The 144,179-nt window shown below is 45.0% G+C and overlaps 1 protein-coding gene across 4 annotated transcripts; it reads right to left on the minus strand.

The window, feature by feature from the left end:
• Positions 1–23,689: 23,689 nt before the first annotated feature.
• JAG2 (jagged canonical Notch ligand 2) lies at positions 23,690–86,633 on the minus strand. Of its 4 annotated transcripts, XM_073638660.1 has the most exons (27): positions 86,369–86,633; positions 84,346–84,672; positions 62,126–62,180; positions 56,572–56,826; positions 56,341–56,401; positions 48,913–49,043; positions 47,708–47,827; positions 47,320–47,433; positions 46,708–46,821; positions 42,217–42,330; positions 41,398–41,444; positions 40,168–40,341; positions 36,181–36,331; positions 35,770–35,934; positions 35,478–35,591; positions 35,250–35,363; positions 35,049–35,162; positions 34,699–34,728; positions 34,025–34,141; positions 32,360–32,387; positions 31,426–31,511; positions 30,937–31,050; positions 30,717–30,832; positions 28,733–28,975; positions 27,439–27,570; positions 26,292–26,448; positions 23,690–26,184 (listed from the first exon to the last, which is right to left on the minus strand). In XM_073638660.1, exons 1-27 carry the CDS (start codon positions 86,528–86,530, stop codon positions 25,748–25,750), a joined length of 3,792 nt encoding a protein of 1,263 aa, XP_073494761.1. In that variant the 5' UTR covers positions 86,531–86,633; the 3' UTR covers positions 23,690–25,747. The 4 variants fall into 4 exon arrangements, with proteins under 4 accessions (XP_073494761.1, XP_073494763.1, XP_073494762.1 ...); XM_073638662.1 differs by lacking the exon at positions 42,217–42,330; XM_073638661.1 differs by lacking the exon at positions 34,699–34,728.
• Between the last annotated feature and the right edge of the window lie 57,546 nt (positions 86,634–144,179).

The raw sequence follows: 144,179 nt of genomic DNA on the forward strand, positions 1-144,179 counted from the left end.
CACGTCTCTTCCAAGGGGCATTAAAACCGTCTTGTTAAGCTACTGCGACCTCCACCACTCTTCCAAGGGGCATTGATATTGTCTTTTTATTCCACTGTGACCTCCACGTCTCTTCCAAGGGGCATTTAAACCATCTTGTTAAGCTACTGTGACCTCCACCACTCTCCCAAGGGGCATTAAAACCGTCTTGTTAAGCTACTGCGACCTCCACCACTCTTCCAAGGCGCATTAAAACGGTTTTGTTAAGCTACTGTGACCTCCACCACTCTTCCAAGGGGCATTGATATTGTCTTTTTATTCCACTGTGACCTCCACCACTCTTCCAAGGGGCATTGATATTGTCTTTTTATTCCACTGTGAACCCCACTTCTCTTCCAAGGGGCATTAAAACCATCTTATTAAGCTACTGCGACCTCCACCACTCTTCCAAGGGGCATTGATATTGTCTTTTTATTCCACTGTGACCTCCACGTCTCTTCCAAGGGGCATTTAAACCATCTTGTTAAGCTACTGTGACCTCCACCACTCTCCCAAGGTGCATTAAAACCGCCTTGTTAAGCTACTGCGACCTCCACCACTCTTCCAAGGGGCATTGATATTGTCTTTTTATTCCACTGTGACTTCCACGTCTCTTCCAAGGGGCATTAAAACCGCCTTCTTAAGCCACTGTGACCTCCACGTCTCTTCCAAGGGGCATTAAAACCGTCTTTTTAGGCTACTGCGACCTCCACCACTCTTCCAAGGGGCATTGATATTGTCTTTTTATTCCACTGTGACCTCCACGTCTCTTCCAAGGGGCATTTAAACCATCTTGTTAAGCTACTGTGACCTCCACCACTCTCCCAAGGGGCATTAAAACCGTCTTGTTAAGCTACTGCGACCTCCACCACTCTTCCACGGGGCATTAAAACAGTCTTGTTAAGCTACTGTGACCTCCACCACTCTTCCAAGGGGCATTGATATTGTCTTTTTATTCCACTGTGACCTCCACGCCTCTTCCAAGGGGCATTGATATTGTCTTTTTATTGCACTGTGACCTCCACGTCTCTTCCAAGGGGCATTTAAACCATCTTGTTAAGCTACTGTGACCTCCACCACTCTCCCAAGGGGCATTAAAACCGTCTTGTTAAGCTACTGGGACATCCACCACTCTTCCAAGGGGCATTAAAAAAGTCTTGTTAAGCTACTGTGACCTCCACCACTCTTCCAAGGGGCATTGATATTGTCTTTTTCTTCCACTGTGACCTCCACCTCTCTTCCAAGGGGCATTTAAACCGCCTTGTTAAGCTACTGTGACCTCCACAACTCTTGCAAGGGGCATTGATATTTTCTTTTTATTCCACTGTGACCACCACGTCTCTTCCAAGCGGCATTAAAACCGTCTTGTTAAGCTACTGCGACCTCCACCACTTTTCCAAGGGGCATTGATATTGCATTTTATTCCACTGTGACCTCCACGTCTCTTCTAAGGGGCATTAAAACCGCCTTGTTAAGCTACTGTGACCTCCACGTCTCTTCCAAGGGGCATTAAAACCGTCTTTTTAAGCTACTGCGACCTCCACCACTCTTCGAAGGGGCATTGATATTGTCTTTTTATTCCACTGTGACCTCCACGTCTCTTCCAAGGGGCATTTAAACCATCTTGTTAAGCTACTGTGACCTCCACCACTCTCCCAAGGGCATTAAAACCGTCTTCTTAAGCTATTGCGACCTCCACCACTCTTGCAAGGGGCATTAAAACAGTCTTGTTAAGCTACTGTGACCTCCACCACTCTTCCAAGGGGCATTGATATTGTCTTTTTATTCCACTGTGACCTCCACGTCTCTTCCAAGGGGCACTAAAACCGCCTTCTTAAGCTACTGTGACCTCCACGTCTCTTCCAAGGGGCATTAAAACAGTCTTTTAAAGCTACTGTGACCTCCACGTCTCTTCCAAGGGGCATTAAAACCGTCTTGTTAAGCTACTGCGAAGTGCACCACTTTTCCAAGGGGCATTGATATTGTCTTTTTATTCCATTGCGACCTCCACCACTCTTCCAAGGGGCATTAAAACAGTCTTGTTAAGCTACTGTGACCTCCACCACTCTTCCAAGTGGCATTAATATAGTCTTTTTATTCCACTGCGACCTCCACGTCTCTTCCAAGGGGCATTTAAACCATCTTGTTAAGCTACCGTGACCTCCACCACTCTCCCAAGGGAATTAAAACCATTTTGTTAAGCTACTGCGACCTCCACCTCTCTTCCAAGGGGCATTAAGACAGTCTTGTTAAGCTACTGTGACCTCCACCACTCTTCCAAGGGGCATTGATATTGTCTTTTTATTCCACTGTGACCTCCACGTCTCTTCCAAGGGGCATTAAAACCGCCTTGTTAAGCTACTGTGACCTCCACGTCTCTTCCAAGGGGCATTAAAACCATCTTGTTAAGCTACTGCGACCTCCACCACTCTTCCAAGGGGCATTGATATTGTCTTTTTATTCCACTGTGACCTTCACATCTCTTCCAAGGGGCATTTAAACCATCTTGTTAAGTTACTGTGACCTTCACCACTCTCCCAAGGGGCATTAAAACCGTCTTGTTAAGCTACTGCGACCTCCACCACTATTCCAAGGGGCATTAAAACCGTCTTGTTAAGCTACTGGGACATCCACCACTCTTCCAAGGGGCATTGATATTGTCTTTTTATTCCTCTGTGACCTCCACGTCTCTTCCAAGGGGCATTTAAACCGTCTTGTTAAGCTACTGCGACCTCCACCACGTTTCCAAGGGGCATTGATATTGTCTTTTTATTCCACTGCGACCTCCACCACTCTTCCAAAGGGCACTAAAACAGTCTTGTTAAGCTACTGTGACCTCGACCACTCTTCCAAGGGGCATTGATATTGTCTTTTAATTCCACTGTGACCTCCACGTCTCTTCCAAGGGGCATTGATATTGTATTTTTATTCCACTGTGACCTCCACGTCTCTTCCAAGGGGCATTAAAACCTCCTTGTTAAGCTACTGTGACCCCCACGTCTCTTCCAAGGGGCATTAAAACCATCTTGTGAAGCTACTGCGACCTCCACCACTCTTCCAAGTGGCATTGATATTGTCTTTTTATTCCACTGTGACCTCCACGTCTCTTCCAAGGGGCATTTAAACCATCTTGTTAAGCTACTGTGACCTCCACCACTCTCCCAAGGGGCATTAAAACCGCCTTGTTAAGTTACTGCGACCTCCACCACTCTTCCAAGGGGCGTTAAAACAGTCTTGTTAAGCTACTGTGACCTCCACCACTCTTCCAAGGTGAATTGATATTGTCTTTTTATTCCACTGTGACCTCCACGTCTCTTCCAAGGGGCATTAAAACCGCTTTCTTAAGCTACTGTGACCTCCACGTCTCTTCCAAGGGGCATTAAAACCGTCTTTTTAAGCTACTGCGACCTCTACCACTCTTCCAAGGGGCATTGATATTGTCTTTTTATTCCACTGTGACCTCCACGTCTCTTCCAAGGTGCATTTAAACCATCTTGTTAAGCTACTGTGACCTCCACCACTCTCCCAAGGGGCATTAAAACCGTCTTGTTAAGCTACTGCGACCTCCACCACTCTTCCAAGGGGCATTAAAACAGTCTTGTTAAGCTACTGTGACCTCCACCACTCTTCCAAGGGGCATTGATATTGTCTTTTTATTCCACTGTTACCTCCACGTCTCTTCCAAGGGACATTGATATTGTCTTTTTATTCCACTGTGACCTCCACGTCTCTTCCAAGGGGCATTTAAACCATCTTATTGAGCTACTGTGACCTCCACTACTCTCCCAAGGGGCATTAAAACAGTCTTGTTAAGCTACTGCGACCTCCACCACTCTTCCAAGGAGCATTAAAACCGTCTTGTTAAGCTACTGGGACATCCACCACTCTTCCAAGAGGCATTGATATTGTCTTTTTAATCCACTGTGACCTCCACGTCTCTTCCAAGGGGCATTAAAACCGTCTTGTTAAGCTACTGCGACCTCCACCACTTTTCCAAGGGGCATTGATATTGTCTTTTTATTCCACTGTGACCTCCACGTCTCTTCTAAGGGGCATTAAAACTGCCTTGTTAAGCTACTGTGACCTCCACGTCTCTTCCAAGGGGCATTAAAACCGTCTTGTTAAGCTACTGCGACCTCCACCACTCTTCCAAGGGGCATTGATATTGTCTTTTTATTCCACTGTGACCTCCACGTCTCTTCCAAGGGGCATTTAAACCATCTTGTTAAGCTACTGTGACCTCCACCACTCTCCCAAGGGCATTAAAACCGTCTTGTTAAGCTACTGCGACCTCCACCACTCTTGCAAGGGGCATTAAAACAGTCTTGTTAAGCTACTGTGACCTCCACAACTCTTCCAAGGGGCATTGATATTGTCTTTTTATTCCACTGTGACCTCCACGTCTCTTCCAAGGGACATTGATATTGTCTTTTTATTGCACTCTGACCTCCACGTCTCTTCCAAGGGGCATTTAAACCATCTTGTTAAGCTACTGTGACCTCCACCACTCTCCCAAGGGGCATTAAAACCGTCTTGTTAAGCTACTGGGACATCCACCACTCTTCCAAGGGGCATTAAAACAATCTTGTTAAGCTACTGTGACCTCCACCACTCTTCCAAGGGGCATTGATATTGTCTTTTTCTTCCACTGTGACCTCCACGTCTCTTCCAAGCGGCATTAAAACCGCCTTGTTAAGCTACTGTGACCTCCACGTCTCTTCCAAGGGGCATTAAAACCGTCTTGTTAAGCTACTGCGACCTCCACCACTCTTCCAAGGGGCATTGATATTGTCTTTTTCTTCCACTGTGACCTCCACGTCTCTTCCAAGGGGCATTTAACCATCTTGTGAAGCTACTGTGACCTCCACCACACTTCTAAGGGGCATTAAAACCATATTGTTAAGCTACTGCGACCTCCACCACTCTTCCAAGGGGCATTAAAACCGTCTTGTTAAGCTACTGGGACATCCACCACTCTTCCAAGGGGCATTGATATTGTCTTTTTATTCCACTGTGACCTCCACGTCTCTTCTAAGGGGCATTAAAACCGTCTTGTTAAGCTACTGGGACATCCACCACTCTTCCAAGGGGCATTAAAACAGTCTTGTTAAGCTACTGTGACCTCCACGTCTCTTCCAAGGGGCATTAAAACCGCCTTGTTAAGCTACTGTGACCTCCACGTCTCTTCCAAGGGGCATTTAAACCATCTTGTTAAGCTACTGTGACCTCCACGTCTCTTCCAAGGGGCATTAAAACCGCCTTGTTAAGCTACTGTGACCTAGACGTCTCTTCCAAGGGGCATTAAAACCGCCTTGTTAAGCTACTGTCACCTCCACGTCTCTTCCAAGGGGCATTTAAACCATCTTGTTAAGCTACTGTGACCTCCACCACTCTTCCAAGGGGCATTAAAACCGTCATGTTAAGCTACTGGGACATCCACCACTCTTCCAAGGGGCATTGATATTGTCTTTTTATTCCACTGTGACCTCCACGTCTCTTCTAAGGGGCATTAAAACCGTCTTGTTAAGCTACTGGGACATCCACCACTCTTCCAAGGGGCACTAAAACAGTCTTGTTAAGCTACTGTGACCTCCACCACTCTTCCAAGGGGCATTGATATTGTCTCTTTATTCCACTGTGACCTCCACGTCTCTTCCAAGGGGCATTAAAACCGCCTTGTTAAGCGACTGTGACCTCCACGTCTCTTCCAAGGGGCATTTAAACCATCTTGTTAAGCGACTGTGACCTCCACCACTCTCCCAAGGGGCATTAAAACAGTCTTGTTAAGCTACTGCGACCTCCACCACTCTTCCAAGGGGCATTAAAACCGTCTTTTTAAGCTACTGCGACCTCCACCACTCTTCCAAGGGGCATTGATGTTGTCTTTTTATTCCTCTGTGACCTCCACGTCTCTTCCAAGGGGCATTTAAACCATCTTGTTAAGCTACTGTGACCTCCACCACTCTCCCAAGGGGCATTAAAACCGTCTTGTTAAGCTACTGTGACCTCTACCACTCTTCCAAGGGGCATTAAAACAGTCTTGTTAAGCTACTGCGACCTCCACCACTCTTCCAAGGGGCATTGATATTGTCTTTTTATTCCAGTGCGACCTCCACCACTCTTCCAAGGGGCATTAAAACAGTCTTGTTAAGCTACTGGGACATCCACCACTCTTCCAAGGGGCATTGATATTGTCTTTTTATTCCACTGTGACCTCCACGTCTCTTCCAAGGGGCATTAAAACCGTCTTGTTAAGCTACTGCGACCTCCACCACTCTTCCAAGGGGCATTGATATTGTCTTTTTATTCCACTGTGACCTCCACGTCTATTCCAAGGGGCATTTAAACCATCTTGTTAAGCTACTGTGACCTCCACCACTCTCCCAAGGGGCATTAAAACAGTCTTGTTAAGCTACTGTGACCTCCACCACTCTTCCAAGGGGCATTGAAACAGTCTTGCTAAGCTACTGTGACCTCCACCACTCTTCCAAGGGGCATTGATATTGTCTCTTTATTCCACTGTGACCTCCACGTCTCTTCCAAGGGGCATTAAAACCGCCTTGTTAAGCTACTGTGACCTCCACCACTCTCCCAAGGGGCATTAAAACAGTCTTGTTAAGCTACTGCGACCTCCACCACTCTTCCAAGGGGCATTAAAACCGTCTTTTTAAGCTACTGCGACCTCCACCACTCTTCCAAGGGGCATTGATATTGTCTTTTTATTCCACTGTGACCTCCACGTCTCTTCCAAGGGGCATTGATATTGTCTTTTTATTCCACTGTGACCTCCACGTCTCTTCCAAGGGGCATTTAAACCATCTTGTTAAGCTACTGTGACCTCCACCACTCTCCGAAGGGCATTAAAACAGTCTTGTTAAGCTACTGCGACCTCCACCACTGTTCCAAGGGGCATTAAAACCGTCTTGTTAAGCTACTGGGACATCCACCACTCTTCCAAGGGGCATTGATATTGTCTTTTTATTCCTCTGTGACCTCCACGTCTCTTCCAAGGGGCATTTAAACCGTCTTGTTAAGCTACTGCGACCTCCACCACGTTTCCAAGGGGCATTGATATTGTCTTTTTATTACACTGCGACCTCCACCACTCTTCCAAAGGGCATTGATATTGTATTTTTATTCCACTGTGACCTCCACGTCTCTTCCAAGGGGCATTAAAACCGCCTTGTTAAGCTACTGTGACCCCCACGACTCTTCCAAGGGGCATTAAAACCATCTTGTTAAGCTACTGCGACCTCCACCACTCTTCCAAGGGGCATTGATATTGTCTTTTTATTCCACTGTGACCTCCACGTCTCTTCCAAGGGGCATTTAAACCATCTTGTTAAGCTACTGTGACCTCCACCACTCTCCCAAGGGGCATTAAAACCGCCTTGTTAAGCTACTGCGACCTCCACCACTCTTCCAAGGGGCGTTAAAAATGTCTTGTTAAGCTACTGTGACCTCCACCACTCTTCCAAGGGGCATTGATATTGTCTTTTTATTCCACTGTGACCTCCACGTCTCTTCCAAGGGGCATTAAAACCGCCTTCTTAAGCTACTGTGACCTCCACGTCTCTTCCAAGGGGCATTAAAACCGTCTTTTTAAGCTACTGCGACCTCCACCACTCTTCCAAGGGGCATTGATATTGTCTTTTTATTCCACTCTGACCTCCACGTCTCTTCCAAGGGGCATTTAAACCATCTTGTTAAGCTACTGTGACCTCCACCACTCTCCCAAGGGGCATTAAAACCGTCTTGTTAAGCTACTGCGAGCTCCACCACTCTTCCAAGGGGCATTAAAACAGTCTTGTTAAGCTACTGTGACCTCCACCACTCTTCCAAGGGGCATTGATATTGTCTTTTTATTCCACTGTGACCTCCACGTCTCTTCCAAGGGACATTGATATTGTCTTTTTATTCCACTGTGACCTCCACGTCTCTTCCAAGGGGCATTTAAACCATCTTGTTGAGCTACTGTGACCTCCACCCCTCTCCCAAGGGGCATTAAAACAGTCTTGTTAAGCTACTGCGACCTCCACCACTCTTCCAAGGGGCATTAAAACCGTCTTGCTAAGCTACTGGGACATCTACCACTCTTCCAAGAGGCATTGATATTGTCTTTTTAATCCACTGTGACCTCCACGTCTCTTCCAAGGGGCATTAAAACCATCTTGTTAAGCTACTGCGACCTCCACCACTTTTCCAAGGGGCATTGATATTGTCTTTTTATTCCACTGTGACCTCCACGTCTCTTCTAAGGGGCATTAAAACCGCCTTGTTAAGCTACTGTGACCTCCACGTCTCTTCCAAGGGGCATTAAAACCGTCTTGTTAAGCTACTGCGACCTCCACAACTCTTCCAAGGGGCATTGATATTGTCTTTTTATTCCACTGTGACCTCCACGTCTCTTCCAAGGGGCATTTAAACCATCTTGTTAAGCTACTGTGACCTCCACCACTCCCCCAAGGGCATTAAAACCGTCTTGTTAAGCTACTGCGACCTCCACCACTCTTGCAAGGGGCATTAAAACAGTCTTGTTAAGCTACTGTGACCTCCACCACTCTTCCAAGGGGCATTGATATTGTCTTTTTATTCCACTGTGACCTCCACGTCTCTTCCAAGGGACATTGATATTGTCTTTTCATTGCACTGTGACCTCCACGTCTCTTCCAAGGGGCATTTAAACCATCTTGTTAAGCTACTGTGACCTCCACCACTCTCCCAAGGGGCATTAAAACCATCTTGTTAAGCTACTGGGACATCCACCACTCTTCCAAGGGGCATTAAAACAATCTTGTTAAGCTACTGTGACCTCCACCACTCTTCCAAGGGGCATTGATATTGTCTTTTTCTTCCACTGTGACCTCCACGTCTCTTCCAAGCGGCATTAAAACCGCCTTGTTAAACTACTGTGACCTCCACGTCTCTTCCAAGGGGCATTAAAACCGTCTTGTTAAGCTACTGCGACCTCCACCACTCTTCCAAGGGGCATTGATATTGTCTTTTTCTTCCACTGTGACCTCCACGTCTCTTCCAAGGGGCATTTAACCATCTTGTGAAGCTACTGTGACCTCCACCACACTTCTAAGGGGCATTAAAACCATCTTGTTAAGCTACTGCGACCTCCACCACTCTTCCAAGGGGCATTAAAACCGTCTTGTTAAGCTACTGGGACATCCACCACTCTTCCAAGGGGCATTGATATTGTCTTTTTATTCCACTGTGACCTCCATGTCTCTTCTAAGGGGCATTAAAACCGTCTTGTTAAGCTACTGGGACATCCACCACTCTTCCAAGGGGCATTAAAACAGTCTTGTTAAGCTACTGTGACCTCCACGTCTCTTCCAAGGGGCATTAAAACCGCCTTGTTAAGCTACTGTGACCTCCACGTCTCTTCCAAGGGGCATTTAAACCATCTTGTTAAGCTACTGTGACCTCCACGTCTCTTCCAAGGGGCATTAAAACCGCCTTGTTAAGCTACTGTGACCTCCACGTCTCTTCCAAGGGGCATTAAAACCGCCTTGTTAAGCTACTGTCACTCCACGTCTCTTCCAAGGGGCATTTAAACCATCTTGTTAAGCTACTGTGACCTCCACCACTCTCCCAAGGGGCATTAAAACAGTCTTGTTAAGCTACTGCGACCTCCACCACTCTTCCAAGGGGCATTAAAACCGTCTTTTTAAGCTACTGCGACCTCCACCACTCTTCCAAGGGGCATTGATATTGTCTTTTTCTTCCACTGTGACCTCCACGTCTCTTCCAAGGGGCATTAAAACCGTCTTGTAAAGCTACTGTGACCTCCACGTCTTTTCCAAGGGGTATTAAAACCGTCTTGTTAAGCTACTGCGACCTCCACCACTCTTCCAAGGGGCATTGATATTGTCTTTTTATTCCACTGTGACCTCCACTTCTCTTCCAAGGGGCATTTAACCATCTTGTTAAGCTACTGTGACCTCCACCACTATTCTAAGGGGCATTAAAACCGTCTTGTTAAGCTACTGCGACCTCCACCACTCTTCCAAGGGGCATTAAAACCGTCTTGTTAAGCTACTGGGACATCCACCACTCTTCCAAGGGGCATTGATATTGTCTTTTTATTCCACTGTGACCTCCACGTCTCTTCTAAGGGGCATTAAAACCGTCTTGTTAAGCTACTGGGACATCCACCACTCTTCCAAGGGGCACTAAAACAGTCTTGTTAAGCTACTGTGACCTCCACCACTCTTCCAAGGGGCATTGATATTGTCTTATTATTCCACTGTGACCTCCACGTCTCTTCCAAGGGGCATTAAAACCGCCTTGTTAAGCGACTGTGACCTCCACGTCTCTTCCAAGGGGCATTTAAACCATCTTGTTAAGCGACTGTGACCTCCACCACTCTCCCAAGGGGCATTAAAACAGTCTTGTTAAGCTACTGCGACCTCCAACACTCTTCCAAGGGGCATTAAAACCGTCTTTTTAAGCTACTGCGAGCTCCACCACTCTTCCAAGGGGCATTGATGTTGTCTTTTTATTCCTCTGTGACCTCCACGTCTCTTCCAAGGGGCATTTAAACCATCTTGTTAAGCTACTGTGACCTCCACCACTCTCCGAAGGGGCATTAAAACCGTCTTGTTAAGCTACTGTGACCTCTACCACTCTTCCAAGGGGCATTAAAACAGTCTTGTTAAGCTACTGCGACCTCCACCACTCTTCCAAGGGGCATTGATATTGTCTTTTTATTCCAGTGCGACCTCCACCACTCTTCCAAGGGGCATTAAAACAGTCTTGTTAAGCTACTGCGACCTCCACCACTCTTCCAAGGGGCATTGATATTGTCTTTTTATTCCACTGTGACCTCCACGTCTATTCCAAGGGGCATTTAAACCATCTTGTTAAGCTACTGTGACCTCCACCACTCTCCCAAGGGGCATTAAAACAGTCTTGTTAAGCTACTGCGACCTCCACCACTCTTCCAAGGGGCATTGAAACAGTCTTGCTAAGCTACTGTGACCTCCACCACTCTTCCAAGGGGCATTGATATTGTCTCTTTATTCCACTGTGACCTCCACGTCTCTTCCAAGGGGCATTAAAACCGCCTTGTTAAGCTACTGTGACCTCCACCACTCTCCCAAGGGGCATTAAAACAGTCTTGTTAAGCTACTGCGACCTCCACCACTCTTCCAAGGGGCATTAAAACCGTCTTGTTAAGCTACTGGGACATCCACCACTCTTCCAAGGGGCATTGATATTGTCTTTTTATTCCACTGTGACCTCCATGTCTCTTCTAAGGGGCATTAAAACCGTCTTGTTAAGCTACTGGGACATCCACCACTCTTCCAAGGGGCATTAAAACAGTCTTGTTAAGCTACTGTGACCTCCACGTCTCTTCCAAGGGGCATTAAAACCGCCTTGTTAAGCTACTGTGACCTCCACGTCTCTTCCAAGGGGCATTTAAACCATCTTGTTAAGCTACTGTGACCTCCACGTCTCTTCCAAGGGGCATTAAAACCGCCTTGTTAAGCTACTGTGACCTCCACGTCTCTTCCAAGGGGCATTAAAACCGCCTTGTTAAGCTACTGTCACTCCACGTCTCTTCCAAGGGGCATTTAAACCATCTTGTTAAGCTACTGTGACCTCCACCACTCTCCCAAGGGGCATTAAAACAGTCTTGTTAAGCTACTGCGACCTCCACCACTCTTCCAAGGGGCATTAAAACCGTCTTTTTAAGCTACTGCGACCTCCACCACTCTTCCAAGGGGCATTGATATTGTCTTTTTCTTCCACTGTGACCTCCACGTCTCTTCCAAGGGGCATTAAAACCGTCTTGTAAAGCTACTGTGACCTCCACGTCTTTTCCAAGGGGTATTAAAACCGTCTTGTTAAGCTACTGCGACCTCCACCACTCTTCCAAGGGGCATTGATATTGTCTTTTTATTCCACTGTGACCTCCACTTCTCTTCCAAGGGGCATTTAACCATCTTGTTAAGCTACTGTGACCTCCACCACTATTCTAAGGGGCATTAAAACCGTCTTGTTAAGCTACTGCGACCTCCACCACTCTTCCAAGGGGCATTAAAACCGTCTTGTTAAGCTACTGGGACATCCACCACTCTTCCAAGGGGCATTGATATTGTCTTTTTATTCCACTGTGACCTCCACGTCTCTTCTAAGGGGCATTAAAACCGTCTTGTTAAGCTACTGGGACATCCACCACTCTTCCAAGGGGCACTAAAACAGTCTTGTTAAGCTACTGTGACCTCCACCACTCTTCCAAGGGGCATTGATATTGTCTTATTATTCCACTGTGACCTCCACGTCTCTTCCAAGGGGCATTAAAACCGCCTTGTTAAGCGACTGTGACCTCCACGTCTCTTCCAAGGGGCATTTAAACCATCTTGTTAAGCGACTGTGACCTCCACCACTCTCCCAAGGGGCATTAAAACAGTCTTGTTAAGCTACTGCGACCTCCAACACTCTTCCAAGGGGCATTAAAACCGTCTTTTTAAGCTACTGCGAGCTCCACCACTCTTCCAAGGGGCATTGATGTTGTCTTTTTATTCCTCTGTGACCTCCACGTCTCTTCCAAGGGGCATTTAAACCATCTTGTTAAGCTACTGTGACCTCCACCACTCTCCGAAGGGGCATTAAAACCGTCTTGTTAAGCTACTGTGACCTCTACCACTCTTCCAAGGGGCATTAAAACAGTCTTGTTAAGCTACTGCGACCTCCACCACTCTTCCAAGGGGCATTGATATTGTCTTTTTATTCCAGTGCGACCTCCACCACTCTTCCAAGGGGCATTAAAACAGTCTTGTTAAGCTACTGCGACCTCCACCACTCTTCCAAGGGGCATTGATATTGTCTTTTTATTCCACTGTGACCTCCACGTCTATTCCAAGGGGCATTTAAACCATCTTGTTAAGCTACTGTGACCTCCACCACTCTCCCAAGGGGCATTAAAACAGTCTTGTTAAGCTACTGCGACCTCCACCACTCTTCCAAGGGGCATTGAAACAGTCTTGCTAAGCTACTGTGACCTCCACCACTCTTCCAAGGGGCATTGATATTGTCTCTTTATTCCACTGTGACCTCCACGTCTCTTCCAAGGGGCATTAAAACCGCCTTGTTAAGCTACTGTGACCTCCACCACTCTCCCAAGGGGCATTAAAACAGTCTTGTTAAGCTACTGCGACCTCCACCACTCTTCCAAGGGGCATTAAAACCGTCTTTTTAAGCTACTGCGACCTCCACCACTCTTCCAAGGGGCATTGATATTGTCTTTTTATTCCACTGTGACCTCCACGTCTCTTCCAAGGGGCATTGATATTGTCTTTTTATTCCACTGTGACCTCCACGTCTCTTCCAAGGGGCATTTAAACCATCTTGTTAAGCTACTGTGACCTCCACCACTCTCCCAAGGGGCATTAAAACAGTCTTGTTAAGCTACTGCGACCTCCACCACTCTTCCAAGGGGCATTAAAACCGTCTTGTTAAGCTACTGGGACATCCACCACTCTTCCAAGGGGCATTGATATTGTCTTTTTATTCCTCTGTGACCTCCACGTCTCTTCCAAGGGGCATTTAAACCGTCTTGTTAAGCTACTGCGACCTCCACCACGTTTCCAAGGGGCATTGATATTGTCTTTTTATTCCACTGCGACCTCCACCACTCTTCCAAAGGGCATTAAAACAGTCCTGTTAAGCTACTGTGACCTCCACCACTCTTCCAAGGGGCATTGATATTGTCTTTTTATTCCACTGTGACCTCCACGTCTCTTCCAAGGGGCATTGATATTGTATTTTTATTCCACTGTGACCTCCACGTCTCTTCCAAGGGGCATTAAAACCGCCTTGTTAAGCTACTGTGACCCCCACGTCTCTTCCAAGGGGCATTAAAACCATCTTGTTAAGCTACTGCGACCTCCACCACTCTTCCAAGGGGCATTGATATTGTCTTTTTATTCCACTGTGACCTCCACGTCTCTTCCAAGGGGCATTTAAACCATCTTGTTAAGCTACTGTGACCTCCACCACTCTCCCAAGGGGCATTAAAACCGCCTTGTTAAGCTACTGCGACCTCCACCACTCTTCCAAGGGGCGTTAAAAATGTATTGTTAAGCTACTGTGACCTCCACCACTCTTCCAAGGGGCATTGATATTGTCTTTTTATTCCACTGTGACCTCCACGTCTCTTCCAAGGGGCATTAAAACCGCCTTCTTAAGCTACTGTGACCTCCACGTCTCTTCCAAGGGGCATTAAAACCGTCTTTTTAAGCTACTGCGACCTCCACCACTCTTCCAAGGGTCATTGATATTGTCTTTTTATTCCACTCTGACCTCCACGTCTCTTCCAAGGGGCATTTAAACCATCTTGTTAAGCTACTGTGACCTCCACCACTCTCACAAGGGGCATTAAAACCGTCTTGTTAAGCTACTGCGAGCTCCACCACTCTTCCAAGGGGCATTAAAACAGTCTTGTTAAGCTACTGTGACCTCCACCACTCTTCCAAGGGGCATTGATATTGTCTTTTTATTCCACTGTGACCTCCACGTCTCTTCCAAGGGAAATTGATATTGTCTTTTTATTCCACTGTGACCTCCACGTCTCTTCCAAGGGGCATTTAAACCATCTTGTTGAGCTACTGTGACCTCCACCACTCTCCCAAGGGGCATTAAAACAGTCTTGTTAAGCTACTGAGACCTCCACCACTCTTCCAAGGGGCATTAAAACCGTCTTGTTAAGCTACTGGGACATCCACCACTCTTCCAAGAGGCATTGATATTGTATTTTTATTCCACTGTGACCTCCACGTCTCTTCCAAGGGGCATTAAAACCGTCTTGTTAAGCTACTGCGACCTCCACCACTTTTCCAAGGGGCATTGATATTGTCTTTTTATTCCACTGTGACCTCCACGTCTCTTCTAAGGGGCATTAAAACCTCCTTGTTAAGCTACTGTGACCTCCACGTCTCTTCCAAGGGGCATTAAAACCGTCTTGTTAAGCTACTGCGACCTCCACCACTCTTCCAAGGGGCATTGATATTTTCTTTTTATTCCACTGTGACCTCCACGTCTCTTCCAAGGGGCATTTAAACCATCTTGTTAAGCTACTGTGACCTCCACCACTCTCCCAAGGGCATTAAAACCGTCTTGTTAAGCTACTGCGACCTCCACCACTCTTGCAAGGGGCATTAAAAGAGTCTTGTTAAGCTACTGTGACCTCCACCACTCTTCCAAGGGGCATTGATATTGTCTTTTTATTCCACTGTGACCTCCACGTCTCTTCCAAGGGGCATTGATATTGTCTTTTTATTCCACTGTGACCTCCACGTCTCTTCCAAGGGGCATTAAAACCGCCTTGTTAAGCTACTGTGACCTCCACGTCTCTTCCAAGGGGCATTAAAACCGTCTTGTTAAGCTACTGCGACCTCCACCACTCTTCCAAGGGGCATTGATATTGTCTTTTTCTTCCACTGTGACCTCCACGTCTCTTCCAAGGGGCATTTAACCATCTTGTTAAGCTACTGTGACCTCCACCACTCTTCTAAGGGGCATTAAAACCGTCTTGTTAAGCTACTGCGACCTCCACCACTCTTCCAAGAGGCATTAAAACCGTCTTGTTAAGCTACTGGGACATCCACCACTCTTCCAAGGGGCATTGATATTGTCTTTTTATTCCACTGTGACCTCCACGTCTCTTCTAAGGGGCATTAAAACCGTCTTGTTAAGCTACTGGGACATCCACCACTCTTCCAAGGGGCATTAAAACAGTCTTGTTAAGCTACTGTGACCTCCACGTCTCTTCCAAGGGGGATTAAAACTGCCTTGTTAAGCTACTGTGACCTCCACGTCTCTTCCAAGGGGCATTTAAACCATCTTGTTAAGCTACTGTGACCTCCACCACTCTCCCAAGGGGCATTAAAACAGTCTTGTTAAGCTACTGCGACCTCCACCACTCTTCCAAGGGGCATTAAAACCGTCTTTTTAAGCTACTGCGACCTCCACCACTCTTCCAAGGGGCATTGATATTGTCTTTTTCTTCCACTGTGACCTCCACGTCTCTTCCAAGGGGCATTAAAACCGCCTTGTGAAGCTACTCTGACCTCCACGTCTCTTTCAAGGGGCATTAAAACCGTCTTGTTAAGCTACTGCGACCTCTACCACTCTTCCAAGGGGCATTGATATTGTCTTTTTCTTCCACTGTGACCTCCACGTCTCTTCCAAGGGGCATTAAAACCGCCTTGTTAAGCTACTGTGACCTCCACGTCTCTTCCAAGGGGCATTAAAACCGTCTTGTTAAGCTACTGCGACCTCCGCCACTCTTCCAAGGGGCATTGATATTGTCTTTTTATTCCACTGTGACCTCCACGTCTCTTCCAAGGGGCATTTAACCATCTTGTTAAGCTACTGTGACCTCCACCACTCTTCTAAGGGGCATTAAAACCGTCTTGTTAAGCTACTGCGACCTCCACCACTCTTCCAAGGGGCATTAAAACCGTCTTGTTAAGCTACTGGGACATCCACCACTCTTCCAAGGGGCATTGATATTGTCTTTTTATTCCACTGTGACCTCCACGTCTCTTCTAAGGGGCATTAAAACCGTCTTGTTAAGCTACTGGGACATCCACCACTCTTCCAAGGGGCACTAAAACAGTCTTGTTAAGCTACTGTGACCTCCACCACTCTTCCAAGGGGCATTGATATTGTCTCTTTATTCCACTGTGACCTCCACGTCTCTTCCAAGGGGCATTAAAACCGCCTTGTTAAGCTACTGTGACCTCCACGTCTCTTCCAAGGGGCATTTAAACCATCTTGTTAAGCGACTGTGACCTCCACCACTCTCCCAAGGGGCATTAAAACAGTCATGTTAAGCTACTGCGACCTCCACCACTCTTCCAAGGGGCATTAAAACCGTCTTTTTAAGCTATTGCGACCTCCACCACTCTTCCAAGGGGCATTGATGTTGTCTTTTTATTCCTCTGTGACCTCCACGTCTCTTCCAAGGGGCATTTAAACCATCTTGTTAAGCTACTGTGACCTCCACCACTCTCCCAAGGGGCATTAAAACCGTCTTGTTAAGCTACTGTGACCTCCACCACTCTTCCAAGGGGCATTAAAACAGTCTTGTTAAGCTACTGCGACCTCCACCACTCTTCCAAGGGGCATTGATATTGTCTTTTTATTCCAGTGCGACCTCCACCACTCTTCCAAGGGGCATTAAAACCGTCTTGTTAAGCTACTGGGACATCCACCACTCTTCCAAGGGGCATTGATATTGTCTTTTTATTCCACTGTGACCTCCACGTCTCTTCTAAGGGGCATTAAAACCGTCTTGTTAAGCTACTGCGACCTCCACCACTCTTCCAAGGGGCATTAAAACAGTCTTGTTAAGCTACTGTGACCTCCACCACTCTCCCAAGGGCATTAAAACCGTCTTGTTAAGCTACTGCGACCTCCACCACTCTTCCAAGGGGCATTAAAACAGTCTTGTTAAGCTACTGCGACCTCCACCACTCTTCCAAGGGGCATTGATGTTGTCTTTTTATTCCACTGTGACCTCCACGTCTCTTCCAAGGGGCATTAAAACCGCCTTGTTAAGCTACTGTGACCTCCACGTCTCTTCCAAGGGGCATTAAAACCGTCTTGTTAAGCTACTGCGACCTCCACCACTCTTCCAAGGGGCATTGATATTGTCTTTTTATTCCACTGTGACCTCCACGTCTCTTCCAAGGGGCATTTAAACCATCTTGTTAAGCTACTGTGACCTCCACCACTCTCCTAAGGGGCATTAAAACCATCTTGTTAAGCTACTGGGACATCCACCACTCTTCCAAGGGGCATTGATATTGTCTTTTTATTCCACTGTGACCTCCACGTCTCTTCCAGGGGGCATTAAAACAGTCTTGATAAGCTACTGTGACCGCTACCACTCTTCCAAGTGGCATTGATATGGTCTTTTTATTCCACTGTGACCTCGACGTCTCTTCCAAGGGGCATTAAAACCATCTGGTTAAGCTACTGTGACCTCCACGTCTCTTCCAAGGGGCATTAAAACAGTCATTTTAAGCTACTGTGACCTCCACGTCTCTTCCAAGGGGCATTAAAACAGTCATTTTAAGCTATTGTGACCTCCACGTCTCTTCCAAGGGGCATTAAAACCGTCTTGTTAAGCTACTGCGACCGCCACCACTTTTCCAAGGGGCATTGATATTATCTTTTTATTCCACTGTGACCTCCACCACTTTTCCAAGGGGCATTAAAACCGTCTAGTTAAGCTACTGCGACCTCCACCACTCTTCCACGGGGCATTGATATTGTCTTTTTATTACACTGTGACCTCAACCACTTTTCCAAGGGGCATTAAAACCGTCTTGTTAAGCTACTGTTACCTCCACGTCTCTTCCAAGGGGCATTAAAACCGTCTTGTTAAACCACTCTGAACTCCACAGCTCTTCCAAAGGTCATTGAAATGTTTTTAATTACCTCTAACCTCCACGACTCTTCCAACGGGCATTGCATTTCCTCCTAATTTTAGTCAGCTTTTTCTTTTCAATGCATAGGCGAACAGTAAAGGAGACCCACTCCCCAATAATGGGTAGAAGGTTTTTAGTACGCTGTAATCCACATCTGTTTCAAGGGGCATTGCAGTTCCTCATAATTTTTGGAAAGCCTTCCATTCACTGCTTAGGCCAACAGTGTACAGGACACCCAGTTGGTATAAATGGAAAAAACGGTTTAGTTAAGGCCCTCTGACCTCCATGTCACTTCCAAGGGGCATTGATGTGCCTCGAAATTTTTGGTAGGCATTGCACTCACTGTATGCCCTAAAACTGTGTAGCCGAACCGCTCCTTTTGGTACAGAAACATATTTTCTACAAGACATGTGTGGTTGACTGGCCTGATATTGATGTGAATGGTCCCTATTCCTCCTGCTCTTTCTCCTTTGCCACCACCTCATCCATCATTCATCACCTGAAACTTTGTTTTAACGGGAGTCATAGAACTTGGATAGTAGCAGGAAAACATCCAACAATCCTCGGAGGAGGTAGGATATGCGCCAAAACGCTGACCACCTCAGGCCTAGCCGCTACTACATACATGCGCTTGCATTACAACAAAACAAAGCAGATGCACTGCTGCTGTCTACCTTCTGAACTTTGTGTGGAAGCCTGATTGACCCAGGAACCGCAATCCTCTATGTCAGGAGGACGTGTTGCATCCCAGTATCCACCTGCGTCCCGGCTTCCACAATATTAACCCAGTGTGAAGGCATCAGTGAGATGGACCATCCCTGGCCACATTCACTTGTCCACGTGTTTGTGGTTAGGCTGTCCTTCAAATAGGGGCGGCTGGGGACTGTGTGTGGGCACCCGGCTGCAGGGCGGCTGAGGACCGAGTATGGACATCCGGCCGCCCCCTGGGGGCTGGGGACCAAGCGTGGACACCCGGCCGCTGGACGGCTGGGGACTGAGTATGGATACCAGGCCGCCGACAAGGCCATGACGTGGTGGCCAGATTCCGCCTCCACATGCCTAAAAGGCCCAATTTCAAGTGCAAGCAAGCAGTATGGTATTGCAGCCTGGGGGTGGCAGGCTGCCTACTTGCGCTTTCATTGCAAGGAATGGGGGAGGTACAATTGAACACTGCCCTGGGACAAGGACTTGCACGGGGATAGTTGCAAGTCTGCATCTTCTGATGCGGCAAGGATCACTTCTGATGGGCACACTTTTAGGCAGTGACCTGGGTGTCAGAGATGCTTCCAGGGGTCTTCCCCATGCTGTTCCCATGTCTTTTCAGCACTGTATGCATGTGTCACACAGCACATGGCCAGATAAGATTGTAAAATGTTAAAATGACATTTCCCGGTGAATGCATTTGTCATAGTTGAAAGCAATACAAAAGTGCAAAAACGCATAAAAAAATGCTACTTGTGAACATAGCCCAAGGTGTGGAGGAATATTTTTGTTTTTGGTTATTTATTTTACCTTATACACAAGTCTTTACCCTGGAAAGGAAATTCCTTAACATATTTCACAGGAAAACAGTTGGTTTCGTTTTTGAACGTTTTATTGTGAGCCCGTAAAAGTGGCTTAATACCTCTGACCATATTGTTGACAGCAGTGACCTGGGGGTCAGAAATGCTTCCTGGGGCGATGCCCATGCTGTCCCCATGTCATTTGAGCACTGTCACTATCGTTTTGGGCACTTTTTAGGCTTTCTACAGACTGCCGGGGGTGCCACCGCAAAAATGCTCGGGTCTCCCATAGACTAACATTGGGCTCGTCGCTCGGGTCGAGCACTAGAGTATCACGGTGAGCTCGGGCCAAGCTTCGAGCACCCGAGCATTTTAGTGCTCGCTCAACATTAGTAATAACTTGTTTAAGTTGGAATACCTCTTTATAATGTTTGTTATTGCTACATTAACTTGTGATTGCAGCATTTTGTACTTCGATCTGTTTGATTTATATGGGGCTCAGGTGAAACAAGAGAAAGATGTACAGCGACTACATCAGGAGACCCAAAATCCATCTTTACAATGATGATTGAACACACAGAGCTGAAAAACTCCTGGCAATGGAAAATTCCCCTGATATTTGTAGTGATAGAAGATCAACACGAATGTGGAAAATCCAAATCCATGTGATTATCCGGCTGGATTTGGAAAACGCAAATCCTCCTGACCTCTATACTCTGGAGAGAGGCTGACCTTGTTAGTTTCAATCAAATGAGTGACAACGTAGTTGGAATGCATCCGAATAAACATTTCCCCGAGTATCGGCCCTTTAAAAGTGATGCAGTAGGAAAGGCTACTGAGCGCAAAATGTATAATACCTAAATACGGTCTCTTTTTATATCATGGGGGCTGGGGCTCATTGCTGTATGAGGGTATGTTCACAAAGGAGTTTCCGGTCGTGCTTTTGTGGAACCAATTCTGTGCCAAAATCCACATAAAAAAAATGCTTTAAGCAAAAATCTTCCCCCTTCATTTGAATGAGCAAAAAGCGCAAAGTGCAAGTGTGCATTGAAAACTATGGCGTCAATGTCAGAATACTTTCCATTAAAGGGGTTGTCCACTTTCTTTGTGTCGGGGATAGGATTTTGTGACACATAATTACAGGTTCTTCTCTGATGCCACGTTCCTCAGACCACACAGCCGTCATGTTCTCAATATGGCAGCTGATGGAGAAGATGGACAGATCTGGTCACGTGCTCCTCCAATGAAAAAACTGATTTTTCATGTGTTCTAAAATTAATTGAAAGAGGCTGGCGGACGGGTCTGATCACAGGCTCGTCTACTACTAGCAGACATTTTGTTGACAGGAGAGAAGTGCAGTATGCGAGAAAGGAGGAGACCCTGTTATACAAAAATCATGTCCCCGACTTATCTGGTAAAATAAAATATAAAAAAAGTTGACAACTCCTTTAATGTGCATTTTAATGCAATATTTATGACAATAGTAAATGCCAAATTTTTCCAGTTTCCATTTTTTCAGCGCATTTTCCACTTTGCTAAAAATAAAGTCGGCGAGTCTTAATAAGAGTGGGAGCGGATGTGGCTTCCTACTGCTCAGATTCAATGGAATTTATGCCAGAAATTGGGTTTAAAAAAATAACAGATTTTCACTATAATTTTTTTTCTGGTGCAAAGACAGTCAAAGATGCTCCAAATAAATTTATTAAAAGAGGTATAGGCCTTTATTTAGTCTAATCTCAGCCTCTTTTGGCCTGGGTGCCATGTACAAAATCCTGGTCTTCAAGAAGGACTTGTCAAGTCAATAGGGGCCAGTTTTTGCTCTTATTTTTTCCTGCTGCCTAGAGTATTTCATTTTCCATAAATCTGCCATATGGTTTCAGAGCTATGAGCCTTTTCATTTAGTGCTGATTTTTCTAATCTTATGAAGTGGGTGTGGCTCATAGGGTAAATTATGCAGAGCAGCCCAAAGACCCGCCCCCGAGGATCCCGTGAAACAAATCTCTGATAAAAAGTAGAAGAATTAGTAGAAAAACAAACACTACCAGATCAGGAACCGTATGGCAGATTAAAAAGAAAAGAGCAGTGGAAACAAAATAAGACAAAAATTGGCCACTTTGCCCTGGTTACAGGTCCTCTTTATGGCCTCCTATAGAACAAATGTACCAATTTTAGTGGGATCACCCGACTATTTAATGTGTACGTAGGCCACCCTGGCTAATCATTTGTCATGGGTTTAGAAGGATCTCGCTCCTTAGGGTGTAGTGACACATACCATGGTTTTTGCCAAACATTAGGAGGATTGGAAGAAAAGCGCAATAAAGACTTAATTATAGGTTGACAGACATGTGAATAGATGGCCTCCGAGACATGTAACCCCAGGTACTTGGAGGTCAATAGACAGCTAATTGGCCATATGGCAAAGTTATTGCATGAAGTTTTTACTTTCGGTGCAGATTAGAAAAATGTAGCATGAAAAAATTACACCTACACCCCGCCATTACCCTTGACCCACCCACAAGAATAAAAAAACCTTCACAAGTAAGAGACAGATTTTAACATTGTTATAAAATGCTTTAATAAATAGTTTTTTTTTCTGAAACATTTTTTTTTTTTTTAAAGAACATGTCAACCAAAATGCACTGAACAGAACAAGATCCTGCTAAGCAATTCTTGTATAAAATAATTATTTTCAAGCATTCACGGTCATTGGCCAGAGTTTACACTTTCAGATACGCCCCCCCCCCCTCCTCTTCCCCTCCCCCTAACCCAACTCCCGCTGGTAATCCATCAGTAAGGATGTCGCTTTTACGCCGATACTACCATTAGAGGAGAGAAATTAAGCAGCTTGACATACTATGTAATAATAATAATAATAATAATAAAGCCTTTAAAAATAAAATAAAAAATACAAAAATAACTGATGAAGCCATATTTATGAACAGCCGTGTTTCTCGTGAGGTAATCCAACCTATGGCGTTTGCTGCCTTTTCCCTTTTCATTTTGTGAAAAATAAAAAAAAATAAAATAAAAATTGTTCCCTTCATTAGGCTTGTCGTATAAACGAAAGAACATAAAATTAAAAAAAAAAAAAAGGTATCGCCACAAAAAACTAAACGGTTCACAAAAAAATAGAAAGAAAAAAATGCTTGACTGTGATGTCACCATCATCCACGTTTCGCGAACAGTCCACCCCCCCCCCCAAAAAAAATAACCCATCACTTGGGCTCCGAAACGTTTCTCTACTCTATATACACCGATCTGTCACGGCATAGGCACTCCTAACGCCGATTAAGACCTAACTTCACACAGACCTAAGAATTTAGGGGTGACTCCAGGGAACCTCTTTTCCTCTTCCATGCCACATAAAAGGGCTACCTCACTATTGTATAGTGCCCATCATTTCTTGCACATATTATCTCCATAATACCTAGGTATCTGTTAGTATTCTGACCCCAAATTACAACATTGTGTGTGTATGAGGACAGATAGGGAAGGTTAACACAACCAAGTTGTAGCCGTATTTTTTTTTCCTCCTTTATTATGGATGTAATTCCCTAACAGGAAAGAAAGCCTTAAGGTGGGGTATACTGTATGAGAAAAAAAAGAAAGTTGAAAGTTTATTTCCAGTTGCAGAGACAGCACTACTTATGTCCATGGGCCATGCCTGGTATTGCATGATGCTAAGATGAACAATAGTGGCACTCTTTCTGATTAAAAAAAAAAAAAGTTATTAGTTTAGGATATTTTTTTTCTTCTGATCTCTGTTTACCTTTTTTTGTGTAAAATTGCAAAATATTGTGACTGGAGAACATTTCTGGTGGTGCAGGGCTGGAAACATACATGTAAGTCTTGATGCAGAGTTTTAAAAGGGGTATTCCCATCTCCAAGACCTTATCCCATTATGTAGATGTAATATTAACAAATGCCTCCAATTAGGAATGTAGTATAGTCCTTCTGATTAACAGTGTCACTTACCCCATGTGCAGGGCATTGCAGTAGCTTAGGTATCCTTGGTTACGACCACTCATAGTGACAGTTAGTTGCTCGTGGTTGGTAACCATGGATACCCAAGCTACAGCAATGCCCTGAACATGAGGTAAGCAACATAGAAATGTAGTATAGTTCATCTAATTTGATGTATTTGCTAATATTACTACACCTACTACATGTTGGGATAGGATCTTGGAGGTGGGAATACCCCTTTAAGCCAAAGTTGAGCAGTATAAGTCCTTCCTTTGAAGATATTTCCTATTCGTCCCAGAATCTAAATTTGGGCATTAGCTCAAAAAACCTGCATCAAAAATTGCACAAAATAGCCCTGGCTCTACAGTCTGAGAAGGACCTTGCCATACAGCAACCCCATATTTCAGCTTTCTGGACACCAAGGAACACAAGACATGGGCAAGGTAAAGGAATGAGATCCAGATTTTCAAGGAAATAGAAAAAAAAAAAAAAAAAAAAAGGCTGCTTTCTTCCAATAACAGCACTACATCTATCCATAGGCTGTGCCATTGCCATTTTTAGGTTTCGAGTGAAGTTAGGTTTTAATCTTTCTCAATGAAGATGGACATTTAGAAAAAAAAAAAAAAAAAAAAACATAAAACCTCCCTTCTGAGACATAAATTAAAAAGGAATGGCATAAAACAAAGAACAGAAGAAATTCCGAAATATTGTTAATAAATCAAATATACAGAGCGATTCCTTCAATATATACATATTTACAGAACATATGTTTACAATGAGAAAATAAATGTCTCTATAAAAGGAGGACCCTAGCGCTCTGCCCGTCATATATGACATGTATATTAAAGCAGAAGGTAGTCTTTGACAGTTGCTAAAGAAAACGTTTAATCTCAAGGCACTTGTCACATACATCAATACTGCAATCCTAAAATAAAAAAAAAATATGAAAATAATAAAAATTAACCAGAATAAAAAAATAAATAAAATAACATAAAAGAAAAAAAAAAAAAAAAAAAAAAAAAGAAAAAAGACACTTAAGTCATAGATCGCCTTGTCGCATTAATGCTGTGCCTGTTAAAAAACTTGTAAGGCAATAAGTTCGTCGGGACCAGTGCTGGAAGCAAAGTTAATCTAGACCTATGTAAGAGCCGGGCATGGATCTTTTTTTTTTTCTCCCCTACAATCTTGTCTACAAGACATTGCAAAAACACTGGACAGAGTCAGGAAAGAGATGGGGAAGGGGAAGGTTTAAGAAAAAAAAAAAAAAAAAAGCTGAAGTCCCTTATTTTCCTCAACCTGGAGGGGCTGGACGTCGTCATTAAATTATAAACGTTAATTAAAAAAAACAAAAAAATAAACAAATCTTGTAAACAACTGTACAGTCTTTGCATAAGAAAAATGTACATTAGATAACAACAATCCTCGACTGAAGAGGATTTAAAGCAAACTTTATAAAAAAAAATAGCAACTATCAAAGAACTTTTCTTATTTTTTTTTTTTTTTTTGCCTTTTTTTTTATATAGTCACAAATAATTTATAGAAAGACTACAGCAACAAATGGAAAAGAAAAAAAAAAATGCTAACTTTTTTTTTTTTTTTTACATTATATAAAGAAAGTGGGAGTCCAGACTTTAGTCCTGAACCACTCGTCCAGAGAAAAATAGGGCCTGGCAATTATTGCCAAGGAACACGCCCATGACGCCAACTAATGGTGGAAGGGCCATTCAATTGGAGATGAATTCTGCGTCTCTCCTCGTCCCGTTCTCAGCACAGGTCCATTCCGTGTATACAGATAGGGCTTTGCTTCCTTCAGTGGGGTGCGTTCACATTTTTAACACATCTGTTGTCCACTTTGTCGAGACTTGTCCGATGTGGTTTACTTTTTGAGCAGTCACTATCCCCTATGCTTGTGTAAGCCTTTGTGTATGACTGAGGGAGACAATCGTCCTCCTCCGTTTCCTCCTCCTTATCCACCATGTCCTCTTTCACCCCCTCTTCTTCACCAGAAGTTCTTTTTTGAATATGAAGAAGATTTTTGCATTCATATTGAATGTCTCTATAAGGCACCCGTATTGGGTTCCATATTGGATTTAAAGGTTGGCGCTGGTTATTTGCTTCTTCTTCTTGGCGAGCCTCTCGCCGTCTCTCTCGCTCTTTTCTTCGCTTTCGAGTCCACCAGACACATATGCTTATACACGTCATCCAAACGATGCCAAACACTACACAGAGCACCGGGACAAGGTAATCTAAAAAGAAAAACAATTAAAATGAGGGTTTAGACGGGTATACATATAAGACACGTCTGAGGTTTAGGTGAGAGCACCATACATAGATAAAGACGGAGATTTCTTACCTGAACTGGAACCATCGACTACTGTGGTCTCAACTTTGACTTCCGTGACCGCCAACATGACAGTGCTGTTCTGTCGTTTGGTGATGGCATTGACAATTGTATTGGCGGAGTTCTGAATGAGACTGGCGTCTTGATTGTCCACTTGTGAGACGAGTGCCTGAAAGAGAAGAAAACGTAATTGACCTGAGTAGACTCGTAAGGCTACAAGCTGGATTTAGTAGTCTCCTTAACGGTCCTAAAACAAGTGAAACTACCTCTCCAATCTTCACCTAGATGTGTCACTTAAGAAGATCCCAGTTCTTCCAATAGACAGAGATCCCAAACCCCTACTAAATAACGTGTCTGTATAGTCAAAGAGAATCTGTCACTTGCCATAAATATGTAATGTTTGTTACCTGTTCTAAATGCCACCATTCTCCTGAATCAGGCATAGTTTTTCTTTTTTTCCTGCGCCTCTCCGCTTCGGAGATATGGCCTCTTCTTCCTTATATAGCATTCTAGTCTCTAAGTGGGTGTGGTACTTAAGATGACACCCATAAATAGCTGATGACCACACCCACTTGGCTAAAGAGACTAGATTTATATACAGGGAAAAAGGGGCCATATCTCAGGAATGGAGAGGAGCAGAAACAACTGAAAAATAATGCTGGATTCAGGAGAACAGTGGCATTAACTCCAGGTTAAAAAAAGTGACAGGTCCTCTAAGTTAGGGATCATCTAAAAAGGACACATTGATCAGATGTGCAGGTTACTTTTCAGTTTGTAGAAGTGATTTTGATGCTGTCCTGTGACTATGGAGCAGCATTATTCCTTATTTAATGGCTAATGTTTGGTGGAAATAAGAAATGGAAAGGATCTTATGCCAGATAACCATGATCCAAACAGCTATGGTGCCGAAGTGGAGGTTCTCCCCTCCTCACTGCAGACTCAACGCCTCTAAACCCCATGTCAGATATTCAAAGCAATACAATATACGGATGAAAACTCTTCCAGAGTGGAAGATGCTCTTTTGTGAGAAGTTCTCCTTTCTGGCTCCGAGCATTGACCCAAGTAGTGGACCTCCCTCCCATGTCGTCCATATAGACAGCTTTTGTCGCCATGGGACAACCCCTTTAATACTGAACCTTTAGACAAGCTATACACTCACCACTGTAACCTCCACTGCTTTTTCTGCAGAGTATGTTTCATCACACAAGATGACGAGCAGCTGGGCTTCGGATACAGTCCTGATGGAAGGCAAGTAGCGGATCTCCGAGCAGATATTTTCAACTGTAGTTCCCTTAGACAGGAGCAAAGAAGCAATTAGTGCAAATCGCAATGGAAATCCGAAGTAAATAACCAATACTGTTTTTATTTTAGGTTCCACAACGATAGTGAGAATTGGGGTCCCCTGACACCCCATTCTACCTTGTCACCAGGCAGGACAGGCAGGCAAGGGACCCCAGTTCTCAGATTTGGAACAGACACAATCTTATCAGACATTTATATATTATGGTCCATGAAGTTATAATATTCCCTTTAAAGGGACTGTCCGCACAGAATAACTGTTCAAACCAAGTACAGACACTCGATGCATCATGGTGTGGTTAAATATTTAAATACACCTTCCCACCTGCTTTGTTTCCCCTCCATCTACACCCTTCTCTGGCTTTTTCAAGTCAGAGCTGTCAAAGAAGAGGGAGGGTGGAGATGGATGGAAAACAAACAGGTGGGAAGGTGTATTCACATTATCGGCCCCGTCGTGATGGATTAAGCGCCTGTGCTTGGTTTGAACAGTCATTATGTGCTGACAAAGTCCCTTTAAATGCCAAACTAAAGCAACACTATAGGCAAAGCTGAACCAATATTTTAAAAGGGTGTGTAAGATTGGCATGAAGCGTAGACCTAAAATCATTAGCGACTGTAATGGTGATGGGGTCACTTCCAACTAGGGAAACATTTTAATAGGAGTGTCAGCAAAGAATGATTGTTCAAACCAAGCACAGGCACTTGGTGCACCCTTGGTGTGACCAAACAGTTCAGTGCACCTTCTCCCCTACTCCTTTTTGCTCCATGATCGATAGCTCTGACTTTATAGATGCAGAAGAGGGCAGAGATAGATGAAAAAGAAAGTCGTTGGGAAGATTCAGTGAACTGTATAGCCATGCCAAATGCGCACTGAGCGCCTCCCTTTACGATCAGTGCAGGGCTTAAGTGGGGGCGAAGAAAGAACTGGGTCTGAAGAATACCAAAGAATTCATGCATCAATAGCCTCCACCCCGGGGTCTGCACTAGGAATAACGTAATACCAGTATTGCCTGCAGTGTTCCTTTAAGTCATAACTGACAGCACCTAGTATAGGGCTGGATTTGGGTCCAATCTCATGCACACACCCATCGTTTTGAACACTATAAAAATGTATGTGTTATGACAAATTAATCCAAAATAAACATAATTGGTACCTTTGGAATTTTTTCTGGGTTGAATATTAAGGTTATCCGCGCACAGTTGTTATCCAGGTATCCAGAATTGGGTAGGCATTTAATCATGTGCGATCTGTCGGGGGCGCTGCACTCTCCCCAATCACGGCATGGTGGTTGGAAGCACTTTACAGGAGACCGCGTAGGCTCACATTCCTGGTCCTGGGGACACAGATTCTTATCGTGTAGTCTTTCCAGTAGACATGGCTTTTTTCCACACCAGACCTGAAAAAAGAGCAGTGGTTAGACTACACCAAATTACAAAAATTTGGTTTCACTGCCTTCGTGCAAATCTAATCTATAGAATTAAACTGGAGAGCAAAAATGTTGTAGCTTATGAAAAACTGTACTTCACGCGCTTCTGGAATTTGCATGTTAGGCTGCATTTACATCTGTTTCACACACCAAAAGCGGGTTTTTAGATCCAAACCAACAGCCACAAAGGCAATTTTGAGGCTGCTCATTCAGGTCAGGAAACCAGTGGTTTGTCCAGTGATTGAGGTTTGTTCTCCGACAAGGATTCAGAAGGATCTGGATAAGCTTGAATAAAGGGCAGCGGCTAATAGAATGGTATTTAACAGGGAAAAAATTCAACATCTGGGTAAGAAAAACAAAAATTACATCTACAGAATGGGAGGAATAGAACTAAGTAACAGCATGTGTGAAAAAAGACTTGGGAATACTAATAGATCACTGACTGCACATGAGTCAACAGTGTGATGCAGCAACAAAAAAGGCAAACAGTTCTCGGATGTATTAAGACACCATGTGAAGTAATTATCCCCCTCTACTCCTCTTTGGTCAGACCTCATCTGGAATACGGTGTACAGCTCTGGGCACCACGTTTAAAAAAAAGACAAAAAGACCTGGAGCAAGTTCAGAGAAGAGCTACCAGTATGGTGAGCGGACTGCAAACTATGTCCTACGAGGAATCGTAAAGGATCTGGGAATGTTTAGCTTGCAAAAGAGAAGACTGAAAGGAGACTTAATAGCGGTCTACAAATATCTGAAGGGATGTCACAGTGTAGAGGGATCATCCCTATTCTCATTTGCACATGGAAACACAAGCAGCAAAAGAATGAAACTGAATGGGAGAAGATATAAAACTTTTTTCCAATATCTAATTTGTAAGAGAGAGATCAATGAGTGGAACAGGCAGCCACGAGAGGTGGCGAGTTCTCCTTCAATGGAAGTCTTCAAACAGAGGCTGGACAGACATCTGTCTGAGATGGTTTAGTGACTCCTGCATTGAGCAGGGGGTTGGACACTATGACCCTGGAGGTCCCCTCCAACTCTAACACTCTGATTCTATGTAAATGGAGCCTTAATGCCATAACAGGACCTTCCTGCAGCCATCATGAGCACCAGCATCCCAAAGTCGCCAGTGTGACCACCCCATCATTCACAATCTGTAAGAGAGGAGGTCATACATGTGCACAGTGGCTTCCATAGACTAACAGTAGTGGTCACGTATGCACAATATGGCTCCATTCTACCTGCAGGTCAACTGCCATGACCAATGGAGATTGCAACAACCTCCATGGTTCCCTGTAAGAATGGAGTAGTAGTGCACATGCGTGACCGCTCCATTGGAGTATAGGTGGTAAGCGCCTGTAGGAAACCCAGCCAAACAAATGGAGAACATACTGACACCATACAGAGGGTTTCCCCTTGGTTGGATTGAACCCAAGACCTCAATGCTGCTGCTCATCACTGGGAAATTAGTCTCCAAAACAATTATGGGAGCCACAAATGAAGTTTATAGAAATAGAGCGACTATACACAGCACCACGAAGAGCAAAGTCATCACTTTACAAGCTTCTGGCGGCAATATTTTGCACAAAATCCAAAAGTTTGTTAAAAAGTAAAAAAAGTAATGTCAGTGCAGACCTTCTCCATTTGTTTTCAGGAGAACTAGAGAAAACCTTGCGATGGATTCGAGGAGGAGGAGCATTATAATCCATACCTTGGTACAGTCGGTCACTCCGTCCAGGCAGTGACAGCCATTGCATTCCTCCTCCCATTTGCTCCCATGCGGGTACTGCATGCCTTTCAGCCAGCAAGATCTTCCAAAGCCAATAACTAGCAGAAAGGAAACAAATTTTTTTTTAGATCTTCTGCCAAGTTGTCCATATAAATTGCTTACAGGAGTCTGGGCACTTATGTGCATACAATGTGCCAATTACCTTCCTGGCAACGTGGGCCGGCTCGTCCTGAAGGGCAGGTGCACCTGTAGCCATTGATTTCATCCATACAAGTGGCACCGTACGCACAAGGGGAAGACTGGCATTCATCGATGTCTACAAAAGACAAAACAATAATAAGGCCGTGTCGGGCAGACCTTTCTAGACTACATAATAGAGCGTAATCAAAGATGGCAGCGCCCGCTTGGTTCACAGCACAAAGTGCGCAGTGTGCAGAGTGTTGGTCTTTTCTTGACTGGTGTGCGGAGCAGCTGCTCGGGGATTGTCATTTAATCCGTTTGTCTGCTGTTTATTCAGAAATTGCATAGAATACGTATACAATTGCCGGACGCTTTTAGAATTAAATTTATTGGATCTGGACATAGGAAAAAGAATGACTTATGCTCAAAGCTTAACCGACGTACAAAATAATGTTACGTCCCCTCAAAAATAAGTCAGGAAAAAAAAAAAAAAAGAAAATAGATGTCTTACTAATTCTGCAATCCGGTCCTGCAAATCCAGGTGCACATTCACAACGAAACCAGTTGACGCCATCAACACAGATCCCACCGTTGTAACTGCACAGGAAAAAGATAAACCAGCTAAGCAACGTCTCTCTAAAATACACCAACACTCACGCGCTATAATAGTTATCTAAAGGGAATTGGTCATGTTACACATGCAGCCCACCTGCTCTACAACTAGCTGCAGACAGACTCATGCAGACCCATATATAGTTTTGTGGGAAACCAAGCCAGTATAAATTTGGGCTTAGGAGTCCAGTTGGCGGGTCGTACGGATAGCTGTCAATGATGACTCCACCCACCGGACTTTTACGCTAAGAAAGCTATACAATTCCAGTATGTTATTGAGCTCCTCCTGCTCAATAACATACTGGAAGCAGGTCGGAGTTTCTACATTACGCAGCCGAAAGATTGACAGTAAAGATTTATTATAAGTGAAAGTCATGGCCAATTCAAACCAAACAGGAAAAAGAGCGGTGATTCCCGGGCACTGGCAAAGAGTGAAGACCAGGGTCACCGCTCTTTTTTCCGGTTAGGTTTGATTACGTTTCTTCCCATCGGCGTGTGGGTCAGCAGTCGGACAAATACGGAGTTGTGCCAGGTCACAACCCAGGCAGGTGACATACAATCCTTTGCTCGGCGTCTTATATTGAAGGTAACACACTTAATGTCTTTGCTCCTTTTATTTGCGGGGTCTAAGCCATGGCCTGGAGGTCTTGGAAGTCTCCAGTTACTAAACTGCAGATTCATTTCTGCATTTTCAGTGCCACCAGAATTAAACAGTGATGCTGAGACCCGTGCCCAATTCTACATGCAGCATCCAACATCCTACGGTTACGTCACATTACTTAGGATCTATCGATGTAATAAATGGGCTAAAAATATAAGGAAATGTCACTTACCAGGGATAAGGATTGCAGTCGTTGGTATCTACAGAGAGAAGAGAAAATGTAAATTTACCCTTTTTTTCCCCCCCCCTCACTAAAATATATTGAATCACTAAAAAAACTCTTCTAAAACAGTGCCAGGGTGCTCCATGACTGGTGACCGGACCCTCCCTCTGCAACAGAATATTTCTTAAAAGGGGTTGGGCTCAAGTATTCAGTCACTATGTGACTGCAGACTTGTGAATCTTCACAGTGCGCACTGTCAGGAATCTCCATGTGCAGGGAGCAGGCGATCGTGTGAACACAAGTCATATATATTTGTATATTTCCTGTCACATTCCAACTAAACGTGCTCAGCCTCGCTCAATTCACTTGTACTGATTGAGGCTGTGCATGTCTAGTCGGCATTTGACCGCATGTATGCAATTTGCATACTTACAGTCACGTGTCCACCCACTCCCGGAGATTCACAGAGTAACGGCAGACTTGGGCACCAAGCTTGGACAACCTCTTTAAACACAATAATGGGAATAAGTATCTAACACACAGGTACTGATTCATAATTTTATCTGTTTCTCCAGTTTTCTGGAGTAATTCGCTCCTTTAGCTAACCTGCAACACCCTGTGCAGGTACATTAATTAGAAGTGTCATAATATGTACAGGGAGAGATTGCACACACATGGATCTTGAGAACTGGGCTCTAATGGAAATTAATATTGTAAGGGGTGGGGGATAACTAGAGCTCATTCTCAGTATTACTGGTGATCACACATCTGAAATGAATGGCATATTTAGCAGATACCCTATTAAATGTTTTTTCTCACAACGAGCATTAAAATATCTCGAACACAAAGAAACTTCGAGACAAAGTGGAACAGTCTAGGACTCATCAGACATTGGTGGAATATTCTAAGGATGGAGAATATTGGGACAAAAACCCCTAAAGGCAACCTGTCACCATGTTACCCATTATTAATTACGCCAGTATGTTATTCCATGGCAGCTGCAGAGAGCTCGCTAACCCAACCTCAATCAAAGGCATAGGGGCCGGGTCAGTGAGCACACAGCAGGAGCTGTGGTGGACCCGCACACGCCCACTGGACCCCTCAGTGAGGACTGCCATATAGGGAGAGTGGCATATAAAAAAATAGTGGTACGCCAAGCTGAAGGGGGCACACAGAATGGATCGTTCGGGTCCTAATTAGAGGCACAAAACGTGCGGGCAGCATTTTAATAATTGAAAATCTGATGGCAGCTTCCCTTTTATTTTGGAGGCTGGAGATGCTTTTGGACGCGTGTATCCTGCACTACAGGTGTGCAACCGAGGCGCAGCTGACAGTTGCAATAATTGTAGAACTAGGCTGGGTACCAATAACCTTAGAAACGTTTATGGATGTACCAAGTAAGATTTACTAAAGCTGGAGAAATAATCCGTTGCAAGACTTTAGACCAGAGGCGATAGTTTGCATACATTCACAAGTTCTCTCTAACTACAGCTCATCTACACCTCTAGTCTTCATGTATTACTAAGACACACACAAGCTTCTTTTTCGTAGCCTCCGGTTATTTCTCATCCCAAATGAGTCAAATATGTTGGCAAATAAATGAAAGGATAAAACATGTTATGAGACACACCCTATATCCTAAAGGAACGAAAGAAAAAAAAGGCAAAGGCTTACTCTGTGTGCAGGTACGTCCCTCCCATCCTTCTTTACACATGCAAGAGAAGGAATCTCCGTTGCCCACGCACGTCCCTCCGTTAGCACAGGGGTTGGGGAGGCAGCTGCTGTTCTTCGCTGTAAACAAAGACAAGCAATGATTTTTTTTTCGATTTTTTGCTTTCACAACATTAAAAACACTGATAATGGAATCTAATCAGGATATAGTGTACAACCAGATGCCTTAGCGCATACGTGTCAAACCCTGGCCCGCAGAGTGGTTTTATTTGGCCCTCGGCATCAGAACCACCACCCCATGTGAAGCCCATTATTCTGTACGGAGGGCTATGCGGGGCCCATTATTCTGTACGGAGGGCTATGCGGGGCCCATTATTCTGTACGGAGGGCTACGCGGGGCCCATTATACTATATACTGGTTGGCCCACGACTTCGTCCAAGTTTTTCATTTTGTGTTGGAGTTTGATATCCCTGCCTGTCACAGAAGTTAGAAAGAGTTGTCAAGATTTATATAGATTATATAAAAGTTTTATATAAAAGTAAATAAAGTAGGACAATGAAATATGTAACACCGTGACATCACATCAGTTACTGCACAGCACAAGTGATACCAATGTCATCACTGACTACACTATACAGTACATCACACCGATCATAACAGACGGGATATTAAATACCAGCGAATGACAAACGATCCTTCCCGTGCACTTTGGCCATTAATGGAATTATTCCAGCAAGATTTGTAGATTGACAAAAAAAAAAAATTGTAGATATAATATTTTATAAATTTATACAGATATGAGAAATTGCTAAGAAAAATCGGTCCATTCTATGAGTACAAATTACATCATAACATAATATAAGCCTTGAGGTCCCAACAAGCTGTTGCAAAGCTACGTCTCGGATGCTGGGAGTCGTAGTTTTGCAGTAGCTGAAGGTAGAGTAGACTGTATAACCGTAGTATAGACTGTTCGAGAACACGGCAAGTATTGCAGAGTCCTAGAATATAATACGTGATCACACTCACCTATGTTACAAGTGGCTCCTTCCCATCCGGAAGAACAGAGGCAGCGGAAAGTGTCTCCTGTATCATAGCACGTCCCCCCATTACTGCAGGTGTTGGCATCACATTGATATTCACCTGATGAGAGCGTTGGGATATAGCTATAGTTCGCTGCTAGTCACTATATATTATGTACACACCCTTAAGGGACGGCTTGTTACTTACGTGAGTGACAGGTTTTGCCTTTCCATCCATTTTCACACTGACAAACAAAATCGTTCACCAGATCTATGCAGCGACCTCCGTTCTGGCATGGATTTGGATTACAATCGTTGTAGTCTGCAACAGAAGGAGGGAAATCAAAGAAATAAAACATAGTAAGATGGTGTTCAATATGCACAAAGCAAGAAAACACAACTTTTTTTTGCTTGTTTTGCTAAGGGTTCAACTTACTGATGTCGCAGAATTCTCCTCCCCAGCCGCTGGGACAAAAGCATTTATAAGAGTCGATTTCATCGGTGCACGTGCCGCCATTTCTGCACGGATTACCGTGGCAGTCATTTATATCTAATAAAAAAAGGTACAGATTAAAAAAAATGTCCACTTTAGAAAAATGAAAATCGTAATTTAAAAAAAAAAAAAAGCATAAATGTCATTATTTTATAACTATATAAAAATGTGAAAATTATATAGTCTGTAAAATAAATAATGGACAATGCACAAATATTATATTAATCTGACTTACTTTCATGGCAATAGGCACCAGTGAAGCCTCGATTGCAGGAACAGGTGAAATTCCCACCAGGCAGACTAATGCAACGTCCGTGAGGCCCGCAGACATTAGAGGAGATGTAACGGATATCTTCCTGGGTGGCATTAGTAGAAATCGCTATTGTACAGCTGTCTATGACTAAAAATAAAAAGAGGGACACGTTAGTGACACCGAGACGCTCACTATCAGCTGCAGGAAAAAAAAAAAACCCTCAGGACGGGGCCCTGCTTCACACGTCGAAAGAGCAGCCAGCGAGTAGCATTTGCACAATGCATCCTGCATGCCGGTTTATGGCACCGTTTTCTCTGCATGTGCCTACAAATATAGACATAACTGTCACGGGGCCCCAATCATTCCCCATACGGCGCGGGCACCTCCGCTTACCTTTACACAAGCCGTTTTTGCAGTGGTCTTTAAGATGAGAGCAGTTCTTGCCGTCGTAATCGTCCGAACAAGCACAGTAATAATCGCCTCCTACGTTGTAGCAAGGAGCTTTATTCTGGCAGGGGTTCGGGTCACAGAAATCAATGTCCACCTAGGGGAAAAAAATAAAAAATACTTTTAGGGTCAATGGCATACTAAGAGACATGATGGGCGAATGTAATCACTTGTATCTAGAGAGGAATGAATTTCCAAACCACCCAGAACGGCACAGACTGGAAAAATCCCAAAGTAATGGTGCAGACGTTTCAGCCATCTCTTTGCTAATGCAAGGAGAAAAAAATTAAACAAAAAAAAAAAAAATCATGGCTGCAATTCCTGGAAAGATCAAGTTTACTGTAATGGCACAGTGTAAAATGCACTGGGCAGATCTAGACTGAAACGCGTTGTGCAGCCTCAGATGTGTCTGGCAAGCGACCACAAGAATATAAACCCTGCTCCTCCTGCACCCACTAACCAGAGTATTTCACCCATTATGTAATTGCTACTTATGCGATTTTCTGGTACGTCTGAGTCTGTGAATCCAAGAGGTGCAGCTTTACCACGAGATTAGCGAAGGAAGACGCAGAGAATGGCGAGACGAGCCAGAGAGCTGGATCCTGATAAGGCTCTAATAGTAGACATGGAAACTGGATTATCCCCATGCTTAAAAAAAAAAAAAAAAAAAAAAAAAAACAACAACACAGACCTAAAAATGAGTGAAGCCAAGAATCCCATTAACCCTACGCTTCCCTCCCTGGGTCCCATTTCATCATATGCTAATCTGCAAACACCAAGAAAAAAATGAAATAAAATAACCCGCATCTGATTCACCATCAGGCCGTATACTACATAAGCTGTATATACAAGTGTCACTTTAATGCATCTTACAGGCAGCAAAGATATCTGCGGCGTCTCCACGAGTGAAACGCGACAGCAGAAGCCTTCACTGTCCAGCACTTTCTACAGGTTAAAGCCTCCTCTGCAGTCACTATTAGGACAAAAATGCCCAACTTAAACAACTGTTAAAACCATGTAAACCTTAGGGCGGTTATGGCCTTTTAAGGCAGTCCGTCCTAATAAATGGCTTCCACTTGTCTTGACTGCAGTTACTGAAACCAGATGCAAATTTTTGTCATAAACCTAAAATGCACAAAATATCAGCCTTAAAAAATAAAAATGAAAAAAAAAAGTACCTTGATTTTGTTCCCTCCGAGGGATTTAAGGAGTGGTCACTGTCATACAAGCTCTTAAAACAATTTTAGGCCAAAGTATTTGTGCTTTTTGCAAAAAATGTGTTAAATACTACACAAAACGTAAACTCCGCTCTGCAAGCGACTGGGACAAATGTGTATTGTCTGTATACGCTTTACACGACAAAAGCGTCTATCCGCACAAATGACAGACGTCTCTGTCACCTAGACGTTCCCTGCCCGGCCTGGAGAAGTTATAAGGAGGGAGAGATGTCAGCCAATCCGCAGGAAGTTCAAAGAATCTCAGCCCGGGCGAAGGAAGCCGGTGCCACCTCCCTGATGTAACGCAGCCCCACTAAATCCACTGGTAATAATAATAATAATACACCCGAGGACTGGCAGACACTCGCTTCTTCCAAACATCTCTGCGAGGTTACAACACCGGGAGATATGGCGGCAGCAAGGAGCCGTCCTACAGTCGCTTAACCACTTCATGACTGGATGGTATTCACCGCTGTATAAAAAAATTAAAAATCCATCTCAGATTTATGGCATACCCACAAAATATTCAACAAAAGGAGACGCTGTTGTTTCGCAACGTTGGAAGTGGAGAGGTGAATGCAGACACCTATTGTTTTTCAAGATGGATGTAGGTTCCTCTGATGGGACCCATCCATTTCAGACAGTGAAGAGCAATTTAATTTGCGCTGCCCTGGTCCAGGCCGGTCCTCCGTGGAGGCTGTTGTTCACTTCTACACTGTGCTTCCTCAAGTTAGCTTGTGGCGAGGAATAATGACTAGACATCATGGGGACTAGTAAGTGCCGGACGCGCCCAGGATGCAGGAGTGAAGACAGACTGCCACCGAGAACCAAACTGGACACTGGACTAGGGAAGCTTTTCTTGTTTTACCCATACAGCTCCAGATTTAAATGCATCTTTCCTTAGGTGTTTTTGTGGCTTTATTTTTATTTTTTTTACCCTCTTTTGTGACAAAAGCTATGACCATGTGTTATGTTAAAATCTGGTATTAGGGCCCAATTTAGAAGGGTTTCCACGCCAAAAAAAAACAAACAAAAAACACACACAACTCTGGTTGTGCCATTTTGCTCTAAACCGACCTTAAACGGTTTTACTGTGTTTAACAGCAATTTTTTTTGCATATTTTTCACATTAAAAAAATCACCTAAAGCTTGGATTCAGCGATAGCCGAAACACTGTGTAAACAAGCTCATAAAGTCATAAAAACATAAGCAACACAAAAAAAAGTCCAAAGTAAGAAAAAAAAAACTTCATCTTGGGAGTGGTGGAAAAAAAATGACAAATAAAAATTTGCAGCAACATGATTACTGATCCAAGAGACTTAATAATGCCAAGAAAGGAATGTCTTATTTGTATGAGCACGTCTTATGGAGGTTTGGAGATTGAGCGTTGCAAAGGAGAAGGAGGGAAAAAAAAAAAAAAAAAGAAATTGCGCAGAGCTCAAGGACGAGGATACGGCTAAATGTCTGAGTACATGACGAACGCCTAAATCTCTGCTCAGACCGAGCCTGTGAACATGGCTTTCTTCAGATGTGCCCCTATCAGCGGCGTCCACATGTTTCCTCTGGTTAGTATAAATTTCCCTTTCCAGTTCAAGTTTAATAGTATGTAGTGAGGATATGGTTAAGTGGGGACAAAACTTCCTGCAATTCATATAGTTTCTATCCTGGCTCCTTGATCTTCTACAATAAAAATGAAGTACAAAAATTCAATAAAAAAAGAAAACAAACCCAAAAAAAAGGCAATGTATGAGAATGTCCTATATGGTAGGGAAATAGAGGAGGGTTAAGCCCCTTTAAGCCACCAGCTTTGCAAATACTTTAACATTACACGTATTTCTACTCTGGCATTTAGCGCTGGTTGTGAATTCTCAGTTCATCATGAAGCCACGTGATACGTTCCAAGTTGCATTTTCCTTTTTGCTTTAAAGAAAACGTGTGATGCGTCCCAACGAGCGCAAAAAGCAAGATGTTCGCTAACTTACCAAGCTCCTGTGAAATCCTTATTGCAGTGCAGCTTCACCTTCTACACAATGCCATAAGAAGGGGCCCACATGGTGGTCAAATACACCAAAGAACGAGCTCAAAGAGAGCAGTTGGCCTCATACTTTAATTTTAGGGAACTCCCATCATAGGCAGGGTGTTTTTTTTTGGACTCCATTTTAATTTTCACTATAGACCCCTCACCTATGGTCAAACCCCAGCAGATGGCCTTGCAACACAAGAAAAGACAATGCAGATCCCCCACTACAAAAATTGCAGGGCTTTTGTGGATTGCTGCCTGACATTAGACAGACAGGAAGGGTTGGGTTGGATGGTTTTACAGACAAAAGTTAAAATCTGCTGTAAATGTCTAAAGGAGCATAATTAAAACTATGAGCTGCTGACTTGTCAGAGACATTTCCCCAGGGTATGAAGAAGCTACACGTGTCTCTGGAATTTTAATGATCCAGGAATTCAATTTGCTTATAAAACAGTCTTCGAATCAAATTAAGAAAAAAAACACCTGACAGTCGAGTAGAAGAGGACGCCGTGCCTCGTGCCTATGAAGGTTTAGAGACACTTAGACACTGCCGCACAAATCACGCGAAGTATCGTGAGATGCCTGCATCAATATTTGACGTCCTCGTCCCTGGGGATCTCTTGCTTAATCCACAGAAATATGTCCAAGACTTGTCCATGGAGGACGGCACATGACAGACTCCTCGGAAACACTCACCTCGCACGTGGTACCAGCAAAGCCGGGAAGACATCGGCAGTGGAAACTGTTGACCAGATCGTCACAGACCCCTCCATTCTGACACGGATTGCTTGCACACTCGTTCACTTCTATCTCACAGTTCTTGCCGATAAATCCACGAGGACATAGACAGCGATATCCGTTTATCTTATCCTGGATGCAACAATAAAATAAAGTGCAAAGATGAGACAAGTCTTATTTCTTAACTGTCCTAGCCGAAAGCAATATGGTGAAGTTTCCGGCACCCTTAAGGGTCAATTCCCACAACCACATGGCAGATGTATCGTTTTGCCTGCGTTAGGCCCAACATTCCCAGTTTGGCTGTGACCCAAACATACAGAATTATAGTCATACATGAGGTTGTTAATTTAGGTCAAGTCGAGAATTGTGACAAAAATAAAGAAACCATAAGTGCAATAGCCACATCAACAAAAAAAAAAAACAAAACCCCTCCAACCTCAAGACAATCTCATTTTACGTTCTTAAGTGAGACAAGGAGGAATCAGAGATGGCCAACCCAAGTCATCGAAAGAAGGAATGAGATACAGTGAACCAAAATCAGACATTTAAAGGGGATTTCCAATCTTTCTTAAAAGTTGGCAGTGGGAAGGGATAAATACAAAAGAAAATAAGAAGGAATATATAACCCTGGAGACCCAGCCTTTGCTTCGGGGCAGTCTCAAAGTCTCAGCTGGACCAAAAAAAAAAAAAAAAAAGAGCAGACGTCCTAACCACCAGCTAGTGTCCTCAGCGGCCACGTGGTCGTGATATTACCTCTTCCATACTGAAAAGGGCGGTTGTAAGAGCAGCACTGGAGGGCAGATTCTGGGGGGTAAGTTTTTTTTGGACAGGCTGGAAAACCCCCTTTAGGGCTATTCTAGGGGCTTAGATAGAACAACAAGAGTTTTCGAATGGAGCCTGTTGACCAATATGGTCCATCAGGCTGCTGGTACTTTTGATGGTAAGAATAGCGCTGCTGTATTTTTGTCATGAATAAAAAACAAGACCGCCAAAAAAAAAAAAAAAAAGAAAAAAAAGGGTAGCGTACAGAGCCCCTTACTAGAAGATTGGGGACGGGATCTTTTATACATGCAGTTTTTTATATTAAAAAAAAAAGTGTAAGCCATCAATGAAAGCAGCGTAATTTATTAGTGTAAAAAAACAACAACAAAAAAAAAAAAAACGCTCATTTAAAAAAGTAATACTCACCTTGCAAATGCCTCCATTCTGGCACTGGCCCCGGCAATCATTAACATCTAGAAGTAAAAAATACATTTTATAGAATGCAGGGCACAAAAAAGGAGATGAGATGACAAAAATAAAAAACAAAACAAGTTTTTTTCCATTTTAAAAATTAAGAAAAAAAAAATCCCAGTCTGGTCATTGAATCGTCTTTGTCATGCTGCCAAGAATTCCTCTCGGCTATTTAAAAATATCATGACAAAGAAAAGAAAAAAAAAGAAGGTTGGCACCGCTCTTGTTCATAGGCTGTGTCTTGTATTGCAGCTCAGTCCTATTTACATGAATGACTGAGCAGCAATACCAGACCTGAACAATGGTGGAGCCATTTCCTGGAGGAGAAATGGGGGCATGGACTTTTTTTTTTTTTACACTGCTTTCACAAAACCCCATTTCCAGATAAGGCTGACTCAATGAATAAAGTTAAGGCTTGACCAACATTGCAAATAAGTCAGGATTTTTGTAAAACATGAATAAAAGGTCTTATTTTTACTAGTGAATTTTTTAAATCTTTTTGAAAGCAAAGAATCGATTTTCAAATATGTTTATTACACATTTGGGTAGTTTTAGGTCATTTTCACACATGGCAGACTGAATGGGGTTTGTTTGTGCCTCAAAAATTCCTGCAAAAAAAAAAAAAAAAAAAAATCTGCCATGTGTGAACATACCCTCAACTCTCCTGCACCCTGAGAGCGCACACACAATGCATAGACAATAAGGTGAGAAGGACGTTGGCTGGGAATGGATACGGTTGGGGTAAGAGTGGAGAATGAACCAGTCAATACTAACTGATGTGACAGTTTTTTCCTGTCCATCCTGGAATGCAGTCACAGTAATATCCACCAATCAGATCTCTGCAAGAATAAGCATTAACACAGGGATTTCCCTCACACTCATTAGCATCTGTGAAACAAGACAAAAGAAAGAAAAAAAAGAAGAAAAAAAAAAAGTACACACCATTACACAGGTTCCCAGGCACCAAGCAGAAAACACCGGCATATTAATAGGCTAGTAGCAAATTAAGAAAAATAAATGACATTTCATGCAGATCATCCCCATCTACTGGATTAGCCAAATGCAACATCTAGTAACTTCATGCTGTGTTAATATCCAACCCAAAAAAGTAGAAGGTTATCTATTCTACGATGCATTTCTTGGGGAGGAAATATGAACGGGAGCAGCCATGGTAGGGGGGGGAGGGGGGAGTGAAGAACTTATGTAAAAACTATATTTTTCAGCACACCAAAAAGATCCAATGGTTAATGGAATGACATTGTAAGAAAGGAATCTCCATCGGGGGGGGGGGGGGGGGGTGGGCTCTAAAACTATCACTATGTATGTTGACTGTGCTTGGCTCGGGAAGGACGGGTTGAAGCGGAGTGTGCTTGGCGAGGAGAGGGACAGGGGGGGGGGGGGAGCAGAGTGCACTCGGCGAGGGACGGGGGGGGGAACCAGAGTGCGCTTGGCGAGGAGAGGGACGGTGGGGGAGCGGAGTGCGCTTGGCGAGGAGAGGGACAGGGGGGAAGCGGAGTGCGCTTGGCGAGGAGAGGGACGGGGGGGGAAGCGGAGTGCGCTTGGCAAGGAGAGGGACGGGGGGGGAAGCGGAGTGCGCTTGGCGAGGAGAGGGACGGGGGGGGAAGCGGAGTGCGCTTGGCGAGGAGAGGGACGGGGGGGGAAGCGGAGTGCGCTTGGCGAGGAGAGGGACGGGGGGGGAAGCGGAGTGCGCTTGGCGAGGAGAGGGACGGGGGGGGAAGCGGAGTGCGCTTGGCGAGGAGAGGGACGGGGGGGAAGCGGAGTGCGCTTGGCGAGGAGAGGGACGGGGGGAGCGGAGTGCGCGAGGAGAGGGACGGGGGGAGCGGAGTGCGCGAGGAGAGGGACGGGGGGGGAAGCAGAGTGCGCTCGGCGAGGGACGGGGGGGGAAGCAGAGTGCGCTCGGCGAGGAGAGGGACGGGGGGAGCAGAGTGCGCTCGGCGAGGAGAGGGACGGGGGGAGCAGAGTGCGCGAGGAGAGGGACGGGGGAAGCAGAGTGCGCTCGGCGAGGGACGGGGGGGGAAGCGGAGTGCGCTCGGCGAGGAGAGGGACGGGGGGAGCAGAGTGCGCTCGGCGAGGAGAGGGACGGGGGGAGCAGAGTGCGCTCGGCGAGGAGAGGGACGGGGGGGGAGCAGAGTGCGCTCGGCGAGGAGAGGGACGGGGGGGGAGCAGAGTGCGCTCGGCGAGGAGAGGGACGGGGGGGAGCAGAGTGCGCTCGGCGAGGAGAGGGACGGGGGGGGAGCAGAGTGCACTCGGCGAGGAGAGGGACGGGGGGAGCAGAGTGCACTCGGCGAGGAGAGGGACGGGGGGAGCAGAGTGCACTCGGCAAGGGACGGGGGGGGAAGCAGAGTGCGCTCGGCGAGGGACGGGGGGGGAAGCAGAGTGCGCTCGGCGAGGAGAGGGACGGGGGGAGCAGAGTGCGCGAGGAGAGGGACGGGGGGAGCAGAGTGCGCGAGGAGAGGGACGGGGGGAGCAGAGTGCGCGAGGAGAGGGACGGGGGGAGCAGAGTGCGCGAGGAGAGGGACGGGGGGGAAGCAGAGTGCGCTCGGCGAGGGACGGGGGGGAAGCAGAGTGCGCTCGGCGAGGGACGGGGGGGAAGCAGAGTGCGCTCGGCGAGGGACGGGGGGGGAAGCAGAGTGCGCTCGGCGAGGGACGGGGGGGGAAGCAGAGTGCGCTCGGCGAGGGACGGGGGGGGAAGCAGAGTGCGCTCGGCGAGGAGAGGGACGGGGGGGAGCAGAGTGCGCTCGGCGAGGAGAGGGACGGGGGGGGAGCAGAGTGCGCTCGGCGAGGAGAGGGACGGGGGGGGAGCAGAGTGCGCTCGGCGAGGAGAGGGACGGGGGGGAGCAGAGTGCGCTCGGCGAGGAGAGGGACGGGGGGGGAGCAGAGTGCGCTCGGCGAGGAGAGGGACGGGGGGGAGCAGAGTGCGCTCGGCGAGGGACGGGGGGAGCAGAGTGCACTCGGCAAGGGACGGGGGGGGGAAGCAGAGTGCGCTCGGCGAGGGACGGGGGGGAAGCAGAGTGCGCTTGGCGAGGAGAGGGACGGGGGGAGCAGAGTGCGCTTGGCGAGGAGAGGGACGGGGGGAGCAGAGTGCGCGAGGAGAGGGACGGGGGGGAGCAGAGTGCACTCGGCAAGGGACGGGGGGGAAGCAGAGTGCGCTCGGCAAGGGACGGGGGGGAAGCAGAGTGCGCTCGGCAAGGGACGGGGGGGAAGCAGAGTGCGCTCGGCAAGGAGAGGGACGGGGGGAGCAGAGTGCGCTCGGCGAGGAGAGGGACGGGGGGAGCAGAGTGCGCTCGGCGAGGAGAGGGACGGGGGGGAGCAGAGTGCGCTCGGCGAAGAGAGGGACGGGGGGAGCAGAGTGCGCTCGGCGAGGAGAGGGACGGGGGGGGAGCAGAGTGCGCGAGGAGAGGGACGGGGGGGAGCAGAGTGCGCTTGGCGAGGAGAGGGACGGGGGGGAGCAGAGTGCGCGAGGAGAGGGACGGGGGGAGCAGAGTGCGCTCGGCGAGGAGAGGGACGGGGGGAGCAGAGTGCGCTCGGCGAGGAGAGGGACGGGGGGAGCAGAGTGCGCTCGGCGAGGAGAGGGACGGGGGGAGCAGAGTGCGCTCGGCGAGGAGAGGGACGGGGGGGGAGCAGAGTGCGCTTGGCGAGGAGAGGGACGGGGGGAGCAGAGTGCACTCGGCAAGGGACGGGGGGGGAAGCAGAGTGCGCTCGGCGAGGGACGGGGGGGAAGCAGAGTGCGCTTGGCGAGGAGAGGGACGGGGGGAGCAGAGTGCGCTTGGCGAGGAGAGGGACGGGGGGAGCAGAGTGCGCTTGGCGAGGAGAGGGACGGGGGGAGCAGAGTGCGCTTGGCGAGGAGAGGGACGGGGGGAGCAGAGTGCGCTTGGCGAGGAGAGGGACGGGGGGAGCAGAGTGCGCTTGGCGAGGAGAGGGACGGGGGGAGCAGAGTGCGCTTGGCGAGGAGAGGGACGGGGGGAGCAGAGTGCGCTTGGCGAGGAGAGGGACGGGGGGAGCAGAGTGCGCTTGGCGAGGAGAGGGACGGGGGGAGCAGAGTGCGCTTGGCGAGGAGAGGGACGGGGGGAGCAGAGTGCGCTTGGCGAGGAGAGGGACGGGGGAGCAGAGTGCGCTTGGCGAGGAGAGGGACGGGGGGAGCAGAGTGCGCTTGGCGAGGAGAGGGACGGGGGGAGCAGAGTGCGCTTGGCGAGGAGAGGGACGGGGGGAGCAGAGTGCACTCGGCAAGGGACGGGGGAAGCAGAGTGCGCTTGGCGAGGAGAGGGACGGGGGGGAGCGGAGTGCGCTTGGCGAGGAGAGGGACGGGGGGGAGCGGAGTGCGCTTGGCGAGGAGAGGGACGGGGGGGAGCGGAGTGCGCTTGGCGAGGAGAGGGACAGGGGGGAGCGGAGTGCGCTTGGCGAGGAGAGGGACGGGGGGGAGCGGAGTGCACTTGGCGAGGGACGGGGGGGAAGCAGAGTGAGCTTGGCGAGGAGAGGGATGGGGGGGGGGAAGCAGAGTGCGCTTGGCGAGGAGAGCGGAGTGCGCTTGGTGAGGAGAGAGACGGGGGGGGAGCAGAGTGCACTCGGCAAGGGACGGGGGGAAGCAGAGTGCGCTTGGCGAGGAGAGGGATGGGGGGGAGCGGAGTGCGCTCAGCGAGGGGAAAGGCGCCATTGTTGCCCCTAGGTCTTCTAGACAGAGCACAAAATCTGCAATTACTACCATCTTTTCTTTAGAATAGTGAGGGCTAACTGCTTAGAGTGAAAAACTAGACCACCAAGCAAGAAGAAGTCAGACTTTGCTCTTAATAGAGTTTCCAAAAAATTACAAATATGAAAAATAAGTGGAAAAAAAAAAATCTAATTCTGGGTTTTATTTCTTGGTGTACTCCTTTTTCTCCCCCATATGAAGACAAGGCAATAAATTAATATTAATGCATATTTACAAACAAAAATAGTTAGTTTACAAGCTTCACAAAAAGCCCCATCACCAGTTAAGCTAAATTCTGAAATAAAACAAACAAAAACCCCACAATTAATAAAACACTCATTAGGTAAAAAATGAATGCAAGATTAATAAAATCTTAGAAACTGCATGAAGAAGGATTGGACTTTGGATATCTTTAGTTTTGACGGGATTTCAGTAAAGTAATAGAACTGTAAGAAATGTGTGTGAAGGGTCGTCAAATGCATTGTTTGAAGAAGCTACTCTATGTCGCTACAGAAGATGGCAAAGGAATATTATGTCTAGATTTCCAAGTGACTTACCCAGCTGACAGGTGGTCCCAACCCATTGAGGAGGACAAATGCACTCAAAGCCATTAATAAGGTTTTTACAAATTCCTCCACTAGCACAAGGGTTAGATGAACATTCATCAATGTCTGCAATTGACAGGAAGAAGAAAATTAAAGAAAAACATTTTTTAATATATATTTCTATTCATAAACACATACTGTACATGCATATTTACCATTAATTTGTACTATTTAACCCACTAACCGGCAAATTATGTAGATAAAAGATGAGACATCTAAAGTCTAGCTTAAAAAAAAAAAAATTAAAATTGAATAAAAATGGTCACAAAAAAAGGCTCCACAACAATTACTGGTGCAAATACTAACGATGGCTCATCCGCATGCACAGCCAGCAAATGTAGTAGGCAGTGGACTCACAATAGCAAAGGACTAATAATCTTAACTACTTTGCACTCCTGCCAACATTCAGAGAATCCGGTTGGCTAGGTTAGAGACTCCCCAACCCTACCCCCCCCCCCCACCTAAAAAAAAAAAAAAAAATTGTCGCAATCAAGAGACGACAGGTAACAATCGTTCCGACCTTAAACAATAAGATGTCCTCTAACGCATGTTGGGTTAACTTACCGATAGCACAGGTTGGACCGGTCCATCCTGGTGGACAATGACACTCAAACCCAGAGGAGACTTCATGACACACGCCATCATTTGCACATGGGTTGGAAGCACAGGCGTGTTCAGCTAGAAAACATAGGTTGTGTTAGTAAGTTGGTCATCTGCAAGCAGAATAAATCTTCTGTCTTCTGGTCAGAGGATATTATTTATGACTGGGACATTTCTGGTAGACTTTGGAGACCTGATATATAAAACTCTAGTAAAACTACCACTATAGGAATACATTGTATAAAGTGAAAATATACAAGTCATCTCCTCTGAAATCGCAAAAAGGTAAGTATTTTAAGAAAAGAAAGTCACGCATTAGATGGTACTTTTTTGTTTTTGGGATCCAATTTACCTATTTCGCAGTTCTTTCCAGAGTAGCCATCCGTACAGGCACAATGATATTTGTCAGGCTCGGTGTTCATGCAGGTTCCTCCATTTAGACATGGATGATGGGTTCCACAATAGTTCAGATCTTTACCACAAAAGGAAAGCAAAATACATTTATCAAGGTAAGGAGGTATCTAAAGACTGTTGGTACAGATTTATATTAACCATTTTTTCCTGACTTGCTACAGATGTGCCAAGATTACCCAATGTCATCCTCATGAGTTACCCAACCTTTAAATCTGACCACACACACATTAGATGGCTGCCAGCCGAACGATGCTTCGGCTGATCGTTTAGCCAACAGCCTTCTCAGCCCACTTTCTTACACACCGGGAGTGTTCAGCCGAGCGCACCCGTGTTGCTCTACGAGAAAGCTGCCGACTGACATGACGGCCGGCGTCTTATCTCCAGGAGAACAATGTGATCGGCAGTCCGAAACATGTCCAATCAACATCTCTATTGACCATCAATCGGCCTGCGCCCCTATACACATCAGACTGTTGGCCGAAACTATCGATCTAAACTAATCTGTGTATAGGCCTTAACATTGTGTGTGCAAAAAGAAGGTTGACAAATGCGTCGCAAAATAATCAGGAGTCTAAGGGTGGAAGATAACCCAGCAATGCTCAATAAGTTACGGAGGTCAAGGCAACAATCTTTTTAAAGCTGCTGAATACACGAGAGACAATTGGTGGTGCTAAATTAACAACCAGGGATGCCGTAAAAATAGTCCGGAGATCATGATGAACTGAGCTCCGCCAACATTGTGTTGCTTGGCCTTGACCTAATGTCTCAAGCAATGCTGTCCTATGGTGATCTTCAGATATATCAGATTTCATTGACGACCAACTTAAGTAAAGTTGCCAGACTCGTATGAAAACTTAATGAAAGGTTAGAAATTCTACACATCTGAGGGATATTGGATGTCTGGTACTCTACTCGGAGCCAGCACTTTACACAAGGACAGATTACGTCACTGGGAATCTAGTTTGACAATCTCAAACTAAAACACCTACAATATCTCAAAGATGTCAGCCAGGATGAGATCTGACGTGTCTCCAAACCAACGGCACCAGCGTAAGAGTCGTGGGTCAGTGTAGCAATACCACTGCATTCAAGGAAGTCATAAAGTAGGATATTTAGCAAAGTAGGTATCTTCCCGAAATGTACCTTTATCACAGAGAAGTCCACCCCAGTTGGTCTCACATTTGCACTCCCACGGTGAGCGGCAACTCCCATGGAGGCAGCCCGGGTACGAAAGACACTTGTTGCAGTAGTCGCCCTGCCAGCCATAGTGGCACCTAGGACAAAAAGTTACAAAAGTAAAAAATTAGGTGCATTTTATATTGATAACAAAAGTGGAAAAGGGAATTTGCATTTTTAATTTCCCAGAAGAGCACTGAATGGCCTACAAGTCTCCTTGCACTAGCATGCCATTACGGTCACTCTCCACAAAGACGTTTCCCTTAGACCCCAGCAAATCAGATCTCTTGCTTTGCACTGAGGAATGGCAACTCTTATATACAAACTGCCTCTTCAGAGAAAAGTGGGGGAAAAAAACCCTGGGAGGGAAATTACCCATTTTACAGTGCACTGAGAAACTGACTCATTAGTGGGAAACTTTTCGGCTCCCAACAGCAGTGTTACTATGTGGCTCCTGTGAGATGATAAAAAAATAAATAAAAAAGAAGAAGAAGACCACAGGTGCCAAATCTGTTCCAGAGAGACGGTTGTGACAGATTTATTGAAAAAATGTCTCCATGTGGATGCAGAACCAGTATAACTTTTAGCAATTAAAGGTGTTGTCCAGCACTTGGGTCATCATTACCAAAAATCGGTGGCGGTCTGAAAGTTGGCAGTTTCGATCAGCTGTGGAAGTACACAGATTGTTCGGAAACCCCACCCCTCGTTACACTGTAGTGGTCATCTCTGGTACTGCACTTCACATCCCATTCACTTCAATAGGAGCAATAGCACAGAATGGCCACTATAAAGCATACAGAGCAGTGGTGTTTTGACTTCACATACTGTCTACTTCTGGAGGCCGCGAGACCTTGTAACATCTGATAGTTGAGCATGCTCATTGTCAGATCCTCCACTGACCGGATATTGAAGACCTATCTTATGAAGAGGTCATCAATATACCGGTCCTAGACGTTGTCTTCCGTTTGTTGCAACTTCTGTACCTAGAGAACCTAAACCTGACCGTTACGTACCAGACGTACCGTTGGCAGCCTATGTGAGAAACATGAAATCAAATCCGTACCAGAAAAATACGGCTATAATTAGGAGTATTACAGCATTTTACATCCAAAATTGTTATAAAGCACATTTCTGCGGATGCTTTTGGGCAGGATTGGCACGAGGTTAGCCAATTTGTTTTTCTAAAGAGTGGAAGTGTTATTTCAGGGCCTGGGGGTGGGTGAAGACACAGCTGTCTTGTCAGTTTTAACTGCAGTTATTTTGGGAACCTTTTCCATACAATGAGTGTTATGTATTCACGCTGTGCTTTTATATTGTACATTCCCTGATCACACAGACACCCTCAAAACCGCTCCAATGCAAGATTTTCTTCATTTATTCACATAGAAAAGGAAGAACATAGTGAATACACAAAGATCAGAAAGATAGAAAAGAAAGAAACATTCCATAATTTACCTCTCTTCTGTGCTTCCTAACAGATACAAACAAGTAGCCTTTATCTGCAGTCCCATGTAAAACCCCACTAGGGAGGAATTTATGACAGGCCTTCTGCCATTTGTGAAGTTAAAAAGTTGTATATGTTCGTTCAAGACATAATTTGTGTAAACATTTGTGCCTTTTTACCCTTTTTCTAAAGCCCTTGACATAAAAAAAAAAAAAGTGCGAGACTGGGCTTAAATAGGAGGGGTGAAGATATTCACAGCCCAATACATACTCTAATTTTACAAAAGAAAAATTGGAGTAGTCGATTTACATCTTAGACAATTTCTAAAAGGTGCGCATCTCCAATTAATTTCTAATTTTACTCTATGGTCGTCAGATTCATTCATTCATGAATATCCAGCGCTGTACTTTGCCATCTATGGCAGTCCCAAAGAGAATGGCAAGTACGGCAATCGCATTAGTCCATTGGAGCAGATCCAAGCACAAATCTTGGAAAAGATGGGGGGCCTAGAAGTGGGGTAAGTGATGTTGGGAATAAACCTATAAAAAGGGGCTGGCCACTACTTTCAAATTGATGACTTATACCTAGTACAGGCCATCAAAATCTGATCGGCGTTTGTTGCCGGGTGGTGTAACCCAACCTACCAGCTATTACCGGCGCCAGCCCGAAGTACTTGGATGCTGCTGAAATACAGCCGCTCCATCATTTGGCTAGGGAGTGGATCTGTAATACCCAACCACATACATACTATACACACGATGGAGCTGCTGTGATCTGGCAGCATCCGAGAACTTCCATCCAGCGGTGCTGTCGAGTGTCGCACCATCGCAATCCTTTTTTTATTGATAGTCTATCCTCAGGTTTGGCCATTAAATATCTTTAGCGGTGGCCAACAACTTTATATAAAAAGATGTCCTCGGGCACCATGTGTGACATATCACAAACTGAGCTCTGCTGTAAGAAAAAAGTCCCCACTTACTTGCTTACATAGCAACACTAATTTTTGCAGCACTGTACAGACATAATCGCTGTCCCCATTGGGGCTCACAATCTACTTTCCCTAGCAGTTGGTCTTTGGAGTGTGGGAGGAGACCAGAGAACCCATAGGAAACATGGAAAAACATACAAACTCCTGGCAGATGTTGTCCTTGGGCTTTGAACCCAGGACCCCAGCGCTGCTAACCACTGAGCCACCGTATTAAGACCTTATTATAATTATGTAGGACCCTGTAAAACCCAGAATTAACCATGCTGAGATTTAGGGTCCGCTAGATGCTGTATTTACAGACCCTCCCTCCCTATATGCAATGCTTCAAGATGTCAATGGGTCCATACAATACTGTACACGAAGGAGCAAGCCAAAAAATAAAAATGCCTCTGAATGCGATCGGAGGTACAATGGGAGGCCTATGCACTTTAATGTGAATAATATTATTATGTGCAAAAAGCCTGGAATCAGGTTCAGATGCTGTATCCAATGCTTTAGTCAAACCTCCAGTATTAACTCCAACAAGCAAATATGTTTAAAAACTCCAAAACATCTTTTGAAAAAAACAAAAATAACCCACCTCTCTAAATGTCCAGTTTTCGTAGCGAGCCTAGAGCGGCACAGGATTCCCACATTCCTCAGTGATACAACATTTTTTATTTTTAGAGGAACACAATGTTTATGAATCAAAGGGTCACTACGTGTTAAGTCCGGCTGTTCTACCATTATCTAGGAAGAGTAAATGTGGACTTCCTCTCGCACGGGAAGTCTGTTGTGTCCTAATTTTACAGGTGATGGGCCAGCTTTAATTTGACTTCCTTATCGGAAACAAAGGGATTTACACAAGTCCCATGTCACGGTATAGGCCGCCAGGAGGGGACAGAATAGGGTTTCTCTCTGTCACTGTCCTCCCACATCGTATTGTTGTAGTGACGTCTTGGACCGTAGATGGTCTCTTAGACACATGCACGAAAGTCAGAAACATCATCATTTGTTAGCCTGACCTCATCTCACACCAGATCCTACACATAAAACTAGTAATGAGCCAGTTCAAATTGCGTGTGATTAGGAACTAGGTATTTCCAGACTTTATTTTATAAATCAGGTATATTGCCTTCAATACAACATGGGAACAATGGCTACAATGCTGCGGTCTAAGGAAAAGATCCCCAAAACAGTTAGAATGCGCAGTATAACATTAAAAGAATGGCTGCTACACTCCAAAAATAGCACCACCACTGTCTACAGGCTGTAATTGGTATTGCATCTCAGGTTTGACTTCATTAAAGCTGCAATAACAGCAATCACAAAATGTGTGCCACCAAGAAAGAAGCCATGTTTTTCTAATACTGTAAAACCAAATTTAAGAGTACGTCTTAGACAAGGATCTAAAGAGAGTCCGTCAGCACAAAATGACTGTTCAAACCGGTGCACCCTTGGTGTGCCCAAACAGTTCAATGCACTTTCCCACCTACCTCCTACTCCATGGACAGCTCTACAATCAGACGAAGGTGGAGAAAGATGTATATCAAGTAAATGGAAAGGTGCAGTGAATTGTTTAGCTACACCAAGGGTGCACTGAACTCCTATGCTTGGTTTGAACAGTAATTTTGTGCTGCCAGACTCCTATTAAAATGTTCCCCCTTATAGTTGCAAGCGACGCCGCCATCACTATCATCTTAGGATTTAGGTTTACACTTCATGCCATCCTTACACACCTGTAATAGTGCTGACCCTACTGGTGGTGCTGTTAAGGAGGCATCTATGAAAGGATCGAAAAAGCAGCAGTAACAACCAAAATCATCTAACCCCAAAGTATTATAATACAGTGATGGACAAAATAATAGCAAGTAGCACTCTAAGACAACATTTTTAGTGATTTGCAATGGAAGCTGCCCCAGACATCATACATATCTTTGACAAATTGGCTAATCATCAACATTTTCAGAATGGATTAAACAAAAAAAATAGTTTTTTAAAGATCAAAAATTTGTTTATGACACTATTTAACCCATTTCATTTTTGACACAGGCAGGGTAAGGAGAGAGGGAGGATATACGTGAAGAGGATGGAGGGAAACTATCCTGTGGTGCCCAGGATGCCGGGAGCAGAAGTGAAAACTGGCTGCCACGGAGGAGCGGACGCCTGACAAGGGCAGCGCGAGTACAATTTTTCATCTCTAGCAATTATGCACAATAAAGCAAACTCACAGGCCACTTATGGCATGGGGGACTATGCCTATGGCTGTCGTTATGGGTTGCAATCTTTGGACAACTGTCAAAAATTTTATTTATATTTTTTTTGTTCAAAATAAAAACAATAAAATTGTAATACACACAATAATGTAGAGACACAAATAGCCTTTGTGTAGTCTGGGCGACCTCATCAGGCTCCAAACTTCTATGTCTGAACCAAAAGCAATTGTTAGATGTGGAATACGCCGTCCTTGAAGCGGGGAGGAAGGGACTGCGAGACGGAATTTCACGGGGGTACAAAGTCATTCTTTACATTGCATCCTTACAACCAGCTGGCACCTTGAATACAAGGAAAGTACTGAAACAAGGGAAGGAAATGGAGCGGAATAGGGTTCTGAGGAATGAAGACAATGCGTACTTTGGATATTCTTAATCTAGAAAATGACAGGAGAAAGATACGGTACATAACATGCATGTCCTCCGTATATAGGGTAAAAATACTATTCCGCCATTTCTGCCATAGGGCCATCACCAAGCATGCTCAGATTCATGAGTGACATGGCATTGCATAGCCAACATATCTGGAGCCCCGAGCTAGTCTAGGATGGGAGCCACAATTTCTTAAAAACTTAGCTGAATATTGGGGAACATTGCCCCCCTTAAATCTTGGATAATGCTGCATGATACAACATGCATTAATATAAAAACAGCCTAAGAGTCCAAATAATGTACAAGAAATCAAAAAGACACCAAAACAACTACACAAGCATCTGAAAATATCAGCGTCTGCGCCATACAAAGCATGTGCTGACAAATGGCTGCCAGAATGGGTTACAAGAAAAAGGCACCTACTGTATGAGCACGCTACCAATATAAAGCAACGTATAGCATAACAAAGCTAAAGAAAAAAAAACACAACTATAAATGGTTCATTGTAGGAGACAATTGGGTTTCAGGTTGTGTCCAACATCCAGAGGTTCACAAATACTTGTAGCAGGAGATTAAGAAGATACAGTAATCAGCTCCCTTCTTCAGACCTACGAAGTGGCAAGATGAACGTGGCCGATGCTACACTTGCGGCTGCCGATGGGCCAGATGTTAATCAGGTCATAGAGAAACAAATCAATGGTGGGATCAAAGCAATGCCGAGTGTCCGGAGTTGTAGGAGCTATTGCTCCAAAAGACCTGACTATTGATAAGTCCTCTTGTAAGACAATATTCGCTAGCCACTTACATGCTCAAAAGATTTCAACAGATGAGCTGAAGGTTGATCATTGTTTCGACAAGTTGAACTCAACAAAATATTGATTTCTTAAAACAAACCCTATTTTCAAGGATTCGAGTGAAGTTACTTGAGCTCTTCAGAGGGGTTGATTCTTTTTAGGAAACCCATTTTTCTTATACATTTTTCAAAAGCATCTCTCGCTCTGGAGGACCTGTCCCGTATTACACAGACAGCCCACTGATGTGAATGGAAACTGTAATGCTTAATTTCTCCTGCGGGGGGTGCTGCAGGGAACCTGCTCACTGTCAGGTTTTCCCCACATACTACTACTTAGTGGGGGGCTTTAAAGGGAATCTAATTAGTAGGATCAACTCTGGTGAACTGTCTATAACGGGCATAAAATTATATCAAGGTATCTGCGATCTGAGATCCAGAGAAATTCACGATTTTCTTTATATGTGAATGAGCCGTTATGATCTATGGGCCGGACAAAGATCTTCCTGAGAATCTGCCTCCAGAGCCAATTTTAAATGAAATGGGACGTTACCAGTGTGAGAGATGTAACGACTGACACTTTGCTCTCCGGATCACTGCAAAGCTGTGTGTGATTATAACAGTACAGCAGAGAGGAGCTTGTCTCATTACAAGCACATTTGTAGTTTTCTTCTCAAAGTGCTGTCAGCTCTGCTGTACTAACTTTTTCCCACACTGACAGCCTGTGAGATGGATAATGAAGTGTTCTAATCACACACAGCTATGCAGTGATTATGAGAACAGACTGTCAGTCATTACATGTCTCACACTGGTAATGCCCCCCCCTCCCATCCCCATCATTTAAAATAACCTCTGGAGGCAGATTCTCAGGAATGAATCAAGGCCAGGCAGTAAAAAAGTGCCTCTGACTCCGTGATTATAGTATATTGCTCCATCAGAATCCAGGTCTTCAGGTACAGTCACAAACATGGGGCAAAAACAGAATATATTCAAAGACAAGAAAGTAAAGGTGATCCAGAGCAGAGAAACCAAAATGTATGCATCAGTATCAATTACACACAAACATCTATGAATTGGAGAGGGAAAGAAAGAAGTGGTATAGGAACATGAAATGTGTCAAATAGGTCAGATTTCAGAAAATCTCAAAAAAAGTTTAAAAAGTCAGAAGTCAATGGAAACAGCCAAATACAAGACAACCAGCTCAGCAAGAACGATATGAACCATGACAATCCTTCTCATTATTCAATTTTGAGGCTTCATCTGATAAACAAAAAGTGGCAATGCTCCAGGAATCCATATCAGGGGGATAGGATGCAATTATAGGTCTCCAGCAAAACAAAGCATGAATCATAGTCTGCCACATCCCAGACTAAAAAAAAAAAAAAAAGGACTTGACCAATTTAAAACCATGTTAAGCAATAACTCATTTTTTTTATTGAAAAATGTTCAGAAATTTGCAACAGATATTACATGAGAAGAAATGCAATGAGAACCCATATAAAAAGAGGAGATCCAAAAAAAAAAAAAAATAACCTATCAAAAAACTTACTTGCATTCTCCGGGAACAGAACATCCGCCATGGAGTAGGTCACATCCCTGCTTACATATTGCTGCAAGATAAAGAAAAAACCTCTTAGATTTATGGAGAAACATTTATATATATAAAAAAAAACACACACAAACACTAAATACCACCCCTCCACCATGAAAAGTCTTAAAAGTGTAGACCACCGAATGTGATCATTAGGTCAACTTAAGAAGAATTCGGTCAGCAGCTCACCTTGCTTGCACTCCTCCCCCATCCAGCCGTCCATACAGGCTTTATTTCCATTGTGGTCACAGGTGTAATGACCGACAAAGTCATCCCTGGGGCGACACAGCTTGTTACACATGACTCCATAGTAATTTTCATCACATTTGACTCTAATTTTAACATCGAAGTGGGCAACGTGGCCATTCAAAACCAACGGTGTCCACTGGTCGTCTGGGTTGATGACTCCAGCGTAGGGAATCCGGTCAATTAAAAGACTTTCGTCTATAAAAGAAAAAATATATATAAATAAATTATGGAGCTCGGTAACTGGATTACATCATTGAATAAACTGTACGAGCTCAAATGAAAAGCAACGAATGCACCGTGATCAGAGGTAAATGTAAGGAGACAACAGTGAAGACCACACACAGCTGACATCACAAGAGATCAGATCTGGCATACATAAATATCCCCTCCTGCCCTCAGGATCTGCATCTGGCAGCCAACATACCCTTATCCTCAACATATAGCAGAGATCACATGGAGATCTGGTGTCGCAGCTGATCTGAGGGCATAAGTACCATAGAAGCAAGTCTAAGTGGCCATTTTGGGGGTACCCAAAGGAACATATATATTTTATAGTCTACTCACTCCAAATTTAGGGAGGTTAAAAAAAAAAAAAAAAAAAAAAAAAAACACACGTACTCGAGACAAAGACCTCCAAGTCCCGGGTGGTTGGGAGTGTGGTGGGATCAACCAGTGCTTGAAAACGGGATCTATCTTTGCTATGGGCTCCCATCCTCCATTTACACTATAGAGCTGCAATGCCAGATACAACCAATAATCAAAAGTTTCAAGACCAGAATTTTCTATTTTTTTTTTCTTAAATCACCACAATAAAAATATAGCTCGAATTGACGATCCCCCAATACAAGTTTCCTTGCTCGAGTTAATCTACTGAAAGCAGCATTCGTCCAGTTGAAAGTATTTTTTTTTGGCTTTTTAAAAAGGCATTTCCTAGTCAACAACATGAACAGGATACAGACTGTATACCTCATTCCTACATTCTCAGACTGTTTCATTTCCCACCTCCCCTCCCTCCCTCCCTCTGTACAGAAGGATTATGCGCGATCACGATGGTCGGGATCTAAACAAAAATTGCCCTTTTTGAACGTTTTGCTTGTCTGGCGCAAAAAAACAAAATAAAAATATTAAAGTCTACAGCGTAAAAAAAAAAAAAAAAAAAAAAAAAAAAAAAAGTGTAGTCAAGATCATTAATGGCCATAGGCAAAAAAATAAATAAATAAAATAATAAAAAGTCTTGCCACTCACAAAGACAAACAGGAAGTCAGCTTTACAAGAAAACGCAAGTGAACTTGTACTCCACAACAGAACTAAAAATTGGCTGTTTTCTGAAGACACACCCCCTACCCCATTAACACTAAGAGCAAATGGACATCATAGAGGTGGGTCAACCACTCAGTGCCCAGTCAGGGTGGAGTGCGCTTATGGTGCATCTGACTGTCAAGCATTACATATCCCTCTATCCATCACCGCTTTACGAAGTCATAGCCCTCATCCCAAAACAGGAGTTTTTTTTTCTTGGTATGGACCCAAGAAGTCGAGTGAAGAAGGACCCATAGTCTGGTTTTCCCATTTCTTCTTTGCTAGGGACCATGAACCCCAACAAGATCACTTCACCAAAATGTGTAAAGTGATGGGACAACTTGAACTGGAAAACTCTCCGTAGGTCCCAGAAACACCCTTCACAGTGACAACTTGGCAGTGGACACCACATTATCCATTTTCCCACTAGCACAGCTGACATAACGAGGACCTCGGAAGAGATGTCCTCAAACAAGAGGTCTGATAGGCCTGATGAGACGACACAGGATACGACTACTTCCTCGGCATTTCTCCCTGCGCTCTACCCATCTGACGAAAGCATGAGGCAGTTACTTTTCAGCCGGAGAAAATAAATACAGAAGGAAAAGGGCTATAAAGCAGCAGCTTTAAAAGAAATATCTAAAGATTATATATAGCCAGTAGCTAGGGTTACAGAAATACACCGTGCATCGCCGGATCTGTTTTTATTCCAGTTAATCTCTATTATGGTAACAAAATCTGAAGGGAATTTACAGGCGCGATAAATTGCAGTTTGCAACGTTACCAGAAACTCTGCTTTTTAGATTCTTCATTATATCCGTAAATAAAAAACACATCCTATACGCGGCGTGAACAGAATAGTAACAGGTCGCAATGGCTCGGTTAACATCATGGTGCTTTTTTATTTACAAGACGCCTGTCACGCTGGGAGTAGACAGAATCTAATTGAGAAAATAACATTCGGAGCAGACAGTGTAAGATGTGACACTCGGATGAGACTGTCTAAATTTGTACCGATGGATCAATACAGACCAATGCTTGATTAACCTTTACATAAGGCAGGGAAAAAAGGGATAAAAAAAAAAACTGATAAGACAATGCAGGGTGAGGCAATCACTCAAGTGGGAAGAGTCTCAATAGTCTGGGTGTATGGAGCAAATGTCTAAAATGAAGATGATGTGAAGCCACATATCAGTAAAGGCCCCCCATAAAAATTAGGTGAAAGCCAACGAACCCAATGATTCCACAGCAGGACCTTCTAATGTGTACAGGAGCCGCCTGAGTACCTCGAAAGATGGAGGAGTCTGGTAGCAGCTTCCCCACCCACCCTATCTACAGAAAATATGAGAAAGCGTGGCCAAGTATAGGTGGGAGATATACCAGTCGACCAAACATTGGTTCGTCAATTATCTCATGTTTAAATTCAGCTTAAAACCAAGCATTTTCTCAAGAAAAATAAACATTTGTATTCGCCAAAGAATCCATGGCAAAAAATTAAAGGCTGAAATTCTGATTTCTGTCACGGATGTGCCTGCGGATCCAGATGAGGATTAACAATTTTTGCAATTAAATTTGCAGATTTTCCACAAGGCAATAATGAATGCGCTGTGAAATTTAAAATTCACTATCTTACGAAGATTTTTCTAGTGACCGATTGACTTGAAGATGAGGAACGACGAAAGATTCTGTCACAAACCTTACAGAATACTAAAGCGACTGAACATGGGTTTTTTGGAGAAGTGGCCATTTATACAGGTCATCTCAAATTTTATTTTAAAACGGGCTGCCAATCTCTGAAAGGATCCTCGAGAACTCCTTAAGTACACTAGTTTGGAAATTATGGTACATTTTTACTTTTGCCTAAATGAACACAACACGTAAGCAGCTGTTTCGCAATGTCCCGACATATATCTGAGGCAAACAAAACTAATCGTGAGGCAAGAAGGTAAATTCAGTGGGTAAAGAAATGGACGCTACTTTCCTACAAAAAGGTGCAACTTGCAAACGTGGGTTACAGGGCACCGAGTCCAACGTTACAGTTACTAATCTTAGTGACTCGTTAACAATTTAAACAGATTAAGACAAAACAGAAGAAAACGAAGACTGGTCATAGCAAACACAGTCAGGTGCACCATTCCCATGGACGATAACAAGCTGACTTCGTTACAAAGAGTAATTTGGAACCAATAAGTCAAGACACCGAGCAGGGATCATATTCAACTCGAAATACCACATACAGCCAGGGAACAAAAGTGGAGCCACCGCTATGGGGGAAGGGAATAAAAACAGACCCTTGTGTTCCTAATCTAACATTCCCTTATGACTGACTTCATACATTCGCGGGCTGAGTACGGGACGATCATGGTTCTTTTCACCCAAACTCCACCTCATTGGGTAAATATGAGGTTGCGGAGCTCAGGTCAGAAGAGCAACAGCCAGTCCGTACATGTCACATACATGGAGCAGAACTTAAAAGGAACTTGTTAGTAGGATCAACCCTCCTAAGCTGTCTATATGGCCATCAAGGTCATAGAAAGTGGAATCAAATGATACCTTCATATCAGAGATCCGATGAATGGTTCCCGAATAATCCACATTTTTTTTCTTATATGCAAATGAGCTGTTAAGATCTCTGTGCCAGATTAATCTCGGGAACCATTCATCAGATTGCAGATCTCAAGATATCATTTCATTCAACTTCCTATGACCTGCATGTCTATATAGACGGCTTAGGAGGGTTCACCCTACTGACAGAATGCCTTTAAGCTGTGGGAAAATGAAAAGTGGCCTCTTGAAAAATAGAAAACAATTGTTAATCGTATAAAATATATTTATTTTTCCATCAAAGCTTTACCAAGATGTAATCTGTCCGGAGTCTACGACCATGAGGAAAAAGCCATTTTGCAATAATCGCAGTCCAAACACTGACAAGTATCAAGTAGGAGTCAAGTGCTGGGTTGAGGCAACCTCAATCAATAAGAGTTTCCCTGAAGCAATCACAGGTCAACAAGGTGCTACCAGTGCAGTAGCATTCGGCCTCCTGCCCACCAGGGCTCATCTAAGTTTCCATGTAACACAAGGATCACCTGCAGATGATATTTTAACACGACAAACAAATCACATCACTTTGCTATTCATGAATTTTTCTAATGGTCCGACAACCGCCCACTTTTTTTTTTTGAAAGCCCGAAATGTCCATGTCGACCTAAGCGAGAAAAGGAATTTTACCCTTGTACAACCATAGGTAAAATGGCCATCAAAAAGATGCCCAGACAGACCAACATTTTTTGCTCTTTTAAACTCTTAAAAATGGCAGTGGTAATAAGGAGTTTAATAAGGACCAGATGGAGTAACCGTTGCCTAAATCTAAGTAGCCAAAAACAATTTAACTCCAACTACATTTTCGGAATAGATTTCCTAAGTAGCTCAAAAATGCCTGCATTAAAAAAAAACACACGATGGCAAACTTCATATACAGGTTACAAGTAAATCATTAGTATCGTCCCCAGAGATCTTGTTAGCGGCGCCCGTGCTATAAGCTTGGGAGAGGCGCTTTGGCACCCAATACTATTATTACAGTCAGAATTGGGAGAATCACACTGGATTATTATTGTGAACCAAAATAATCAGCAAACTGAGAAAAAGATCAGTGGAAGGAGAAATATGGGAAAACGGCAGCAAGGGAGGTGATGGGGGGAGAGAAGGATGCAACGGGGGGGGGGGGGGAGGGAGAGAAGGGAGAGAAGGATGCAGGGGGAGAGAAGGAGGGAGGGAGAGAAGGATGCAAGAGGGGGGAGGGAGAGAAGGATGCAGGGGGAGAGAAGGAGGGAGAGAAGGCTGCAAGCAGGGGGGGGGGGCAGTAGGGAAAGAAGGATGCAAGGGTGGGGAGGGGAGGAGAGGAGGGAGGGAAGGGAAAGAAGGATGCAAGGAGGGGGGGGCGTTAGGGAGAGGAGGATGCAAGTAGGGGGGGAGGGAAGGAGGGAGGGAGAGGAGGAGGGGGGGCGGTAGGGAGAGGAGGATGCAAGTGGGGGGGAGGGAAGGAGGGAGGGAGAGGAGGATGCAAGGGGGAGAAAGCATGAAAGAAAAATGGACACTAAAAAGAGAAAAGACAAAAAGCGGGAGAATAAATGTAAGACCGCTTTCCATTAACTGTTCCTCCAGCTTTTCATATACATTGTGTTAACGCAATACTTACCAACTTTGGTGTCATTATCCCAGTCCCAAGCCTCCAAAATCAAAGTGAAAGATCTCTGAAAAGAAGAGAAAATAGGAAATTACTAATTGATTATCCCCATTTTTAATATATAAACTACATATTATATATAAATAATATATCATATATAAATATGATATATACAATTTTTTCCCCCCCTTCTTTCTAAGATGCAAACTTGCTTCCCCTAAAAATGCTTCATGACCTCAAATGGTACAAATGGGAAGCTGTGCCCAATTTAGAAGGAAGCACTTAAACATTAAAATCAGCTTCTGCAGAAGGTGATAACTCTTAATCTAACAATGCATCATTCATGAATCCAAGTGGTGGGTGGCTCGTCACTTCTGAATTTCAAAAAGGGAAGGGAAGAAAAAAAAAAAAAAACTTTTGAAGGCATCACTAGCAAAATCGGTTAGGGTTTTCGGCTATCAAACTCTATGGCAATGTTTCACACTGCTGGCCTCCCTGGTTACGGGGTCTTCCATGGTACAAAGGCTACGAATTCCAGGTCTTTAAGATTCAAGAATGATGCCACAAAAACGAACATATTGCTGTTCGGCAACGCTTAGCAGACCAACGCTCTCCTGGAAGTCATCAAGTAATTCTTAGAAGAACCTGAAAGGTCGTGACAGCGCACGGCAGTGAAGCATGCATCTTAGCCTCTATCATTTTTCGTTCTCTTAAGGGACTGAAAGCCTATTCCCCATCTCCGGTTGACATGAAGAAACTCCTTGGTGACCATCATTATATGATTATGGAGCTTATCTGAGCAGTTATCCTGCATTATGGGCTCATATATATCCCCAGATGTTATCAAAAGGAATTGTTAAGACCTAAAGCATGCAAAAAAATATAAATATAAAGTAAAAACAATACACAATATAATAAAAAAAAGGCTTTCCTGTTTATACCAATGGAAAGACACACACCAGCAGACGTTTTCCACACATAATATTGCACTGTGCACAAGACGTCCACTGGGCATTCTAGTTAAACATGTGTCCTGATGTCTGTCTACATTCTAATGGCTCAGATATTCATCATCACAACAGGATAAGTCACAAGAGGACAAGACACGGAGCTCAGCGTGACAACTGTGTCTGCAGCAGCTGCGCTTCCACCCCGACACCACTTTCCAGTTTTTTGCTTGTTCTTTCCAAATCTGCACTCATGAATAAAAATAAATAAATAAAAAAAATTAAAAACACCACAACTGTTTCTCTACATACAGGTAACTTAAACATTGCCAATTTTTCTAAAAAAAAAAAAGAAAAAAATTAAAATAAAATTTTTCCCCTTCTTTCAATTTTATACTATAGGAAGCAAATCATTGTCAAGAGCAAAAGTGTGGGCAAACCCGACCGTAATCCCTTCAAGTATAAACTTGACGGAAAAGTTTCTGTTGGGTAAATGAAGCGTGACCAGGTCTAACTCCGAATACTTGTGGTTTCCTTGGAGTGTCTCTTAAAACTTACTTGTGGTTTACGTTTAAGATGGCAAAATTGCACGATGCTACTTGAACAACGAAGGTTATAAAGCTCTGGTCTAAAACGTAGACACGTTGGCTGATAGGAGACACCAAGGTGGTAGTTTGGTTTCGATTTAATATGCATTCACTACTTCCCACGAGATGGCAAAAACCTGAAATCGTATCTTAATAATAGTGGTATAATGAAAGGAATTAAATACACAGGGGGATCTGTGGTCTCCAGCTACAATATCCTGCCCACCATTAGACGGTATGTAGACATTTTGCATCTACAAGTTGCAGCCAAGTGTTGATCCAATATGTTAGTTTTTTGGGAAAGAGAAATTTTCTGTTGTAACCTTCAAAAGCCAAAGTTTGAATTTTAGGTTCAAGTTTTACCAATTATTCCTTGGGTGAAGGCCTGGCATAGAACCTCCTATCAGGTGCCAACTGCAGTCTATACTGAGAAAAAAGCAGGTAAAGAAGAGTCTCTAATATGGTTCATACACCCAAATTCCCGTTTCAACAAGTGAGAAAAGTCTTGACAAAACCCAGCATCTAAGGACCGATGCTTCTCTTGCTTTGTAATCCAACTTTTGGTGATTGAGGTCTTTTGATGTTCGCAAACATGAAGATGGCTCATGGAGTGATTTATCGAGAGATTCTAAAAAGGTCTACAGTATTTTGGAAAGAAACGCCTGAAAAAAAAATATATACAGTTAACGCATTTGATTTGAATCTGCACTTTCATAAGAAAGTACATCCTTGCAGCAATGGAGGAGGCAACGTCGACAAGAGTTTGTACGTTTTTTCGGGGTTTGAATGAGCAGAAACCAAAAAGAACCTGGAAGAAACCCACACAAACTAAAAGAAACCCTCCAGCCTGGCACTAAAGAGTGATTATACATACCCAAATCACAACACCACTGCGACGGCCATCTTTGAAACATGAACGGAAAGCCAAATATGAGCAAAACGGAGGGGACCATGATAAGGGACTGTACGGTCACTTTTCAGTTCTAGGGAAGGATTGCAGTAATTTAGAAATCCTTCTACAGCGCTGCACAATATGTGGGTGCTATATCGTAAATCGGTCATAACATGACACAGCGGATTGATTTGTGGGCCAACTTTAATAATGACTTCCCATCGACCCAGAAAAGGAGTTAGATCCTGGTTATTTTGGAATGGGCAATCTGGGAGACTGAATGCAAAACAGATTCCACTACAAAAAGTGGCCTCCTTAAAACTAATTGGTCTAAAGGAGAAATGGACAAAATAGTGTAAAAGTTAATTCATTAGATCACACAGTCCTAGGAGAAATTATGAAAATCTTAGAAAAAAAAAAAAGTTTCCCAATCTTTGAAAGTTTTCACTTCTGATATTAAAAAGGTGAGGGGGGGGGGGGGGGAGGGACTGTAGAGCATTTACCTGTCTACCACCGGTATGACATGCTCTTTTAATAGAGGAGGTGTTATACATCACTATTGTAAGTCATTCATATTCCTTTTCACCTTGGAAGGATCAGGGAATCTTTTATGGCCAGTCAAGTTGTGGTGCCAAGAACGTAGTGATATGATGAATCCAAACTATTCCCGAGTATAACCCCCATGTCCCATTATCCTTTTCCTTTGTATTTGGATCATAGAAATGATGTCTCGTTTTCTGCTGATGTGGACATGTCGCCATATCGTATATGCCAGGCTTTTTTTTTTTTACGCCTGCAAGGAAGCAGCATCACTGAGCGGAGAATAAAAGGCACGGCAGCACAGCGCTCCGTCTCAAGGTTAAATTGTCATTCCTACTGGTATGCGTTTCCTCGCTCTAGTTTCTAACAGCTTGCAGTCTCCAGTGTAGTTAGATCCCACCAGTATCGAATAACATTGCTTATTCCTGGCAACCTTTAGAAGAAAATGACGCTTTCATGTCATACATTCACAGAGTCCCTTTGATTGCTTCACTTCAAATCTTTCAGCTTATTATTTACATGTCCCCAAATTAAAAGGGTGATCGGGGGTGGGAAAAAAAATGGGGTCAGCAAGTTAACTAACCTTATTAGGAACAAGTTAATGTATAATGAGCTATTAATTATATACAGATCGGAGACAGTCACTGGGGAGAGGATACAAGTGGGTGCTGCAACGATCCAAGATGTGTTATATCTAGTGGTCCATCAATCTCCCTACTCCTTAGAACATTGGTAAGAAATTCACCTCAATACAAAATCTGGGACCCATCCATAATACTGGGGTCCCTCTTAAGCACTAAAGCCTGGATGCAATCGCTACTCCCAATTTTTACACCCAGCACAATATACACAGTGGGGAAAATAAGTATTTGATACACTGCCGATTTTGCAAGTTTTCCCACCTACAAAGAATGGCACTGAAAATCACATTGTATGATTTTTACATAATTAATTTGCATTTTATTGCATGAAATAAGTTTTTTCTATTGTATCAAATAGTTAATATTCGGTACAAAAACCTTTGTTTGCAATTAGAGGTCAGACGTTTCCTGTAGTTCTTGACCAAGTTTGTACACACTGCAGCAGGGATTTTGGCCCACTACTCCATATCTTTCAGGTCTGTCATTGGGCAACATTGAGTTTCAGCTCTGTCCAAAGATTTTCTATTGGGTTCAGGTCTGGAGACTGGCTAGGGCACTCCAGGACCTTTAAATGCTTCTTATATAGCCACTCCTTAGCTGCCCTGCCTGTGTGTTTCAGGTCATTGTAATGCTAGAAGACCCAGCCACGACCCATCTTCAATGCTTTTACTGAGAGAAGGAGTAAAATCTTGTGATACATTACCCCATCCATCCTCCCTTCAATAAGGTGAATTCGACTGTCCCCTTTCGCAGAAAACCACAAAAGGTATGAGGTTTTCCCCACCATGCTTCACGGTTGGGATGGTGTTCTTGAGGTTGTACTCATCCTTCCTCCAAAACATAGCAAGAGGCGTTGATACCAAAAAGTTCTATTTTAGTCTCATCTGACCACATGACCTTCTCCCATGCCTCCTCTGGATCATCCAGATGGTCATTGCTGAAATTCAAATGGGCCTGGACGTGTGTTGGCGTGAGCAAGGGGACCTTGCGTGCACTGCAGGATTTTAATTCATGACGGCGTAGTGTATTACTAACAGTAATGTTTGAGACTGTGTTCCCAGCTCTATTCGGGTGATTGACTAGGTACTTCCATGTAGTTCTGGGTTGATTCCTGACATCTTAAAATCATTCTTAACCCACAAGGCGAGACCTTATATGGAGCCCCAGACCGTGGAGGATCCTGTTTCTTCCATTTTCTAATAATTGTGCAAACAGTTGTTGCCTTCTCACCAAGCTGCTTGCCTATTGTCCTGTAGACCATCCCAGCCTTGTGCAGGTCTACAATTTTGTACCTGGTGTCCTTAGACAGCTGTTTGGTCTTGGCCATGGTGGAGAGGTTGTAGCGTGATGGAGAGAGTCTGTGGACAGGTGTCTTTTATACAGGTAAAAAGTTCACATAGGTGCAATTAGTACAGGTAATGAGTGAAGAGTAGTAGGCTTCTTAATGAAAAACTAACAGGTCTGTGAGAGCCAGAATTCTTGCTGGTTGGTAGGTGATCAAATACTTATTTCATGCAATTACATTTTTAAAAAATCATACAATGTGATTTTCTGATTTTTTCTTCTTAGATACTGTCTCTCACAGTTGAAGTGTCGATAAAAGTTACAGACCTCTCCATTCTTTGTAGGTGGGAAAACTTGCAAAATCGGCAGTGTGTCAAATACTTATTTTCCCCACTATATATGCTGCTAATTAATCAGGATCTGCACTAGAGCACGATGATCGTATAAGAGATGACCCCCGTTAACGCCTAGCACAACGTATAAAGTGTGTATCGCCCACCCGGCGGTAGCTGCAATTTTACAGGTCGAATCAATATTTATGAGAACACGCAGTATCAATTCTAGGTGGTATTATCCGTAGAAGTGTTTTATTGTCACCGCTTGCTTGGCATGCATAAATATTTCACACATCTCCTCGGGTTCATTAAGGTTACATCTTACAGCAGATTTCCAACATGTTCGAATAGCTCCAAGACAAATACGTCAAGTACGTGAGCTTGTTAGCAGATACGTTTTCGGGAGCAATGCTCTCTATCGTACCAGTGATATTAAAAATACAAGTCCTGGAGTCTACTGAAGAGGCATTTACAAAAATATTTTAATTTAGCAAAGGAAGAATTTTGAGGGAAAAAAAAAAAAAAAAAAGAAACCAGTGCGGATGCCAATACAATTATCACTTTGCATTTCTAGAAATCCTGAAAGGAGTACGACACTACAAAGGCATAAATACAAGAGCAAGCGGAGGTACCCTCACATTGGTCTCCTAATAGAAGACATTAGGTCAGTGGTGAACACTGATAAGAGGGTACAACATAAAGAGGAATACGTATGAACGTACATCCACACTGGTCCGATACTGTAATAGGACATCTACTTTGCTGCTAAGCAGCGGATACAACATTTTATGAAATTTCGTGCACACACTGCGGATATAATTTGCAGAATTCGACCTGTGTTGCAGCCTTTCAATTTACGTAGTTTATTTTTAATCCTGGATTGCACCTTTTGTTTTGAAATTCACAGCATTTCCGTGCCTAAAATTTACAGCAAAAGGGTGCACCACTTGGTGTAGCTCAGCGGCAAGTTTTCCTGTGTGTATGCATCGCTACCGAAATTGGTGCTATAACTGCTTACTTAAAAAGGAATTTTTTGATTTAGGAAAACCAGTCTCCAATTAGTGAGCTCATGGGCTCTGCCCGAGTTGACGGCACGACCCGCTGACCTAACCGATTGGCTGCAGCATTCTCGACGGGACATAAGTGCTGCAGATAACAGACACCAGGAGCAGTGGCGGAGACTCAGCGTTGGACACAGAGGGAGAGTTTAACATAAATAAATTGAAATTATTTATTTATTTTAAAACAACTTGTACCTAGCAAACAGGGGTGTTTCCATGAAACCAAAAAACCCCTATAGGGGCTCTTTCAGACATCAATCCAATCTAGAATCGCAATGCACGGACTGGCCGCACATCTGCTGAACTGAGCACGACAGTCACACAGAAATAAACTGGAAAAATAGAAAAAAAATAAAAGTCGGCTCATCTATCCGCGAGTGCACAGAATTCCAAAGGAGAAGCAATCCACAGAGGTTGAACAAACACTTCAATAAAATAGGACTTTATTTCTTAATTGTAAAAGCATGTGTCACAAAAACGTTTGGACCGCATTGGTATATTGGCAAAAACATTCAAGGAAAAAAGTTCCAGTGAGACTATACTTCACATTGAGACGTTTCGAAGGGATACTGAGGTTATGAGTAAGACGTATCACTTTGAAACGCGTCAACCTGAACTATATGTCTCCCTGGGACTTTTTCATTAAATGTTTTTGCCGATATATCGATGATGTCCAAACGATTTTGTGACACAGGTTTTAAAATGAATATAAAAAAAAAAAAAAAAAAAAAAAAAAAAAAAAAAGGTCTTAGAATTTTATTGAAGTGCTGGATCAACCTCTGTCTGTGGATTACATAGAAATAAATGAATCTGTCTAAGGCCAGTCCATGCATTGCGATCTGGGATCAGACCGATGATCACGGATGTCTGACGGTGCCCATAGGGTTATCCCAACGTACAAATGAAGCCGTAGGATCGGCTTAAAAAATCCATACCAATAAAAGTATCATGTAATCCCGCATCTGGGCACATGAGTTTCCGGCTGGAGGTTACGAACTGTCGGCATACAGGAGGCAGAACGCAACAGACCACGCTCTACTGATTAGCACACATTTTCTTTCCACTTTCATAATTTCCTTGAATAATTTGGCTGCTTGTGGGAAAAGAAAAAAAAACAAAATTCTATTTTGACAAAAGAAGAAATCCCGACATGAACTCTGAAATGCACTAGCGAAAGCATTATGATTGGCTCACCTACCTGACCTCGTATTAACTTGCCTGTGCAAAAATAGGGCTAGAGCCCTGGCACGCCACGACTGCTCCGAGTACTCGTTTCGCAATTTCTGAGCAAGATACAACTTATCACAAAAAAGGAACACGGGGGCACATTGTCAAAAGGACAGGGGTGGACGGAGTAAATGTGCATAAAAACCCCAACAGTATACATCACTCCTGTCAAAAATGTACCAAACTAAAAAGGGCTTAACATGTGTCTGGTGACATTTAGATAAAGAATACAGGAGGATAAGTGAAAGGATCTGCGACTAGGTTCTCACTGCAGTGTCCTATAAATAAGTACGTCTTCGAGCGTGCAAGCCAGAGCGGCACCTATCCAAACCCAGGCCTATAAACACCAGCGAGCTGAGAAACACTTCTGTGCGCCTGGTTACATGTAGTACATTCCTGCGTCATGTAATGGTCAGAAAAGGTTGGTAATGGGAGAAAGCTGAAGACGGCACACAGCGATCATTATTCAAGGCTACAAGAACGGTTTAAAGAAAATCAAGAAGTAAAAAAAGGAGTTCAAGAAATAAAGCTACTGTACTTTATTTTAACTAAACCCTCCAAAAAACATTCTCCTCCCGCTCCCCCAGGTCCCCCATCAGTCTCAAGCTTTATTTTCCAGCCAGGACATGATGTGATTTCTGCAGCTAATCAGTGGCGAACAACAAATGATTGATCTAGTGTTTACGTGTTCATACAACCGTAATCAGATTTATTCCGGTCACATCATCTCCCAATCAGAAGAGAAAAGACTCGTGAGACCGTCTGGGGACCAGAGGCACAAAACTTACATCGGTTTCAAAAGTAGGAGTAGGGTTTTATTTTATTTATAAAAATTAACAATTTAAGTCAACTCAGACTTGTGTCTGATACAAGACAGTCTTTTCTGAACTGGTACATGACCAACGTTGTGTGTGAACGAGGCTGGTGGACTGTCCAATTTAAAAGATAAGCCAGCCCAATTCTCTTTCTATACATTAGCTTTGACAAAAGAGGGCAGACTTCGATATTGAAATGAATAGTCAGCTAGCCCACTTTCCCCGGGATGGAACGGGAAAGGTTGTGGTGTTTCAGACACAGAAGATCTGCCTGAGACTTCTAGCTAAAGATTTCAGAGCCAAAGTATAATCAGTAAGAGTTTACACATTTATTTTAGCTTGAAACCTCCTTTAAAAGACCTGATCTACAAGTAAATGGCTTGGGAAACCCTTACTTCAGAGTAGGGCTACTTTACATATACTGATGTGCGGTCCATTTTCCATTGAATTGGAAAAAGCCACATTTTTTGTTCTGGTTCTGAACGTCTGTATCTCCATTATGTCAAAAAAAAATGGCTGCAACTAATGTCAATTATGGCCACAATGAGTAGCTGAAGGTGCTTTCAAACAAACTACGACATACGATGGGCTCATAAGGGCAAATGCCGTCCGTGCACAACTTCCCAGCTTGTGATTTGCATCATGTTTAATAGCCTTGAAAATAGATCCATGATGCCACCATGCTGTTTTGCATATGGACAATGCAGAAGAGCGACTGAGCCAACAATATTCACTGTGTCCTATTCCTGAGAAATGTCAGGCACTATGGAATATTAAAATTCTTCCCAAGTCATTTGGAGCATTGACCAAAAACCACAGCAAGGGTGACACACAAAAAGGTAAGGTGTAGCTGCCGCAGCTGTCAGGGGGCCCAGGACAGAAGCCAAGGCGAGTACATCACATCTGAAGCAGACAATGTAAATTATGAGAATGGAAGGTTTCTTCAGCGGATCTGCTTCCCATCAACGTGTTTGTGTGTAAAGCCTCAATGGTGAGATTACCGTTCATCTTACAAAGCACAGCAGTCTTAAGAATGACTTGCAAAGGAGAAAAGTCCACGGGGAAAGACTACTCAACGCTGTCAAAAAGGCTCTTGCAGACAATTTATGATTCAAGGTGGTCATTGGGGTTAGGCCTTGCAGGGGGATACTCTAGGCTTTAGAAACAAAACACTTCAGGAGAGAAACTTTGGGACTTAAGACTAAGTTATCAAATTATATAACCTAGCAATATTTTCTTCTTGACGCTGGTACCCCGATCACAGCACATCCAGTCCTCTGCTCCACCGTGGGCAGCATTTCAGGTGTCAAAGCAGTGACTGCAGGCAACCAGCCCTCAACTCCTATGTACAGACAGAAGGGAGCCCTATTTACCACCTACAGGATAATGGTTTAGTAAATTATCTAACTTTCTGTTCACCTCCTTGAAGGGATTTTAAACACTAAATAAGATTGACAATTTGGCCATCATGAAAAAGAAATCAAATGAAAAAAGCCAAAAAAGTTGAATACAAATGCCAAGACGCATAGGAAACTTGGAAGCCATCTTAGCCGGCCTATGCAAAAATGCCACTGGCATGATAAAAACAAGAACTACTGAACGGAGTAATTTTTTAGAAGCCAAAAGGGAATTGGAGCATGGGTCCAACTCATGCAATACAAAATGTAGGAGCTTATTCATTGTGGGAAATCAGAGCTTTCTAGACTCACTTTGAAAGGATGAAATTCCTAATGTAGATTATAGTCTACATGTTTAACAAAATGTAGACAAAAAGGTCTCTACAGCCAAGGACACAAATCAGAAGGTTATCCCAGACACAGGCTGTCCTGCTACTAGCATCCCCAATTGATCAGCGATTTCCCTACAGCACCTCCGGAGGAGAAATTAAGCATTACACATTTTCTATTTAAAGTGGCTGTCCATATAATGTACATGGACACCTGGTCCTCTAAAGCAGGGTTCCCCAACTCCAGTCCTCAAGGCCCACCAACAGGTCATGTTTTCAGGATTTCCTTAGTATTACACAGGTGATAATTCCATCACCTGCACAGGCAATAATTCCATCACCTGTGCAATACTAAGGAAATCCTGAAAACATGACCTGTTGGTGGGCCTTGAGGACTGGAGTTGGGGAACCCTGCTCTAAAGCAAGATGTGCTCTTTGTAACAGCTCTCGGATGAGATCCTCATTACCTATTCATCCACTTCAATTGCAAAAAAAAAAAACAAAAAAAAAAAAAAAAAAAAACACACACACAGAACTTCTATGGCACCTTGTCAGGGAATTGACATTCTCAACCATAAAAAGAAAGTATGTCAGCCCAAAATGACTGTTCAAACCAAGGACAGGAGCTCTGTGCAGGCTTGGCGAGGCTGAGCAGCTCAGTGCTCCCTCCTACCTTCTAGTTGCCCCATCTAGGAGGGAAGGTACACTGAGCTGCTCAGCTACGCCAATGTTACACCGAGCTCTGATGCTTTGCCGAACTGTCATGTTGTGCTCTCTTAACCACATTTTGGATTTACATAATCTGACTTTTTGCTAAAACACAATGGGCATCACATAGCACAGCCATCATAGATTTCAGGATGATTGTAATAAATTCACCCTCTTACCCCCTATAAAAAAAATAAAATAATTCTGTATAAAAACAAAAATCACATTCAGACTATATCACAATATAACCCAAATGGGCTTTTATATTATTCCTTAACTATATCTACAAAATCCATGGAATTTAAGAACCGATATGTAGAGCTCTGACTACCGTACAGGAAATGCAGTCAGCAGTGTCTAAAATGGGACTGTACAAGTTGTATCCTTGAGAGCATGAGAAATGCCAGCACATGGGGTACGTTGGATAAGAAACGCTGTACAATATAACACGGCACACGTTACTACACACAAAACGACTCCGTTCTGTTTGATTGCAAATGGGCCCTTCAGGTAGGTCCACAGGGTTGTTCTACTCGGATTTTGGCACAGAATCTGATCGGATTTCACATCAAAATCCACATGAAAAAAGCATTTCCAAAGTTCTTTAAACAAGGGACCTGCCAGTCAAAGTGTTACAGCTGAAAATCACCAGTTTAAAAGGGACTGTCAGAGTAGAATGACGTTCAAACCAAGTACAGGCGCTCGGTGCATCAAGGCGTGGCCAACATTTATATTACACCTTCCCACCATCTCTTCCCTTTTCTGGCCGTATGAGGCCAGAGCTGCCAATCAAAGAAGAGCGGGTGGATATGTATGGAGAACAAGCAGATAGGAAGGTGTATGTAAAAATGACTGGTCCCCGCCGAGAAGCACTAAGTGGCAGGACTTAGTTTGAACAGTCATTCGGTGCTAACAGAGTCCCTTTAAAATGCAAATCTGCAGCAGAAACCAGAAGTTCTACAGTACCTTGGATTTTGGGTGTGGAATCTAGAGCAAATACACGTTGGATTTCTGTCTTGCATGCGTTTACTCCATATGGTCATACCCTTCTGTTTTTCCACAGTATCGAAGTCCTGTGTTAATTTCACCAGTGGAGAAAAAAAAAACAGATTCTGTAGCAAAAATGACACAGATTTGCTGAAGATTTCACCACTGGGATTGCAAAGTGTGGAATGGGCAGCACAAACTGACTTGCAGTTTGTCAAATCAGAAGCACTGGTCATTTTACCCATAAGATGCAGTGATACTCAGCAGATTCGCCAAACAAATATTGTGGAAGAAAATCTTCGTGTTTCCAACTCCTCTGGACATGTGGAAATCTGTACTGTGCTCCTTAGGATTTTAATCACCTTGACTATTCAACTCCTATCCATTTCTGGAAGGGCTGAGTGACTGACTACCAATACGGCTGCTATTGCACAACTGATCGCTGGGAGGCCGATAAGCAATCACGAGAAAAAACAATGGGCTACTGCACAGATCTTTGAAGCTGTAGTATGTTTGTCTAGCAAAACTCGCTCTCATGATCAATGGAAATCCTAACAGGCATGAAAGCAATGCAATCAATAATTAGGAAGAATAGACCCCCTTTCAAAAACTTCCACTAAGGTCAATTGTTCAGATTGCAAGCAGCCATGTTCCAATGCCCCAACGTCCCCCTCATAATAACAAATTGATCCCAGATACCACAAAGGGGCATCTGAGGCCAGTTTCACACTCTCAACATTCACTGAGCGTTTCTCCAGTCTTTTCTACTAGTATTTTCCGATTTTATTTTTTTTAAACTCCCAAGCAAAACTGCTGTTAAAACACTTCTGCATATTATTAGCCTTCCTGTTGACTTCTATTCTAAAAGTTTAGTGTCTTCAAAGTGGAAAACGTCTGAAGAATTGTCAGGTTACTTCTTTTAAATGACCTGGCGTCCATGGAAAGCTAAAATGGGTGGGTGGATGATTTTGCCGAAAAAAAAAAAAAAAAAAAAAAAAAACCACCACGTTGTGTGCAGATGCACATAAAGTACAATTTCAATGCATATATTTGAAAGTGGGATTTTACAGAAGAGCAAATATCAGCAGGAAAAAAAACCCAAAAACAAACAAACAAACAAAAAAAAAAAAGGGCATTTGCATAATCTTTATAGCCGTACCATATAACACATGTAAGAAAATATCCACTACATGCTCATTCATACAAATACGCAGAGCCAAATACTAAAACATTAAAAGGAACAAGTACTAAAACATTAAAAGGAACAAGTTTACATAAGCTTGCAAGGTCCATTGAATTTTAATGAACCTCTTATGCACAAACTGCCTCCTACTTGCCGGGGAAGCCAGCAGAGCTGCCATGGAATTCTGACCTGGCCACTGGACCAGGGTACTGTACAAATTTAATCACACACACATCTACATATAATTCATTATTAGAGAATAAAAAAAAACACACACACACGAAAAAGCAGCATTTCCTGAAGCAGATTCCTCTTGCAAAATTTTCAACTTCCAAAAAAATAAAAAGTGAAGGGCCAGGATTCATTAACAGCATTTGCAGCTGTGTTGCCAAGTTTTTAGTGCTTTGCAGATTTCCATTTCTGCCAATTTTAAAGTCTATTTTACATGTTCACTGTTTTGTTTTTTACTTTTTCGGTTCACATTGATGGCAATTTTTGTAGGTTTCAAGATGTTTCGCCCGATTCTGCATCTGAAACTTTTCAAAAAGCTGCAAAATTTGACAAACTTGACCAAGAACCAGTGTTGTAGTTGACTTAATGCAGTGGTATCAAGTAGAAGCGAACAGTTGCCAATTTATTTAAAAAAAATTATCTTCTTCTTCGGCAGCCATTGCACCAAAAAGCAGACATCTAAACATTGGTGCCTTCAGTAGGAAGGTAATGTACATGCCACTATTGGCCATCGAGCTCAGAGTGGTAGCAATAGATTTTAGATGACTGTATGGGGGGCTCCCGACTCTCCACTGACAGATGAAGTTGGGGAGGGGGGGGGGGGGGGGGGGGAAGAGAGAAAGATCGGCCCTGTTAAATTTTTTCCAACGGCCGATCCTTTTGTTTGGTACGGAGATAGGCTGCCAATAGGGGAGTAGAAAATACTGGGACAAGCCGAGCCGAGCATTACGGTGTATGGAGGGGTCGGAAAAGATGGCTGTCAGCATCTAATGATGTACGGGGAGGATGGGAGGACTTCTACAACACATTGATACCATCAGCCACAGATAGATTTTCTCTTCTATCAGAAAATGCTTGGTTGCCATGGGCAACAGCACCGCGTTATAATGATGTGCTGCAACCGACGTCTATAGCATTGGTAAAGAGGTAGTGTGCCAGACAGATCGTGAATACACATAGAACAAAGGGTCAGAGCAAACACGACGGCCATTTTGTGGCTCAATAAATATTAGAAACACAATTGAATTTAAGGTTTGGAAAAAAAAATAAAAAGTATTCGTAAAAGGCCCGTTCCAGCCAGATACAAGACTACTACCCAGCACAAAATGGCCGTCTCTGCTGTACATCCCAGAGAAGATGGAAGGGAGCTATAAAATCAAACACACATGTAATATACAAGAGCAAAACATAACGAGCCCCCGCTGTAATGTATTTACAGCATAACCTGGACATTACTTCAATCTTTTAAGCATTGGGGTTTTTAACACTGGCACCTACTCAGTTGCCTAGCAACCCTTCAATCTAATCAGTCCGGAAGTAACCTGGAGGATTTGGCACTCCCTCTTCTCCAAAGTCAATATGTGACAAGCCTTCAAGCACAAAGGCCTATGGTGGTTGTACATGGAGGCTTAAAAAATACACAAAATAAAAGTATATAGAACATGTACCTTGCCTCTGAAAAAGATCATTTTCATTTAGAAAATTAAGGCCGTGTTCCCACTAGACACTGCATGTTTTTCTGCTTGTGTCCATAATAAAAATACGCAGTAGCAATATACTCCGATTATCGCATTTCTCCCTTTGAGGAAATTTTTATTAAAAATATATATATTTATATATTCTTTTCTCTTCTTTCAGGTTCTCCATAAAAATCTATGTACAACAGCATGTTTGCCATGAAAAGTTAACAAATATATATTTTTTTATTTTTTCCCTCTTTTCCATGGCAAAGATGCTATTGAGCTGTATCTATTAATATATTATATATTTTACAAAAAAATAATAAATTTTATTAATTTCATATTTTAGAGGCAAATAAAGACTACAAACCCAGGAAGGCTCAGGCATTTAAAAAAAAAAAAAAAAAAGAAGGTTTACACCACTACCCTGGATAGCCAATTTGACAACACATGCAGCAGAGGCTGCCGCTGTAACATTATATCTGTATGCATGCAATGCAATTAAAACACACCGTATAGTAAACGGGTATCAGTCAATGGATTTCTTGCCAGATGGACCCAAACCAAGATGTAAGGAAATAAAATATAGGGGAGGGGGGGGGGGGACAACGACAAAAAAACAAGACCATTCTATTATTACTATAATACAAATGCCATTCAAGTGAACTGGAATCCTCCACAAGGGTCACAGATGGTGACTTATTTTTTTTCAAGTGACAGAATCAGTCTTTCCAGATAGAAAAAAGTGTGAAGGAGAAAAAAAGGCAGAAGGAATATATATATTTATCATTGTAAGGGGGGAGGGGGTGCAGATCATTGAACTTTGTTTATAAAACTCTTTACAAATCTTATCCCAGGTGAAACTTGAACAGGTGTTTAGTTTCTGAAGCGTCTGTCCACAGGGCATAAGAATTGGTGACTTACAGCCTTGTTGCTAAGGAACGGCGTGCTCGTCTTTAAGCTGTGAATCGAGTATGACAGAGTGACACTTAGCCCTGAAATCCTGTTCCTCAGCTATGGAACGGAAGATTATTATTATTTTTTTTGGAAGTCATTAGGGAAAGTCACAACTGACTGATAATAAAAGATGTAGAAAAACAGATTATGGAGGTAGCACAGGCAACATTCGCACCCAGACCCCGGTAACCTAGGGGACCCAAAGGCCCCTGTGCGCCACACTAGTTGCCAGTATTAGAAGATGCATGGTAAGTAGGGGGTCTTTCCAAGGTTTCGTATTAGGGGCCAAAAGCCTTACATAAACCTTTATTTTTAGGGCCACTGTGATGGCGTTATCTCCATCAGTGTTTCTAGGACCACAATTGACAGACTGAGGGTCTCCAGACCTAGACTCATCAGCCTCAAATGCCTGTGAGGCTGCAGAGTTTGGGCCAGTTCCATACATACCTAGGCAGACCATGAAACGTATTCCTCTAGATAACAAGGTCATCCAGAGATACACAAGCCATTTTTGGGGAACTAAAACATGAGACCAGTAATTGCATTTCAGAAACGGGGCAAAACGTCACTGTCGTTTTGCCATGTATGTCTATGCTACATCACATGTGAATGTGGTGGGTCACGTTGCTATGCGCAATGTCCAACGAAAAACAAGTCAAAGTCATAATTTAACCCCATCCACTTATGCTATGCTCCTCTTTGATCGCCCAATCTGTGTTGTAGCCAAAGTCAAATAGTAGCCCAGATCCCAGACAGTGAAGCAAGGAGGACACCCACAGGAAGAGGAGGAAAAAAAAAAAACACACAAGAAAAAAGGAAAAAACAGCCACAAAATCTGCAGTGGGAACTCAACATTCATAAATTCGTCTCTCACAATTGGTGTATGAACACTGATTTCCAGATTGGCTGTAGATCTAACTCAACAGCCTCGTATACCTAGGAGGCTGCCAAGTTTGGATCAAGAAACACACGGTCGGTGAGGAAGTCACACAGGCATGTGAGTGCAGTTGTAGGCCACAAATCCGACAACAGATTGGAGATAAACCGTTGACTGTTTCCAAGGGTAACCAACAAAATTTTAAACACTGAGCCGACAGGATCATAGATGAAACAGCAACTGAGCTGCGGTCCGACAATTCGTAAAATCAATAATCACATCCCTGGTTGTTTTCGTGAAGTGTATGTTCACAAAAGAGGATTACCCCCCCTTCACATACTTGTGAATAGCAGAACGTTTACCGAGTACAGGAGCCATCAAAGAAAAAATAGTGATCCTCCTGCCATTGCCAGTAAGATCTACCTTCCAGGCCGTATATATAATTATATGCCGAACTGTATATAATGCTAGTATATAATTACAGGTGCTGTGCTACAACATAAGCCAATGCATTTTATTCACTGAGCCAACAGGATCATAGATGAAACAGCAACTGAGCTGCGGTCCGACAATTGGTAAATCCATAATCACATCCCGGTTGTTTTTGTGAAATGTATGTTCAGCACAACGTCTGGAAGACTAGCACTAGTGATTATCTACTCCGAGGGTCATCAACACGGCAGGAATGCAAAATAAAAGACCTGAATAAAAGGTTGAGGCTTAAGGTCTTCAATTTTTTTTCTTTTTTTGGGACATTTACCTCTACTGGGGTAAGTGCAAACATGGCTATTACATTGCAAAAGTAATCCAAACCCATCTGGAAACCACTCCTTATAAAGTCCCAAGAAAGGGTGCCGAAACCTCTAGAGGTAACCTGCAGGAGACGGGCACAATGTAATATTGCACAAAAAAAACCTCCCATGCCAATTAATGGACAACTATTAAAACTTCAGCAAAGTGATTTGCAGGACCCATGGCAGTACCAGAGATCTGCAGTCTCTTTACTATCCGTCAGCATCCGCAGTGCCTTTTCTGATCAGTAGGCCCCTGCACAACATGACATTTTCATTGTGTCGCAACATCATGACATCACAGGGTCTACTAATTACAGAAGAGGCGCCGAGGATGTCAGCAGGTAGGAGGAAGCTCAGAGTGCTCTGGTCCAGCAGCAACAGAATACCAACGACACTTCTGGACGTGGGTTCAGTGAATAGTTTTGATCATCTCCAATGATTATGTAAAAGATGGCTGGCCAGGGTGCTCCAAAAAGCAGCTTTGTGCATCCACTGAGAAAATGGTCCAAGCTCACACCCACATGTCCAACCCCTTTAATAGTAGTTGTCTGAATTTAGCAAATTAAGTCATCCTTGACAATAATGCATTTGCAAAGTTTCGTCAGTATTGTGATTCACAGCTGAAATCCCAATTCTGCTAGCTTCCAAAATGAGATTATCTAGCATTTCCTGGCTCACTGTCTATTACACTACTGTGCAAAGTTAAAACAAAAAAAATAAATCTATAATCCAGGCTGTAATAGATTAGAATGTAATGTGTAAATAATCCAGTGCATTTACAAAAAAACTTAATCAACTATTTATAACACGGAATAATAAATAAAATGTGCGTGGCACAGAAGTCTTGGTGATGAAAGATACAATCAGCATCTCCCCAGCCCAAAAAGGCTGATAACAGGGAACAGAAAATTAAAATACTATCCAATTAGATTAGTTTTGGAAGCTTTATCTTGCTGCGGAGATGACAGACGGCGGCAGGTTAATCCACCAATTCCATTTCCTCCAACTCAGACAAGTCAATTACTGGGACTTATGAACATTTCAAGCATCTCTGCGTGGAAGACAATGGATGGGCGTATGGCTCAGTTTGGGCACGTTCACACTGTGCATATTGCAGCAAAACATTGCACAGCCCACAAAGTCACAATTTGATAACAATGAATAAATTGACCCTTAGGGCAAACCAATATTTTAAGAGCCAAACTTCGCGGACCAGCGACATCTGCAAATTAAGGACGCGACTGTCTCCGAGTGCTGTCCGTATAGCACTACAGAACGGACCAGACTTGTATGTGCTTCAATTTTATTCCATCTGGATCTGAGGTCCTTATGGAAAAACAGTCCATGTGCACTTACACATAGTGCTGACATTGGTGTATGTGTTAGTCACGAGGGATGAGTGGACCTATGGAAGTTCGGGATCTGGTACCAAACCCGAAAATTCTTGCTCTCACTCCAAAACTCTGAACATTGCAACGGACCACCGGGTGAAGCCCGTGTTTTGCGTTTAGCACCAGACGCTAACTGTCCGGTATGAATGCCAAACTTTTAAGTTAGTTTGCTCATCTGTACTAGTCACTTGCACACATGAACAACACACGGATCAAAAACATGTGCGTCTGAACTTAGGTGTACAATAGTCATCTTCACATACGACATACCAATGATGCCCAATATCTGTTTGCCCCCTATCCACGCCTCTGCCCATCAAATAGGATGAAACTGACAACAGTAACTCCGAGCGAAACCTCCAAAACAGCCGCCAACAAAGTAAAAATCAGATTATACCACAATCCTACCAGCCAGCTGACATCACATCCCTTCGCCATTGTTGGCCAGTCTTTACACGTTCACCATGAAGTCATCCTTCCTTGAATCCTTAAAACTCCCCTAAATTCATATCAACATTTAGCTCAGACTTATAAATATGTATTGTAGTCTTAAAATATGCTGATAAGTGGTTCAGTAATAGCCGCAGGGCCTCCAGTCCGATCTATCCCAGCATGGATCCAAGTGGCAATGCTTACAGGAAAGTAAAAAAAAGTGGCAATTCAAGGCGATAGATTTTAAAAAAAAAAAAAAAAAAAGTAAAAATTTGTTATGAACTTCCCCAAAATTTCAGATTCTAGCAAATCCAACATTTTGGGGGTTTCAATTTGCCATCTTGCTGGATTCTTTTAATGGCCCGGAAAGAAAAAAAAAAAATGGGACTTCTAAATGTTGTGCATCGTCCTCAATGTGACCACATGGGTTTTAGCACCGAAAACCTGGACCGAAAAGCAGGAAGCTAAACGGTGGCCGAGGCGGCATAAAGAGTCAGGTGAGGGCCTAAAACAGGTAGTAATTATGTTTTTTTGGGGTGGCAAAGAAGAATGGGTGAGTTCACTCTTTAACCCCTTCCTTCTTCATTTGCTATGCTTTGTGATCTGGAGAGACCTTAGAGCAGAATACACGTATTTTCATGGAAATTGGGGCACCGAATCTGCCGGTTGATTTGGTTAAATCTGCAGAAAAAAATTTCAGAAAATTTCCTCAACTTCATCGTCATACAATAAGTAACTGCCAAAAATGTCTTAAAGAGATAGGGAGCAGATCCTCCCCCAGAAACAGGGCTACACTCATCTATAGGTAGAGTCCGGTATTGCAACATTCAGGGCTGCAATTCTAAATACCATTTATTTTTTTATTTAATTTTTCATTTTCCCTCTAAAACCGTTAAAGATCTAAAACATGCAAAACTCCATGTCTCTAAATTGCAGAATGGCTCCACAGCAGTCATGCACATGGCGTTACGGGAAACGAAGACATTTTATCAACACTTGAGAGATAAATTTAGAGCGGTGAATTTTTGTAAAGGGGTCCAGACACTGCATGTGATTGGAAGCGGAGCACACCTGTCCCCGTCAAAGAGGAAGGGGTGTGTGTGCAAAGGGGAGGGGGCTCGAAAGGGAATGGAGGGAGGGGGAAAATCAGGGGGTCCGTTATATGAGCCCCTGGTGAATCCCGTGTGTTTAATGCACTTTAATCTCACTCAGAGCCAGCACTACTGATACGTCTCACACTCACACTTGGATTGGGTTTCCAACAGCTAGAGGAGAACAGGAGACTGGTCATCTCTGCATAAAATAACGGGCCGACGACCGCAAGAAATGGAATTCTACAGTCTCATGTGCAGGTCTGACCTAAATTACAAAAAATAAATAGCTACATTTTTTGTTTGCATTTGAGAGATTATACATCAAATAAATGCAAAAAAAAAAATGCTATTTATACATTTATCAAATGCATTTGATATATAAAATAAATAAAATATAGACAGATCTCAATATCAACTATTGCAATAGAGTTTTCCTCTCTGGGGTCATCACATTCACAATTTTTTTTTGCAGGTCTGTAACATGAACTGCTCACTGTACATTATTAGTTTACAGCAGTGTTTAACCGTACTTGTCATGTGTTCGTGCCGCAATCCACCCATCCTCCTATTTTTTTTTTTTTTCTCAGAGCCAACTGCGCAACACACCCCCAAGGTGACAATGCATTCCCCGGAGGAGCCCCAGCCCCGAGAAAGCCTCCCTCCAGCAGCGTGCGCTCAGCCTGTCTGCAGGATCAGCTTAACATTTGCCAGGTAAACACATTTGTCCCACTGTACAGTCACCAGCGCAGCTTGGCCTCACCCCATTACATTCCCTGTGCACCAGCAACAACAACATAAACCTACTCACAACCTATATGGCCAGAAATGCAATGCAAAAAAAATAGTCCCTGATGAAAGTACAGAAGCAAAGTTTGGCAGATGTAGCCGAGCAGCATTTGGAACAACTCATATTACAGTTTTCTGCATTCGCATGTGTAGCAAATTTTACATCTGGATTTGCGGCACAGTCAGGATTTCTTGTAATCACATCTGAACGTTGCAAAATTATTATTTTTATTTTTTTTTTTAGAAAATCTGCATCAAAATCCTCACATAAATTAAACATATGCAGATTGTTGCAAACTCCAAGGAGGTCTGCCATTGCAAAAATCTTTTGCAAACCCAAAAAAAATCCATAATTTACAAGTAGGCCCTGCTATATTTGCATGCACACCATACAATAAGAATGTAATCTTAAAAATCATGAAAGCAATAGTGAGAAAAGCAATGGCCAGGGCGGTGAATACTGATCACGTGGTCGGTAGAGGCATATCATACACAACAGGGAACATTATAAACCAAGATGACAATTTGCAAAAATTTAATTTCCCAAAAAAAAAAAAAAAAAAAAAAAACGAGCTTGGTACAACGCTGTCACACTCTCTGCTAGTGGTAACCTTGACTAACAATCTCCGCTCACTGCTGCACCCTGTGCAAATCCATATAATCTGCAAACCGGTGTTACAACAAGGCACCCAGGTGGCTTTGGTATCCATGCAAACGCAGGTGAATTGCATGCAAGAATTTCCTTCTAAGTGCAAATCAACTCTGAGCGTCAGTCTGTCTGCGAGTGAACAAAAGGAGGGAAAAAAAAAAAAAAAAAAGATAAAATAAATGATTTTATATTCCACCAGGGATGAGAAAAAAATGGGACAAACACACTACGGTATAAGTGTTCTACTACTACACAAGACAGCGATGAAAAAAAAGAAGAAAAACTGCATCCAACAGCAAAAACATCAAATGTCCAGTCCATTATTGTAATTGCTAATAAAATTTGCATGTGAGCGGCGCCAGCGGATATACGGTTAATAACTGGCGCCCAAACACCTTCATAATTAAAGTATCCACAGAAATAGGAATAGTAATCCTTATACCGCAAAGTCACCAGCGCCAATAAGAAACGGTTAGGACGGAAATGGCGATACCACTGGAGCAACGGCTATACTGCCCTCTATGGGAAGAAGTTGGGTATAGCAAAAAAAAAAAAAAAAATAGAGAGTAGCGCAACCCAAAAATATTAAGAAAAAAAAAATACAAAAAAACATTAGAAAGTTACGTACCGGCCATGCAAATTGAAAAGGGATTACAATCCTGCCATTCTCTCCAGCGGAGGTTTTACCCTGTAGACTCAATTTGTTGTTCATGTATATAGTATTCCCACCAAGCACCGATGTGTGTCCGGAGCCGTAGTTGCACGGTCCAGTCGGAGTGATCTTGGCCTGAAACTCCTTGAGGCACACTCTGAGATAGGTGTCACACTCATCCTTGCTGCAGTCCTGGTTCTGGGAGCTCTTCATATCATCGCAGCATTCCCCGTTCAACAATTCTCCGTTGACATTCTTCAGCGAGTTCAGCTGCAGCTCGAAATAACCCGTGGACTGGGAAGCCTAAATATAACACATCAAACGGAGGGAGACATCATTATGGTGCCCTGTTGGTGGTGGGTAAGGGAGGGGAAGGTAAAGAAGAGGTGTAGGGTCTATGGGGGGGTGGACATGTTACATGTTGCCCCTAAGGGACAGAACAAATTCAGATTAATAGCTGCTGCTCATAAAATGTATTGATTGCATGGAGGAAATGCAAGCGGGGACCTGAGTGCACCCGCATCGATCCACGAGAGGGATCGCTGACAGCGGGAGAGGGTGCACAGAGCTTGTATACAAGAATAAACGTCCTACCGAAGGTATACGGCATCTGCAATGTACCACTCAAAGTTTATACATCCGTCCTATACCGGAGCATTATAAACACTTATTACAGTCCAGGCTGACCTGCAGCCTATTATGCTCCACAGGGATCCGGTCCTATATATATTTATCTGTTAAGGTATATAGGGGTTGGGAATTATATAAGGATTACAGTCCTAGATCATTATTAAGACCATAGGATCCTACTGTTTATATGGCTGATAAAATGTTATTACAGAGAAATATCCATCAGGCCAACGTCAAGTATATACTGATCATAGCCCCACACAGTATTACAGTACAGGCTGACCGGCTATTACACTCCACAGCAGCTGTACAGATATAGTGATGAGTGATTACATACCGGAGGATTATAGACACTTATTACAGTACAGGGAGAGCAGATCTTACAGTTATTACATACAGAGAAATATCCAACTGGGTTATACAGGAGGTCTAGTACAACAGTCCCCAATAATTATACACTGATTAGTCCCAGATAGGAATCATGATCTGCAGGCTAGGACGCCAGGCTAGGGGGGGTCCTACAACAATTATTACATAACAGATAGAACATATGAATAAACATTGGGGGGTCCAGATCAATCATTTCCACCGATTACAGTACCAACATCACAATCTAAATTGTAACCAAACACTTGTTGGGAGGAACTGCACCAACGCAAGAGCAGGATCTGAGGGTACTGGGGGTCCGAGGGGGTTACACTAGGATGCAGGATCTGGGAGTAGTGGGGGTCTAAAGGGGTTACACTAGGATGCAGGATCTGGGAGTAGTGGGGGTCCAAGGGATGCAGGATCTGGGGGTAGTGGGGGGGTCACTAGGATGCAGGATCTGGGGGTAGTGGGGGGGTCACTAGGATGCAGGATCTGGGGGGGTCACTAGGATGCAGGATCTGGGGGTAGTGGGGGGGGGTCACTAGGATGCAGGATCTGGGGGTAGTGGGGGTCCAAGGGGGTTACACTAGGATGCAGGATCTGGGGGTAGTGGGGGTCCAAGGGGGTTACACTAGGATGCAGGATCTGGGGGTAGTGGGGGGGGGGTGCAGGAGTTAGGAGGGGGATATACTAGGATGCAGGATCTGCAGGTGATGGGGGGGTTGCACAAGTGCAGGATTAGGAGGGGGGAGGGAGTTGCATATCTGGGGGGGTCTTGCACCAATGCAGGATCTGGGGCGGGGGGGGGGGGTGATTACACAGCTACATCTTGCACCAATGCAAGATCTTGGGGGGCTGTTGCACATCTGGGGGGTCTTGCACAAATGCATTCTCTTTGATGGGGTGCAGGGTTTCGGGAGGGGGGGGGGGGTAGGCAAGTGCAGATCCTGTGGACAGGAGACCATCCTCCGGAGGAGAAAGGGGTTTAGTGACCGCTTACCTGAACCCATAAAGTTAGCAGGATGAATCCCACCGCTGTCAGGTGGCGGCTGCCGCTCCCCGCCGTCTCCCGCATGGCCAGCGAGCTCAAAGCCGCCGCAGGGAATGACAGGAGGGCACGGGAGGCGGCTGCTGCAGGCGAGCAGCCATGGAGTGAAGGCATCAGGCGGCTAGCAGCGCAGAGACATGGGCTGGATGTCAACGGCAGCTCCTCACATCACCGTCCCCTGCTCTCCCAGCCCCGACTAACCCACAGTGAGCGGCCGCACTGACTGACATCCCATCTAGCCACTAGCGAGGGCGCTGCGTCATTCATATTCATGAGGGGGCGGTGTACGGGGCGGGGTCAAGCTGCAGGTGGTGTAAGCGGTCTGTGCGCCGCAATCGTTATGGAGACGGGCGTATCTGTAATATCAGGAGAGGGGGGGGGGAGACGCGCTGCGCTAATGGACTGCGCCAGGGCGGCGCGCACCGCACTCACTCTGTACCCCCCTCTTCCGTAAGTAGTTTCTCCCGATTCGATCAGATTCGTAATTCGAATTCTTGGGACGAATCAATCTGACAATTACTTTTAGGTTTTTTATTTTTTAATTAAAAATGCAGATTTACTGTCAACATTTTTATTTTTCTTGTCAGGCAAAATGGTTTGTAATCATCGTTTTATGATAACGACGACGCTTGTTGGCGACAGCAATTTATAGTCCGCATGGCAGCAAGTTGTCTAATAGACAAGTGCAGGTTCTAAACTGTGAACATTCCCTTTAACATCTCATTTAAAGGGGTTGGTCAGAATTAGATAATCATGGCCGCTTTTTTTTTCCCATAAACAACGCCACCGCTGGTACCAGGTTGTGTCCGGTATTGCAACTCTGCTCTATTAAAGTCAATGGAGTCATGCTGCAATACCACAAGCAACCTGCAACTAGGAGTGGCGCTTTTTAAAGCCGCTATGGGTTTTCCACTCCTGTCTATCCCTTTTAAATACGGTTGTCTGTTATTTTTTAACTTTAATGCATGTTTTAGGGCTAAAAAAATAATTGGGTTTCACTTTGTTTGCCTTCTAGAGCCTCTGTGCTTTTGCACTGTATTGCTGGCTACAGAATGAGGTAACTGAGAATCTGTCAGTGAGCTCGCTATGACGGTCTCATGGCGAGTTTGTAACTCTTCTTTTCAACAAAATTGAATGTGAATGGAAAGAAAAGAGCCTGTAAAAGCCGAACGGTGCAAAATGTTTAATAAAATATGATTTTTTTAGCCCCAAATACCTGCATTTAGGTAAAAAAAAGGCCTTAAAAAGTGGACAACCCCTTTAAAGAGATAAAATAAAATGTCTGATGTAGTTCTTGGCTCTGGCACAGTCACCTGTCTGGAGAATGGGAGTTGTAGTGTAGAGTTCACCTGTTCATTCTAAAGCCTCTAGCACTGGTATAGTCCGGAGTCCCCCTTTATGATCATGACTGTAATGCCCGGAGTCCCCCTTTATGATCATGACTGTAATGCCCGGAGTCCCCCTTTATGATCATGACTGTAATGCCCGGAGTTCCGCTTTATGATCATGACTGTAATGCCTGGAGTCCCCCTTTATGATCGTGACTGTAATGCCCGGAGTTCCGCTTTATGATCATGACTGTAATGCCCGGAGTCCCCCTTTATGATCATGACTGTAATGCCCGGAGTCCCCCTTTATGATCGTGACTGTAATGCCCAGAGTCCCCCTTTATGATCGTGACTGTAATGCACGGAGTCCCCCTTTATGATCGTGACTGTAATGCCCGGAGTTCCGCTTTATGATCGTGACTGTAATGCCCAGAGTCCCCCTTTATGATCGTGACTGCAATCCCTGGAGTCCCCCTTTATGATCGTGACTGCAATCCCTGGAGTCCCCCTTTATGATCATGACTGTAATGCCCGGAGTCCCCCTTTATGATCATGACTGTAATGCCCGGAGTCCCCCTTTATGATCGTGACTGTAATGCCCAGAGTCCCCCTTTATGATCGTGACTGTAATGCACGGAGTCCCCCTTTATGATCGTGACTGTAATGCCCGGAGTTCCGCTTTATGATCGTGACTGTAATGCCCAGAGTCCCCCTTTATGATCGTGACTGCAATCCCTGGAGTCCCCCTTTATGATCGTGACTGCAATCCCTGGAGTCCCCCTTTATGATCATGACTGTAATGCCCGGAGTCCCCCTTTATGATCATGACTGTAATGCCCGGAGTTCCCCTTTATGATCATGACTGTAATGCCCGGAGTTCCCCTTTATGATCATGTCTGTAATGCTCGGAGTCCCCCTTTATGATCATGACTATAATGTCCGGAGTCCCACTTTACGATCATGACTGTAATGTCCGGAGTTACCCTTTATGATCATGTCTGTAATGCTCGGAGTCCCCCTTTATGATCATGACTGTAATGTCCGGAGTTCCCCTTTATGATCATGTCTGTAATGCTCGGAGTCCCCCTTTATGATCATGACTGTAATGTCCGGAGTTCCCCTTTATGATCATGTCTGTAATGCTCGGAGTCCCCCTTTATGATCATGACTGCAATGTCCGGAGTCCCCCTTTATGATCATGACTGTAATGTCCGGATTTCCCCTTTATGATCATGTCTGTAATGCTCGGAGTCCCCCTTTATGATCATGACTGTAATGGTGTCGACAGGTTGCAAAAAAAAGGGGCATTATAATATGGACTTTCTATTACACACATGACCCCTCTAACATGAGAGGTTTATTCATTAGTTGTTGTCCTGACACATCTGAAAACCTCCCAGACAGCAAGTGGTTAATTCTCTGCCTGCACCTACATGGGAGATGCATACTGTGTGCAAATACAAAGTGGATTTCTAATCCATTGAGCTCCCCCTTCTGCTTAAATAATGCAGAACATTGAGATGAGACGCACACCCCACCCCGGCACTTAGTCATCTATACAGGGGGACGAGCCAGGGAAGGACTGCACTCAGCAACGTCCTCTATGCACTTACATGGTTTTACCAGGCAATGTGGGGCAAGTGCTGATTATTGTCAGTAATAATTATTATTTTATTACCATTATGCTTTGCACCATCATATCTGTCATCATCATCCATTGGGGCTCACAATCTACATTCCCTATCAGTCTTTGGAACCTGGAGGGGAGAACATACAAACTCCTTGCAGATGTTGTTCTTGGTGGGATTTGAACCCAGAACCCCAGCGCTGCAACGCAACATTGCTAACCACTGAGCCACTGAGCCACTGTGCCACTGTGCTCCTCTATGTAATAGGGCATTGTGATGTAAGGACGTGTACGCGGAACGTTCACATTACATATGACAAATGTATGAATTGGACCCTGAATAACCAATGGATGCCAAAACTGTGCCGATTAGACATCCTACAAGCAGGTCTAAAGAATTAAACCACATAGGAAAGTGTATTCAGAGATTTCCCCTATAGAAGCCATAAATGTCCAATAGAGCGGGACTCGCGTCTATCTCGAGAAAGGTTTACAATGGAGAGGTCTCCGCACACGCACAGTCCTCTCCATTCACTTTCATAAGGGCAATTTTTCAGGAACATACAGTACAGACCAAAAGTTTGGACACACCTTCTCATTTAAAGATTTTTCTGTATTTTCATAACTATGAAAATTGTACATTCACACTGAAGGCATCAAAACTATGAATTAACACATGTGGAATTATATACTTAACAAAAAAAGTGTGAAACAACTGAAAATATGTCTTATATTCTAGGTTCTTCAAAGTAGCCACCTTTTGCTTTGATGACTGCTTTGCACACTCTTGGCATTCTCTTGATGAGCTTCAAGAGGTAGTCACCGGAAATGGTTTTCACTTCACAGGTGTGCCCTGTCAGGTTTAATAAGTGGGATTTCTTGCCTTATAAATGGGGTTGGGACCATCAGTTGTGTTGTGCAGAAGTCTGGTGGATACACAGCTGATAGTCCTACTGAATAGACTGTTAGAATTTGTATTATGGCAAGAAAAAAGCAGCTAAGTAAAGAAAAACGAGGGGCCATCATTACTTTAAGAAATTACGGTCAGTCAGTGCGAAAAATTGGGAAAACTTTGAAAGTGTCCCCAAGTGCAGTTGCAAAAACCATCAAGCGCTACAAAGAAACTGGCTCACATGAGGACCGCCCCAGGAAAGGAAGACCAAGAGTCACCTCTGCTTCTGAGGATAAGTTTATCCAAGTCACCAGCCTCAGAAATCGCAGGTTAGCAGCAGCTCAGATTAGAGACCAGGTCAATATCACACAGAGTTCTAGCAGCAGACACATCTCTACAACAACTGTTAAGAGGAGACTTTGTGCAGCAGACCTTCATGGTAAAATAGCTGCTAGGAAACCACTGCTAAGGACAGGCAACAAGCAGAAGAGACTTGTTTGGGCTAAAGAACACAAGGAATGAACATCAGACCAGTGGAAATCTGTGCTTTGGTCTGATGAGTCCAAATTTGAGATCTTTGGTTCCAACCACCGTGTCTTTGTGCGACGCAGAAAAGGTGAACGGATGGACTCTACATGCCTGGTTCCCAACGTGAAGCATGGAGGAGGAGGTGTAACGGTGTGGGGGTGCTTTGCTGGTGACACTGTTGGGGATTTATTCAAAATTGAAGGCATACTGAACCAGCATGGCTACCACAGCATCTTGCAGCAGCATGCTATTCCATCCGGTTTGCGTTTAGTTGGACCATCATTTATTTTTCAACAGGACAAATACCCTCAAACATACCTCCAGGCTGTGTAAGGGCTATTTGACCAAGAAGGAGAGTGATGGAGTGCTTTGTCAGATGACCTGGCTTCCACAGTCACCAGACCTGAACCCAATCGAGATGGTTTGGGGAGAGCTGGACCGCAGAGTGAAGGCAAAAGTGCCAACAAGTGCTAAGCATCTCTGGGAACTCCTTCAAGATTGTTGGAAGACCATTTCCGGTGACTACCTCTTGAAGCTCCTCAAGAGAATGCCAAGAGTGTGCAAAGCAGTCACCAAAGCAAAAGGTGGCTACTTTGAAGAACCTAGAATATAAGACATATTTTCGGTTGTTTCACACTTTTTTGTTAAGTATATAATTCCACATGTGTTAATCCATAATTTTGATGCCTTCATTGTGAATGTACAATTTTCATAGTTATGAAAATACAGAAAAATCTTTAACTGAGAAGGTGTGTCCAAACTTTTGGTCTGTACTGTACATTCAAATCAATTGAGAGAATTGCAAAATGCGTAGTCACCTCTCTCCTGGCACTGGGGCCCCATTCTTGATGAACGCAAAACTCAACAGTGCGACCCCCCGTCTATGGTATATCATTGCTCAAGATGGGAATAACCCTTTAAAGGGAACTTGTCGCCAGGTTTTTGCTTTGTAATCCGACAGCAGCATGCTGTAAAGACAGAGACCTTGATTCCAGTGATGTGTCACTCAGTTTACTGGGTGCAACAGTTGTGATAGAGTCACAGTTTTCTCTGTCGAAGATCTAGAAGAACTCAGAATGCTGAGCTCTGTATAACCCCGCCCCCACTACTGATTGGCCACTTTCTGTATACACTATATATTGACAGAAAGCAGCCAATCAGTGGTGGGGGCTGGGTTGGCCTAGGAGGCACAAGACACCCAGTCCTGTGGTGATAATCTCCTGCTGATAAAATGCTGATTTTATTGAACCAGCAAGACAAAGCCTAGTAAGTGACACATCGCTGGAATCAGGGTCTCTACCTCCACATCATGCTGCTCTCAGATTACATAGCAAAAACCTGCTGACCGATTCCCTTTAAAGCAATGTTCCCAGATGTTAAAAGGTTGCATTTTTTTTGTCTGCACCAAAATATGCAATAAAAATTTGCTCTTAATTTTGCTTTATTGCTGAATTTTCATTTTTCCTTAAAGCAATTTTGGTACAGATTTGATACAGTGGAGGTTTTTTTATGCTATTTTAGTACAGAAACGCTGGCATTCTGCACTTTATTTTTACTCTCCCCATAGAAGTTGATAGGGAAAAAAATACACAAAAAAAATTCACAGTTCAGCAGCATCTTTAAACACACAGAAAGCATGAATTTCATGAAATCACATCCACTTTGCTTGAACTGTTAGATTTACTGCACAAAAAGACACAGCAGAAACTATAAGCTACATGGGAATATGAGCTAACAGTCAGATCTATCTGAGCTCCTTCTGACTGCAGGGTCTTCTAAGTCGATTTATGACCAGTTAAATGATAAAGATTGATTTGGTCATGAATAAGCTCTGAAGATGGTCTAGGAGAGTTAAGGAGCTCACTGATGGATTCACAGGTAACTCATTCTGCAATCTCTAATTTATTTATTTTTCTCCCTTATATAGTGCCATTAATTCTACAGTGCTTTACAGACATTATAGGTACTGTCCCCATTGGGGCTCACAATCTAGATTCCCTATCAGTATGTCTTTGGAGTGTGGAAGGAAACTGGAGAACCTGGAGGAAACCCACACAAAAACAGGGAGAACATACAAACTCCTTGCAGATGTTGTCCTTGGTTGGATTTGAACCCAGGACTCCAGTGCTGTAAGGCTGCAGTGATGACCACTGAGCCACAGTGCTGCCCTATGTACAGTAATACATAGAGGCTGCTGAAGCCAAACGGTTCAATATTTCTATAGGAACCCTATTTCAAAAATTAATTTTAATAAAAAAAGACATACACTCAAGTAAAAAAAAATACCACCAATAATGTCCATATTAAAAAAATCAAGTGGAATAAAGCTACTGTAAGTGGGTCCTCACCGATTCATAAATTCACTATAAATTTGGCCAGAAAATCAGGACATAAATTATAGACCAAATGCCAGGTATACATAATATTACTCTGGGGGATCTGAAGAAGTACATTTACGTAAAAAAAAAATTAGCAGCTTTTTAAAAAATCACAATTGATGAATCGGTTGCAAACATCTGGAAAATAATAAACACACCCACAATAGTGAACATTAAAAAAAAACAGGCGACGGCATTTAAAATAGACTGTAAAAAAAGGTGCAAATTAAAAGAAGAATTTGGCAAAAATAAAAAAATAGGCAAAAAACACAAAAAAAATTGACGAAAATGCAAATGCAATAATGAATCGGACTCCAAGAATGTGAAAAAGGCCACATTCTCACCTTCAGTATTTGGTCAGTATTTTACATCAGTATTTGGAAGCCAAAACCAGGAGAGGAGCAATCAGAGGAAAAGTATAATAGAAACACGTCACCACTTCTGTATTTATCACCCACTCCTGGTTTTGGCTTACAGATACTGAGATAAAATGCTGACCAAATACTGAAGGTGGGAACGTGGCCAAACTCTTAAAACGACATCATTCAATAGATTAGACTCTGCATTAGCACCAATTAGGAAAATAACACCAATATCTTATATTTTACTGTTTTATGGGCAGCACAGTGGCTCAGTGGTTAGCACTGTTGATTGTCATCACTGGGGTCCAGGGTTCAAATCCCACCAAGGACAGCATCTGCTAGGTGTTTCTATGTTCTCCCCATGTTTGCATGGGTTTCCTCCAGTTTCCTCCCACACTCCAAAGACATACTGATAGGGAATGTAGATTGTGAGCTGATGTCTGTGGAATTAATGGTGCCATATAAGTGAGTGAAATAAATAAAAAAACAGAATGATATAGAGACACCATTACCATATGGTGTAAAGAATGACTGTGGCACCATTTTCCTACACAAATGCTGGTGGACTTTTTACTAGACAAAAGGAGATGCATGGACTGAAGTGAACTTCTATTTTTGACTTTCAATGACTATGAATAGTTGTATGCAATAATAGAATTTTATAATGAATTAAATCCATTTTATTAGAAATTTTCCGCACCGAGTAGCAGGTACAGTACAGACCAAAAGTTTGGACACACCTCATTTAAAGATTTTTCTGTATTTTCATGACTTTGAAAATTGTACATTCACATTGAAGGCATCAAAACTATGAATTAACACATGTGGAATTATATACTTAACAAAAAAGTGTGAAACAACTGAAAATATGTCTTACATTCTATGTTCTTCAAAGTAGCCACCTCTTGCTTAGATGACTGCTTTGCACACTCTTGGCATTCACTTGATGAGCTTCAAGAGGTAGTCACCAGAAATGGTTTTCACTTCACAGGTGTGCCCTGTCAGGTTTAATAAGTGGGATTTCTTGCCTTATAAATGGGGTTGGGACCATCAGTTGTGTTGTGCAGAAGTCTGGTGGATACACAGCTGATAGTCCTACTGAATAGACTGTTAGAATTTGTATTATGGCAAGAAAAAAGCAGCTAAGTCAATAAAAACGAGTGGCCATCATTACTTTAAGAAATGAAGGTCAGTTAGTCCAAAAAATTGGGCAAACTTTGAAAAGTGTCCCCAAGTGCAGTTGCAAGTGTCCCCAAGTGCAGTTGCAAAAACCATCAAGCGCTACAAAGAAACTGGCTCACATGAGGACCGCTCCAGGAAAGGAAGACCAAGAGTCACCTCTGCTTCTGAGGATAAGTTTATCCGAGTCACCAGCCTCAGAAATCGCAGGTTAACAGCTGCTCAGATTAGAGACCAGGTCAATGCCGCACAGAGTTCTAGCAGCAGACACATCTCTCCAGCAACTGTTAAGTGGAGACTTTGTGCAGCAGGCCTTCATGGTAAAATAGCTGCTAGGAAACCACTGCTAAGGACAGGCAACAAGCAGAAGAGACTTGTTTGGGCTAAAGAACACAAGGAATGGACATTAGACCAGTGGAAATCTGTGCTTTGGTCTGATGAGTCCAAATTTGAGATCTTTGGTTCCAACCACCGTGTCTTTGTGCGACGCAGAAAAGGTGAATGGATGGACTCTACATGCCTGGTTCCCACCGTGAAGCATGGAGGAGGAGATGTGATGGTGTGGGGGTGCTTTGCTGGTGACACTGTTGGGGATTTATTCAAAATTGAAGGCATACTGAACCAGCATGGCTACCACAGCATCTTGCAGCGGCATGCTATTCCATCCGATTTGCGTTTAGTTGGACCATCATTTATTTTTCAACAGGACAATGACCCCAAACACACCTCCAGGCTGCGTAAGGGCTATTTGACCAAGAGGGAGAGTGATGGGGTGCTACGCCAGATGACCTGGCCTCCACAGTCACCAGACCTGAACCCAATCGAGATGGTTTGGGGTGAGCTGGACCGCAGAGTGAAGGCAAAAGGGCCAACAAGTGCTAAGCATTTCTGGGAACTCCTTCAAGATTGTTGGAAGACCATTTCCGGTGACTACCTCTTGAAGCTCATCAAGAGAATGCCAAGAGTGTGCAAAGCAGTCATCAAAGCAAAAGGTGGCTACTTTGAAGAACCTAGAATATAAGACATATTTTCAGTTGTTTCACACTTTTTTGTTAAGTATAGAATTCCACATGTGTTAATTCATAGTTTTGATGCCTTCAGTGTGAATGTACAATTTTCATAGTCATGAAAATACAGAAAAATATTTAAATGAGAAGGTGTGTCCAAACTTTTGGTCTGTACTGTATATGCAAAACTTGTGTGTTCAGCTTTCTCCAGCAGTCGGAGGTTGAGTATACGTGTCTCCGCTCCATTCACTATGGGGCTCTGCAAAGTTCCCAATTTCCAGATCTCTATTCTCGTTATCGTTGCGGGTCTCAGCAGTAAGACCCCCAGCAATCACTAAGTTATCCCCCATCCTATGGAGATACTATTCCTATTTTGGCAATAACCCTTTAATAGCAGGAGGCTCCCAGTCCAGGTCACTCTGGAGGACGCAGCGCACATTGCGCAGTACTTGGACTGTCTATTGATTTCAATAAGAACTGTGCAGTCCTTAATTTCTCCTGCGGTGGAGCTACAGGGTTTCCCTATGATCAAAGACAACCCCTTTCAAGTCTTAGAAAATTCTGTAATTCTATAGTTTCGTCTGCCATGCAGAAAATATGCGCCAGTCCGTGCAGTTATAATGGAGCAGGTTGTATAACTGCTCATCATTGTCTATGTAGACTCAGAATAATACTTTAGTTATGTAAATTATGATGAGGGAATTGTATTAAAAATATCTACTATGCAAATTTATGAAGAAGGACTTGGTAATGAATACTTAATTGAGTTTTAGGCTCTAGGCGTGTTGCAGTGCCAGCTGCGCACGGCTATGCATATTTGCACTCTCTGTATGCAATATTCTAATTGTATTCATTATCAGAATTGCAGCTCATATATTAACACAATTACGTGTCATTTGCAGCAAGTACTATGCAGTTCTAAGAAATGTCATACCAAATTACATAGATATGGATGAAAATAAACAAAACTTCAAAGCAGCCATTATAAGTACATTATTGAGCCAGTTCTAATCATAATATTGATGCCAGTTGTATAACATTCTGTTACTGTGTAATATATAACCAATGTCATTACACTTTGCTACATTTGCTTATTTTGTAACCAAACCATTTAAAGGGGTTTCTGGGACCTGAAATATTACTGACCTATGGTATCCTATGGATAGGTCAATATCAGATCAGTGGAGGTCTGACACCTGGCACCCCCATGATCAACTGTTAGCTGGACTTAAAGGGGTTTTCCCACCAACAAAAGTTCATTTTAATCAATAGATCTTGGAATAATAATAACTTCCACAATTGGATGTATTTAAATAAAATGTTCCTGTGCTGAGATAATCTTATAAATGTGCCCCTGCTGTGTACTGTGTAATGGCTGTGTCTGACCATGAAGGAACATGGTCTGATCATACCACATCTCCTGAGCAGGGGAGGAAGCAAAAGAGTATACAGATATTACAGCAGAGGATTGCAGCTGATTCTTTTGTGTCAGGTAAAACATTTCCTTGTCTGTTTTTAAACAATGTTTTACTTCAAAGAAAGAATCAGCTGTGATCCCCTGCTGTAATATCTGTATACTCTTTTGCTTCCTCCCCTGCTCAGGAGATGTGGTATGATCAGACCATGTTCTTTCATGGTAAGACACAACCATTACACAGTACACAGCAGGGACACATTTATAAGATTATCTCAGCACAGGAACATTTTATTTAAATACATTCAATTGTGGAAGTTATTATCATTCCAAGAACTATTGATTAAAATGAACTTTTGTTTGTGGAAAAAAACCTTTAGCCTCGGTGCCCATTGAAGTGAATGGCAGCTGTACTTCAGTGTCCAAGAAAAACAGTTTTCAAACAGAGGAGATCCCTTTTTTCGAGACCTCCATCAATTAGCATGTGTGAAGAATTTTTTGGCAGGAGGATTTGGCATGTCAGTGCTTTACGCAGAAAACCCATTTATTACATAGGGTATCAGTGATGGTCGAACAAAACAGAGACATAATTATTGGAAGAAGCCCAGGATGGGGGCACATTATAACAGGATGAGGGACATATATTACTGGAAGGGGCCCAAAATAGGGGACATTATACCAGGATGGGGGACATAATGTCACGCACAATGTGGGAAAGACTGAGTGCAACACGAAGGGATGAGGGGAGGGTAGCCCAAATGCTAGGGAAAGGGGGAGTGGAGACCCCTAGGCAGATCTAATATCACCCTACCTGTCCTACCATCCCTATATAGGTGCCGCACCTATCGCCGAACAGGAAGCCTAATCACTGTATACCCCTCGAGCTAGGCCCTAGATAGGGGAGGGGGAGCACTGGTCAGTCCCCACTATAAACTAAAGACAACAAGGGAGACAAACAAAGGGGGGAAAACTTAGCTTGAGCAGACACCAGAGAGATAACACCAAACGTCCTCCAAGGGCACCAGAGAGGAACCTATCTGACTGCTATTGCTCCAAGTCTTCACAAGGGAAAATGAGAATATCACTGGCGACTCCCTGAAGCAGACTGAGAGTTTAGAAACACCCAGACCAGGGTGTGTCAATCAGAGCAGGAGGGAGGTTGCCGCTGGGTCCAAAAGTAAGAAGGATTAAGAAGGCGTCTGAAATGCCAAATACAGTGACCTTCTGCAGCCAGATCCAGAGCGACTGTCTGTTACAGCTGACACATATATTACTGGAAGGGGCCCAGGATAGGTGACATTACACCAGGATGGGGGACATATATTACTGGAAGGGGCTCAAAATAGGGGACATTATACCAGGATAGAGGACATATATTACTGGAAGGGGGCCAGAATTGGGGACATTATACCAGGATAAGTAGCACATATTATTGGAAGAGGCCCAGAATAGGGCACATTATACCAGGATGGGGGACATATATTACTGGAAGGGTCCCAGGATGGGGAATATTATACCAGGAAGGGGCCTAGGATGGAGGACATTATACCAGGAAATTGAGATATCCAAGGAAGGGGCCCATCATGGAGGACATTATACCAGGAAAAGAGAGACGTTATTCCAGGAAGGAGCCCAGAATATAGATATTATACCAGGATGGGGGACATTATTACTGGAAGGAGCCCAGAATGGGGGACATTATACCATGAAAAGGCTCAGGATGGAGGACATTATACCTGGAAGGGGCCCAGAATGTGGAACATGATTACAGAAATTGGCCAGGATGGGGGACATTATTACAGGAAAGGGGCCAGGATCAGGAACATTATTACAGGATGGGGGATATTGTTGGAGGGCGAACACGTATGTCTTCACATGATCTGGAACGCTACAAGGGCCCATACTTCTGATGAACATGCAGGTGGGGGCCCAGGTCCAAATTTTGCACCAGAGGCCATCGGACTCTAGTTACTCCACTGATTTGTGGCACAGCAGAAGAACTAAACACCTGCTTCCAGAATTGCAAGCAGATTAGAGGTGATCGCCGTCACACTGTGATCAGTTTGTGATCATTGAGGGGATTATTCTAACAAACAACAATTGACCAAAGTGAACAAACCTTCAAAGCCTGTATTATCATTTACTGATGTTTTTTGTAGGGAAGCCAACATAGTGGGATCACTTACAAAAAGAAATAGCAAAACATCATAATCCAAAATTAAAATTTCATAAATATTGAGTTCATACTGCAACGACCTTTTAAAATCACAATCTGTTCACATGAAAAAGCTAATTTAATAATAATAATAATAATAATAATAATAATAATATTTTGTTTTTTTTGTGGACTAACTTCTGTGCAGCCTTGAGTTAGTCAATCACTGGCTCAATTAAAGATATTTATAAATGTTGTATTATAACAAAAATACTAACAAAAGATTAGTATTGCACATGCACTTTGAAGGAAATGTATTAAAAGGGTTGTTTCACGTTTTTAAATGGTTAAAAGTTAGTATAAAAACAGGCAACTTTGCAATTTATCTCTTATTAAAAATGCTCTCCCTTGATACGAAGAGAGCAGTCACCGGAGGAGAAGGACATCGTGATCTGAAGAATAGAAAGAACAAGGCGGAGAGGAAGACCAGCAACCCGATGGCTTGATACTATCAAGATAACAGCGGAGCAGACCCTAGTGGGCCTATCTAGGCTTCCTCAAGATCTATCTTCCTACAGTTTCTTCATCCATCAAGCAGCCATGGCTCAAAATCGAGCTGAAGGCCGTTAAAAAAAAAAACACAGCTCATTGATAAGGTTATCAGACACCCTGCATTCACAGAGTAGCTGGTTACCTAGTCAAGAAGTGGGAGCCTTGAAGAGTAACTCTGAAACTGACCACATTGTTGGATCCAGACAGCTTCAGTTGTCCTGCTGTGATGTTGCGGAGGCAAAGCTGTCTCTGCTAGCAGCATAGGAGTGGCCACACTTCGGGCCAACAGTTCGGCCGTGCCGCTAGTCCGAACTGTCAATCTTTAAGAGTACATCGCCCCCCAACAAAACAGAAAGCCGGGAGTCAGAGGAGCAGTGCACTCCTGAAGAAAAGAAGATTAGAACACTCCATAAAAACTTTTGTGAGTTCTATTGACGCAAATTTTGTTGTATGCTGTTTTTGCCAAAAAAGACAGTCAAGTTCTGCCGGACCGCCAAGAGTATAACGGTAAGGTAAACTTAGAAGTGGGTTTTACACAGGTAACGTGACATCATACATATGTATCAGTCATAATCATAAGCTGCTATGACTAGTGATGAGCGAGCATGCTTGCTACTGCTCGGTGCTCGCCCGGGCATCTCACTGCTCGAGATACTCGGCGCTCACCGAGTATTTCCAGGTTGCTCGGGCGGGAACTCGGGTCCCCTCCCTGCATGTTTGGCGCTCTTTAGAGAGCCAATGAACATGCAGGGATTGCCTGCCATGCACTGTAATGCTGTAGCTGTAACATACCTGGCGGCGTCCTTGCATGGTGGTCCATCTCCCACTGTGCAGGAGCGCGCACTTGATCTCCTGTCCAGAATGTCGCTCTGGCTTCCCTCCATGCTGTCTGTTTGTGTCTGTCTCTGCTGCTTAAGGGCGGCGCCCGATCACTTCCTGCTTTTTGTACCTGCTGTGGGTCACACCCCTTGTGCGTCCTCAGCCTATTGCTGTCTGACACTTGGTATATAGCTCAGCAGCTCCCTTCTATCCCTGCCTGAGCATATTGTTTCCTTCAGTGTGTGTTTGCACTCTGAAGGTGCCAGGTCCCGTCTTTGTTTCCTTGTCTGCCTTTCCTGGAGGCTGTATTTCCAGGCCTGTCTGAACTGAGTCCTGTATGTCTCCTGCTTTTTGTATCAGTTCCCGTGTCTGAACTGAGTCCTGTATGTCTCCTGCTTTTTGTATCAGTTCCCGTGTCTGAACTGAGTCCTGTATGTCTCCTGCTTTTTGTATCAGTTCCCGTGTCTGAACTGAGTCCTGTATGTCTCCTGCTTTTTGTATCAGTTCCCGTGTCTGAACTGAGTCCTGTATGTCTCCTGCTTTTTGTATCAGTTCCCGTGTCTGAACTGAGTCCTGTATGTCTCCTGCTTTTTGTATCAGTTCCCGTGTCTGAACTGAGTCCTGTATGTCTCCTGCTTTTTGTATCAGTTCCCGTGTCTGAACTGAGTCCTGTATGTCTCCTGCTTTTTGTATCAGTTCCCGTGTCTGAACTGAGTCCTGTATGTCTCCTGCTTTGCGGTATCAGCTCCGTGTCTGAACTGAGTCCTTTCTGTGTTCTCTTGTCTGTCCTGTCTGATCACGCTCCTTGCCTGTTCGTTCCGCCTTCTAGTGGCCGATTTCCTAGACCCGCTCCTGTATCTTGTCTGTCCTGTCTGAACACGCTCCTTGCCTGTTCGTCCCGCCTCTCTGGGGGCAGTATTCCCAGACCCGCTCCTGTATCCCGCTGCAGTGTCGGTCTCCTCCGTACACTCAGTTCCAGTCTGAACTCTCTCCTGTCCTTTACCTGTTTTGCCTCTATGTCCGTTTCCTTCCTTTTTCTGCAGAGTCTGAACTCGTACCTAACTCCTGCTTGTTGTCTCTGCAAGTACTGTGTGAGTATCTGGCTCTGTCTTTCCCTTCCTGTCTGTTCCGTGTGAACAGAGCCCTGTCCTCCCTGCTCAGCCTTGTCTGCACTCTAGCAGTGCTTGCCTGTAACCCTCTGCCTGTATTGTTCCTGAGTCCCGGTGTGTACTGGGTCCTATCCCGCCTGTGTTCCTACCTGCTAGTGCCTCCCTGTCTGCACTCTAGCTGTGCTTGCCTTTACCCCCCTGCCTGCATACCCGCCTGCCTGCATACCAGTCGTGCCTGCCTATACCCACCAGTCTGTGTGCCAGCCTACCAGCCTGTTCCTGTATTCCCCTGTGTGGGTCAACAGCCGTGTCCGGGGTCTGTCCTGGAGTAGCACCTGGTCCCTCTGCTCGGTTCCTCCTTGGTGCACTGGCGTCGTATGCCGTCGTGCGACCCTGGTCGGATCGGGTGAATACTTAGTCACGCCCCTCCAGGCATTCACTCTCCGGCACGGTCCAGTGGAATCTCTACCAATCACACGCACACGCCGCTTAGCCCGGGCGTGTGCATAACAGCATGCTCAGGCCATGGTTCCCGTTGAGCCCCACGGCCTTCGCCCTCTGAGAAGTTTTCCAGCGAATATATGCATTAAAATAAATAAATAAATTTTTTTTCCCTTAGCTGAGTTCCAGGCGAATTACGCACCGTCCAGATGGATCTATCAGCTCTCGTTCCTGCGGATCCGCCACGTTACTATGGGGATCCAAGACAGTGTCGTGCATTTGTGGAGCAATGCATGCTACACTTTAAGGCCTACCCTCTTTATTTTCCTTCCGATTGGGCTAAAGTGGCCTTTATGATGTCTTACCTGGCGGGTGATGCCTTGGAATGGATCAACCCCCTATATGAAACACAGGATCCGATCCTCCGGGACCTAATGGCCTTCCTGGTGGCCTTTCTAATGGTCTTCGATGATCCTAACCCGGAGGCTCCTGCTGAAGCTTCACTTCCCAATATCCCGGAGCAGCCCCAATGGGTAATGTGTGTGGGTAGCGCAATAGTCCTCCAGCCCAATGAGACTACTGCCCACCCAGAATCCTCACAGGGTGACTACGCTTTCCGGAATACTTCTCTCAACCTCAAGAGGCAGTCCAGACGTGCTGGACTTAGAGGCAAGCCGTCACGCCAGGGTCTGTCCTCCCTGAGACCTCCTGACCCCAACCTTGAAGTCCCTACTGAAGCTTCATCTCCCTGTATCCCGGAGAAACCCCAATGGGTAATGTGCGTGGGTAGTGCACCAGTTCTCCTGCCCGAAGAGACTTCTGCCCATCCAGACTCCACACAGGAGAACTTCCTGCACCCGGCATCAGATGCTTCTCTCTCGTTAACCGGTGTGCATGTCCAAGGATGCTCCAAAGCTGTGGTTACCTCAGAGTCTGCGCACCTCTACTACCTGGCGGAGGATCCCCTGTTGCCTCCTGAACCCTCCGGGATACCACTCGATGACAAATGGAGAGAGACTTCTCTACACCCGGTACTCAATACTTTGTCCGCTTCATCCTGTGAGCCTGACAATGGGTACCCCAAAGTGGTAGTTACCTCCGAGTCTCTACACCCCTCCGACCAGGCGGAGGATCTCCAGTTGTCTCCTGAACCCTTCGGGGTGCTACCTGGTAGCGAAAGGACAGAGACTCTCTTATACTCTGTACCTGATACCTCGCTCGCTTCGTCCAGTGAGTCCAACCTAGTGTACTCCGAAGCAGAGGTTACTCCTGAGTCTCTACACCCCTCCGACCAGGCGGAGGACCTCCAGTTGTGTTCAGAATCCTTCGGGGTGCCACCTGGTGGTGAATGGACAGAGACTTTCCTATATCCTGGATCTGATACCTCGCTTGCTTCGTCCAGTGAGTCCGACCTAGTGTACTCTGAAGCAGAGGTTACCCGTGAGTCTCTACACCCCTCTGACCAGGCGGAGGACCGCCAGCTGTCTCCAGAACCCTTCGGGGTGCCACCTGGTGGTGAATGGACAGAGACTTTCCTATACTCGGTACCCGATACCTCGCCTGCTTCCTCCAGTGAGTCCAACCTAGTGTACTCCGAAGCAGAGGTTACTCCCGAGTCTCTACACCCCTCCGACCAGGCGGAGGACCTCCAGTTGTGTTCAGAACCCTTCGGGGTGCCACCTGGTGGTGAATGGACAGAGACTTTCCTATACTCGGTACCCGATACCTCGCCTGCTTCCTCCAGTGAGTCCGACCTAGTGTACTCTGAAGCAGTTGTTTTCTCTGAGCCTTTGCACTCTTCTGACCCGGCGGAGGACCTCCAGTTGTTTCCTGAATCCTCCGGGGTACCACCAGATAACAAAGAGACAGTGACTTTTCCTCATTATGTACCTGATAACCCGTCTATTTTTTCCTGTGAGCTTGACAAGATGTACCTCGAAGCAGAGATTACCCTCAAGTCTCTGTCCCCCTCCAACCCAGTGAACGACTGGCCCTCGAATTCCCTGCGGAAGATTCTGGCAGGCCTGAAGAAGAGGGGGCGTAAGGGGGGAGGTACTGTAACATACCTGGCGGCGTCCTTGCATGGTGGTCCATCTCCCACTGTGCAGGAGCGCGCACTTGATCTCCTGTCCAGAATGTCGCTCTGGCTTCCCTCCATGCTGTCTGTTTGTGTCTGTCTCTGCTGCTTAAGGGCGGCGCCCGATCACTTCCTGCTTTTTGTACCTGCTGTGGGTCACACCCCTTGTGCGTCCTCAGCCTATTGCTGTCTGACACTTGGTATATAGCTCAGCAGCTCCCTTCTATCCCTGCCTGAGCATATTGTTTCCTTCAGTGTGTGTTTGCACTCTGAAGGTGCCAGGTCCCGTCTTTGTTTCCTTGTCTGCCTTTCCTGGAGGCTGTATTTCCAGGCCTGTCTGAACTGAGTCCTGTATGTCTCCTGCTTTTTGTATCAGTTCCCGTGTCTGAACTGAGTCCTGTATGTCTCCTGCTTTTTGTATCAGTTCCCGTGTCTGAACTGAGTCCTGTATGTCTCCTGCTTTTTGTATCAGTTCCCGTGTCTGAACTGAGTCCTGTATGTCTCCTGCTTTTTGTATCAGTTCCCGTGTCTGAACTGAGTCCTGTATGTCTCCTGCTTTTTGTATCAGTTCCCGTGTCTGAACTGAGTCCTGTATGTCTCCTGCTTTTTGTATCAGTTCCCGTGTCTGAACTGAGTCCTGTATGTCTCCTGCTTTTTGTATCAGTTCCCGTGTCTGAACTGAGTCCTGTATGTCTCCTGCTTTTTGTATCAGTTCCCGTGTCTGAACTGAGTCCTGTATGTCTCCTGCTTTGCGGTATCAGCTCCGTGTCTGAACTGAGTCCTTTCTGTGTTCTCTTGTCTGTCCTGTCTGATCACGCTCCTTGCCTGTTCGTTCCGCCTTCTAGTGGCCGATTTCCTAGACCCGCTCCTGTATCTTGTCTGTCCTGTCTGAACACGCTCCTTGCCTGTTCGTCCCGCCTCTCTGGGGGCAGTATTCCCAGACCCGCTCCTGTATCCCGCTGCAGTGTCGGTCTCCTCCGTACACTCAGTTCCAGTCTGAACTCTCTCCTGTCCTTTACCTGTTTTGCCTCTATGTCCGTTTCCTTCCTTTTTCTGCAGAGTCTGAACTCGTACCTAACTCCTGCTTGTTGTCTCTGCAAGTACTGTGTGAGTATCTGGCTCTGTCTTTCCCTTCCTGTCTGTTCCGTGTGAACAGAGCCCTGTCCTCCCTGCTCAGCCTTGTCTGCACTCTAGCAGTGCTTGCCTGTAACCCTCTGCCTGTATTGTTCCTGAGTCCCGGTGTGTACTGGGTCCTATCCCGCCTGTGTTCCTACCTGCTAGTGCCTCCCTGTCTGCACTCTAGCTGTGCTTGCCTTTACCCCCCTGCCTGCATACCCGCCTGCCTGCATACCAGTCGTGCCTGCCTATACCCACCAGTCTGTGTGCCAGCCTACCAGCCTGTTCCTGTATTCCCCTGTGTGGGTCAACAGCCGTGTCCGGGGTCTGTCCTGGAGTAGCACCTGGTCCCTCTGCTCGGTTCCTCCTTGGTGCACTGGCGTCGTATGCCGTCGTGCGACCCTGGTCGGATCGGGTGAATACTTAGTCACGCCCCTCCAGGCATTCACTCTCCGGCACGGTCCAGTGGAATCTCTACCAATCACACGCACACGCCGCTTAGCCCGGGCGTGTGCATAACAGTAGCCATGTTGGTTGTGAGCATTACAGTGATTGGCTGGCTGCACAGCGTCATCAGGTCTATATCAGACCTGGCACCGCCATGCTCGTCACAGTCACTCCGGATCAGACAGTGTAGGGAGAGCTGCTGCTGCGTCAGGGACAAATTTGATTGTGTATTAGGTAGTGTAGGGAGAAAAAACGTACATTACACATATCCATCTGAACAAACAGTCCTTCTGAGGACTAATCCATCTCCAGAGATATCAGGCAGACAGGGTGTATAGGGCAGGCAGTGTATAGAGCAGACTGCAGTGCATATAGCACAAGAGGCTCCATTCCAATTCTGCCTTCTGCTGCTGTTAGATATTTCTATACAAAGGCCCAGGTCTCAGGGGCCAAGAATACTTTTCTTTGGATCTTAATCCTCATTATTTGCTTAAAAAGCAATCCAGAGAACAACATTTTTTCTGCGCCATTTGCTTGTTGGCACTGCAGAATACAGCCAGGTCCTTTCCATATTACAGCGCTAGAAATCCAGCTATTTAAAACTGTGTTTTCTGCGTCAAACGGATTAGATATACGTTACCAGAAAATACTGCCATTTCTGGCCTCCATTAAAAATTTCCTTTAGTGTGTCAGTGAAGCAATTCACAGCAGTTTGCTGTTCAAACTACCTACCTACAGGCCAGGTATTTAAAACTGTGTTTTCTTCGTCACACGGATCACATATAAGTTCGCTCCAAACTCAGTCATTTGTAGTGACCGTGGAAGATACTGTCCTCCATTTAAAATGGGCAAGGCACGTGGCAAGGGACAGGGAACTGGACGTGATGGTAATGGTGCATGCAGAGGCCAAGGACAAGGCCGTGGGCAAGCCGAAATTGTGCCACAACAAACACCCACATCTTCTCGTCTGACCTTCCTGTCCCAATTTTTAGGGGACCGCAGCACACCACTATTGAACCCAGAGCAGTGTCAAAAGTTTGTTGGTTGGATAGCGGATAATGCTTCCAGTCACTTAGTCACCATCACCACCCTGTCTTCCACACGGTCAAGTCTCAGTAGCCATGAGTCTGGACTGCATATTCCTCAGCCTGATCCTCCTTCCTCCCACCAAGCCGAGTACCCAGAGACAACTGATCCCACACTTGGACACTCTGAAGAGCTGTTCACTTTTCCATTTATAGATTCGGGCCTCTCACCCGGTCCACTTGAAGCGGGGCAAGAGGAGATCGCATTTAGTGATGCCCAAATATTTGAGCAGCCACGGTCACACGAAGGCGCTGGTGGGAAAGTGTCACAAGAGGTGGACGATGATGAGACACAATTGCCAGAAAGTCAGGAGGAGGACCAGGGTGCAGAAGTGGAAGACGAGGTGGTGGATGATATAGTAACTGTACCAACCTGTCAGGAGGATATGCAGAGTGAGGACCGCAGTACACAGGGGGAGGGAGGCAGAGCACCCCAACAGGCAGGAAGAAGCAGTGTGGTGGCCGCAGACAGAAGGCAGGCAACCGTTCCCCGTAACACCAACACGAAGGAAGTTGCCAGTACAACTGTTAGGTCTTCCCGAGTCTGGTTGTTTTTTAAACACTCTGCCGATAACCCCAAAAAGGCCATTTGCACCACCTGCCAGGCCAGCATCAGCAGGGGTGGCAAAACGACCAGCCTGACCACCACCAGCATGATCAGACACATGGCAGCAAAGCACCCGACTTTGTGGGCCGAACCCCAGGGTCCAGGAACAGTGCCTGCGGACGGCACCATTGCTTCTTCCGCTGTTGTGCATGCAAGCCAATCCCCTGTCCATGGTGCATGCGAAGACGCCTCCTGCCCTGAACCTGTCGTTGCACACTCTCAAGTAGCAGCATCAGGAAGCACTTCCATGTCCTTGTCCCAGCGCAGCGTTCAGTTGTCCATACCCCAGTCCTTGGAATGCAAGTGCAAATATGCAACCAACGCCCCACAGGCCACACTACTAAATTCTCACATTTCACGACTGCTTGCGCTCGAAATGTTGCCTTATAGGCTCGTGGAGACGGAAGCATTCCGCAACCTGATGGCGGCGGCCGTCCCTCGGTACTCGGTCCCCAGCCGCCACTATTTCTCCCGGTGTGCCGTCCCCGCATTACACAAGCACGTGTCCCAAAACATTAGCCGTGCTCTCAACAACGCAGTTACCGGTAAAGTCCACCTAACCACGGACACGTGGACAAGTGCTTGTGGGCAGGGACAGTACATCTCAATGTAATCAATCAGGGTTGCCCCCACGGTCTACAGCTCCTGCACCTCATCCTCCTCAGCCTCCTCCTCCTCTTCAGCCTCCATCTCCGAAATGACCACATCAGTCACAAGCTGGAAGCACTGCAGCACTGCCTCGGCCAAGCGGCAACAGGCTGTGCTGAAGCTAATATGCTTAGCTGAAAAAGCACACAGTGCTGAAGAGTTGTGGACAGCTCTGAAAGATCAGGCAGATCTGTGGTTCACACCGCTGAACCTACAGCCAGGCATGGTCGTGTGTGACAATGGCCTGAACTTGGTGGCGGCTCTGAGGCGAGGCGAGCTCACACACGTACCATGCCTGGCCCATGTGCTTAACCTCGTGGTTCAGCGGTTTCTCAAATCCTACCCAGAGCTGCCGGATCTGCTTGTTAAAGTACGCCGCCTGTGTGCCCATTTTAGAAAGTCAGCTACAGCTTCCGCCGCCCTTGAAGTGTTTCAGCAGCGTTTGCAGCTTCCGGCTCACAGACTGGTGTGTGATGTCCCCACGCATTGGAACCCTACACTGCAGATGTTGGGAAGGATTTGTGAGAAGAAGAGGGCAGTTGTTGAATACCAGCATCAACAAAGCCGTCGGTATTCAGTTCAGACTCCACACATACGACCTCAGGAGTGGACATGGATGTCAGACATATGTACCAGCCTCCAAAACTTTGAGGACTCCACCAAGATGGTGAGCGGCGATGACGCCATATTTAGTGTCACCATCCCGCTTCTCTGTCTTCTGAAGCGCTCTCTGCTCACAATCAAAGAGGATGCATTGAAGGTGGAGCACGATGAGATGTAGCAAGGAACCATACAGGGTGATTACACACAGCCAAGCCTCATCTCATCCCAATGTGGATTGGGTGACAATGTGGAAGAGGAGGAGGAGGAGGAAGGACAGGAGCTAGTTTCATGCACCATAGACGGTACTACCTGCACAGCTGTCATACCGTCTGTTCAGCGTGGATGGCCAGAGGACAGAGAGGAGGAGGAGTAGGAGAGCATGGTCAGTCATCCTCTTGGTGAGGACACAGAAGTCTTGCCTGTTAGTAGTCTGGCACACATGGCTGAGTTTATGTTACGCTGCCTTTCCCATGACCCTCGCGTTCTCAAAATTTTGGGTGACAGTCATTACTGGTTTTTGACACTTCTAGACCCACGCTACAAGGAGAACTTTCTATCTCTTATTCCTGAGGCGGACAGGTCTACAAAAATGGGTCTGTACCAGAAGGCCCTTGTTGCGGAACTATTAAAGAAATTCCCATCTGAAAACGCTGGCGGCAGAGGGCACACTTCGTTGGACAACCAAGGAGTACAGGCGAGAGAGACACAACTTCAATCCAGCAGAGGCAGGGGAACACTGTCAAGGTTCTGGGAGAGTTTTCTCAGACCCTCCCATCGCACAGGCCCTGAAGCGCGGGGTACTCTCACAAGGAGTGCAAAGTTTGGGAAGATGCTGAGGGAGTACCTTGCCGACCGTACCAACGTCCTCCGTGATTCCGCTGTGCCTTATAATTATTGGGTATCCAAGCTGGATACGTGGAATGAACTGGCTCTCTGTGCCTTGGAGGTCCTGCCTGCCCTGCCGCCAGCGTTTTATCAGAGCGGATTTTTAGTGCCGCTGGTGGAATTATAACTGATAAGCGCATCCGCCTGTCAACTGAAAATACTGACAGGCTGAGTCTTATAAAAATGAACAAGGGCTGGATTGGGCCAGACTTCTCAACACCACCGAATGATAACAGTGTAATATAAATTCAAATCCAGTGTCTTTTCTTGGGAGGTGTATTCCCATGCACCTTTTCACACCCACACATGGGTATACGCTTCCTGATTTTGACTATTTGCTCTTGTCCTCCTCATCCTCCACCACCATATCACCAGGGTGACCGTGGTCCGTGATGCAACACCCACATAATTTTTTTAAAGGGTGTTTATGATGCCCGTAAAAAAAATTTTTATACAGTATGTTCATGTATACCCCCCAGGGGTAAATGTTTGTCAGCCCATACACTTAGTGCATGGCATTACAAGTATAGGAGGCCCGCTCCTTTCTAATGGAAACATTTTTTTATGAGGCCCTCCTCCACGTCTCTTCCAAGGGTCATTGAAGTGCCTCCAAATTTTTGGCAGCCCTTGCATTCACTGCATAGGCCAACACTATGGGAGACTCTCTCCTTTCTAATGGGAATTAGCCGTTACTGTGGCCCTGCTCTATGTGTCGTTGGACACACTGCATACCTTATAACTGTATAGCAGACCCTCTCCTTTCTAATGGGAACATGTCATAATTGTTACTGTGGCCCTGCTCTGTGTGTCTTTAATTTCTTAGTGGGGTTTTTCCTAAAATTCGTCAGCCGTTGGTCTCACTGCATACCCTATAACTGTATAAAACACACAATTCATGGAAGAAGGGTAGTGTGTACACCCTGTATCGGGTGTATATTCTAAATTGACATTACATTTATTTCCATAATAAACACTACCTTTAGTGGACTAAATAGACCCCATCGTCAAACAGACATGAAAAGCACATAAGGAGAAAAAAGACGATAAAGGGGCCACTAGATTAGAACAGATTATAGCAAAATTTATTATAAATAATCAGGTACACAATGAGGGTAAGTAAAGATACAATAGGAAAAGCTTAAAAACAACCCACTCCATATGGCAATCTTCATAGTAAGTCCTATATTATACACAAATGAATCATTAGTTTCAGACATATAGGAACAAGGAAGATGTCACCATGGAGGAAAAAGCAATAGGTAACATCTCTGTAAAAATTCCCAAAATGTTATATTGTAATGCCCTTATGACATGGATGGAGTGTTTAATCACTCACTCGCTCTTGCATATACATATTCCCCAGAGCGTTCTCTGTATACATACCAGGGAAGTAAGATCCACGTCACGAGGCAGTCAAAGGGCAGTCAGGAATAAGGGGACCTATTTGGAGAGCGCACACGTGGAGCTGGATGCCCCGACGCGCGTTTCGGTCACACTTCGTCCTGGGGCACGACTGGTCAGCCGTTGGACTCACTGCATACCCTATAACTGTATAGCAGACTCTCTCCTTTCTAAATTGAATTTGTCGTTACTGTGGCCCTGCTCTATGTGTCTTTAAATTCTTAGTGGGGTTTTTCCCAAATTTTGGCAGCCCTTGCAGTCACAGCATGAGCACTACCACCCGCTCCTTTATAATGGGAACATTTTTTTTACTGAGACCCTCCTCTATGACTCTTCAGAGGGGTATTGGGTTACGTCCAAATTTTTGGCAGCCCTTGCAGTCACTGGATACGCAATAACAGTATAGGAGACCCACTTGTTAATAATGGGAACAACAAAGCATAGCCGGCTGATGGCTCCCTAACAATAGCGAGGGCCAGCTGCTGGCCTTTTAAGAATAGTAAGGGCCGTCTGATGGCCCTATAAAAATAGGCTTTATAACTTTCAAAGTCTCTCCATCATAAATAAAACAGGATGTGTCTGATGATGTGTCACACACCACATTGCCAGATAAGGTTGTAAAATGTTACAATTACATTTCCCGGTGAATGCATTTGTCTTTAAAAATAACGTAAAAAAAACAAAACAATAGGATCTTTCTTTAGTATAAAAAACAGCGTCACCAATTTAACCTCAATGTAATCACATTGTTCAGCTCATGCACCTCCTCCTCTATCTCCGAAATGACTACATCAGTCACAAGCTGACAGCACTGCAGCACTGCCTTGGCCAAGCGGCAAGAGGCTGTGCTGAAGATAACATGCTGAATGCTTAATTGACAAACCACCCAGCGCTGCAGAGTTGTTGAAAGCTGTAACACAGCAGCCTGATCTGTGGCTCTCACCGCTGAACATACAGCCAGGCATGGTCGTGTGTGACAATGGGCGGAACCTGGTGACAGAGAAATGACAGCCGGCGTAGATACGGTATCCCTCTATGCCAGTCCTTTCCCCAAGCTAAAGAATATGGCTGTGGTGAAATACAACTCCCACTGAGAAGCTGTTTCAGATTGAAAAACATTGTGCCCACCAGAGGATTTGATTCTGTGGGATAACCTTTCTCACCCGCTCAAGAGCCCCATAGCAGCTGCAAAGTTAGCGCTATCATGAACTCTCCTGAGGTAGAAGCCAAGGCACACCAGAGGATTCTCTGGTGGGACCGTTGAACCCTGCCGAGAAGCAGTCCTTGCTAAGAAAAGTGTGTGGGAAGGTTCCTGGACACTCTATTTTTACTGAGGAGGAAACACACGCAAACAGATGGAGAACATACAAAGTCCTTGCATATGTTGTCCTTGCTGGGATTTGAACCCAGGATCGCAGCGCTCCAAGGCTTCAGTGCTAACCACTGATCCAATGTGCTGCCGTTCACCCTCTAATATCTAACAGGCTGGAGAAACTTGCACCTACTGCCACTCTATCTTCAGCTGCTTTGTGAGACAATGTATTTGAGCAGCCACTCAGTCTACCAAATAAAATTCCTGAGAAGGAAATTGGGGAAGGCTTCACTACTGGTACTGGGGGCAGTGCTAATACCATGGCGTCGTACCATAGTTTACTGGAAATATTCCAGGCTGGTAGGAGGCAAGCAAATTCCCACAGAAAAGTACCAGCAGTAATGTTCAGGCCACATTTCAAGTGCAAGCAGCTTTAGAGGACTTCCTGGGAGAAATGACACACAGGGTAGATACGGTTTCCTTCTATGCCAGTCCTTTCACCGAGCTAAATACAACTCTCAGGAAAAAAAGTTGTGGACTGGCTTCGTACCGTCCCAGGCCACATTCACCTGTCCACGTGTTTGTGGTTAGGCGGTCCTTCCCAGTAAGTGCACTGGGGAGGGCACGGGTAATGTTGTGGGACCCGTGCTTGTGGAAGGCAGAGGCGATACCGGGAAATATAGTGGTGGCTGGGGAACGAATATGGACACCCGGCCGCCGCCGGCATGAGGTTATGAAAAGCTTCCGCCTCCACGAGCCTAAAAGGCCACATTTCAAGTGTAAGCAGCAGTCAAAAATTTGGCAGTATAGTATTGCAGCCTGTGGGTGGGTGGGTGGCTGGCTGCCTGCATACTGGCGCTTGCATTCCAAGGAATGGGGTAGGGACAACTGAACGCTGCAGTGGGACAAGGACGTGGACGGTGATTGTTGCAAGTCTGCAACGACAGGTGCATGGCGGGAGGCATCTTCGCATGCGCCAAGGATCACTTATGATGGGCACACTTTTAGGCAGTAACCTGGGAGTCAGAGATGCTTCCAGAGGTCTTCCCCATGCTGTTCCCATGTCTTTTCAGCACTGTATGCATGTGTCTGATGATGTGTCACACACCACATGGCCAGATAAGGTTGCAAAATGTTAAAATTACATTTCCTGGTGAATGCATTTGTCTTGGTTGAAAGCAATGCAAAATTGCAAAAACGCATCAAAAACGCTACATGTGAACATAGCCCAAGTTGTGGAGGAGTATTTTTGTTTTTGGTTATTTATTTTGCCTTATATACAAGTCATTACCCTGGAAAGGATGTTCCTTAACATATTTCCCAGGAAAATCCATTTTGGTTTAGTTTTTGTATGTTTCATTGTGAGTCCGTAAAAGTGGCGTAATACTCTGACAATGTTGTGGACAGCAGTGACCTGGGAGTCAGAGATGCTTCCAGGGGTCTTCCCCATGCTGTTCCCATGTTATTTGAGCACTGTTCCCATCGATTTGGGCAATTTTTAGGCCCTCTGCAGACCGCCGGGGGGAGCTGCCTGAAAAATGCTCGCGTTTCCCATAGACTTACATTGGGCTCGTTGCTTGGGTCGAGCACCCGAGTATTCCAATTTGCTCGACCCGAGCAACGAGTACCCGAGCATTTTAGTGCTCGCTCATCACTAGCTAGGACCTATTGTCCTATTGTAATATCTGTTAAATGTTGTGCTGTTGTCTCAGTAATTCATCTGTAAACCTGCCTGAAGAATGAGCCTATATGCTCTGAAAGCTTGCAAACATAATTCTTATGGTTAGCCAATAAAGGTATCACTCCTAGAATACTTTTGTTATTTTTGGGCATAAAAATATTTACATCGATTTTGGCTAACATGGTACCACAATATAATTTTTTATTGTACATCAAGCTGCTAGGACGTCACTATAAACTTTAGTCAGGCAAACTATTCTGATTATAAAAAATTCTCACTCTCTTTTCAAAATTTTCACACACCAAAAACACACCATCACCGCAACCCAAAAATAGATGTGGTTTTAGCCCGATCGACAGCTGTGCTTCTGCTGGGATTTTAGTCTCTACATGTGGCTTTCCTCCTGCGGTTTTCCTTATTCAAGTCTATAGACACTTTTTTTGACTACCTTGTCGCGCACCACATGTGTTCACCAGCCACAATAGGGTATAAGGAAGAGTATTGTGTCTTACTTGCCTTTTAAGGTAGTATTCTGGAGATGTGAGTCCTGGAGAGGATATGGCCAAAAGGAAATTGGACCAACCAACCTTCTTCCAAGGGCCCCATAGTAGCCACATAGTCTGACTCTATGAACATATAGAAAGTGAACATGATGGTTTTATATGTAGATCTCTACAAAAATCTGAACCCCACCATGTTTTTTTCCCTAAACACAGACCACACGTGCAGACCGCATTGATAAGGTGGAATTGTTTATTATTTATTCATCTGGTTTTCTTGTGAATGAAGGTACCAGGAGATATTTTCCCTAAATACCTGTATAGGACACCATTCTTCAGATCTGACAAATAACCGTAAAATGTATGATAATATCATGTTATGTCTTTCATTAGTCAGCACATACCAGAAAGTGAAGAATTTGTGCAATATTGATTACTTATTCTGCTATACACTATATAAAATACTTAAGAATTCCTCTCTCTGAACATACTGTTATGGATCTGAACATTGAACATGCTGACGCGGATTATGACGGTAACATACATTCCAATTAAAAGACAGGCAGTGCAACAGTTACCTGAGTTAAAAACTGATTTAATAGTCTAGATGTCTTATATTTATCCATGATCTGATTAGAAAAAATATGAATGGGTTATTTAACTTCATTAAAGAATATAGAGACATTTTGGGGGCTTTTTTTCATAAAACGTTTTAGAATGTTTAGCTTCTGCAGCTTCTATGTATGACAGTACATAGCAAGCTGAAGAATTAGCCTGATCTGTTTTCTCACTAATACCATCTTCTAAGCTAATTTATGATCTAATTAAAGCTCATCTTAGAAGATTTGTTCAGGAGAGGAGAGATAGAGCTCACCACCGTCCCTACAGTCTGAATTGGTTCGCTAACAGATTCACTGGTAACTCGTTCAGCAGTCTGCTATGTATCGTGATACATAGAGGATGCAGAAGATAAAATAGTCTAATATTTTCAGTAGAAAACCTATTCCAAAAAATGTTTTTTTGGCCTGGAGTACTCCACGTCTTGGTCCCCAGTAATGACTCTGTTTAAATCTAAATGCCAGAGGAGAGTGATTCAGTGCCCCTTATGGCGTTATTGCCTTCAATGAGGTGAGACCCAATAGCGTAATATACTATGCTATTGTATCTGATATATTTGGAAAGTTAATGGTTCTATCAGAGGAATGGCTTAATCTTGTATTTTGGGTCATTAATGGGGCATAGATTCAGTGTTAACCCAGACTTAGTACGTAAGTAAAGTGAATGCTCCCGATATTTATTTATTGGTGTGAGGCCTCTGGTTGTGGGGAATTAACTATGAAGCAAAGCTGGTAAAAAAAACTCTGTAGATTGGCCTCATTCAAGATACCTGATGAGCTGCAATTCCAGACACAGCCTTTGAAAAGGAGGGTCACTGTTTCCTGAAGAAAACCATGATGGTTTTTCTAATCTCTTGCAACCTAATTTAAAGCTTTGCAGAGCCTAGTTTTTGTCTATGATGTCCTTATGTATATCAATAACAGGGAAGGGGAATCTTTGGCCCGCGGGCTGTAAATGTCACTTGATCTGGCCCTCGGGCAGATACCGCAGTGTCTCCAATGTGATGAATACAGTAGTCCAAGTGTCTCCTATGTGATGAATATACAGCACAGTATCAATGTTTCCTATGTGATGAATACAGTAATCCAAGTGTCTCCTATGTGATGAATATACAGCACAGTATCAATGTTTCCTATGTGATGAATACAGTAGTCTTAGTGTCTCCTGTGTGATGAATATACAGCATAGTATCAGTGTTTCCTATGTAATTGTTATGATAGTGTCGCAACTCACTCGGGAAAATAGGTAACACACTAAAAACTGCAACTGACCCTGCCAGTTCCTGTAGAGATCCTGACCCCGCACTCCCTAGTGGTTCCTGCATGAGCTAAGATAGAACCACAGATTAGACAATGGCACCTCGAACCTATGCTGCCTAAAAGGCCGTCGAGTACTACATGTTCCTCCTAAAGAACCGGAGGGCAGAGCAGAGTGCAAATTACCTACAGAAGGCAAAGTGTGCTTAAATATAAAGAAATCCCAGAGTGAGTAAAACAAACCACGAAATACAAAATAAATTATTAAGTGCGTACTGTTAGAGAATATACCGCCTACTTCCTAAAAAGAAACAGAGGATAGGTGCACGGTAAAGAACATAAACAGCAGAAAGATAAACCCTAGCTGATCCTTCACTGACTGGCTTAAACTACAGCAGTATGGCTGGACATCCAAATGAGACTATCACCAGCTGGAAATACTAGCAGGGGGAAGGAAGTATATAAGCCACACCTGAAAGGTAGTAGAGCAGACAAATGAGTAAATAAAAACACCTGTTATCCTAAAAAGACTGAAGTAAGGATAACAGAAACTAAACACCCAAAGAAAAGGTGTATCTGCTGTGGCTCAGCATACAGAGAAGCCAACCACAAAGCACGGGCTCAAGGGTTCAAAACCAGGTGCATGACAGTAATATATATATATAGCACAGTCTCAATGTCTCATATGTGATGGCTATATAGCACAGTATCAGTGTTTTCTATGTAATATATATACCGCAAAGTTGTGTCTCCTGTGTAATGTATATTCAACAAAGTCTCATTGTCTCCAATGTAATGTATATAATGCAGTCTCAGTATCTCCTATGTAATGTATATACATCACAGTCTGTCTCCTATGTAATGTATATACTGCACAGACTTACTGTGTACTTTGTAATGTATGCAGCAGTCACACTGTGTCCTATCTGATGTATGCAGCAGCTTCATCTCCTATATGATGTACACAGCAGTTTCAGCTTGTCCTAAGTAGTAGAGCACGACACTCCTGACAGCAGGTGCACAAATAGCAGCCCAATCCATAGTATAATATCTATGAAGAACTTGACACTCAATTGATGTAGAAAAAGATGATTTATTTGCAATCCACAGTGAACATATATGAAGTTTCGGTCTCTGTTTAGACCTTCTTCAGATATACAGATTGCCATAGAAGAGTATAGGACTCAATGGTGAAACTATACTATCCGCCTCCACTTATTTATTCCTGCGCGGCACTGCACTCACCATTCTTCCACACAGTTCCTCACTCACTGCCCTGAGGCCTACTCCGCCTGTGGGGAGTAGTACCAACCAAGCTGCCAGAACACCAGCCTCAGAGGACTGTCGCAGCGTTGGTAGCCTTCACCAGAAACCACAGGTGGCGTAGTCGAACAACCACTCATCCAGAAGCCCAATATTTTATGTGACAGCCCTGGGTACGGAATGGGTCCAGGCCACGACTGCATCCTCTCCCCACAACATCTGCAGGGCCCGGCTCCGAGTATCCCCCAAACGCTCAGGGAAGGCGTCACATATACAGTAGTCTCAGTGTCTCTTATGAGATGAATACAAGTCTCATATCCTATGTGATACATACAGCACTTTCAGTGTATCTGACGCGCCCCATGGGCCATGTTGTTAGGGATACCCGGAGCCGGATCAGATGGGGGTTGTAGTCTCCGAGTGGCTGTGACCCGGTCCGTGCCCAGGGTGTCAAACTCAGTGTGCGGCAGTCCTTGCAGATGTTCTTAGTGTCGACTACGCCACCCGTTGATTTGCGGTCAAAAGGCCGCCGCTGCAGAATGGTCCGCTGAGGCTGGTGGTGTGTGTGCAGCTGTGGTAGTATAACCCCCAACGGGAGGGGTATAGCCTCAGGGGGTCAGACGTGGAGGATGGTGGTTGTGAAGGTGCAGCAAGGAGACTCAGAGGCATGAAATGCAGTTCAGGGTTTTTACTCACTGGTGTTGCTCGGGTCACTCTGTACAGCAGTGACCACCCAAGCCGTGCTGCGTCCACCAGGTGCGGGACTCGGTCAACTCCCGGGCAATTCCTGAGTATGGTCCTGAGCTCCCTTCTTCTCTCTCTCTGGCCGTTCCCACCAGGGATCCACCTGTGTCCGGCTCCCTCGGGTCTCTTGGTGGTTGAACCTTCTCTGGCTTCCCTGACCCTATGCTCGGTGTGCCATTCTGGTGGATTTGGTGAGGGTCGTGGCAAATCTTGCCCACGACCTCCGGTTCCTGGCTAAGGTTTGCTTTGGCCTCCGCCAGCTTGGGATCCGGTACCCTTTTGCCGACCCTTCACCCTTATCAGTTCTCATACGGGCTCTTGGGGTCCCCTCTCGTCCTGCGCCTCTGGGTCCCTCTTCCTTCTCCTCTCCTGGAGTTACTACTGACTCGCTGACTGACTGACTGACCCTGTCCTAAGATGGTGCCCACCTTATATACTCCCTCTATGTGTGAGCTCAGGTGACCAGCACCCCATGAGCTCCTACATTTACCCAGACTACTCCCCCTATCTGCCCCTACACTACTGGGATGTTCCACCCCCCTCCCACTCCAGCCAGGGACAGACGCTGTCGTACCTGCACATATACTGGTGGGAGTACCGTTGTTCTGTCCCCCGGAAATGGGATGTATGTAGTGCATGCAGCCTACTAGCTCAGTTCCATACTCCATCCTTACCCGGGAGTGGAATACCACACCTCTGGGTTGAGGTGCAATACCCCTGTAGCAGCCGAATCCTCAGGGTGCTACATATCCTATCTGATGTATATATAGCAGTCTCTGTATTTCCTATGTGATGCATACAGCACATTCAGTGTATCCTAAGTGATATATATACAGTAGACTAAGTGCTTCCTTTGTGATGTACACAGCAGACTCAGCGTCTGTTATGTGCTATATACAACAGTCTCAGTGTCACTTAAGTGATGTTCACAACAGTCTCAGTGTATCCTATGTGATGTGTACAGCACTTTCAGTGTATCCTATGTGATGTATACACAGTAGGAGTTCTATACACGTTACATGAGTGATGAATTTCCCACTGCGAGGAGACATGTAGAGTAATATGTATCTGCTGCGATCGGATCTTTTCAAAACTTATAATTGCAAATAGTCAACTGCGCTCCAGACAGACCGACACAAACCTGGAAAAGCAGTTTTATCAACATCATCAATACCACCAAACATCTCAGCCTCACCAAAGAGAAGCAGCTCCAGCCATCATATTAGAGGTGAGTTAATTAAATGTTCGACCAAATATAGCAGGATTATTTTTAAGTTGATAATTATGTACGGCCTGCGAATTATGTTATAAATATCCAAATGGATTTGGGAAGAATAAAGGTTCCCCACCCCTGCTGTAGTATATCTGAAGATCATTACAATGTTTTTTTTTCTTTTAAAGATCACCACATTTTTCATATTTGAAGCAATTTTATGTGACAGGTAAATGCAATCTTGTATTTGTTCGATCATGGACCAAGCACCTTGAAACAACTATAATAAATTTTAGAATTAAATCTGTTATGCAGCCAATTCTTCCTGGCAGGCGAAACATTATACAGACCTATAAAGTGGACTGGACAGCAGTCATTCAACAAGGAAAATAAGCAAGCGGCGGTGTTCAGCCTAATATGGCAACCGGGAGCCAGTGTTTACATGCAATAATTTACAGGGCATAGAAGTAAAGGTGATTTATGTTCCAACAATCTAGGTAAATCTCCTACTAGCAATATGCTGAAAGCCGGATCTGGCCAGGAAATGGTAAGATAAACGTATTAAGGGTGGTCAGTAAGATAGACTTGGCCCACACAGTGCTTTTATTATTTATGTCTGTCTAAGTGTCCAGCAGGTATATGATTCAGCATCGCAGACACTTGTTTCCTACACAGTTTCCTCAACTCTCTGATTACAAGGTAAGGAGTCATCTAATACAGTAATACACATTAGCGTAACTACAGGGGATGTCCTGGTACAGATCGTGCATTGGGGCCCTGAGGCGTTGAAGGGTCGTTCTCATCTTCATACATGATATTATCGAATAGTGCTTGTAAAAACAAGCACTTTTGCAATTTACTGCTTATTAAAATGTTTAGCCGTTCTCGAGATATAAACATTTTTTTTACAGCTCGGAGCCTAGGTGACCGAGCACCACTGCTGTCCAGTAGCGGTGGCTGAACGTGCATAGTGCTTACAACCTCTTTATTAAATTTGTAAGCATTGCTGTGAAGTTGTCTGGGATTGCTGGATCTCTCTGGAGCACGTTTTCTTTCAAGTGCAGTGTTTACAAGCCAGACAGCAGCGATGGTCGGTCTCCTAGGCAACTGACTGTAAACAAAAGGTAAGAAAAGTGTTAATATCTCAAGAACGGCTGTAAATTTTAATAAGCAATAATTTGCAAAAGTGTTTGATTTTGCAAGAACTGTCCAACAACAAAAAAAATTGGGAGTAACCCTTTAAATTACTCTATTGGTAATGCATGTACAAAGTCTCCAGCCTGCGCCTCTCCAGCTATTGCAAAACTGCAACCCCCAGCATGATTTGACAGTAAACAGTTACTACAGTAAGCTATACCTTTAAATCCTTATTTACAGTTCTGCTAAAATGTGCATACTACATTAAGAAAATGGAAATACGCGACTCCTGCAGCACTATTCACTAAAGCTATATTCTATGATATCAAGGGTTATTCTGTTCTGAGACATGTATGACATATCCACAGGATATTCTATAAAGGCCCGATAGATGTCATACCCATATACAATATATATTTATTGATTTCTCCAGAAATAGGTGGCCACACATGTGCAGATCAGTCCTTTCACTTGTACGAGAGTTATGTAAGTTGCTGAGCAGGAATGCTTTATAATTGAAAGAACTCCCTAACAGATGAACAATCTAGCGCAATTGCCAGCGCCTCTGCATGGTGTCCCCTTCTTCCTCCATGCAGGTACACCAGCTTACTCACCACACCGGTCCCGCGCCGTGGTCCCCGGCACATTCCCTGCTCCCTGGCGTGCTCCTGCTCCTGTCTCTTCCTGGTGTGCATGCTGCACTGTTTCGGCTGCATGCTTAGGTCGCGCCTGCCTGCGCTCCCATGTTTTCAAAAGGGCAGCACGCGCACATGCTCCCAGAAGCAGCTGGGAGGCATTTAATCAAATGTGGGAGACATCTTTTATAAAAGGCACCCTCCCCAATAGGGAGGTGCCTGAGCAACCCCTATAGCTCTGTGTTAGGTGGTTGGTGTCTATGTAACTGTATGTTGCCAGGTCTCCCGTCCCTAGTCTGTATTAGTATCCTGTTAGTCCGCCATAGTTAGTCCTTGATTCCTGAGTCCGCTTCAGGGGTGTCTGAATGCCGAAACCGTGTCTGCAGTACCTGTACCCCGTGACCACATCGGCAGTACCTGTCAGCTATCCCGAGACCAGTGTGTCTGAACCTGTCTGTATCCCGAAACCGTGTCTGCGGTACCTGTACCCCGTGGCCGCATCGGTGGTACCTGTCTGCTATCCCGAGACCAGTGAGTCTGAATCTGTCCCTATGGCCGTCTGGCCTACACAGTCCGTTCCTGTCCCAAGGGGCCGTTCTACTCTGTAGTAACATCTCTGCCCTTTGGGGTCAGTAGCTACTGCCGGACCTCGCCCTGGAGAGGTACCTGGCTGCAGCCTGCCGCACAAGTCTGACCTCACCACTAGAGGCTCCAGTGAACACCAAGGTAGCTGCTTAGTTACGCCCTTCCAGGGTACATCTGGTCTGAGGTACAGTGGGTCCATGAACCACTTGTGCCACCTAAAAGCATAACAAATGGAAGGAGTCTTGCAAAGGCATATACCTCTCTATTCTCAACGGCTTGGTTCACATACCCATGGTACTGGAGAACACAACTTAGGAACCAAATAGACACATAGCTCAAATATGTAACTTGAGTGCTTATCAATTTATTAATTTTTTTTATATATCTCTTCTCCCTTTCTTACATGACCTTCAGATCAGTGAGGGGATAGGATCCTGAGACACCCACCATTCACTCAAAGAACTGCTTTGACAAGGAGAAGAACAAGCACAGAGTGGTGTATGCACCTGTAGACTTTCTATTGAGCTCGTTCACTGCTCTGTGCACACACTCATCACTTCTGCTTGCAGAGAAGTGCACTTCACAGCAGTTTTTTGAGCGAATGGTGGCGGTCAAAGGATCCAATCCCCCCCACTGATCTACAGTTCAAAGGTGAAGATTAGAAAAAAAGTTATAGGTACTCTGCCCAATTTAAATTATTTATAAGGCCCCCCCACCTACAATGTATCATATACAGTGGTGGCCAAAAGTATTGGCACCCCTGCAATTCTGTCAGATAATACTCGTTTTCTTCCTGAAAATGATTGCAATCACAAATTCTTTGGTATTATTATCTTCATTTAATTTGTCTTCAATGAAAAAAACACAAAAAGAATTGTCCTAAAGCCAAATTGGATATAATTCCACACCAAACCTAAAAAAGGGGGTGGACAAAAGTATTGGCACTGTTTGAAAAATCATGTGATGCTTCTCTAATTCGTGTAATTAACAGTACCTGTAACTTACCTGTGGCACCTAACAGGTGTTGCCAATAACTAAATCACACTTGCAGCCAGTTAACATGGATTAAAGTTGACTCAACCTCTGTCCTGTGTCCTTGTGTGTACCACATTGAGCATGGAGAAAAGAAAGAAGACCAAAGAACTGTCTGAGGACTTGAGAAACCAAATTGTGAGGAAGCATGAGCAATCTCAAGGCTACAAGTCCATCTCCAAAGACCTGAATGTTCCTGTGTCTTCCGTGCGCAGTGTCATCAAGAAGTTTAAAGCCCATGGCACTGTGGCTAACCTCCCTAGATGTGGACGGAAAAGAAAAATTGACGAGAGATTTCAACGCAAGATTGTGCGGATGGTGGATAAAGAACCTCGACTAACATCCAAACAAGTTCAAGCTGCCCTGCAGTCCGAGGGTACAACAGTGTCAACCCGTACTATCCGTCGGCGTCTGAATGAAAAGGGATTGTATGGTAGGATACCCAGGAAGACTCTACTTCTTACCCCGAGACATAAAAAAGCCAGGCTGGAGTTTGCCAAAACTTACCTGAGAAAGCCTAAAACATTTTGGAAGAATGTTCTCTGGTTAGATGAGACAAAAGTAGAGCTTTTTGGGAAAAAGCATCACCATAGAGTGTACAGGGAAAAAAAAGAGGCATTCAAAGAAAAGAACACGGTCCCTACAGTCAAACATGGCGGAGGTTCCCTGATGTTTTGGGGTTGCTTTGCTGCCTCTGGCACTGGACTGCTTGACCGTGTGCATGGCATTATGAAGTCTGAAGACTACCAACAAATTTTGCAGCATAATGTAGGGCCCAGTGTGAGAAAGCTGGGTCTCCCTCAGAGGTCATGGGTCTTCCAGCAGGACAATTACCCAAAACACACTTCCAAAAGCACTATAAAATGGTTTGAGAGAAAGCACTGGAGACTTCTAAGGTGGCCAGCAATGAGTCCAGACCTGAATCCCATAGAACACCTGTGGAGAGATTTCAAAATGGCAGTTTGGAGAAGGCACCCTTCAAATATCAGGGACCTGGACCAGTTTGCCAAAGAAGAATGGTCTACAATTCCAGCAGAGCATTGTAAGAAACTCATTGATGATTACCGGAAGCGGTTGTTCGCAGTTATTTTGGCTAAAGGTTGTGCAACCAAGTATTAGGCTGAGGGTGTCAATATTTTTGTCTGGCCCATTTTGGAGTTTTGTGTAAAATGATCAATGATTTGATTTTTGCTTCCTTTCTCTTTTGTGTTTTTTCCGTGCAAGCAAATTAAATGAAGAGAATAATACCAAAGAATTTGTGATTGCAATCATTTTCAGGAAGAAACTGAGTATTATCTGACAGAATTGCAGGGGTGCCAATACTTTTGGCCACCACTGTATAACACTGGTGTCTTCTCATCAAGCAGAGAGGTGCCTTCAGGCACTATGGCCCAGGTGCAACTGCTACCTCTGCATAGCATTCATTTTAGGTAGCTAGTAGCATTTTTTATTGCCATAGGGGAATAAAGTGCTGCAAGACACATCTGGTGCCGTTTATCTCCTAGAGCACTGTTCAGGAAACTAACTCTCAAGGTTGCAAAAAAAGGATCATGATGTCCTCATACACATTCAATTTTAATGGATTCCCATTAAAATTGGAAGAATTTGCTAAAAATTATCAGATGTACCTTGTATGATCAGAAATATAGTGCTTGGTAATGAATGGTATATTTATCTGGAGCACCAGCATGTCTACAACTGTCTACATTAGGAAAGCTATATAATAATATTTTTTTATATATATATCGCCAACATATACTGCGGCGCTTTACATTTCAGAGAGGACTTGTACAGGCAATAAAAACATAACAGAGTAACACGTAACTGAGCAGATACCAAAGGAGGGAGGGCTCTGCTGCTCGCAAGCCACAATCTACTGCATGAGGAAATAGGGAGACACGAAAGGTAAATGGTAAAAAGTGCTTGTATCGTACGGTCCAGCCATCAGTATAATAAATAGGGTGTTCACATAACGCTGCATGAACCGGTCACCAGCCAGTATGTGTACAGCACAGACACAGAGGGTTATTAAGGGCAAGTAGGGTGTGTGAACAGATGCTATGGGGGATCAGATTTGGAAGAAAATTTTGGAAGAGCAAAACTGGAATAGTTAGATAAGTTAGGTGAGGTGACAGACCATTCTAAAGAAGTGCGTTTTTAGGGAACACTTAAAACTGTGAGTATGGGGGATTAATCAAAGTGTCCTGGGTAGTGCATTCCAGAGAAATGGTGCAGCACGCAAGAAGTCTTGGAGATGGGAGTGGGAGATTTGGATTGAGGATATTAGTCTTAGGTCATTAGCAGCCTGTGAGGGCACAGGCAGGGTGGTAGACAGAAATGAAGGAGGTGTAGGGTGGTGCAGAACTGTGGAGCGCTTTGTGGGTGAGAGTGATAAGTTTATATTGGACCCTGTAGTGGATGAGCAACCAGTGCAATGAGCAGCACAGGGTGGAGGCATCGGTATAGAGGATGGAGGGGAATATGATCCTGGCTCCTGTATTCCAAATGGAGAGGGGAGAGTTTATTAAAGGGGTTGTCCAGTCCAAATTGATAAGTCTGCACTCACTCTGTATGACTGCAGACCTATGAATCCACCCATCGCTCGCACTCTACACTGCTGGGATTCGCCAGTTTGAGACTTGCGACCGGAGGATATGTATGAGTTATACATACTCTCGGCCAGTGGGCGTGGCCTTCACTCAATACAAGTGTATGAGGAGGAGGCCACGCCCACTGGCCGGGAGTATGTATAACATATACATATCCTCCGGTCCCAGGTCTGAAATTGGCGAATCCTAGCAGCGCACAGTGCATGCATTGGGGGGATTTGTAAGTCTGCAGTCACACAGAGTGACTGCAGACTTATCAATTTGGACCGGACAATCCCTTTAAGAAGGAGACTGATCAGTAAAGAGTTGTAGTAGTCTAGGCAAGAATGAATAAGAGCCACAGTAAGAGTTTTTTTCAGAGTCAAAGGTAAGAAGAGATTGAATTCTAGAGATGTTTTTGAGGTGTAGGAGACATGAGCGAGTGATCGGTTGTGGGGAGTGAAGGAAAGATCTGAGTTAAATATGACCCTGAGAGAGCGGGCGTGCTGCTGAGGAGTAATAGTAGAATCACACACGGAAATGGCAATATTGGGTCTGGGAAGTTAGTAGAAGGAAGAAACAAGGAGTTCAGTTTTTGACAGATTCTGTTTTAGATAGAGGGAGGGCATGATGTTAGAGACGGCGGACAGACAATCACTGGTATTTTGTAGTAATGCAGGGTTGATGTCAGGAGACGATGTGTATAATTGGGTGTCATCATTATTTAGATGGCACTTAAAACCGAATCTACTGATGGTTCTCTTTGGAGTGTGGGAGAAAACCGGAGAACCCGGAGGAAACCCACGCAAACACGGGGAGAACATACAAACTCCTTGCAGATGTTGTCCTTGGTGGGATTTGAACCCAGGACCCCAGCACTGCAAGGCTGCAGTGCTAACCACTGTGCCACCATGCCTTGTAGTTCTCCACTAGTTAGGGGCCGGTCCCCTTTGCAGCCTGATCCCTCCACGTTCCTGCAGATTGGGGTGCACGGGCGGCTTCCGCACTCGCCGTGCCCCTGGGATCCCCTCACTTCTGGAGCCTTCCCTCTGCTCCCTTCCTTGTCCTGCCAGTCCTCCTGGGCCTCTCACACTAGGCCCGCTCCTCTGAGCAGAGCTCCTACAGAGCTCCTGCTCCCACTCCTTCTCCTCAGGCTGTCTTCTCTGACTGGACTCTCTCTCTCTAGATGGTTCCCCTTTTTTATACACCTACTGAAGTGCTCCCCTGTACTGCTTCCGACACCCACACCCACTACATGGTTCCACCCTCCAGCTAGGGACCAGGGACTATTCTCTTCCTTAGGAGCAATCTCGCCCTTCCCTCTGAAGTGGAGTGTAATGGATGCAAGTGTGTGGGTCCCGGGCAGTATCCCATCCTTACCTGAGAGTGGGATACCACACCTCTGGGTGAGATGCAGTACCTCTGTGGCGACTGAACCCGCAGGGGCACCACAGTAGTATATAGGGAGAAGAGGAAGGGACCTAGAACTGAACCCTGAGGAATTATGTCAGGAAGGGGAAGAGGAGAGGAAGAGGAGCCAGCAAGAGAAACCGTAAAGGAGCGGTCAGAGAGGTAAAAGGAGAGCTGTATCCTTGAGCCCGATAGAGTGGAGCATAGTGAGGAGGAGCTGGTGATCCACAGTATCGAATGCTGCAGAGAGATCCAGGAGAAAGTATGGCATTGGAAGGGTTAAATTGCATTATTTAAAACTGCACATAGTGGATGACAAATTGATATCAGATGGTATTATCAACAATAATTTATATGCAATAATTTATATTAATTATTTGTTGCTAAATTTTACATAATCCCGACCTTGGAAAAAAAATGAGAGGTGTAGCCAGACACGTGACAATAATTTTTAAAACATCCTGCAGAATATGGTTCTGATATTTTTTCTTGCCGTCATGTGCTCAGGTCATCCTCACCGTATGTCTTGTCACAGATGAGATTAAGTAGAAAAGAAGAATATCTAGGTCAAGTACCAAGATCAGTATTATTATGCTCCTAAATAGTTTAAAAACAAGAATGGCCCAGGAGGGGGTATAAATAGACTCAGTGGTGTAATACACAGAATAGGGAATCTGGGTTACTACATTATATCAGGGCTAGAAGAGATACAGGAGTATTATAGATATAATAATCTGTTGGGCCTTAATGAGAAGTAATCCTGGACATATGAATTCATTTAGTTACGTTTCATTGTTGTGTCTTTGCGACTATGAACTTCCAAGACAGTTTTGGGAAAAGATGCAGCCCAGGAGAAGTCCTGGTGGTATATAAACAAGTCACAGAAAGTAATCATCAAAGAATTAAAATAATAGAATTTTAGGCTTTCACTACACTGTTGATCACCATTATTGGCACCCCTTCATTTTTTCATAAAATATACAATATCTTCAGAAATAAATGTAAATGTACCAAAGTTATATACTCAGTGTTTTTTAATTAGTGGTCCAAAGTAATACAACACTGAAACATTGTTTTTCAACTTCCATGTTGCAATTTCAAGGAAGAAACAGAATAAACAGCATGTTCAGCAATAATGGCACCCCTAATTAATACTTGGTTGCACACCCTTTGGCATTGCTGACAGCCTCCAAACGTTTCTTGTAGCCATCTGTAAGCTTCTTGCACTTCTCAGTCGGAATTTTCTCCCACTTTTCCTTTGCAGTTTGTTCAAGCTCTTGAATGTTTGTAGGGTTCTTTTTCTCAATGGCAGATTTCAGCTCACCCCAAAGATTTTCAATGGGATTGAGGTCAGGACTCATTGCTGGCCATTTTAAAACAGTCCATTTTTTCTTTTTCAACCATTCCTGTGTACTTTTAGATGTTTGCTTTGGGTCATTGTCTTGCTGGAGGACCCATGATCTTTGACTCAAACCAAGTTATCTTACACTGGGTAGGACATTTCGCTCTAAAATCTCTTGATAATTCTTTGATTTCATGATTCCTGTGATACAATCAAGGCCTCCAGTACCAGATGCAACAAAGCAACCCCACAGAATTATGGACCCTCCACCATGCTTAACTGTTGGTAAGGTGTTCTTTTCCTTATAAGCTTCATTGCGCCGTCTGTTAACAAACTGTTGCTTTGCATTGCCAAAAAGCTCTATTTTTGTTGCATCTGTCCAAAGAACATTTTCCCAGAAGTATTGTTTTTTGTCAAGGTACTCTTTGGCAAAGATCAGTCATTCCTTTTCATGTCTTTTCTTCAGCAATGGTTTCTTCCTTGACTTTCGCCCATAAAGCTCTGCTTGGTTTACTGTGCGGCATTTGGTACTTGTTGAAACCATGACCCCAGACTGTTCCAGGTTGGCCTTCAGGTCTTTGGATGTTTGACGTGGTGTTTTTCTACCATACGCACCAACCTTCGAAGACATCTTTTGTCAATTTTCTTCTTTCCCCCACGTCCAGGGAGGTTCTTGACAGTTCCATGCTTGGCAAACTTCATAATAACATTGCACACTGTTGAAACTGGGATACCAAGGTCTTTGGAGATGGCCTTATACCCTTTGGAATTCTTGTGTTTGCTAATAATTGCAGTTCTGATGTCCTCAGACAGCTCCTTTGTCTTCAACTTTGTGACAGAGGAACAGGACCTACAATGTGGCTTTTTAAAACACTAAAGTCATCATTCATTGGCTAATTCATGTCACATGGGCAACAACAATTAATCACAGGAGAATCTCTTTTGTGATTTACGACAGGCGAGTCAAAATTTGTTTTCATGCTAAATTAATGTAAAGGGTGCCAATAACAGTGACACAGCAAGCTTTATTTTTTTTCTATTTGTCCCTCCCATTGTTTTTGGTTTCAAATTATTGTCTATCATTTGCTCTTTTGTATTTAACACGAGTGCTCTATATAAAAATACTTTCACTTGATTCATTTTTTTCAGAAGATATTCCACATTATGTACCTAAACTTCATGGTTGCCAGTAACGATGGGCAGGACTGTATATTATACATGTAGCAGGGATGTCTTGGTGCCAAACCCTTAATCATTAAACACTTTTGAAAAGGCACTGTGATGGCTCATCTGGTGAGCTTGATTCTCTTAAACCATAGATGTGCAGCACGGATGGGAGGCGATGGTGCAGCGAGGCACAGCCGAGCTGGATATGCTGAATAGCATGAGGACAGCAAATTAAAATGACAGCTTTCATCCATAAACAGTATGATACCTGTCCCAAGGTTGGGTTCGATATTTATTTCCATGGAGCTGAGTTGTATTATTCTGTCAGGGCGGACATCCACTCCGATGAAATAGTAAAGGCTGCAGCTGATGAGCAGCCACTCATTGTCTCCAGCCTGCATGTGACACTACATTGTTATGTCACATAGCTGGAAAGGTGCCGCTGCGGTAGGTGATTATCCACTATTTTTATTTTAATTAAGGTCCTAAATTGATTAAGGTGGAGTTGTCCAGTAGTGGACCATCCCTTTAAGTCAATGCACATTTACCATAATGGTAAAGGTGTAGGAAAAAAATAACAAAAATAAAAGTATCTAGGATACAATTTTCATATCTAAAAACCATCATGTCTTGATTTTATGTAATCTTGAGTATCTTACTTTCTTACAGACGTCTCTCCAGGACCACTATTTGGGTGGCTACATAAGTATACATTAGTAAAATAAAGTGTTTATGTATGGTGATAGGTTACATAGTATCAGTAGGAGCAGCCCAGAAGTATAGAGTTGTGTAGTGATTTATTGTCCAAGGCTTTCTGGTCAAAAGAAAAAAAAAAAAAGAAAAGATTAAAGATTATGCAGCCTCCGTAATCCCTCCGGCTGGCATCTGTCCTTGTTTTCTTTACAACATATACAAATGTGCTGATAATAGTTAAGGAAATAGGATCTACGATTCTCCTGCGTTTTTACAAGAAAAGAGACACTTTACCTTTTATGGGGTGTTTCAAGGTTTCTGTCACTTTTACATGTGTAACCGTAAACCACAACGTGATGTATTTTATGTCTGAGCACTAAGCGCCACTTGTAGTCCGGACAATATTTATTTCAGAGCACACTTACATTTGGGTTTACCCCTAAGTAAAATGGAATACTTTCATTTTGGAAAAGTTCTACTAAAAGCTGAACTTTTAGTCCCAAAATGTATTTTAAATCCTAAGTGAAAAGAACACGGTTTCCTAATTTAAAAGTTTTTTTTTATATATCATTTTTAAGTGTTGCTTTTCTTTTTACCTCCTAAAATGGTTTTCCACACAAAGGGCATTTATCACCTATATGATAAGTGATAAATATATAATAGCTGGAACCCCCATTGATTGCTACAATGGAAGTCTCAAGTTCTCCTTTCTTCACTGCATGATCATTGTAATAAGGAGTTTGAATGGATAGGCAGTCCAGCATGCAACTGATTGGGACAAAATATTCTTTATGGCACAACCCCTTTAAGGACTGGTATATTTTCTAGCATCTAGACATATCTCAAGGAAACAGTCCCTTTCCATATGATCTATGAAGGCAAATGGACATCATAGAGGAGGGTCTCTGTTGTGTCCCTCCTCTTTCTAAACCAGAATGCAGCAAACAGACTGCAGTTTCCATTTGGGATACTTGACATATCTATGTATTTTATGGTCAGTGTGAAGACCCGGGGTCTTCCATGGGCTTAACGCTACTCAGACAACACAGGGTGAGGGTAAAACAGTGTGGCAATACTTTATTGCCACACTGTTTTGTCCACAAAGGGGACAATAAACACACATAACAGTCCCAGCAAATACCCAAGATGGTACAACATTACAAAGTCTCACCCTTCCGCTTGACCGCCTGGGATAGAACAGCTGTGACTTTGGAGACTTCCAGGGCCGACTACCTCAACCATTGGCCCCCCTCTTCTGGAGGGCCCCCACAGAGAAGAGGTAGCGGCAAGCTTAGGAAGCTAGCAGTCCATCGAGGTACAAGACCAGGAAACCCGAGGGTCCAAATCTTGCCTCTCCGAGAGTTTCCATCGGGCCAGGCGACCGGTGGGTCCCTCCTGGCAACTCCCAATGTCTCCATGGGTTCTAGGCAACCGGTGGGTCCCTCCTAGCAACCCCAAAACAACATATCCACGGGGCCAGGTGACTTTTTCATCCTCTCCTGGTCTCCCCAAATGTATCCATGTCTCTCTGATGGTTAATGGAGCAGATCCGAATCTTTCCAGTCAGGGCCGGTACCCATAGACTAGAATCATGTAGAATACAAATCTGTGTCTCTTTAGATGCCATGCAATCCATCTACTTTCCTGAAGGATGTCTCCCATTCTCCTTCAAAAGTCCTTCTGACTCTGTCTGAAGTCTGACTGACTCCAGCACTACAGACATCCCTGTTTATATTTACATCTGTGTGAGGTCATCAGGCACAGGTAAGAGGTAAAGGTGCAGGGCTCGAGTATCCACAGCTCATCCCCCAAGATTGACTGGCAAACACCTTACAATGGTATTTAACATATCTATCAAACATTCATTGTTCTAGCTAATCTATTTACATAGTTTGTATCACAGGGGCTCTTGTAAATACACATCATTGTTTCAGAATCAAAGAGCAGATAGCATTCAGGGTTATACAAATAATAGTCTGTGTTAATCAACTAAAGAAGAACACAGATTAAAGAGTCAACATAAAAATAAAGGTGTGTGCTGCTCTTGCCATCAGAAAGTATGTTTGGCATAATTAAGATTTTACTCTGTATCGTCACATTGCTCCCCCAACCTTAATTAGCCAGACATGACAGGATCCCAATCATCCCTCTCCACTTGTTGGAGACAGTCCATCAGCATGTCCTTAAGCACAGACATGAATGTAAGAGGTTTCACCTTCATTAGAACAAAACTTTGCATCATCCAGTTTCCTCAGAGCATAGTCCATGTCTTCCTTGTAAATAAGCTGAAAACGTAATTGAAGAAAACAGACTGGTATCCATTGTGTCCGCACATGCTGTCCTCTGCATCCTTTGGTTCCTCAAGTAAATCCAATGAGTATCGGTGGCCTGGTATCAATCCGTTGAAGCTGGTATAGCTCCTGTAGTTGCCGTTTCTTGCTGCTGTATATCCTCTCCGGTCTTCCTCCCAAGGCCGGGCTGGTGGGGTTGGACATGGTAGCAACCGAAACATGCTGTGTATTCCTCACCTATGGATGGGTCTGTCTATATGCCTCCCTGGTTGTGGAACCCTTTGACGGTGTGTGCTAACACCAGTCACCTGCAGCACCCCCAGCTCTGCTCGGCTGAGTAGTATCCCACAGCTGCCACCAAAATGTGAAGACTCGGGGTCTTCTGTGGGCGTAACGCTACTCAGACATCACAGGGTGAGGGTAAAACAGTATGGCAATACTTTATTAAACCACAAAGCGGATAATAAACACACATAACAGTCCCAGCAAATACCCAAGATGGTACAACATTACATAGTCTCACCCTTCCGCTGACCCGCCTGGGATAGAACAGCTGCAACTTTGGAGACTTCCAGGGCCGACTACCTCAACCAGTGGCCCCCCGCTTCTGGCTGGGCCCCCACATTGAGGAGGTAGCGGCAAGCTTAGGAAACTAGCAGTCCATCAAGGTACAAGACCAGGAGACCCGAGGGTCCAAATCTGGCCTCTCTGAGAGTTTCCATGGGGCCAGGTGACCGGTGGGTCCCTCCTGGCAACTCCAAATGTCTCCATGGGTTCTAGGCGACTGGTGGGTTCCTCTTAGCAATCCCAAAACAACATATACATGGGGCCAGGTGACTTCTTCCTTCTCTCCTGGACTCCCCAAAATATATCCATGTCTCTCGTTGAGCCTTCTCCATAGAGTGCAAGTGCAGGCTGGTTAAACAGCCAATACACAAGTCCAATGCCTTAGATGTCACTGTGAATTGTGACAGTAGCATTTAAGAGGTTGTAAATGGGGTGAAGAAATGTCATGGCAACCAGGGATAGTTCAAATCACCCTCCTTTTCCCGGAACATTATTAAAGTCTAAAAAATTAAGATTAACATATTTGGTATTGTGTTGCTGATAAAATATTATAACATTTATCCCATACATTGAAGAACAAAACAAAAACAAAAAAGATCAAAATGGCAGAATCATTGTTTTTTGTTCACTCAATCATTTAAAACATGGAATAAAAAGAGTTCAGGAAGTTGTATGGATTCCAAAATGGTAACTGACTACAGCTCATACCGCGAAAAACAAGCCCTGATGCAACTCTCTTATAAGGCAAAAGGGAAAAATCTAAACAGAAGAGGGGCCCCCTGGGAGCCTGGAACCGACACTGTTGTACAAACTTCACATGTAAAGCGCCATGGAATAAATGGCGCTATAATAAAGAATAATAATAATAACTAATGACTATGTTTGAGGGGCCCAAATTTGTTCTGCACTATATGCAGTTCATCTTTTATGTCACGGAGTCCTATAAGACAGTACCACCAAGAGCACTCAAGTGAGATACCATCAGACTAAGGTAGTGTGCACTGTTAGGTTCACCTTGTGAGGTGGATCATCTAAGCACCCGGTGCACCCGAGCAGGTGCCGGGGCCCTAAGCAGGCGGGGGGGCCTACTCACCGTCGGGCACCCTGGGGTGCTATGGGATCTGTAAGCGGTGCGGTGCCAGCGCTTGCGCCCCCCCCTCCCGCTTGCTCAGGGTCCCAGCTGCCGGCCACACAATACTTACCTCTCCCCGTTCCTCCGTAGCAGCTCCGGTCTCTTCCGCGGCTGCTGCATTGTGACATCTCAGGTCAGAGGGTGCGGTGACGTCTTTACACCGCGCTCTCTCCTGATCCATCACAGGCAGCGCAGAGCAGGAAGACGCCGGCGCGGTTGAGGAGTCCAAAGCAGCGGCAGCAGGTGAGAAGTGAGGTGAATATTTGATTTTTTTTTTATATGTATGGAGGCATGGGGCATTATATGGGGGGCCGGTGATGACATCCTGCATGGGGCATTATATGGGGGGGTGACATCCTGCATGGGGCATTATATGAGGTGGGGATGACATCCTGCATGGGGCATTATATGGGGGGGTGATGACATCCTGCATGGGGCATTATATGGGGGGGTGATGACATCCTGCATGGGGCATTATATGGGGGCCCGGGGGGGAGGTGACATCCTGAATGGGGCATTATAAGGGGGGTGATGACATCCTGCATAGGGCATTATATGGGGGGGTGATGACATCCTGAATGGGGCATTATATGGGGGGGCGAAATCCTGCATGGGGAATTAAATGGGGCCCGGGGGTGAGGTGACATCCTGCATGGGGCATTATATGGGGGGGTGATGACATCCTGCATAGGGCATTATATGGGGGAGTGATGACAAACTGAATGGGGCATTATATGGGGGAAGGTAACATCCTGCATGGGGCATTATATGGGGTGTGTGGTGATGACATCCTGCATGGGGCATTATAAGGGGGGTGACATCCTGCATGGGGAATTATATGGGGGGGTGACATCCTGCATGGGGCATTATATGGGGGGTGACATCCTGCATGGGGCATTATATAGGGGGGAGGTGACATCCTGCATGGGCCATTATATGAGGGGGAGAGGTGACATCCAGCATGGGGCATTATATGGGGGGTAGTGATGACATCCTGCATGGGGCATTATATGGGGGGGTGACATCTTGCATGGGGTATTATATGGGGGGGAGAGGTGACATCCTGCATGGGGCATTATTTGGGGGGGAGAGATGATATCCTGCATGGGGCATTATATGGGGGGGAGAGGTGACATCCTGCATGGGGCATTAAATGGGGGGGTGACATCCTGCATGGGGCATTATATGGGGGGGTGAAGACATCCTGCATGGGGAAATACATGGGGGCCCACGGGGGAGTTGAAATCCTGCATGGGGCATTTTATGGGGGGTGACGACATCCTGCATGGGGCATTATATGGGGGGAGAGATGACATCCTGCATGTGCCATTATTAAAGGGGGGGCAACATCTTGCATGGGGCATTATATGGGGGGAGGGATGACATCCTGCATGTTGCATTATATGGAGGGGGGTGATGACATCCTGCATGGAGCATTATATGAGGGCCCGAGGGGGGAGGTGACATCCTGAATAGGGCATTATATGGGGGGTGATGACATCCTGCATAGGGCATTATATGGGGGGGGTGATGACATCCTGCATGGGGCATTATATGGGGGAAGGTGACATCCTGCATGGGGCATTATATGGGGGGTGGGGTGATGACATCCTGAATGGCGAATTATATGGGGGGGTGACATCCTGCATGGGGCATTATGTGGGGGATGACATCCTGCATGGGGCATTATATGGGGGGATGACATCCTGCATGGGAAATTATATGGGGCGAGCTGACATCCTGCATGGGGCACTATATGGGGGGGAGAGGTGACATCCTGCATGGGGCATTATATGGGGGGAGTGATGACATCCTGCATGGGGCATTATATGGGGGGGAGAAGTGACATCCCGCATGGGGCATTATATAGGGGGGTGACATCCTGCATGGGGCATTATATGGGGGGGAGGGATGATATCATGCATGGGGCATTATATGGGGGGGCGACATCCTGCATGGGGCATTATATGGGGGGAGGGATGACATCCTGCATGGGGCATTATATGGGGTGGAGGTGATGACATCCTGCATGGGGCATTATATGGGGGCCCAGGGGGGAGGTGACATCCTGCATGGGACATTATATGGGGGGGTGATGACATCCTGCATGGAGCATTATATGGGGGGGGTGATGACATTCTGCATGGGGCATTATATGGGGGGTGACATCCTGCATAGGGCATTATATAGGGGGGAGGGATGACATCCAGCATGGGGCATGATATGGGGGGGTGATGACATCCTGCATGGGGCATTATATGGGTGGGGGCGACATCCTGCATGGGGCATTTTATGGGGGTGATGACATCCTGCATGGGGCATTATATGGGGGGATGACATCCTGCATGGGGCATTATATGGGGGGGGGTGATGACATCCTGCATGGGGCATTATATGGGAGGGGGCGACATCCTGCATGGGGCATTATATGGGGGTGATTGACATCCTGCATGGGGCATTATATGGGAGGGTGACATCCTGCATGGGGCATTATATGGGAGGGTGAAATCCTCCATGGGGCATTATATGGGGGCCCGGGGGTGAGGTGACATCCTGCATGGGGCATTATATGGGGGGGTGACATCCTGCATGGGGCATTATATGGGTGGGGTGATGACATCCCGCATGGAGCATTATATGGGGGGGTGATGATATCCTGCATGGGGAATTATATGGGGGCCCGGGGGTGAGGTGACATCCTGCATGGGGCATTATATGGGGGGATTTGACATCCTGCATGGAGCATTATATGGGGCGGTGATGACATCCTGCATGGGGCATTATATGGGGGGTGATGACATCCTGCATTGGGCATTATATGGGGGGGTGACGTCCTGCAAGGGGCATTATATTGGGGCATGACATCCTGCATGGGGCATTATATGGGGGGAGAGATGACATCTTGTATGGGGCATTAAATTGGGGGAGAGGTGACATTCTGCATGGGGCATTATATGGGGAGGAGGTGACATCCTGTATGGGGCATTATATGGCGGGGAGAGGTGAGATCCTGCATAGGGCATTATATGGGGGGGAGAGGTGACATCCTGCATGGGGCATTATATGGGGGGGAGGGATGACATCCTGCATGGGGCATTATAAGGGGGGGAGGGATGACATCCTGCATGGGGCATTATATGGGGGGAGAGGTGACATCCTGCATGGGGCATTATATGGGGGGAGAGATGACATCCTGCATGGGGGATTATATGGGGGGAGAGGTGACATCCTGCATGGGGCATTATATGGGGGGGAGAGGTGATATACTGCATGGGGCATTATATGTGGGGGTGACATCCTGCATGGGGCATTATATGGGGGGTGACATCCTGAATGGGACATTATATGGGGGGAGAGGTGATATCCTGCATGGGGCATTATATGGGGGGAGAGGTAATATCCTGCATGGGGCATTATATGGGGGGTGATATCCTGGATGGGGCATTATATGGGGGGGAGGGATGACATCCTGAATGGGGCATTATATGGGGGGGCGACATCCTATATGGGGCATTATATGGGGGGGTGGGATGACATCCTGCATGGGGCATTATATGGGGGGGTGATGACATCCTGCATGGGGCATTATATGGGGGCCCAGGGGGGAGGTGACATCCTGTATGTGACATTATATGGGGGGTTATGACATCCTGCATAGAGCATTATATGGGGGGGGGGTGATGACATTCTGCATGGGGCATTATATGGGGGGGTGACATCCTGCATAGGGCATTATATGGGGGGGAGGGATGACATCCTGCATGGGGCATGATATGGGGGGGTGATGACATCCTGCATGGGGCATTATATGGGTGGAGGCGACATCCTGCGTGGGGCATTTTATGGGGGTGATGACATCCTGCATGGGGCATTATATGAGGGGGTGACATCCTGCATGGGGCATTATATGGGGGGAGTGATGACATCCTGCATGGAGAATTATATGGGGGGTGATGACATCCTGCATGGGGCATTATATGGGGGCCAGGGGGGGAGGTGACATCCTGCATGGGACATTATATGGGGGGTGATGACATTCTGCATGAGGCTTTATATGGGGGAATGACATCCTGCATGGGACATTATATGGGGGGAGGGATGACATCCTGCATGGTGCATGATATGGGGCGGTGATGATATCCTGCATGGGGCATTATATGGGTGGGGGCGACATCCTGCATGGGGCATTATATGGGGGGTGATGACATCCTGCATGGGGCATTATATGGGGGGGTGACATCCTGCATGGGGCATTATATGGGGGGGAGGGATGACATCCTGCATGGGGCATTATATGGGGGCGTGATGACATCCTGCATGGGGCATTATATGGGGGGTGATGACATCCTGCATGGGGCATTATATGGGGGGTGATGACATCCTGCATGGGACATTGTATGAGGAGGTGACATCCTGCATGGGGCATTATATGGGGGGGGCAAGTTACATCCTGCATGGGGCATTATGTGGAGGGGACAGGTGACATCCTGCATGGGTCATCATATGGGGTCCCGGAGGGGAGTGACATCCTGCATGGGGCACTATATCGGTGGGAGAGGTGACATCCTGCATGGGACATTATATGGGGGGGAAGTGACATCCTGCATGGGGCATTATGTGGGGGCACAGCCTGTGTGGGGCATTATGTGGGGGCCAGTATTATGTATGGAGCGCTATATGGGGGCCAGTATTCTGTATGAAGCGTTATAGGGGGACCAGTATCCTGTATGGAGCATTATATCAGGGGGCGACATCCTGCATGGTATATGGGGGGAGGGATGACATCCTGCATGGGGCATTATATGGGGGGGTGATGACATCCTGCATGGGGCATTATATGGGTAGGGCGACATCCTGCATAGGGAATTATATAGGGGGGAGGGATGACATCCTGCATGGGGCGTGATATGGGGGGGTGATGACATCCTGCATGGGGCATTATATGGGTGGGGGTGACATCCTGCATGGGGCATTTTATGGGGGTGATGACATCCTGCATGGGGCATTATATGGGGGGGAGGGATGACATCCTGCATGGGGCATTATATGGGGGCGTGATGACATCCTGCATGGGGCATTATATGGGGTGTGATGATATCCTGCATGGGGCATTATATGGGGGGTGATGATATCCTGCATGGGACATTGTATGAGGGAGTGACATCCTGAAAGGGGCATTATATGGGGGGTGACATCCTGCATGGGGCATTATATGGGGGGAGGGATGACATCTTGTATGGGGCATGAAATGGGGGGAGAGGTGACATTCTGCATGGGGCATTATATGGGGGGGAGGTGACATCCTGCATGGGGCATTATATTGGGGGAAGAGGTGACATCCTGCATAGGGCATTACATGGGGGGAGGGATGACATCTTGTATGGGGCATTAAATGGGGGGAGAGGTGACAATCTGCATGGGGAATTATATGGGTGGGAGGTGACATCCTGCATGGGGCATTATATGGGGGGGGAGAGGTGACATCCTGCATGGGGCATTATATGGGGGGGGACAAGTTACATACTGCATGGGGCATTATGTGGAGAGGACAGGTGACATCCTGCATGGGTCATCATATGGGGGCCCGGAGGGGAGTGACATCCTGCATGGGGCACTATATGGGTGGGAGAGGTGACATCCTGCATGGGGCATTATATGGGGGGGAAGTGACATCCTGCATGGGGCATTATGTGGGGGCACAGCCTGTGTGGGGCATTATGTGGGGGCCAGTATTCTGTATGGAGCGCTATATGGGGGCCAGTATTCTGTATGAAGCGTTATAGGGGGACCAGTATCCTGTATGGAGCATTATATGGGGGCTGATGACATCCTGCATGGGGCATTATATGGGGGCACGGGGGGGAGGTGACATCCAGCATGGGACATTATATGGGGGGGTGATGACATCCTGCATGGAGCATTATATGGGGGGTGATGACATTCTGCATGGGGCATTATATGGCGGGGTGACATCCTGCATGGGGCATTATATGGGGGGGAGGGATGACATCCTGCATGGGGCATTATAAGGGGGGAGGGATGACATCCTGCATGGGGCATTATATGGGGGGAGAGGTGACATCCTGCATGGGGCATTATATGGGGGGAGAGATGACATCCTGCATGGGGGATTATATGGGGGGAGAGGTGACATCCTGCATGGGGCATTATATGGGGGGGTGAGGTGATATCCTGCATGGGGCATTATATGTGGGGGTGACATCCTGCATGGGGCATTATATGGGGGGGTGACATCCTGAATGGGGCATTATATGGGGGGAGAGGTGATATCCTGCATGGGGCATTATATGGGGGAGAGGTAATATCCTGCATGGGGCATTATATGGGGGGTGATATCCTGGATGGGGCATTATATGGGGGGGAGGGATGACATCCTGAATGGGGCATTATATGGGGGGGCGACATCCTATATGGGGCATTATATGGGGGGGTGGGATGACATCCTGCATGGGGCATTATATGGGGGGGTGATGACATCCTGCATGGGGCATTATATGGGGGCCCAGGGGGGAGGTGACATCCTGTATGTGACATTATATGGGGGGTTATGACATCCTGCATGGAGCATTATATGGGGGGGGTGATGACATTCTGCATGGGGCATTATATGGGGGGGTGACATCCTGCATGGGGCATTATATGGGGGGAGAGATGACATTTTGTATGGGGCATTAAATTGGGGGAGAGATGACATTCTGCATGGGGCATTATATGGGGAGGAGGTGACATCCTGTATGGGGCATTATATGGCGGGGAGAGGTGAGATCCTGAATAGGGCATTATATGGGGGGGAGAGGTGACATCCTGCATGGGGCATTATATGGGGGGGAGGGATGACATCCTGCATGGGGCATTATAAGGGGGGGAGGGATGACATCCTGCATGGGGCATTATATGGGGGGAGAGGTGACATCCTGCGTGGGGCATTATATGGGGGGAGAGATGACATCCTGCATGGGGGATTATATGGGGGGAGAGGTGACATCCTGCATGGGGCATTATATGGGGGGGAGAGGTGATATCCTGCATGGGGCATTATATGTGGGGGTGACATCCTGCATGGGGCATTATATGGGGGGGTGACATCCTGAATGGGGCATTATATGGGGGGAGAGGTGATATCCTGCATGGGGCATTATATGGGGGGAGAGGTAATATCCTGCATGGGGCATTATATGGGGGGTGATATCCTGGATGGGCATTATATGGGGGGGAGGGATGACATCCTGAATGGGGCATTATATGGGGGGGGCGACATCCTATATGGGGCATTATATGGGGGGGTGGGATGACATCCTGCATGGGGCATTATATGGGGGGGTGACATCCTGCATGGGGCATTATATGGGGGGGAGGAATCACATCCTGCGTGGGGCATTATATGGGGGCCCGGGGGGAGGGATAACATCCTGCATGGGGCATTATATGGGGGGAGTGATGACATCCTGCATGGATCATTATATGGGGGGGTGATGACATCCTGCATGGGGCATTACATGGGGGGTGATGACATCCTGCATGGGGCATTATATGGGTGGGGGCGACATCCTGCATGGGGCATTATATGGGGGGTGATTGACATCCTGCATGGGGCATTATATGGGAGGTGATGACATCCTGCATGGGGCATTATATGGGAGGGTGACATCCTGCATGGGGCATTATATGGGGGCCCGGGGGTGAGGTGACATCCTGCATGGGGCATTATATGGGGGGGTGACATCCTGCATGGGGCATTATATGGGGGGGTGATGACATCCTGTATGGAGCATTATATGGGGGGGTGATGATATCCTGCATGGGGAATTATATGGGGGCCCGGGGGTGAGGTGACATCCTGCATGGGGCATTATATGGGGGGGATTTGACATCCTGCATGGAGCATTATATGGGGGGGTGATGACATCCTGCATGGGGCATTATATGGGGGGTGATGACATCCTGCATGGGGCATTATATGGGGGGGTGATGTCCTGCAAGGGGCATTATATTGGGGCATGACATTCTGCATGGGGCATTATATGGGGGGAGGGATGACATCTTGTATGGGGCATTAAATTCGGGGAGAGGTGACATTCTGCATGGGGCATTATATGGGGGGGAGGTGACATCCTGTATGGGGCATTATATGGCGGGGAGAGGTGACATCCTGCATGGGGCATTATATGGGGGGGAGAGGTGACATCCTGCATGGGGCATTATATGGGGGGAGGGATGACATCGTGCATGGGGCATTATTTGGGGGGGAGGGATGACATCCTGCATGGGGCATTATATGGGGGGAGAGGTGACATCCTGCATGGGGCATTATATGGGGGGAGAGATGACATCCTGCATGGGGGATTATATGGGGGGAGAGGTGACATCCTGCATGGGGCATTATATGGGGAGGTGGAGGTGATATCCTGCATGGGGCATTATATGGGGGGGTGACATCCTGCATGTGGCATTATATGTGGGGGTGACATCCTGAATGGGGCATTATATGGGGGGAGAGGTGATATCCTGCATGGGGCAATATATGGGGGGAGAGATAATATCCTGCATTGTATGGGGGGGAGGGATGACATCCTGAATGGGGCATTATATGGGGGGGCGACATCCTGCATGGGGCATTATATGTGGGGGTGGGATGACTTCCTGCATTGGGCATTATATAGGGGAGTGATGACATCCTGCATGGGGCATTATATAGGGGCCCAGGGGGGAGGTGACATCCTGTATGTGACATTATATGGGGGGTGATGACATCCTGCATGGAGCATTATATGGGGGGGTGATGACATTCTGCATGGGGCATTATATGGGGGGGTGACATCCTGCATAGGGCATTATATGGGGGGGAGGGATGACATCCTGCATGGGGCATGATATGGGGGGGTGATGATGTGGCACCCCAGGGGTCTGGTTTCCACAGTAACAGCAATGTTATGTCTGAGAGCAGGTGGGAGGTCTCTTGGTCAGGGATCCTGTGCATGCCACACCTCCTGCACAGTCCTGGGAGGGGAAGAACTTCCCCTATATAAACCTAGGGCTGAGGCAGGGTTAGTGAGTAGAGAAGAAGTAGAGACAGAGAAGAGAAGCAGATCTAGGAAAAGAACATCAGGAGCTCTGTGGGAGCAGTGCTATAAGGAGTCAGGGCTGGCAGCTGCAGAGCTCGCCCTGACTGAGAAGCTATCACCGGACCCGTAGTCCGAGGCTGTGGGGACTAATCTTTACCCAGCAGCATAAACTGCCCGGCAGGGGATTTTAGGTCCTCTGGCCAAGAAACCCGAAGGCACGGTCACACGCGTGGGACCAGCACCGCCGTCGTGGAGCGGACGCCACTAGAAGGCCCCGAGTCACCGGCCATACGGGTGAGCACCACAGGGTACACTCAGGGACGTGGGCTACTTATACCCGCCTCTAGCAAGGTAGCCAGAAGAGTACAGTCAGTTTGGGAGGCCTACAACTCCGCCTGGCCAGGGGAGATCCCATCTGCTCAAGGACTGACCAGGCCCCGATCGCTAGCCAGTACTCCGGGAGGGTCTATCTTTATCACCAGTAAAGACCCTGAATTACACCGCATCGTCTCTGAGTGATTCCTGCTACCCCCATCATCCACGTCGGCTGCCCTGAGGCCATACCCCTCCCGTTGGGGGTGATACTATCACGCTGCACAATCCTACCACCGGCCTCAGCGGTCTGCCCTGCAGCGGCAGCTCCTTCGCTGCATTCAACGGGTGGCGTAGTCGTCCAACATCTACCGCTAATACATCGCCGCTCAGTTTGACTCCCTGGGCACGGACCGGGTCACCGCCACGAGACTACAACCCTCAACAGATCCGGATCCGAGTAAGCTCCCGTGCGCGCGATGCCGCGCGACGAAGGCCCAGGGGTGCGTCAACTTTTGGCGTAGTCGGCAGGATCTCGTGCC

The sequence above is a fragment of the Phyllobates terribilis genome, unplaced genomic scaffold (assembly GCF_046119375.1).
Source record: "Phyllobates terribilis strain yellow unplaced genomic scaffold, ASM4611937v1 Scaffold_7__3_contigs__length_470593459, whole genome shotgun sequence".
Taxonomy (NCBI): domain Eukaryota; kingdom Metazoa; phylum Chordata; class Amphibia; order Anura; family Dendrobatidae; genus Phyllobates; species Phyllobates terribilis.

Excerpts from the sequence above, each read along its gene's own strand:
- JAG2 (XM_073638660.1), bottom strand. The coding sequence starts at position 86,530 with ATGCCTTCACTCCATGGCTGCTCGCCTGCAGCAGCCGCCTCCCGTGCC. Across the intron at positions 31,051-31,425 it reads AGGACCGGATTGCAGAATTA|ACATCGATGAATGCCAGTCT; the intron begins GTAAGACATCTA and ends TGTCTTTTGTAG. Across the intron at positions 26,185-26,291 it reads AGTCGATGGTTCCAGTTCAG|ATTACCTTGTCCCGGTGCTC; the intron begins GTAAGAAATCTC and ends TTTTCTTTTTAG.